General features: G+C 43.0%; 3 protein-coding genes across 4 annotated transcripts; 2 read left to right on the top strand and 1 right to left on the bottom strand.

Moving 5' to 3' along the window:
• Positions 1-10406: 10406 nt before the first annotated feature.
• LOC124114688 (lipoxygenase homology domain-containing protein 1-like) lies at positions 10407-17025 on the top strand. Its single transcript, XM_048390914.1, has 5 exons — positions 10407-10432; positions 11194-11279; positions 11917-12064; positions 13576-13678; positions 16376-17025. Exons 2-5 carry the CDS (start codon positions 11198-11200, stop codon positions 16505-16507), a joined length of 465 nt encoding a protein of 154 aa, XP_048246871.1. The 5' UTR covers positions 10407-10432; positions 11194-11197; the 3' UTR covers positions 16508-17025.
• A 19572-nt stretch (positions 17026-36597) lies between these two features.
• Positions 36598-39354, top strand: LOC124114707. The gene has a single exon (XM_046475405.2). The coding sequence runs from the start codon at positions 36771-36773 to the stop codon at positions 39321-39323; it is 2553 nt and encodes an 850-aa protein (XP_046331361.2). The 5' UTR covers positions 36598-36770; the 3' UTR covers positions 39324-39354.
• Positions 39355-47805: 8451 nt separating this feature from the next.
• On the bottom strand, positions 47806-110142 carry LOC124114687. Of its 2 annotated transcripts, XM_048390897.1 has the most exons (5): positions 109687-110142; positions 93923-94545; positions 53332-53418; positions 51642-51937; positions 47806-49958 (listed from the first exon to the last, which is right to left on the bottom strand). In XM_048390897.1, exons 2-4 carry the CDS (start codon positions 94049-94051, stop codon positions 51683-51685), a joined length of 471 nt encoding a protein of 156 aa, XP_048246854.1. In that variant the 5' UTR covers positions 94052-94545; positions 109687-110142; the 3' UTR covers positions 47806-49958; positions 51642-51682. The 2 variants fall into 2 exon arrangements, with proteins under 2 accessions (XP_048246854.1, XP_046331328.2); XM_046475372.2 differs by lacking the exons at positions 93923-94545; positions 109687-110142 and adding an exon at positions 69731-69921.
• Positions 110143-110731: the final 589 nt, after the last annotated feature.

Genomic DNA, 110731 nt, shown 5'->3' with positions numbered 1-110731 from the left:
ATTGCAGGAATGGTGCTGAAAGCAGCGTGAGACCACGCTGTCATCTCATTGGAAAATTAAGCCTGGTAGACCCGTGAAGATCTTTCCATATAACTAGAATACTGTTCAAACCGGCCCTATCCGTGAAGCTCTGGGGTAGAATAGGTCTTCAGCAGCCCATGCTTGCCGTAAAAGGCGACTATGCTTGTCGTAAGAGGCGACTAACGGGATCGGGTGGTCAGGCTCGCTGAGCCCAATCAATGTTAACTTAAAAGTAGTGTGCTCCTTATATCTTTGTTGAAAAATATGATTTGTTGCCAACCATATCAACTGGAAACATCAGGTATAAATAATTCATATCATCTTCCTTGTTGGCAGTAGATTCGAGATGAGAGGGTGTTGTACATTCTGAAGCAGATTGATGTGATGGCATACTTATGAAACCTATACCTACGCGAGACCCATGAAGATCCGGGGTAGAATAGGTCTTCAGCAACCTATGCTTGCTGTAAAAGGCGACTATGCTTGTCGTAAGAGGCGACAAACGGGATTGGGTGGTCAGACTCGCTGACTTGGTTGATGCATGTCATCGTATGCCAAATGCGTGGATCGATGCTCATGATGTCAATCTATGGATTGTCAGGTCCAGACTCGATTATTTACAGACCGCCACTCACCTTTTCAAGAAGAGGAACAAAGTCGGAGTTTCGCACATATTAAGGAAAGCAGCTCGAAGTCAACACTTCGGTTATGTAATGATCATGCGGAACTAAAGGGCTAAAACAAGGACTGGTCAGCTCTGAGACAGTATGCTGTACAAGCGGCCACACAATAATAATCTTGAACGCAACGTCAAACCGTATTTCACCCCACCTAATAATCTTATGAATAAAATGTTGCCATTTTCTGAGCACAACGCAAGTGGGTGACAGCGGTGCTTCCATATTGATACTACAACCTTTGAAACTGTCTTTTTAATGTTTACAATTTGCAGAGACGCTATGTTTGTAGTGAGTCTATTGTAAAAGAAATATTGAAGAGTAACGTCGGCAAATACAAGTCAGAGATGCAATTTATATTGACACTGGACGTTTTAGTGGACCCGTTTCTCCACTTGATACTCGTTTGTGCCTATTTTGTGAAAACACTGACTGTTTAGAGGGCGAATTACATTTCTTTATAGACTGCCACATAAATCAGGATATAAGACATGAACTCTTTTTTAAAGTATATTTTGCCTTTAAATTTTGCAAATCTCTCTTCCGCAGAAAAACGTATTGTATTGATGCAGTGTATCCTATGATTCTGTTTATATTCCCTCCAAAGAGAAACGCACGGGTGATAAAATATTTACATTCTTCGTCTTTTCTGAATATTTCTGAACCGAAGAAAATATATATCTATAAATGTCAAACTGCACGTGATGAAAGTCACAGTGTCTGTTGTCAAATCTGACTAACATAAATGTCACACAAACGTTTAAATGCTCTCAATCATCAATCACTCTAACCACCAACACCAATATGCTTGTCGTACGAGACCACTGAATGGGTCGGTTGTTAATGAGTTCGTGGTTTTTTGTCATGGTTGAATGGTGAACAGAAGGATGACAAATCATTCAGAAACATTCGCGCGAACGCACCACTTGTTAAAGCGTGGTGTTCTGGACAGCACGTGGCGCACGGGCTGCATGCGCAAATGTGTGTGGCGGGGAACTCTGTCCCTAGCCTTGTCACTTGTACAGTCATGCTTGGTAGAGAGCAGCCATGTTGCCGGTGGCTGCCTCTGACAGTGTCAAATCAGGGCACAATGGTCGTATTTGTAAAGTCAAATGAGGTCTTTAATAAAACCAAATAAGGGTTTTTTCATAGTCAAATAAGGACTGAAACATAGTCAAATAAGGACTGAAACATTGTCAAATAAGGACAAATCGTGGTAAATAGTTATTTCAGAAATTGTTTCTGAAATCGTGGGTTAATTCAAATATGGTGTAAATTTGAGTTTTAATTATTAAACAGTCATTAACTTTAAGTTTTGTTGAGTTATTTTTTAAGACTTCCACTGCGTATCAAATGGAGATAAACATACATAAATTCAACCTAATGTAGAGCTAGGTTACCTGAAGATTTAAGCGCGCTAAGTTAATCACTGAAACATCACTGCGCGTTCGGTTCCAAATTTAATTTAGCGGAGTTAAATCTACAGGTAACCTAGTTCTACATTGAAAACACAGCATGTTTATCTCCTGATTCAGACATTATAAAGCAGAAAGAGAGTCAGCAGGTGAAGTCGTAAAGGTTTTTTAGATAAAAGAACGAAGGCCTGGTTCTATTGGCCACCTGTCTATTCTCATCCATTCTATTTACCGGGTCAAGTGATATTCACTAAAGTGCAGACAGTATTTAATGGACAACACGTGGTAAGTGACAACTCACACCTCTCAGGCTGATCATATGTCCTCATATTGTTGTAGTAGTATGTAATTATGTATATATCATCAAGTGTATTTTAAGGTCACCTCTTATTTTAATACCTAAGTTTTAGTCTACACTCCAATCTAACCTGCTTCACTAATACAATAGCACAGTCACCCTTGCGCTTGCCTTCTCTATTGTTTCTCTGGTTTCTATTGTTTAGCCCCAGCCCCTTACTTTCAGTGACAGGGTGCATTATGGGACTGGTCAGTTTAAATTCACACTTGTAGTTGATTATGTATGGAGTAGTCGGTTCATCGCTGATATAATTGAGACAATTGTCACAGGTGTGTCCCTGTAAAGCAAATATCTGATGTTGTGACATCATAGGGCACAGTGCCATACACCTGGGCCGTTTTATTTTGTATTAAAACAACTGGCATCAACAAATCAACCTGCGTTTGGTGATTCATTCACATAAACCACTCCGGTTACATTGGCGTCGTCGGCAGGATGTAACAGTTGTTGCAGTAAGGCACCCAGTGACAAGTGACAACGATGGACACTAGCTGTCCATGGATGAACGCGACAGAGATCTGTGTGCTCCAGGACCCGTGATGTGAAATTAATGTAACTACATAATGTATCAGTTACTTTGTGCCATCATCTTTTCTTGAGCTTGCCTCTCAGTGTATAGACAGCGATAAACTTGTATTGTGCAAGAGCTTGATTGACACTTTCGTTCCATTGTATTGTGCTTTCTGTGATTGACAGTTATTCATGTGAAGAGAAGAGGATACCACTGCTGTGATCATGTATAACAGACATTTGTCTTTCCTGTATGTTTATATATAACTGTCTAATGGGTTGTCTGTTGTATATTTGACATTTACATAAAATATTTACTGCATAGATTTGTACAGTGCACTTGGTAGTCTTAATCATACCGGCCGGTCATTAGTTAGTTACCACATTAGTTAGTTAGATCATTAGTTTGTTATAACATTACTTAGTTAGATCATTAGTTAATTATTCCTTTAGTTGCTATACAGAGTTGTGTCCCTTGGGCACACAAGAAACCTATGATTATGGGTTCGAATCTCGGTTTGCCCCACTTGTGTTTCTAGATTTGGCAGCACCATACCAGTGCTGAGGGTTTAACCAGCGTAGGTGTCTAAGATCTGCCTCACTTCGGGATTTTCTCCCACTTTGAGCTGACATGCCGTGATATGACTGGAATATTGTTCAATGCGGCGTTAAACCCTCACTTACTCACTCATTTAGTTAGTTAATTAGTCTACAGATTTTTTAATTTTATGGTTAATTTGTTAGTTTCTTAGTTCAGTAGTTATTTAATTAGTGTTATTAGTTTAACTTGTATCATATTAGTACCCTTTATAAAGTTATGTAATATATCTGTGTTTGTGTGAAAGAAGTATGACTGTTTAGCACTTACATATTACTCAAACACTATTATAAGCAATAAAATCATAACATAATTTAATAATAAAACATTTAAATCAGTTTAGATATAATAGATAGGTCATAATTGTGTTTGGTTACATTCAGTTGGTCATAGAGTTTATTGATGTTGTCTTGGTAAAGTTGTACGTGTTGGGACTCTGTCTCCATACATCTTATTTTTTTCTTCTTCTTTTTTTTCTTTGTGTTTGCAGCGGTCGCACAGCTTACACTTGCACACCATTACTAACGTTTGCACTTGTCAATATACAAGTATTTTATATCTTGTGTTCTATTCAAAACAACATTGTTTAGTTAGAAGTTAGAATATACATATGCAGTTGCTATGTTGGAGATCCAGCCCAATCACTTTACTTCTCTGCTACTAGTGTCATAGATATATTTTTATTTATTTTTTGGCGCTAGTTGTTAATACTATACACAGGCATGTCTGATCAAATGTCAGAAGAGGAAATTTCGCAACTTGTTGCAACATTTCAGCAGCTAAAGGTCAATCCTAAGGCTGACTCACCAGAAACCTTGTTAAAGTGGATGTCTGAGTTTTCAACTGGCTCTGTGAAAACAGAAGATGTTTCCCATGCCTTTGGAACTCAGCATCCTAGTCACCCATCTGCAGCTCAGGTGTTTACCGTATCTCACCCTCCAAGTTTACCTTGCTTCTCGGGAGATGAAGGTAAAAGTAATGTGTCATATGACTTGTGGAGATACGAAGTGGATTGCATATTGAAGGACAAAGCACATTCAGGGGCGACAATTGAACATTCCATCAGGAAATCTTTGAGAGGGGAGGCCGCCAGAGTTGCTATGCGATTAGGTTCCACAGCTTCTCTTTCATCGCTTTTAGATAAGCTAAGGTGTGTTTATGACACAAGTTATTCTCCCGTCAACTTATTGGCAGCCTTCTACACAGCACGGCAGCGGGACGATGAGGACGTCAACACTTGGTGTTGTCGTCTAGAAGACCTACTTAGTAAGGCTGTAGACGCTGGTGAAGTTATCCATCAAGACACCAACAAGCTCCTTCACTCCATGCTTTGGACAGGACTCAAGCCATCAATCAAGGATGTCAGCGGACACAAATTTGATTTATTCTCCGATTTTGATGTTTTGCGAAGAGAACTACGGCAGATTGAGCGGGAACACAATCAACGCAGAGGTGACGGAAAGGTCAAAGGTAAACAGTCTGCAACAAGTATGGCGGCTGTAACTGAGACAACCACCCAAACAGAGTTGAAGGAACTTCGAGGAATGATCAAGAGCCTTACTTCTGAAGTTGCATCTCTCAAGAAACAACAGCAACAACCACCACAGGATCACTATCAACATCCTACAGGAGAACAAGCTCGATTTCAGTCGAAGTCCTATGATCAAACAGACAGGAGCAACACTGGATGGTATCCTCAATCTTCTTTCCAGACGCAACGGTATGACCAGTCACAATATAGAGACAGATCTAGAGGACGACCATTTGAGAGAGATGTACAGTGCTTTCGCTGTGGACAGTTTGGACACATAGCTTCAGGATGCAGGGTCAGGATGGACCGTAGTCGTCAGCATTTAAACGGGAGATGGCCTATGCGAAGGGGTGGCCCATAGGTCTCAACAAACAACAGACTGATACTCAGAGATATGATACAACAGCACTTGTAGGAAATGCCAATGAAGTCGATGTCTGTATTCAAGGAATCAAGACAAGAGCTTTATTAGACACAGGAGCTACAGTCTCCACGATGAGTCAGGCATTTTATGATCAATATCTCTCCAGTATTCCTATCACCCCCATTACAAGTGTTTTGGATGTTGAATGTGCTGATGGACAGCCTCTTCCATATACAGGTTATATTCAGGTTGACCTTGAGGTCAATGGTATTGATGCTGAATCTCAGTCATGTCTTCTACTTGTAGTTCCTACTAGTAACTATAATTACAAGGTACCAGTTCTACTTGGCACCAATATATTATCTGTTTACTTGGGAACTTGTAGACATAAGCATGGTGAAAAGTTTCTTCAAGACGCGAACCTTCACACGCCTTGGTATTTAGCTTTTAGGTGTATGGTGCTACAGGAACGCGATCTTGTAAGAAGAAATTTTCAGCTGGGATTAGTCAAGTGCGCAGGAGTTAAGAAGGTTATCATCCCACCCAACTCAGACGTCACTATCTCGGGCTATATTGACAAGGCGCTTCCCTATCGCAGTACATGTGCTATATTGCAAAGTACTGGCCGTTCAGCTATCCCCGATGATCTTGACATCTCACCCAGTTTGATCACTTACAGAGAGAAAGGATTCGTGGATGTCAACATTTCCAACATTACCACAAGGACAGTAGTCATTCAACCTCATGCACTTCTTTATGAGATCCAGCCTGTCTTTGTTGAAGAACAGCCTACCTTGGAAGACAATTCTCAGGACAGCACTTCTCTCATTAATAAGATGGACATAGAATCTTCAAGAATTTCAACCACTCAGCATGAAGAGGGATTGAAAGTCATCTCAGACTATTTAGATATTTTCTCTCATGGTGACCTTGACCTTGGACACACTAGTACAGTGAAACATAGGATCGACCTCATTGATGAACGACCTTTCAAACAACGACATAGGAGAATTCCACCATCCATGCATAACGAAGTAAGAGATCATCTACATCAACTATTAGCTAGTGGAGTCATTCGTCGATCACGATCACCTTGGTCTTCTAATGTGGTGTTAGTACGCAAGAGGAATGGATCTTTGAGGATGTGCATTGATTTTAGACAGTTGAATCAAAGGACAGTTAAAGATTCATACGCTCTGCCACGGATTGAAGAGATGTTTGACACCCTCAGAGGATCCAGATTCTACTCCACAATGGATATGAAGAGTGGATATCACCATGTCGAATTAGAAGAACATCACAAGGAGAGAACAGCTTTTTCTGTGGGACCCCTTGGATTCTATGAATTCAACCGGATGCCCTTTGGTTTATGCAACAGTCCTGCCACTTATCAACGCCTCATGAATGACTGTTTTGAAGATATGCATCTCCAGATATGCCTTATCTACATGGATGATATCATCATCTTTGCTGATACATTTGAAGAACATCTTGACAGGTTGAAGAAGGTATTTCAGAGACTCAAAGACTGTGGATTCAAGCTTGCTCCAGATAAATGTAGTTTCTTCAAGGACAAGATCAAGTTTTTAGGTCATATCATTTCGGAACAAGGCATCGAACCAGATCCAGCTAAAGTTGAAAAGATAAAGTCTTGGCCCCCACCAAAGAATCCAACCGAAGTGAGACAGTTTCTTGGATTTGCAGGGTATTATCGGAGATTTGTGCAGAACTTTGCTGCAATCACCAAGCCCCTGTCAAGTCTTATGCCTCCACCAACGCAGACAAAGAGAACAAGAAAGAAATTGAGTCAACAACCATGGACATGGGGACCTGAGCAAGACAAGGCATTCCATTACTTAAAAGAACTTCTGGTTTCACCTCCTATTCTGGCCTATGCAGATTACAGTCTACCATTTGAGCTCCATACAGATGCCAGCACACATGGACTTGGCGCTGTTCTCTATCAAGAGCAGGGAGGACAGAGACGAGTGATTGCGTATGCTAGTAGAGGACTGAACAAAGCTGAGAAGAACTATTCTGCACATCGTCTAGAGTTTCTAGCTTTGAAGTGGGCAATAACTGAAAAGTTCAACGATTACCTCTATGGTACCAAGTTCAGAGTTTATACAGATAACAACCCGTTGACCTACATTCTCACTTCAGCAAAGCTTGATGCAACAGGACATCGGTGGTTAGCAGCCTTGGCAGCCTATGACTTTGACATCAAGTACCGCCCAGGGATTAACAATGCAGATGCAGATGCAGATGGTATGTCACGTTTACCAGGAATAACGACACGTGGAGACCAGGAGCATATGTCGGGCGAATCGGTAAAGGCTGTATGTAACATCATTCATGCCGAACCTTATGTGGAGAGTTTATGTATGCAGGCGGACGTTACCCACGAAGAGAACCTCGACACTATTGGTGTTCCTCTAGCAAGGATGTCACATAGGGACTGGAGGAAAGCGCAGTACCAAGATCCTATCTTACGACAATGGACAAGGTGTTTACAGTCTGGCAACAAACCAAGGAGACATGATTTCTGTGATTCCAATGCTCATTCAGCTTTGCTCAAGATCTCAAGTAATCTCCATCTTCAGCGGGGAATTATCTACAGAGAAGTAATAATCAACGGAGAAACTAGACAACAGTTGGTATTACCGGCAGACTACATTCAAGATGCATTAGAAGGTCTTCATAACAGCGTGGGTCATCCAGGAAGAGACAGAACCTTGGCACTCTTGAGAGACAGATTCTTCTGGCCAGGTATGTCTAAGGATGTTGATGACTGGATTAAGAATTGCAGAAGATGCATCTGTCGGAAGACTCCAACCAACCAGAGAGCTCCACTCATTGGAATTGAGACTACTCAGCCACTAGAGCTGGTGTCCATGGATTTCTTGGACCTTGAACCATGCAAGGGAGGGAAGCACAATGTGTTAGTTGTTACGGACCACTTCACTAGATATGCACAGGCATATGTTACCAACAACATGACAGCCAAAGTCACCGCTAAAGCCTTCTTTGACAACTTCATTGTTCATTATGGGATTCCACAGCGGATACACTCTGATCAAGGTGCTAACTTTGATGGGAATCTCATAAAGGAATTGTGCTTACTTACTGGCATGAAGAAGTCCAGAACCACACCATATCATCCCATGGGCAATGGCATGTGTGAGAGGTTCAATCGCACTTTATGTGACATGTTGGGAACCTTATCACCTGACCAGAAGAGTGATTGGAAATCACATATTGGGCCTCTTGTACATGCCTATAACTGCACAAGGCACGAGTCAACTGGACAGTCACCATTCTTTTTAATGTTTGGTAGAGAGCCACGTCTTCCTTTAGATCTTGCTTTTGGGCTAGAACTTGGGTTGACACAGTCACTTGCAGAGTATACCAGATTACTCAGGGAAAGATTGAAGAAATCTTATGAACTGGCTGTGGCGTCAGCTAAAACATCTCGAGAGAGGCAGAAGAAAGGCTACGACATTAGAGTGAGAGGAGCCACACCACAGACTGGAGACCGCGTTCTAGTGAAAATATTGGCATTTGATGGTAAACACAAGCTCTCAGATAAGTGGGAAGAAGATCCTTACATCATTCTGCAACAGCCCAATCAAGATGTGCCCGTCTTTGTAGTGCAGAAAGAGAATGGTGAAGGTCGACAGAGGACTTTACATAGGAATCTTCTCTTGCCCATTGGTGCTCTTCATGACCCTGGAGAGATTGAAATATCACATGAACCAGAGCCTATATCATCTAGACCTGTACCAAGGCCAAGACGGTCTAAGCCACAACCAAAACCAGAGACACTCCCAGATGAAGACATTAGTCAGGAAGACATCATTGTAGAGATCCACACTCCAAATAGAGATGCTGCAGCTGCTGGTATACCCACAGATACCAATCAGGAGGTTCCTGCAGATGTGGATACTGCTACTCAGGCAAGTGGTGACGATCATGAGGCTGAGGCAGCAGTGGAGAACATTTCTGGTGACGACGGTCACATCCCAGGAGAGGGAGAAACAGAGGTGTATCCTACTGATGATGAAGTGGATGAAGATGCTGGTGCTACTACTCCAGATCTACACGAAGATGATGTCATTCCTTCAGCTGAAGACGAAACTAAAGATGATGATACAGTTCTGGATCAAGTTCCTTCAGCTGAAGCAGAACATGTTGACGAAATGGATGTCACAGGTGATGCTGTTCCAGATACAGACGGAGCTGATGTTGTTCCACGAAGGTCAACACGTGAACGACACCCTCCAAGTTGGATGCATTCAGGGCAGTATGCGCTTAGTCAGGCAGCAGTAGAGCCAGATTGGATGGTTAGGGTTCGTTATCTGGAGCATTTAACGAGCGCTGGAACATTGGAACAGACTACACCGGACATCACGAAAGCATTTATATCTATTTTAACACGCCAAAACTCAGAATGACGAAGACGTCATTTCCGTGGGGAGGGAAGAATGTAGTAGTATGTAATTATGTATATATCATCAAGTGTATTTTAAGGTCACCTCTTATTTTAATACCTAAGTTTTAGTCTACACTCCAATCTAACCTGCTTCACTAATACAATAGCACAGTCACCCTTGCGCTTGCCTTCTCTATTGTTTCTCTGGTTTCTATTGTTTAGCCCCAGCCCCTTACTTTCAGTGACAGGGTGCATTATGGGACTGGTCAGTTTAAATTCACACTTGTAGTTGATTATGTATGGAGTAGTCGGTTCATCGCTGATATAATTGAGACAATTGTCACAGGTGTGTCCCTGTAAAGCAAATATCTGATGTTGTGACATCATAGGGCACAGTGCCATACACCTGGGCCGTTTTATTTTGTATTAAAACAACTGGCATCAACAAATCAACCTGCGTTTGGTGATTCATTCACATAAACCACTCCGGTTACATTGTCACGGAATATTACTTTCCTTCTGGAAAGTAAGCTCTCTGAATATAAATATTGTTGGCTACAAGACTGGAGTTAGGGTTTCTAAAACGGATGTCACTACTTGTCACGAAAAAACACATGATTGTAAACCTTAACAAAATGTAGATTTACATTTAACTCACAGTTTGTATTTTGAATGTCTTGATTTTTAATAAATTTTATATTTGGGATAACACTTTCTCAGTAAAGTACAGATTCTTTTGGTTGAGTCCCATCCGGGATTCGAACCCACACTGCCAGACTGAGGTACCTACTCGACAGCACACAAAGTCACCAATCTAACCCACTCCGCCACCGAGGCTTCCACAAAAGTAAAATCGACAGTGGTAGTCTAGAGCACGTACTGTGTGAAGTCCTCTGACAAGCGTAGATTTCTATTTAATTATAGATGTTTTCCCTTTTAAACAATACGTCTGCAACAAACAAAATACAATACTAAAAATTAAATATTGATAAAAAGTTTAATTAAAAAGATACTTTTTTTTCCAGATGTGTTCATGCAAACTTGGGAAGATGAGAAAATTTATGCTTCGGGTTTTCTTAAATTACATGTGTGTCTAAAATTCATGTAGGAAACAGGAACTGCTACCGTCTTTAAGATACCATGCCGTCCTGCGTTCCGTCGTCTAAGTTGTCACAAAATGGTTTTGTGGCATCATATACGTCACCATGAAGTTTTTTGTTCACACGTTTATGTTACCAATAACATTCTTTGGCATCACCTAGGTTACCCTGACATCTTCTGTTCCAGCGTCATGGTTACGATGAGAGTCTTCGTTGTTCTGCTGAGCCTTTGGGTATTAACGGTAGCAGAGAGAAGGCTCATTATTGGAGATAGTAAGGATTTGCTTTGGAGTGTTGCTTTAGTACGATCCTGATAGTAAGGAGATGCATGTTCTTCAAATTCCCATTTATAAGAGAGGCACGAGGGAATCGCTCCTCAAAGGCACCACAATTCGCTGTGCAGAGTTGCGTCCCTTTGCATGCCAGGAACCGTTTACAGATTCGCTCTGAATATGTTTCTATGTTTGTCAGCACCACACACGTGCTTCTGAGTTTCACCAACGTGGTAAACGTCTAAGACCTGCATCACGCCGTGATATAACTGGAATACTGTTCAAAGCGGCCCTATCCGAGAAGATCCGGGGTGGAATAGGTCTTCAGCAATCCATGCTTCCCGTAAAAGGCGACTATGCTTGTCGTAAGAGGCGACCAACGGGATCGGGCGGTCAGGCTCGCTGACTTGGTTGATACATTTTATCGTATCCCAATTGCATGGATCGATGCTCATGATGTCAATCACTGTATTGTCTGGTCCAGTCTCGATTATTTACAGACCGCCGCCATATAGCTGGAATATTTCTGAGTGCGGCGTTAAACAACAAACAAACAAACAAAACAAACAAACACAATCGTAACATGTGATTCCCAGCGTACGGGAAGGTAGGAGTTATAACGAACGTCTTCATTTCAGTGACCAAGTTCCAGGTAACCATAGCGACGGGCAGCATATCTCATGCCGGCACCCACTCCCACGTGTTCTTGGCAATGACAGGGGATGGAGGCGTGACGAATGACGTGAATCTCAATGCAGAAAACAAGCACATGTTCAGACAAGGACAGTTAGTACATTTCAAAATAGCTAGAGCCTACACTGGTCGAAGGGGGCGACAAAGTGGATTATGTGGTCAGGCTCAGCAACGTGGTTGATGGTGCGTGTCAGCGTACCAACTACGTGGGTCCATGTTGATAGCAATCACTGTTTATTACAAACTGAAGTATTGCAGGTCTGGGCCTCATAGCTGGAATATTGCTGAGTGCGTCGTTAAACAATCAGCAATCAGCAAAGTCACCGAGCCAGACGACACGATCTCTTTAGTCGCCTCTAACTACCATACTGGATTTTGACCTACCCTAAGCCGGAATCACCCGACCCGTGAAGATCCGGGGTAGAATAGATCTTTAGCAAACCATGCTTGTTGTAAAACGCAACTGTGGTTGTCGTAAGAGGCGACTAACGGGATCGGGTGGTCAGGCTCGCTGACTTGGTTGAAGCATGTCATCGATCCCAATTGCGTGGATCGATCATCATGATGTCAATCACTGTATTGTCTGGTCCAGACTCGATTATTTACAGACCTCCGTCATAAAGCTGGAATATTGCTTGGTGCGGCGTAAAACAACCAACCAACCAACCGGAATGACCTCGAATCCCAACGGGATCCCGGAATATTCGCAGAGTATATATAGCTCATTATAACATGGGGTTGTGTTGCAGCCGTGAGATAAAAGCGTTGGTTCACAATTTTTTTTTAAATCAGACCTGTTACTCTGATGCTTGGCGAGTATGGGGGATTTCAGTCATGTGAAGGCGCGTCAATATTTCGTTCCACAGGGACATAATATTTTCAGATGAATACAAGTTTAGACTCATAAATAGTATGAAATACAAGTTAGTGACTGGGAGTGTTGATAGAAGTTGGCAATCTTACAGACACCTGAATTCAGGGTGGTGGAGCAGCTTTGTCGATAAAGCGTTCGCTCGTCGCGCCGGAGACCTGGGTTTGATTCCCTACATCGGTACAATGCATGAAGCCCATTCCTGGTGTCCCACGTCGTGATATTTCTGGGATGTTACTGAAACGACGTAAAACAATACTCACTCAACCACTCACAAGCGGCCCGCAACACAACTCAAATCAGTGGTCGATGGTTTTAGCAAACATCACGGGATCGGAGCACGAGGAATCCGACTCGGTGTATGAGGCAATCTTTGACATCCACAGTGACCACCCGGTACCCCTTTAGTCGGCTCTTAGTACATACACAGGGTACCGACATCCAATCCTGACCCGGAATGCACAAGTACATTTCGCGTAAAAGGAAAATGTCGCCTACTTGTATCAATCTTGGTTTTGTCTTATATCAATCGTGTGTTCTGTCTTATATCAATCATGTGTTCCGTCATACATCAATCGTGTGTTCTGTCTTATATCAATCATGTGTTCCGTCATGCATCAATCGTGTGTTCTATCTTGTACAAATCGTGTGTTCTATCTTGTACTGACCGTTTGTTCCGTCCTGTACTGACTGTGTTCTATCCTGCACTGACCGTTTGTTCCATCCGTTGCAGAGTGGACAAAGTGGAAGTGTTCGCGCCCTCTGTCGGCCACTTACGAAGTATCCGTATCCGCCATGACACTCATGGAGACGACCCCAGCTGGTACATCGAGACGGTAGGGCCTGTATACAATAATCTATCGTCGTCTGATTGACGGTATCACCGAAAGCCTCACAGTCCCATTTGTACGTTGCACGGTCTATTTTATACTTTTATGTCGAAACTCTTGGTATGTCGACATAGGTCGTCTGGCTTTGCGTACCTAGCACGTGGTTTGGGATAACGAGGGCCCACTGTGTGAGATGTGAGGTAATTATTGTTCCCTTTATGAGATGTGAGCGAATGATTGTCCACCATATGTGAAATGAGATAATCTTTGTCAACGATGTGAGATATGCAATAAAAAATGTCCACTATGTGAGATAATGGTTGTTTGAGATATGAGATAATGGTTGTCTACAATGCGAGATATGAGATAACAAGAGTTCACTGTGCGAAATATGAGATAGCGAGTGACTACTGTGTGAGATATCCGATACCGAGTGTCCACTGTGTGAGATCTAAGATAACCTGTGACTACTGTGTGAGATATCCGATACCGATTGTGCACTGCGTGAGATCTAAGATAACCTGTGACTACTGTGTGAGATATCCGATACCGATTCTCCACTGTGTGAGATCTAAGATAACATGTGACTACTGTGTGGGATCTATGATAACATGTGACTACTGTGTGAGATCTATGATAACCTGTGACTACTGTGTGGGATCTATGAAGACATGTGACTACTGTGTGAGATCTATGATAACCTGTGACTACTTTGTGAGATTTATGATAACCTGTGACTACTGTGTGGGATCTATGATAACATGTGACTACTGTGTGAGATCTATGATAACATGTGACTACTGTGTGAGATCTATGATAACCTGTGACTACTGTGTGGGATCTATGAAGACATGTGACTACTGTGTGAGATCTATGATAACCTGTGACTACTTTGTGAGATTTATGATAACCTGTGACTACTGTGTGGGATCTATGATAACATGTGACTACTGTGTGAGATCTATGATAACATGTGACTACTGTGTGAGATCTATGATAACATGTGACTACTGTGTGAGATCTATGATAACCTGTGACTACTGTGTGAGATCTATGATAACATGTGACTACTGTGTGAGATCTATGATAACATGTGATTACTGTGTGAGATCTATGATAACCTGTGACTACTGTGTGAGATCTATGATAACATGTGACTACTGTGTGAGATCTATGATAACATGTGACTACTGTGTGGGATCTAAGATAACCTGTGACTACTGTGTTAGATCTATGATAACCTGTGACTACTGTGTGGGATGTAAGATAACCTGTGACTACTGTGTGAGATCTATGATAACATGTGACTACTGTGTGAGATCTATGATAACATGTGACTACTGTGTGGGATCTAAGATAACCTGTGACTACTGTGTGAGATCTATGATAACCTGTGACTACTGTGTGGGATGTGAGATAACCTGTGACTACTGTGTGAGATCTATGATAACATGTGACTACTGTGTGAGATCTATGATAATATGTGACTACTGTGTGGGATCTAAGATAACCTGTGACTACTGTGTGAGATCTATGATAACCTGTGACTACTGTGTGGGATGTAAGATAACCTATGACTACTGTGTGAGATCTATGATAACATGTGACTACTGTGTGAGATCTATGATAACATGTGACTACTGTGTGGGATCTAAGATAACCTGTGACTACTGTGTGAGATCTATGATAACCTGTGACTACTGTGTGGGATGTAAGATAACCTGTGACTACTGTGTGAGATCTATGATAATCTGTGACTACTGTGTGAGATCTATGATAACTTGTGACTACTGTGTGAGATGACAGATAGTCTTAAGAAAGAGCTTATTGGTTGAAATGCACACAATGTATCCGTTTATACCCGTCTTACTGAAGTCTGTACATGTGTATTCGTGGATTTGCAAAGAAACTGAATATCCTTTACTTACTGTGAGCTGCATATGTCATCAATACGTCACATATGTCGACGTCGTTACGTATGAGGTCACACATGTAGAACACGTTATAATTGTAATGAAAAAACATATACAGTAAACTACGTTTATAACGAACTGACCAATATAACTAACTTATCTTTTAGTCCAGGTCATTTGTTGTATATATACTGTATATATGCTTACAACGAACTACGGTTATTACGAACTAAAAGTAGTGATTCCTTTGAGTTCGTTATAACCGTAGTTTACTGTATACATACAAAATACCACTCGCGACAAATTCACAATAGTAATAGGAACACATTGGGTGGTCCTTCTTCTTTTGAGTAGTGTATATGTATCTTCATTATGAGCTTACTCCTCGAGATGAGGACAACATAGGTATACCAGAAATAACCTCTACCCAAATCCAGGGGCGGTCGGGTAACCTAGTGGTTAAAGCGTTCGCTCGTCACGCCGAAGACCCGGGTTCGATTCCCGACATGGGTACAATGTGTGAAGCCCATTTCTGGTGTCCCCCGCCGCGATATTGCTGGAATATTGCTAAAAGCGGCGTAAAACCATACTCAGTCACTCACTCACTCTACTCACTCTACTCACTCACTCACTCTACTCACTCACTCACTCTACTCACTCACTCACTCACTCCAAATCCAGACAGGAGCTAGAGTCAATTTAATGTGAACAACCATACATTATTCTCACAAAACATTTCACATAATACATAAGACAGCTACTTGAGAAGATGTATGATCTCTGTTGCCAGATTACCATAGAGGATGGGGTTGGCGTGTACGAGTTCCCCTGTCACTGCTGGCTGTCCACGAAGCACGGAAGTGGATCACTGTCGACGACGGTGAAGCTGTATAAATACACACCACTTCCTCACAATGGCTGACCGACCAGAGGGACTAATCATGACTTCGTTGAAATCGACACTGTCTATTTTTTTCCTAATTGGGGGTTTATTATGAAGGACACATTCATGTTGATGTAAATATTCACCTACCGCTTACTAAATAATATAATACAGTCAATTATCAAAAGTTGGATCCTGTATTGGATTTTGAGGTTTTTGTTTACAGTGACATGTTCATATAGAAATGTAAACTGCCAGGCAAAAGAAAGTATTTATACACCCATGTTTGATGGTGGCTAAAAATAAAACAGACACGTTATGGTTTTTCGATGGTGATGTATTTCATACGGGTATCATGGTTGTGTTTTGGGCCGAAAGTTTTTAGTGACGTTTTGATAACGTTTGTAATTGTTTGGTCAAAGCCAATTTACAAGTGTATTTTTTCTTTTGCACGTCAGTTTGGAATACACACTTATTTCCATGTGTGAACATGTCCTGATTGTGTTAAACGTTGATATCATATAACAGTTGGTGGTTAATAAAGAAATATGTTTGAAGTCGGTGCAAAGTTTATAAAAAAAATATGTTTTGTAATATTTCAAGATAAGATACTACTGAAAGTGGACAGGCTTTATTTGCCAAACATTCATTTGTGTTACTTAAATTTGTCTCTGAATATGGCTTAAGTTTTATTACCGTAACTTGTTCCCCGTCTCTATATATCACAAAGCTTCCACAGCGCAAATACAACCAGGGACCAGTCTATTTAGGGGAGGTAGAGGCTCATTGCGGCGCCTGTCGCTTTCATTTCTCAATGATGCGGGGTTGGCAGACAAATGTATCGACTCAACTCCGTGACGCTAATAATGCCAGGTTAATCACACTTCAAACACTTGCTTGATAACGGTGTTAGAACCTACACGGAAACACTTGCTTGATAACGGTGTTAGAATCTACACCGAAACACTTGCTTGATAACGGTGTTAGAATCTACGCGGAAACACTTGCTTGATAACGGTGTTAGAATCAACACGGAAACACTTGCTTGATAACGGTGTTGGAATCTACACTGAAACACTTGCTTGATAACGGTGTTGGAACCTACACCGAAACACTTGCTTGATAACGGTGTCGGAACCTACACCGAAACACTTGCTTGATAACGGTGTTGGAACCTACACCGAAACACTTGCTTGATAACGGTGTTGGAACCTACACCGAAACACTTACTTGATAACGGTGTTGGAACCTACACCGAAACACTTGCTTGATAACGGTGTTGGAACCTACACCGAAACACTTGCTTGATAAGGGTGTTGGAACCTACACCGAAACACTTGCTTGATAACGGTGTTGGAACCTACACCGAAACACTTGCTTGATAACGGTGTTGGAACCTACACCGAAACACTTGCTTGATAACGGTGTTAGAACCTACACCGAAACACTTGCTTGATAACGGTGTTAGAATTTACACCGAAACACTTGCTTGATAACGGTGTTAGAATCTACATGGAAACACTTGCTTGATAACGGTGTCGGAACCTACACCGAAACACTTGCTTGATAAGGGTGTTGGAACCTACACCGAAACACTTGCTTGATAACGGTGTTGGAACCTACACCAAAACACTTGCTTGATAACGGTGTTGGAACCTACACCGAAACACTTGCTTGATAACGGTGTTGGAACCTACACCGAAACACTTGCTTGATAACGGTGTTAGAACCTACACCGAAACACTTGCTTGATAACGGTGTCGGAACCTACACCGAAACACTTGCTTGATAACGGTGTTAGAACCTACACCGAAACACTTGCTTGATAACGGTGTTAGAACCTACACCGAAACACTTGCTTGATAACGGTGTTGGAACCTACACCGAAACACTTACTTGATAACGGTGTTGGAACCTACACCGAAACACTTGCTTGATAACGGTGTTAGAACCTACACCGAAACACTTGCTTGATAACGGTGTTGGAACCTACACCAAAACACTTGCTTGATAACGGTGTTGGAACCTACACCGAAACACTTGCTTGATAACGGTGTTGGAACCTACACCGAAACACTTGCTTGATAACGGTGTTAGAACCTACACCGAAACACTTGCTTGATAACGGTGTCGGAACCTACACCGAAACACTTGCTTGATAAGGGTGTTGGAACCTACACCGAAACACTTGCTTGATAACGGTGTTAGAACCTACACCGAAACACTTGCTTGATAACGGTGTTGGAACCTACACCGAAACACTTGCTTGATAACGGTGTTGGAACCTACACCGAAACACTTGCTTGATAACGGTGTTAGAACCTACACCGAAACACTTGCTTGATAACGGTGTTAGAACCTACACCGAAACACTTGCTTGATAACGGTGTTGGAACCTACACCGAAACACTTGCTTGATAACGGTGTTGGAACCTACACCGAAACACTTGCTTGATAACGGTGTTGGAACCTACACCGAAACACTTGCTTGATAAGGGTGTTGAAACCTACACCGAAACACTTGCTTGATAACGGTGTTAGAACCTACACCGAAACACTTGCTTGATAACGGTGTCGGAACCTACACCGAAACACTTGCTTGATAAGGGTGTTGGAACCTACACCGAAACACTTGCTTGATAACGGTGTTAGAACCTACACCGAAACACTTGCTTGATAACGGTGTTGGAACCTACACCGAAACACTTGCTTGATAACAGTGTCGGAACCTACACCGAAACACTTGCTTGATAAGGGTGTTGGAACCTACACCGAAACACTTGCTTGATAACGGTGTTGGAACCTACACCGAAACACTTGCTTGATAACGGTGTTGGAACCTACACCGAAACACTTGCTTGATAACGGTGTTGGAACCTACACCGAAACACTTGCTTGATAAGGGTGTTGGAACCTACACCGAAACACTTGCTTGATAACGGTGTTAGAACCTACACCGAAACACTTGCTTGATAACGGTGTCGGAACCTACACCGAAACACTTGCTTGATAACGGTGTTAGAACCTACACCGAAACACTTGCTTGATAACGGTGTTAGAACCTACACCGAAACACTTGCTTGATAACGGTGTTGGAACCTACACCGAAACACTTGCTTGATAACGGTGTTGGAACCTACACCGAAACACTTGCTTGATAACGGTGTTAGAACCTACACCGAAACACTTGCTTGATAACGGTGTTGGAACCTACACCGAAACACTTGCTTGATAACAGTGTCGGAACCTACACCGAAACACTTGCTTGATAAGGGTGTTGGAACCTACACCGAAACACTTGCTTGATAACGGTGTTGGAACCTACACCGAAACACTTGCTTGATAACAGTGTCGGAACCTACACCGAAACACTTGCTTGATAACGGTGTTGGAACCTACACCGAAACACTTGCTTGATAATGGTGTTGGAACCTACACCGAAACACTTGCTTGATAACGGTGTTGGAACCTACACCGAAACACTTACTTGATAACGGTGTTGGAACCTACACCGAAACACTTGCTTGATAACGGTGTTGGAACCTACACCGAAACACTTACTTGATAACGGTGTTGGAACCTACACCGAAACACTTGCTTGATAACGGTGTTGGAACCTACACCGAAACACTTGCTTGATAACAGTGTTAGAACCTACACCGAAACACTTGCTTGATAACGGTGTTGGAACCTACACCGAAACACTTACTTGATAACGGTGTTGGAACCTACACCGAAACACTTACTTGATAACGGTGTTGGAACCTACACCGAAACACTTGCTTGATAACGGTGTTGGAACCTACACCGAAACACTTACTTGATAACGGTGTTGGAACCTACACCGAAACACTTGCTTGATAACGGTGTTGGAACCTACACCGAAACACTTGCTTGATAACAGTGTTAGAACCTACACCGAAACACTTGCTTGATAACGGTGTTGGAACCTACACCGAAACACTTGCTTGATAACAGTGTCGGAACCTACACCGAAACACTTGCTTGATAACGGTGTCGGAACCTACACCGAAACACTTGCTTGATAACGGTGTCGGAACCTACAACGAAACACTTGCTTGATAACGGTGTCGGAACCTACACCGAAACACTTGCTTGATAACAGTGTTAGAACCTACACCGAAACACTTGCTTGATAACAGTGTTGGAACCTACACCGAAACACTTGCTTGATAACAGTGTCGGAACCTACACCGAAACACTTGCTTGATAACGGTGTTAGAACCTACACGGAAACACTTGCTTGATAACAGTGTTGGAACCTACACCGAAACACTTGCTTGATAACAGTGTTAGAACCTACACCGAAACACTTGCTTGATAACAGTGTTGGAACCTACACCGAAACACTTGCTTGATAACGGTGTTGGAACCTACACCGAAACACTTGCTTGATAACGGTGTTAGAATCTACACCGAAACACTTGCTTGATAACGGTGTCGGAACCTACACCGAAACACTTGCTTGATAACGGTGTTAGAACCTACACCGAAACACTTGCTTGATAACGGTGTCGGAACCTACACCGAAACACTTGCTTGATAACGGTGTCGGAACCTACACCGAAACACTTGCTTGATAACGGTGTTAGAATCTACACCGAAACACTTGCTTGATAACGGTGTTGGAACCTACACCGAAACACTTGCTTGATAACGGTGTTAGAACCTACACCGAAACACTTGCTTGATAACAGTGTCGGAACCTACACCGAAACACTTGCTTGATAACGGTGTTGGAACCTACACCGAAACACTTGCTTGATAACGGTGTTGGAACCTACACCGAAACACTTGCTTGATAACGGTGTTAGAACCTACACGGAAACACTTGCTTGATAACAGTGTCGGAACCTACACCGAAACACTTGCTTGATAACAGTGTCGGAACCTACACCGAAACACTTGCTTGATAACAGTGTCGGAACCTACACCGAAACACTTGCTTGATAACAGTGTCGGAACCTACACCGAAACGTCGCTCTTAATTTTAATAAAGAAGATGTTCATCCATAAATTCTTATCCTTACTTAGTACTCCAACTTCTAAATACCTATCAAAGAAGCCAGTTTAGGATATTGGTTTAAAGTTTAAATTGAACATACACACGACATATTTCTCATATAAGAAAACGCAAAGGCATATGGGTCAAAGAAAAACAATGTCGCTACAATTGTGTTCGTTTGACTTTAATACACAGTGTTGAAATACGAAATACAGTCGGAATATCCGGAAAGTACCAAACGATTGAAGATTTATTCCCAGAAAGGGCATAGTCCTCTAATAACAAATCCAAAACTGATTCTGGCATTAGCTGCTTATCTTTTTTCATCCAGGGTACGTGGGTGGCACAGTCGTCTAAGGCGCCGCATAAGCTGTGCAGATTGGCGTCCTTTAGGCATGCCATAATCCGATAATCGTTGGTTCGAAACCAAGATTGGCCCTGGTTATGATAATTGGTTTGTCAGCATCACACTCGAAGGCTTCACCATAGGTGAGGTGACATGGGGTTGAACTCTGTGTTCAAAATTATTGAACTCACACAGCGACGATCATGCACGTGGGTGTATGGCTGATTGTACTAGACCTTTGTTAATGGTAGCCCACTGAGATACCATGCGGCAGTTTTAACTGACCGAGAGCCGACCAGTCCCTCCCCCACCCACCCCCATCCCCCACAATCCACCACCCCACCCCACCCCCAACACACACCTTTAGAAGCAAGCCACTGAATAAATATCCATAAATAACTTGACATCGTCGCTTGCCGTAATCTGAGCAGGGGCAGTTGATGCGACTGAGTAACGTAGTTCATGTTTTGTTCGCCGACATTCCGACCGCAAGTCGGAAAGATAGGGGATTCCCCCTGACTACCGCGGCAACGCGAACGCTGACACTGACAGAACGACTGCAGAGGAAAGCACACGAAAGCCTTGGGGAATATAAGGTAACGATTTGCTTCCTCCGTCTAGAATTTATCAAAGATTAAAATTGTATGATGTTTGTATTATTATGGTGGAACATTCATTGACGAAGTCGACACTCGTTCAATTGAACAAAAATGATCCAATTCGCCAAATATCCGACATGGGCGTTTCCAAACTAATTTTACAAACTTTGAAATAGTCTGTCGCACAGTCCCGCCCAGCCCTTTATGTAATTCTATCAGCCGAAATTAGGCAAGTCTAGATTTCCCACATCCCCCATCTCGCCGTGGCTCGTTTTCATGTTGTTGTTTGTTTCTGTTAAAATTATATCTGTTCAGAGACGAAGTGTTAGTTTACCTTTGATGCTGTCTTTTTAGTGTTTACAATTTTCCAAGACGCTATCTGTGTAGCGAGTACATTTTAAAAAACAATGAAGAGCAACGTCGGCAAATATAAGTCAGAGATGCATATGTATAATATTATATTGACACTAGACTTGACCTACTCCACTTGAAGCTCGTTCGTGCCCATTTTGTTTAAAAACTGACGGTGCGGGGATGAACTATATTTCCTGATGGACTGCCACGTATATCAGCATATAAGACATGAACGGGTTTTTAAAAATAAATAGATAAATAAATATAAAAAAATGGGGGCGGTCGGGTAGCCTAGTGGTTAAAGCGTTCACTCGTCACGCCGAAGACTCGGGTTCGATTCCCGACATTGGTACAATGTGTGAAGCCCATTTCTGGTGTCCCCCGTCGTGATATTGCTGGAATATTGCTAAAAGCGGCGTAAAACCATATTCACTCACTCACTCACTCATTTAAAAAAAAATTTACCTGAAGATTTTGCAAATCTCGCTCCTGAAGAAAAAAATCTTAATGTATTGATGTCGTGTTATCTATTTCAGCAGCGGTTGACTGGTTGTTTCTTTAAAATGCTCACAAGAAGACATAGATCAATACAATCTGGGACATGCATCTCTCCCTTTGATAGTGATGGTACTTATAAAGTGAACACAAGCCATTCCGCTGATAAGAATGTTAATTACAGTTATGACAAAACTTGCAAATTGCGCTTTTCAAGAAATCCATTTTCCTAGCGATAAACATCGCTGAGTTTTGATCCCGTGATCCCGGGTAGTTACCTGGGTAAGTTACACCATGGTTGTAGTTATCCGGATAAGTTACACCATGGTTGTAGTTATCCGGGTAAGTTACACCGTGGTTGTAGTTATCCGGGTAAGTTACACCATGGTTGTAGTTATCTGGGTAAGTTACACCGTGGTTGTAGTTACCTGGGTAAGTTACACCGTGGTTGTAGTTATCCGGGTAAGTTACACCGTGGTTGTAGTTATCCGGGTAAGTTACACCGTGGTTGTAGTTATCCGGGTAAGTTACACCATGGTTGTAGTTATCTGGGTAAGTTACACCGTGGTTGTAGTTATCCGGGTAAGTTACACCGTGGTTGTAGTTATCCGGGTAAGTTACACCATGGTTGTAGTTATCCAGGTAAGTTACACCATGGTTGTAGTTATCCGGGTAAGTTACACCATGGTTGTAGTTATCCAGGTAAGTTACACCGTGGTTGTAGTTATCTGGGTAAGTTACACCATGGTTGTAGTTATCTGGGTAAGTTACACCATGGTTGTAGTTATCTGGGTAAGTTACACCATGGTTGTAGTTATCCGATAAGTTACACCATGGTTGTAGTTATCCTGGTAAGTTACACCGTGGTTGTAGTTATCCAGGTAAGTTACACCATGGTTGTAGTTATCCGATAAGTTACACCATGGTTGTAGTTATCCTGGTAAGTTACACCGTGGTTGTAGTTATCCAGGTAAGTTACACCATGGTTGTAGTTATCTGGGTAAGTTACACCATGGTTGTAGTTATCCAGGTAAGTTACACCATGGTTGTAGTTGTCCAGGTAAGTTACACCGTGGTTGTAGTTATCTGGGTAAGTTACACCGTGGTTGTAGTTATCCGGGTAAGTTACACCGTGGTTGTAGTTATCCGGGTAAGTTACACCGTGGTTGTAGTTATCTGGGTAAGTTACACCGTGGTTGTAGTTATCCGGGTAAGTTACACCGTGGTTGTAGTTATCCGGATAAGTTACACCATGGTTGTAGTTATCCAGGTAAGTTACACCATGGTTGTAGTTATCCGGATAAGTTACACCATGGTTGTAGTTATCCGGATAAGTTACACCATGGTTGTAGTTATCCGGGTAAGGTACACCATGGTTGTAGTTATCCGGGTAAGTTACACCATGGTTGTAGTTATCTGGGTAAGTTACACCATGGTTGTAGTTATCCGGATAAGTTACACCATGGTTGTAGTTATCCGGATAAGTTACACAGTGGTTGTAGTTATCCGGGTAAGTTACACCATTGTTGTAGTTATCCGGGTAAGTTACACCATGGTTGTAGTTATCCGGGTAAGTTACACCATGGTTGTAGTTATCCGGGTAACTTACACCATGGTTGTAGTTATCCAGGTAAGTTACACCATGGTTGTAGTTATCCGGGTAAGTTACACCATGGTTGTAGTTATCCGGGTAAGTTACACCATGGTTGTAGTTATCCGGGTAAGTTACACCATGGGTGTAGTTATCCGGGTAAGTTACACCATGGTTGTAGTTATCCAGGTAAGTTACACCATGGTTGTAGTTATCCGGGTAAGTTACACCGTGGTTGTAGTTATCTGGGTAAGTTACACCATGGTTGTAGTTATCCAGGTAAGTTACACCATGGTTGTAGTTATCTGGGTAAGTTACACTATGGTTGTAGTTATCCAGGTAAGTTACACCATGGTTGTAGTTATCCGGGTAAGTTACATCATGGTTGTAGTTATCTGGGTAAGTTACACCGTGGTTGTAGTTATCCGTTGCCGTTGCCGTTGGCTGCAATTGGGAGGAGTTGATCGTCGAAGGAGACGGTCGTACGTAATATCGCTCCGAGAAAAGTGCTACTTATCTCATGATCTGTACAGCTGTACTCATTGAGGAAGTACCCACTTACAGCTGAGCATTACAGGAAAACAATGCCGTGAAAACGAAGTTTCTCGGAAACTGAGTTTAATGTTGTTTTTGGTTAAAATCTGTAAAACTATTTGCAATAACAAAACTATCTCGCCACGCATGTGTTAACAACCCAAGCCTGCCCAACAATGGAGTCTCCACCAGAGACGCACAGTGAGCGCTCGGGTACTGATTGGCCAACAATAGAAGAATCCGACGAGGTCTACAGTACACAGCCCAGCGATGAACAGGACAAAGCCATGTATCTGGAGATTAAGAAAAAACTTGGACACAAAGAAAAGCGATCATTCATGGAAAGCTTACTTGGTATCTACGACAAAAGCATGAAGGAAATCAATCACGTCAGAGAGAGCTTATACGATTATGCGAAGGATAATTGTGACAACTTTCCTCCAGGATCGCTTGTCAAACGACGAAATACAAACGGCGGTGTTCACAATGCCCTCGATAAATGTGCACAAGATGTATACTATCTTTTCCACTTCATAGAAGGAGGTGTACCAGATCATGTACTCCAGTCTAAAGTACTCAGTAGGGCGAGTGTCAGGAATATGTCCCTGTCAGTTATACCTTCGTACGACAACGATGAAAATGACGCTTACATTGAATCAGATCGAAAACTAACAGGTGATACTGATGCCATTGGGCTCATACTGGGTCATATCGTGCAACTTAAACAGTGTGTCTCACAGGCTACAAAATCCACTGACAAGAAGCTCTCGGATATCGAGTTGAAACTTAATGAAGACCTGTCACAAAAAGATCTTGAAATCAGCCACAAGAGCAAGACAATTGACGACCTTGCTAAAAGGCTGGAAGATTCAGAACTAAGACGATCGGAATTAAGAGCACAACTCAAACTCGACTCACAAGAAATTAAAACACTCAAGGAAAGAGTTCAGGAGCTTGAGCATGAACTACTTCGTCTTAATTATCAAATAGACACCAAACTAAAGACTATTGATAATAAGATAGGCAACGTCACTTCCAAGATGAAGCTCTCGTATGCCAGCGCAGTAAAATCGCCCCCAAAATCAACTGATGTACCCACTGAACAGACTCAAACTGCATCAACAACGATCACCCCTGACACTTCCCAGTGCCAACCCACACCCACACAACCTTCAACGAACGCAAACAGTCATGACAACGAAAAGACTGAGAAACAGAGCACATCATACAAGGAGAGAATCTCACAAAATACAACATCAGAAACAACGACTTCAAAACCAAAGGAGAAACCACGTATGGTAGATTTGACGAACACTGATCTTCTGTGGAACATCTACAATGATAACGTCCATGGTCTAGTGTTTTCCGGCATGGAAGATGGTGACAACTCTCACCCTGTCCATCCTCACACAGGAAGTCACTCTGATAATCCTTCAAGCACCTACAAGATCAAGTCACTGGCTAAATCCTACAACACACTTGAAGGGGTTTCAAGAGTCCGGACCAAAAGAGTTGTCCTCTCTAATATCAGGGCAGACAAATCTTTTGATGATGTCAAACAGTTAATCTTTGACTACGCACATGAACGCTACGTACGTGTTACTCATGCACGCCTGCTGAAGAAACGTGTCCACTACGACAATACAGAGACATACACAGTTCAAGTCAATATGTCGTGTGACGATTATGATTATGTCATTAATGACAAAAAGTTCTGGCCTGAAGATATACAATGTCGTGACTACGTTCCGCGCTTCAGGAACTATGAAAAGCACGGTCAGTACAGTGATAACAACCAAAGACGTCAGTAGAAAACATGCATTAGTGCTGAAACCAGTGTCCCACTCAATCATGTCTCTTGTGTCTTCAATTATGACCCTTAGTCTTCTTACATGGAATGTGCGTGGTCTGTTATATGGTACACGTGGTATAAATAGTGTAATTCCAAACTCAGTGGACATACTGGCTATTCAGGAACACTGGCTTTCGCCGGATTGTGAGTATAGATTTAATGACTTGTCTGGTTTTTCAGTTATTACCTATTCATGCAATCCACAATTACTTTCTGCTAGAGGCTCTGGTGGCACGGCTATTCTATGTAATGATACATCCATGTGGAGTGCCAAGTCGCTACATACTAACTCTCATTTCTTTGTAGCTGCTACTATTTATGCTAAGGGTTATAATGATGTCTCCGTCATATGTTGCCGTCTTCCCTCAACTAACGTCTTACATTCAGTGTATGTCAACGCATTAGATGAAGTCATTGACATGTATGATACTTTAAGTGCCAAAGGTGACACTGTCATATTAGGTGATTTAAATTCTGATATCCACAGAATAAACATGTCTCCTCGCGATAAGCTACTACAAAAGGTAATAGATCATAGGCACCTAGTTAGTGTAACGCATAACCTATGCAACACAGGTCCCCGGTATACGTACAGAAGTAAAGACAATGCTAATACATCACTTATTGACTATGCCCTCATACCATCCAACATGCGTAACTGCATCATCCAGTGCAGCATACTTGATCAATGTCAGTACGATACTTCGGACCACTTGCCTTGCCTTGTCTGCATACAATGTACACATCAAACCCCACCCAATATGGAAACAACACATGTTCCAAAGTGGCCCAAGGCAGACGAAATACACATAATTATGTATACAAAAGAAGTTGACACACTTCTCTCCTCTGTATGTATAGCATCTGACCACGTTCAACCTGATGTCATAGAGCATTTTAACGAAGAGCTAAGTAAATGTCTTATGAAGGCCAGCTCTAACAATATCCCCCAAAGTGTATATAGATCACATTTGAAGCCCTATTGGAAAACTGATGGGTTAAATCAGTCCCACTATGAAATGAGGTCGGCCAGACGAGAATGGATAGCAGATAATAGACCACGGGGAGGAAACTCTAGATTATACAAATCCTATAAAAATGCAAAAAGGGAATTTAGACGTTTGCACCGAAAATCAAAACGTAAACAGCGCAAAGAAATAAGTACAGAACTAGAAAAGACATGTGAAGCCGATATAAACACATTCTATAAACATGTTCGTAAGTTGAGACGCAAGAGTCCGGTTATTGATAAATTAGTTTACAATGGACGTAGTGCTGTTTCTTCAGCTGATATATGTAAACTGTGGGGTGACTATTATTCAGACTTGGCAAAACCTCACCAGTCTGATGATTTTGACGAAAACTTTAAACTCACCATTGTATCAAAACTTCATTATATCATGGAACAAAATCGTCATAATCATGATCCACTAGATGATATCCTGTATACAGAAATCCAAGTCCCAGAAATAAGATCACATATACACAACCTTAAAAGAAACAAATCTCCAGGACCTGATGGTATCACAAATGAACACCTGATATTTGGAGGAGAGATGCTTGTAGTAACCCTCAAACACCTATTCAATCAAATACTTGCATCCCAGTATTATCCATGTGCCTTCAGAAAAGGCATGATAATACCTATTTATAAAGGCAAAAACGACAAACATGATCCACGTAACTACAGGGGCATAACTCTTACATCGTGCCTATCTAAACTCCTAGAGAAAATCATTCTAAGTAGAATAGAAAAATATACACCCAGTAATCTCCAATCATTCCCCGATACTTTACAATTTGGTTTCAGAAAGGAACATGGAGCAATCATGTCTGTATTCACCGTTTTAGAATGTGTTAATTTTTACCTAGAAAGAGAATCACAAGTGTTTGCTGCATTTTTAGATAATGAAAAAGCTTTCGATCGTATTTGGCACGACGGTCTTTTTGTTAAATTACATGACCTTGGTGTGAAAGGTAAATTATGGAACTTACTTTTCCATAGCTATACAGACAGCTGTGCTTTTATATCCTACAACGGAGAAAGATCTGACGTGTTTCCCATTAAACAAGGTGTTGGGCAAGGTCGAGTTATGTCAGCATGGTTCTTTCTCGTTTTCATAAATGACCTTATATGTGAACTAAGGAAAGCAAACGATGGCCTCTCTGTTTATGGCATCTATATACCCTGTGTGTTATTGGCCGATGACACAACGCTCTTGTCTACAACCCCACGGGGCTTACAGTCTTCCCTTGATTCAGTTCGTTTATATGCCAACAAATGGAGACTCACCTATAATGCCTCCAAGAGTAAATCACTTGTATTCTGCAAAACACGCCAGCGTCATAATAAAGTAACCTACAAATTTGGCGATGCAATAATTGACACTTCCGACTCCGTCAAATATGGCGGAATAATCATAAACAATAATTTATCCTGTAAAGAAAGAATCATGACATGTTGCTCAAAAGCAAGAAAAAGTGTTAATTCACTACGATCACTCGGCCTCAACGACTCAGACCTCCACCCAGTTGCATGTGTCAATATATGGAAAAGAATGATTTTATCTACAAGTTTTTATGGATGTGAATTGTTACCAGCCTTTTACGGTAAAGAACTTGAAATGATTGAATGTACACAACGTTACTTTGCTCGTCATATACAAGGATTTGGTAAAAGACATCCAACCGATTCGTCTATTTCTAACTTGGGAATGTGGTCAATGAATGGCTACATTGATAAATGTAGACTACAATTATTAGGAAGGCTCTGCAATAACGATTGTAACTCAATAACAAAAGACCTATTTTGTGCTCACATTGCTACCAACGCTTTTGTCAATATTAGCCGTCCAGTAAGCATATGTAACATCCTTCTATATACTGCTAAAAAATACCATTTGGATAACTATATAAAGGGATACACTGATAGCGGTTCGTTCCCAACAAAATCGGCTTGGCGAGCTCTTGTAATCAGACGTCTATCAGAGAATGAACAGTACATCTGGAGAGAGAGACTAGCACAGAGACCGGATCTTTCACGATACCATAAAATTCATAAACGGTTACAAATGCATGTTCTTTATAATGTAATGTATCTCTATCCACATCTAAGACAACCCCTGCAACTTTGTATTAAAATCGGATCAAGAGCAAAAGTGTCGAAAGAATGTAACCATTGCAATAGACATTGCTATGACTATGATTGCCATATTATTTTGCACTGTGAAATGTTTATGCCTGACAGAAATAATTTCTTCTCATGCCTAATTGATAAACTTGATGTAGATGTATACGTGAAAATAGATATGCTTGACGATGATGATATGCTTTCATTCTTTCTCGGTGCAGATGTCCATGACTTGACAAACGAACTTGATTACGATACTTGGCAAAGCATCATACTGTCTTTCTGCCACTTCATATGGAATTTAAAGAATTACCTTATGTATATCTACTAGATACCTTTCTGCTATCAAAATGTACATTGTAAATTGTTTATTCATAGCAGTGTATAACATCATTTCTTTGTATATAGTCAAGTAATTTCATTGATGTATTGTAAATAATGTACTTGCCCATGTAAAATCTTCGGATTCAACTCTGGAGGAAATAAAGAAATTCATTCATTCATTCATTCATTCATTCATTCATTCCGGGTAAGTTACACCATGGTTGTAGTTATCCGGGTAAGTTACACCATGGGTGTAGTTATCCGGGTAAGTTACACCATGGTTGTAGTTATCCAGGTAAGTTACACCATGGTTGTAGTTATCCGGGTAAGTTACACCGTGGTTGTAGTTATCTGGGTAAGTTACACCATGGTTGTAGTTATCCAGGTAAGTTACACCATGGTTGTAGTTATCTGGGTAAGTTACACTATGGTTGTAGTTATCCAGGTAAGTTACACCATGGTTGTAGTTATCCGGGTAAGTTACATCATGGTTGTAGTTATCTGGGTAAGTTACACCGTGGTTGTAGTTATCCGGGTAAGTTACACCATGGTTGTAGTTATCTGGGTAAGTTACACCATGGTTGTAGTTATCCAGGTAAGTTACACCATGGTTGTAGTTATCTGGGTAAGTTACACCGTGGTTGTAGTTATCCTGGTAAGTTACACCGTGGTTGTAGTTATCTGGGTAAGTTACACCATGGTTGTAGTTATCCGGGTAAGTTACACCGTGGTTGTAGTTATCCGGGTTAGTTACACCATGGTTGTAGTTATCCGGGTAAGTTACACCATGGTTGTAGTTATCCGGATAAGTTACACCATGGTTGTAGTTATCTGGGTAAGTTACACCATGGTTGTAGTTATCTGGGTAAGTTACACCATGGTTGTAGTTATCCAGGTAAGTTACACCATGGTTGTAGTTATCCGGGTAAGTTACACCGTGGTTGTAGTTATCCGGGTAAGTTACACCATGGTTGTAGTTATCTGGGTAAGTTACACCGTGGTTGTAGTTATCCGGGTAAGTTACACAGTGGTTGTAGTTATCCAGGTAAGTTACACCATGGTTGTAGTTATCCAGGTAAGTTACACCGTGGTTGTAGTTATCCGGGTAAGTTACACCATGGTTGTAGTTATCTGGGTAAGTTACACCGTGGTTGTAGTTATCCAGGTAAGTTACACCATGGTTGTAGTTATCCAGGTAAGTTACACCATGGTTGTAGTTATCCAGGTAAGTTACACCATGGTTGTAGTTATCTGGGTAAGTTACACCGTGGTTGTAGTTATCCAGGTAAGTTACACCATGGTTGTAGTTATCCGGGTAAGTTACACCATGGTTGTAGTTATCTGGGTAAGTTACACCATGGTTGTAGTTATCTGGGTAAGTTACACCATGGTTGTAGTTATCCAGGTAAGTTACACCATGGTTGTAGTTATCCAGGTAAGTTACACCATGGTTGTAGTTATCCGGGTAAGTTACACCATGGTTGTAGTTATCTGGGTAAGTTACACCGTGGTTGTAGTTATCCGGGTAAGTTACACCGTGGTTGTAGTTATCTGGGTAAGTTACACCGTGGTTGTAGTTATCCGGGTAAGTTACACCGTGGTTGTAGTTATCCGGGTAAGTTACACCGTGGTTGTAGTTATCCGGGTAAGTTACACCATGGTTGTAGTTATCTGGGTAAGTTACACCATGGTTGTAGTTATCCGGGCAAGTTACACCATGGTTGTAGTTATCCAGGTAAGTTACACCATGGTTGTAGTTATCCGGGTAAGTTACACTATGGTTGTAGTTATCTGGGTAAGTTACACCATGGTTGTAGTTATCCGGGTAAGTTACACCGTGGTTGTAGTTATCTGGGTAAGTTACACCGTGGTTGTAGTTATCCGGGTAAGTTACACCGTGGTTGTAGTTATCCGGGTAAGTTACACCGTGGTTGTAGTTATCCGGGTAAGTTACACCATGGTTGTAGTTATCTGGGTAAGTTACACCATGGTTGTAGTTATCCGGGCAAGTTACACCATGGTTGTAGTTATCCAGGTAAGTTACACCATGGTTGTAGTTATCCGGGTAAGTTACACCATGGTTGTAGTTATCTGGGTAAGTTACACCATGGTTGTAGTTATCTGGGTAAGTTACACCATGGTTGTAGTTATCCGGGTAACTTACACCATGGTTGTAGTTATCCAGGTAAGTTACACAGTGGTTGTAGTTATCTGGGTAAGTTACACCATGGTTGTAGTTATCCAGGTAAGTTACACCATGGTTGTAGTTATCCGGGTAAGTTACACCACAGTTGTAGTTATCTGGGTAAGTTACACCATGGTTGTAGTTATCCTGGTAAGTTACACCGTGGTTGTAGTTATCTGGGTAAAATACACCATGGTTGTAGTTATCCGGGTAAGTTACACCATGGTTGTAGTTATCTGGGTAAGTTACACCATGGTTGTAGTTATCTGGGTAAGTTACACTATGGTTGTAGTTATCCAGGTAAGTTACACCATGGTTGTAGTTATCCAGGTAAGTTACACCATGGTTGTAGTTATCCAGGTAAGTTACACCATGGTTGTAGTTATCTGGGTAAGTTACACCATGGTTGTAGTTATCTGGGTAAGTTACACCGTGGTTGTAGTTATCCAGGTAAGTTACACCATGGTTGTAGTTATCTGGGTAAGTTACACTATGGTTGTAGTTATCCAGGTAAGTTACACCATGGTTGTAGTTATCCAGGTAAGTTACACCATGGTTGTAGTTATCCAGGTAAGTTACACCATGGTTGTAGTTATCCGGGTAAGTTACACCATGGTTGTAGTTATCTGGGTAAGTTACACCATGGTTGTAGTTATCCAGGTAAGTTACACCGTGGTTGTAGTTATCCAGGTAAGTTACACCATGGTTGTAGTTATCCGGGTAAGTTACACCATGGTTGTAGTTATCTGGGTAAGTTACACTATGGTTGTAGTTATCCAGGTAAGTTACACTATGGTTGTAGTTATCCGGGTAAGTTACACGATGGTTGTAGTTATCTGGGTAAGTTACACCATGGTTGTAGTTATCCGGGTAAGTTACACCATGGTTGTAGTTATCCTGGTAAGTTACACCATGGTTGTAGTTATCTGGGTAAGTTACACCATGGTTGTAGTTATCCTGGTAACTTACACCGTGGTTGTAGTTATCTGGGTAAGTTACACCATGGTTGTAGTTATCCGGGTAAGTTACACCATGGTTGTAGTTATCTGGGTAAGTTACACCATGGTTGTAGTTATCCGGATAAGTTACACAGTGGTTGTAGTTATCTGGGTAAGTTACACCATGGTTGTAGTTATCCGGATAAGTTACACAGTGGTTGTAGTTATCCGGGTAAGTTACACCATGGTTGTAGTTATCCGGGTAAGTTACACCGTGGTTGTAGTTATCCGGGTAAGTTACACCGTGGTTGTAGTTATCCGGGTAAGTTACACCGTGGTTGTAGTTATCCGGGTAAGTTACACCATGGTTGTAGTTATCCGGGTAAGTTACACCATGGGTGTAGTAATCCGGGTAAGTTACACAGTGGTTGTAGTTATCCGGGTAAGTTACACCGTGGTTGTAGTTATCCAGGTAAGTTACACCGTGGTTGTAGTTATCCGGGTAAGTTACACCACGGTTGTAGTTATCTGGGTAAGTTACACCGTGGTTGTAGTTATCTGGGTAAGTTACACCGTGGTTGTAGTTATCTGGGTAAGTTACACCATGGTTGTAGTTATCTGGGTAAGTTACACCATGGTTGTAGTTATCCGGGTAAGTTACACAGTGGTTGTAGTTATCCGGGTAAGTTACACCGTGGTTGTAGTTATCTGGGTAGGTTACACCGTGGTTGTAGTTATCCGGGTAAGTTACACCATGGTTGTAGTTATCTGGGTAAGTTACACCGTGGTTGTAGTTATCTGGGTAAGTTACACTGTGGTTGTAGTTATCTGGGTAAGTTACACCATGGTTGTAGTTATCCGGGTAAGTTACACCATGGTTGTAGTTATCTGGGTAAGTTACACCACGGTTGTAGTTATCTGGGTAAGTTACACCATGGTTGTAGTTATCTGGGTAAGTTACACCGTGGTTGTAGTTATCCGGGTAAGTTACACCATGGTTGTAGTTATCCGGGTAAGTTACACCATGGTTATAGTTATCCAGGTAAGTTACACCATGGTTGTAGTTATCTGGGTAAGTTACACCGTGGTTGTAGTTATCCGGGTAAGTTACACCATGGTTGTAGTTATCTGGGTAAGTTACACTATGGTTGTAGTTATCCGGGTAAGTTACACCATGGTTGTAGTTATCCAGGTAAGTTACACTATGGTTGTAGTTATCCGGGTAAGTTACACCACGGTTGTAGTTATCCAGGTAAGTTACACCATGGTTGTAGTTATCCGGGTAAGTTACACCATGGTTGTAGTTATCTGGGTAAGTTACACCATGGTTGTAGTTATCCGGGTAAGTTACACCGTGGTTGTAGTTATCCGGGTAAGTTACACCATGGTTGTAGTTATCCGGGTAAGTTACACCGTGGTTGTAGTTATCTGGGTAAGTTACACCATGGTTGTAGTTATCCGGGTAAGTTACACCATGGTTGTAGTTATCCAGGTAAGTTACACCATGGTTGTAGTTATCCGGGTAAGTTACACCATGGTTGTAGTTATCCGGGTAAGTTACACCATGGTTGTAGTTATCTGGGTAAGTTACACCATGGTTGTAGTTATCCGGGTAAGTTACACCGTGGTTGTAGTTATCCAGGTAAGTTACACCATGGTTGTAGTTATCCGGGTAAGTTACACCATGGTTGTAGTTATCCGGGTAAGTTACACCATGGTTGTAGTTATCCGGGTAAGTTACACCATGGTTGTAGTTATCCAGGTAAGTTACACCATGGTTGTAGTTATCCAGGTAAGTTACACCATGGTTGTAGTTATCCAGGTAAGTTACACTATGGTTGTAGTTATCCGGGTAAGTTACACCATGGTTGTAGTTATCCAGGTAAGTTACACCACGGTTGTAGTTATCCGGGTAAGTTACACCATGGTTGTAGTTATCTGGGTAAGTTACACCATGGTTGTAGTTATCCAGGTAAGTTACACCATGGTTGTAGTTATCCAGGTAAGTTACACCATGGTTGTAGTTATCCAGGTAAGTTACACTATGGTTGTAGTTATCCGGGTAAGTTACACCATGGTTGTAGTTATCCAGGTAAGTTACACCACGGTTGTAGTTATCCGGGTAAGTTACACCATGGTTGTAGTTATCTGGGTAAGTTACACCATGGTTGTAGTTATCCAGGTAAGTTACACCGTGGTTGTAGTTATCCAGGTAAGTTACACCGTGGTTGTAGTTATCCAGGTAAGTTACACCGTGGTTGTAGTTATCTGGGTAAGTTACACCATGGTTGTAGTTATCTGGGTAAGTTACACCATGGTTGTAGTTATCCGGGTAAGTTACACCATGGTTGTAGTTATCTGGGTAAGTTACACCATGGTTGTAGTTATCTGGGTAAGTTACACCGTGGTTGTAGTTATCTGGGTAAGTTACACCATGGTTGTAGTTATCTGGGTAAGTTACACCATGGTTGTAGTTATCTGGGTAAGTTACACCGTGGTTGTAGTTATCCGGGTAAGTTACACCATGGTTGTAGTTATCCGGGTTCAGTAGGGTGCAAGTATCCACTTACCCGATGTCTCTGAAGATGCATGACGTTTCATGGTATTGTTTGTTTGTTTGTTGTTAAATGCCGCTCTCAGCAATATTCAACCTCTATGATGGCGGTCTGTAAATAATCGAGTCGGGACAAGACAATCCAGTGATTTACACCATGAGAATCGATCTACGCAATTGGGATACGATGACATGCATCAACCAAGTCAGCGAGCCTGACCACCCGATCTCGTTAGTCGCTGAAGACCAATTCTAACTCGGATCTTCACGGTTGCATTGTACTGAATATAGGTCGAGAGTCAAGTGAGTGTGTTGACATCTACCCAATCCTATTTACGTATTCGCGTCTGTAAAAGTGTTGTGTTTTGAAACAAATGAAGCTTATTTTAGTGACACGTTTTTCCATCCATATTTATTTCAGACAAGAAATGCCAACCTTATACCAGGACCTGACTGTTTGGGTTTGCGTGTCGTTGGCGTGGAGTGTAGCGTCAACGTCTGTCACAGCGACCAGCGGCACGCCTTCACTACTAACCAACAACTCTGAAGCTGACACGGCAGATACTCCAGCAAAAACCACGGCAGCGTCGCCTACAACGTCACTATGCGTCTTCACCGTCGACGATGACAGTGCCGATGACTTCGCTTACCTTGGAAGGTCACACAACCCGAGAGTCGTGTACATGACGATGTCGTTGGTGAATACGTCGTTTGCGTCGAAGACAAAGCTTGCTTTCCGACCCTTAGAGTGGATATGGACATTTGCTACACCATCGGGAGCCGCGGCTTTTCTATCCTGGCCCAGGGATTACAGAGTTCTCTCCCTTGGTATCCTTGACAGCTTCACGGATAGCCTCGCTGTGAAGTTGCATGTGTATCCCCGGAACTGTCGCGTGCATCTTGGTAGTAAGGCGACAACACAGGCCATTAGTGATGCAATTGGTGACATGATAAAAACTACACTCAGTGTCGTGAACGCCGATTACAACCACAGCATTTGGTGCTATCAGGAAATCAAACATAAACTTCCTCTCTCTGACGTCATCGCCAACTCTTTGGGCATCAAGACGAGAATTCTGGTCAACAAGTGCTGCCGATTAAAATTTGACACTGCCACCCGCTTGCGTCCTGCTATTTGCACCGAACCACCCCGAGAACCAACGTTCACAACGACCTCGCTACCCTCCGTGCTTGGCGTTATCGGACTTTTTTACTTCCCTATCTGGTTGTGTGCCTTGTCTTACAACATGTCCCCAAAGTCCATCCCATCGAGCCAAGCTGACATGGAACGGACCAGCACTCTGGAAATGGACATCTCCCATGACGTCATCTGGCTTTATCAGGGCACGCGCAGTCCTGTGACGTTCTCGTCAATATTTACCCGGATGTTTCCCCACCTCAAACGTCACCCCCACATGACGTCGCGCATACAACGTCTGTTATTCATATATCTATCCCCTGCCATCACGTACGTCCGTCTGTATGCTTACTACACAAGTGAATTTCAGTATTTACAGGACTGCATCAAGGCCAACGTTCCTATAGGTTACTCTGCTGTGTTCTTTGGCATGGAGTTGAGTCGACGGAACGTGTTCACAGCCCTAGGGGGACCGTACGTCCTCCATTGCGTGTATTTCGTCGTAGGAACTCTCCTCTTCTGTTTACCGAGAAACCTGTCCCAGTCCATGTGCAACGTCCTCCACCAGTGTCCCACCAAGACCTGGACTCCCCTGTGGTTAGGCCTGGTGAGAACATCGCGTCTGGGAGGACTCAATTGCTCCAGTGAGGACAACAGCTACAAACTGGTGTTAAGGGTTCTTAAGGCAAATCTATTCCTACTGATCAACATTGATTTCTGGAGCTATATGTCGAAAGTCCATTATACACGTCTTCAAAATATCTCAGCCAAATTGGACTCTCTACCAGCAGTTGTTAAATATGTATTGATGGTATTTATTTGTACTGTGTATATTGTCGTCTGCTTGGCCGAGACTCTGCTCTGCGTGGTGTATTATGGGATCCCCATGGTGTACTTCTTCACGCTTATCTTGCGAGTGTATATCAAGTTGGTCCTGGACACATTCAACAGTGTTGGCTGGTTGAACAATTCTAAGAGTCCTGTCGCTAGGGGTCTACGTCTTCTGAGGTTCCCGGCTTCAGTGGCGACAGGTCTGGTTCTCGTGTACACATTGTATACATTCTGTGCCATCTTCATTTCCAGCTTCACCTTCATGTTTGGAGTCATCACCTTCACCTACATCGGGATCATTGCCTACCCCAACATCGCGTTTGGTTATTTGACCTTCGCCGTCACGAGTCTGTATTATGTATGGAAGGCAGTCAGGGACATAGATATTGGTTATATGAACCTCTTTACAAAAACCATAAAAGTTAGTACAAATATACAAAAAGAACATCCCGAAAGTTCTAAAACACCAACTAGGTCGACGAAGACCAGGAAGATGGTGGCGGTCGTGGAAAATGAAGCCATCCCGGAGGAGCACGTGACTAACATGGGTGACAGTTCTGTGCAGGTGCCGTACGTGAGGACTTGTGACAGCCGGCCGGGAGTACCAAAGGATCTGTTTGAGACAGTTATAGAAAAACATCGGCCATTCCGAGTGTGCGTATTCCTATCCTTGCTGAAGCTAACAGTCATCTGTCTCCTCATCACTACCACTGTGCGTCTGATTCACGACTTCAATACACATCACCATATATCGGTCATCGTCAGTGTCTTGTCATCTCTGATCGTCTGCTCCATTCCTCGCGTGCTTAGCCTCGTTTTGAGACATGAGGACAGCGCAGCTACGGAAGAGGATTTTTGCAGACGGCTCTCCAAGACAGTGCGAGAATATTGGCGTCAGAAGGACAGGAGGGAGCTGGTGAGCATGTGTTCCTCTGTCAAGCAGAAAGTGAGTGAGTGAGTATGGTTTTAACAATATTCCAGCAATATCAATGCGGGGGACACCAGAAATGGGCTTCGCACATTGTACCCATGTCGGGAAGCGAACCCGGGTCTTCGGCGGGACGAGCGAACGCTTTAACCACTGGGCTACCCGACCGCCCCCTATCAAGCAGAAAGTGTAACGTTGTGTCATAGAATATAATAATAATAATCGACACAAATATATTGCTCGTCATCGCCCTCGAACATTGAGACAGGCGACGGGCCTCCATACTGAGAAAAGAAAGAACACCAATATTTCAGGAGAATGTTTAATGTTATACTTTATATCAACGGTATCAGGTATATCAGGTACGGTGGGGTAGCCTAGTGGTTAAAGCGTTCGCGTATCACGCTGAGGCCCAGGTTCGATTCCCCACATGGGTACGATGTATGAAGCTCATTTCTGGTGTTCCCCCGCCGTGATATTGCTGGAATAATGCTAAAAGCGGCGTAAAACCATACTCACTCACTCATATCAACATATGTGTACACTGATTGAATGATAGTATCTGACGTGTTCACTACAGTGTCATTCAAATTCCAGTCCATACAAAATCACTTACAAACACATGCTTTTCTTTGCTAACCAGAAGAGCCCCAACATCTGAAATCAGCAAAATCAATAGTAATTGTTATGAGAATCCATAATATGTGAACTTACTTTTCATAGTAAGTAATTTCATCCTATTAATAGATGTTACTTGTGTGGGGAGAGGCATTGAGTATCACTACCTCTATTCACTAATTATATACCCTTGTCAATGTTTAAGCTCTGATAAGCTCACAGCAAAGAAAAGGGTAATATTATGTATTGAAGCTTGCGTCTTTTCAAGCTAGAACATCACAAAGTGATAATTCCCAGATTGGGACTGGGATGCTATGTCGGCATTGTGTGAGTTACAAACGTGTATCGATTTGATTTTGATGGATTTATGTATAATGTGAAATCCGGTAGATCTTATTGCAACATTTGACAATATTTTAACAAGATTTTTAAGTTGAATTTACTGATACATGCTTATGATTATTGTGACTGATGTTATATTTGTTAGAATAAATTGTTGTTAAAATGTTGTGTGATGTCTCTTTGTGTGGATGTGTGGAGACTATGTATTGGGGGTGGTTAAACTGATCATTTCAGAGATATTACCAATAAGATAAAAACATCTTGGTTTACCTTTGGAGTTTTGATCGTAGACCCTTTGCCCACACGGAACCGACCTTGACGTATTCCCAGGAGTAATTGTTTACCGTCGTATTCCCGGGAGTAATTGTTTACCGTCGTATTCCCAGGAGTAATTGTTTACCATCGTATTCCCGGGAGTAATTGTTTACCGTTACATTGCAAAAATGGTAAATGGGAAATTAGGGAAGATGTAGCTGAAGCTCACCTGTGCAAGACTAACTTGGTTGAGCTGGCAGTAGTGGATACCTGGTAACTGACACCTTGCACAAAGGAAGAGAAGAGGTGTTTTTGATCTGACGAGGAGTCGGCGTTGTACGAAGACAGATACTGTTGACTTTCGTGAACAGTCAACCTTACGATTTCACGCTCCTCTACGCATGCGTGCAACAGAAGGTCACTGTGGTTGCTCTTACACAGTGATTGGTTGAAATTGGGCTCACATGCGACCTGTGGATACGATTTTCATCATCTGTGAAAATAGCTTCAGAGTGAACCAAATCGATTCGGATTCAATGGCATGTTTGCGAGGCTGCTTAACAATGGTTTGGGGATGTAATTTCGAATAATTATGATAATTTCCGAAAGAGCCGAAAGGATGCAACAGGACATGAGGGTGAGCCTTCGCCTGACCTTTATCCTGTAATCTTCCTGGAGTTGTGAAGCCTCTGAATCCACCCCGACATCGTCTGTATCAACCGCATCACGTATTGCCACCTAGCGCTATGAAAGAGCTCCAGCTGAACTCGTTAATAAAATTGTCATGGTAGAATGGCGATAAACTTAGTGTTTTGAAATTAACGTTAGTATAACGGATTTATAGCTCTAAATTTAATTTCGGTTCGGTTTTAAATTAAATTTAGAGCTATAAATCCGTTATAGCACCTCTAATTTCAAACACAGTAGGTTTATCTCCGAGATGTACATAACATCTGCGCCGTCCCCCTCTATTGATGACGACATAATCAATGAAACTGTCCCCAGTAGAGCTCCATTCTATCTGATGATACGAATGAGTGAGTGAGTGAGTGAGTATTGTTTTACGCCGCTTTTAACCATATGCCAACAATATTACGGCTGGGGACACCAGAAATGGGCTTCACACATTGGGGAAGCGAACCCGGGTCTTCGGCGTGACGAGCGAACGTTTAACCACTAGGCTACCCGACCGCCCCCCTTACACTTGACAACAGCTCACTAACATACAGTAATGATATTCCTCTCGGCGTCGACACACTCGACTCGTTCCCACGCCAGTAGGGGATATTTATACATGCAACCCAGTTGATTTACCTTTGAGGAAACCTCGTCCTGATCACCCGAGGTTATTCAATTCAAGCATGCTTTAAACCACAAGGCTACTCCACCGTCCGTGATACAAATTAATAACATACGGTTTGGAGCACACTGAGCGTTGTTTTGTTTAAAATTACATTACCATTCAATCACCCATAAGTCCCGTCGCCCCAACGTTCCACCAAAGGGTCTGACCGCACAGCTGAAATTGAATAAACCCGGATCCATTTCTATTTACTAGATACACGGTAAAATCAATTGAAAATTGTATCTTGAAATTAACAGTACCCATTTCAATTAACATACAAGGAAGTTACCGCTCTAGTGCCAGCAACGCCCATCATAAATACAGTTTCAATGTTCTTGAAAATAAATATTTTACCTTGTCTCGCTTGAAGGAAGTGAGTCATCACTATGCTGATCTATGATGTTCAACATTAACGAAGGGGCGGTCGGGTAGCCTAGTGGTTAAAGCGTTCGCTCGTCACGCCGAAGACCCGGGTTCGATTCCCGACATGGGTACAATGTGGGAAGCCCATTTCTGGTGTCCCCCGTCGTGATATTGCTGGAATATTGCTAAAAGCGGCGTAAAACCATACTCACTCACTCACTCACTCACTCACTCACTCACTCACTCACTCACTCAACATTAACGAGTAGATGGATATGAGTGGGAATGAGACTGATGGTACAACGCGACTGTCAATGGGACCACTCTGACGTATGGCTGAATGCTGACTGCCGTTTCTCCTATGAATATAGAAACAACACGAATATGATTTGTCTATCAGAGGTTTAAAATCGCCATACGCCGTATGAAACGCATGTTAATGTTGGAAGTGTACATATGATCTCAAACTGGAAGCGGGGTTAAGTGGGTATTTTACGGTTTTTATTACTGAAAGGTTTCGTCAGAAGATTGAATAAAAAATGAAAAAAAAACATGCTTTTATCATTTTTAAAAGTTGTTTTTTTAGTTTCACAAGGTCAGTAGGTAGAAACTAAAACATCGAGTCACTCCTTGTCCTGTCAAAAGTAACATGACTTGGGTATTGGCATTTCATTACAGGCCTAACACAACAGGCCTCACACTGCAGGCCTAACATAACAGGCCTAACACTGCAGGCCTAACACAACAGGCCTAACACTGCAGGCCTAACACTGCAGGCCTAACACAGCAGGCCTAACACTGCAGGCCTAACACAACAGGCCTAACATTGCAGGCCTAACACAACAGGCCTAACACAACAGGCCTAACACTGCAGGCCTAACACAACAGGCCTAACACTGCAGGCCTAACACAACAGGCCTAACACTGCAGGCCTAACATAACAGGCCTAACACTGCAGGCCTAACACTGCAGGCCTAACACTGCAGGCCTAACACAGCAGGCCTAACACTGCAGGCCTAACACAACAGGCCTAACATTGCAGGCCTAACACAACAGGCCTAACACTGCAGGCCTAACACAACAGGCCTAACACTGCAGGCCTAACACTGCAGGCCTAACACTGCAGGCCTAACACAACAGGCCTAACACTGCAGGCAAACCACAACAGGCCTCACACGGCAGGCCTAACACAACAGGCCTAACACTGCAGGCAAACCACAACAGGCCTAACATTGCAGGCCTAACACAACAGGCCTAACACTGCAGGCCTAACACTGCAGGCCTAACACAACAGGCCTAACACTGCAGGCCTAACATAACAGCCTAACACTGCAGGCCTAACACAACATGCCTAACACTGCAGGCCTAACATAACAGGCCTAACACCGCAGGCCTAACACAGCAGGCCTAACACTGCAGGCCTAACACAACAGGCCTAACATTGCAGGCCTAACACAACAGGCCTAACACAACAGGCCTAACACTGCAGGCCTAACACAACAGGCCTAACACTGCAGGCCTAACACAACAGGCCTAACATAACAGCCTAACACTGCAGGCCTAACACAACAGGCCTAACACTGGAGGCCTAACACTGCAGGCCTAACACAGCAGGCCTAACACTGCAGGCCTAACACAACAGGCCTAACATTGCAGGCCTAACACAACAGGCCTAACACTGCAGGCCTAACATAACAGCCTAACATTGCAGGCCTAACACAACAGGCCTAACACTGCAGGCCTAACACAACAGGCCTAACACTGCAGGCCTAACACTGCAGGCCTAACACTGCAGGCCTAACACAACACGCCTAACACTGCAGGCAAACCACAACAGGCCTCACACGGCAGGCCTAACACAACAGGCCTAACACGGCAGGCCTAACACTGCAGGCCTAACACAACAGGCCTAACATAACAGGCCTAACACAACAGGCCTAACATTGCAGGCCTAACACAACAGGCCTAACATAACAGGCCTAACACTGCAGGCCTAACACAACAGGCCTAACACTGCAGGCCTAACACAACAGGCCTAACACTGCAGGCAAACCACAACAGGCCTCACACGGCAGGCCTAACACTGGAGGCCTAACACGGCAGGCCTAACACTGCAGGCCTCACACAGCAGGCCTAACACGGCAGGCCTAACACAACAGGCCTAACACTGCAGGCCTAACACAGCAGGCCTAACACTGCAGGCCTAACACAACAGGCCTAACACTGCAGGCCTAACACTGCAGGCCTAACACAGCAGGCCTAACACAGCAGGCCTAACAATGCAGGCCTAACACAACAGGCCTAACACTGCAGGCCTAACATAACAGGCCTAACACTGCAGGCCTAACACAGCAGGCCTAACAATGCAGGCCTAACACAACAGGCCTAACACAGCAGGCCTAACACTGCAGGCCTAACACTGCGACCTAACACAACAGGCCTAACATTGCAGGCCTAACACAACAGGCCTAACATAACAGGCCTAACACTGCAGGCCTAACACAACAGGCCTAACACAACAGGCCTAACATTGCAGGCCTAACACAACAGGCCTAACACTGCAGGCCTAACACAACAGGCCTAACATTGCAGGCCTAACACAACAGGCCTAACACAACAGGCCTAACACTGCAGGCCTAACACTGCAGGCCTAACACAACAGGCCTAACATAACAGGCCTAACACTGCAGGCCTAACACTGCAGGCCTAACACAACAGGCCTAACACTGCAGGCCTAACACTGCAGGCCTAACATAACAGGCCTAACACTGCAGGCCTAACACAACAGGCCTAACACTGCAGGCCTAACACAACAGGCCTAACACTGCAGGCCTAACACTGCAGGCCTAACACAACAGGCCTAACACTGCAGGCCTAACACTGCAGGCCTAACACTGCAGGCCTAACATAACAGGCCTAACACTGCAGGCCTAACACTGCAGGCCTAACACTGCAGGCCTAACACAGCAGGCCTAACTATGCAGGCCTAACACTGCAGGCCTAACACAGCAGGCCTAACACTGCAGGCCTAACACTGCAGGCCTAACACAACAGGCCTAACACTGCAGGCCTAACACTGCAGGCCTAACATAACAGGCCTAACACTGCAGGCCTAACACAGCAGGCCTAACACAGCAGGCCTAACTATGCAGGCCTAACACTGCAGGCCTAACACAGCAGGCCTAACACCGCAGGCCTAACACAACAGGCCTAACATTGCAGGCCTAACACAACAGGCCTAACACAACAGGCCTAACACAACAGGCCTAACACTGCAGGCCTAACACCGCAGGCCTAACTATGCAGGCCTATCACAACAGGCCTAACACTGCAGGCCTAACACGGCAGGCCTAACCCAACAGGCCTAACACTGCAGGCCTAACATAACAGGCCTAACACTGCAGGCCTAACACTGCAGGCCTAACAGAGCAGGCCTAACACTACAGGCCCAATACTAAAGGCCCGACAATACAGGCCCAACACTGCAGATCTAAAACTGCATACCTAAAACACTATAGGCCTAACATTACAGACTCGATCCCCGTCCGCGGCATACCAAAGACATAAAAAGATACTTGCAGTTTTCCTGCCTGACGCTCGACATTAAGAGGATAAAACTAGGACTGGTCGGCTCGGGGTCAGTATACTGTGTTTGAGTGGGGTATTCATGTTAAACTGTGGCATGGTATCTCAGTGGGCTAGCACTATAAAATGACATTAGTCAGTAAAAGTAGAAGCAGCAACGCGCACCCATTTTTTACATAGTAATTATGGCAGACACGGTGGAGGCAGAAAACCATTTTGTACTTGTTTGCCCACTTTAGTTAAATTTACATTGCAGCTACGAGGGCTGGCTGAAAAGTTCTAAGCCTAACTGTGAAAGAGCCGTACCAAGTCGATGGTTTTCATTTATTTCTCCACATAGTCCCCTTCCAGGTTTACATACTTTTGCCAGCGATGCTGCAAGGCCTGGATGCCGGTCAAGAAGAAATTTTCTTCAGCCACCCTGAAAAAGTCATTCACAGCGGATAATGACGTCATCATTACTAGGGAAATGGCGACCGGCTAGTTCCTTTTTCATTTTGGGAAACAGGTGGAAGTCTGACGGGGCCAATTCGGGTGAATAAGGGGGATGGTCAATGAGTTCGAAGCCACAATTATGGATCGCTGACATGGCAACCACCGATTTGTGAACAGGAGCATTGTCTTGGTGGAACAGGACTCCTTTAGTGAGCATTCACCGTCGCTTAGCTTTGATAGTTTCACGCAAACTGTCTCAGTAGGTCAGCATAATATCTTCCATTGATAGTCTGGCCTTTTTCAAGATAGTCAATCTGCAGAATACCCTTGGAATCCCAAAAGATTGAAGACATCACCTTTCCAGCAGAAGGAACCGACTTGGCTTTTTGGGGGCTGGTGATTCCGGATGCTTCCATTAGACTGAATTTTGGTTTCTGGTTGAAAGTGATGAATCCAGGACCCACTTGCACAAAACGATCTTAGCGCTAAGACTATCGTAAGCCTATGTTAAAGTATAGGAGTTACGATCATCTTAGCGCTAAGATCGCTTTGTGCAAGTGGGTCCAGGTCTCGTTTATGGTTATAAATCGGGCCAAAAAATCATCGGGATCTGCTTCAAAACGGCATAAATTGTCACGGGACGTCAGGAATCTGACACGTTTCTGATCCGCTGTCAAGAGCTTTTGCACCCATCTTGCAGAAACTTTTGTCATTCCCAACTCGTTGGTGATAATGTGCTCAACCCTCTCATGAGAGATGCCCACAGCACTGGCAATATGTCGAGTGGTCAATCGTTGATCAGCAATCACCATGTCATGCACCCGGGTAATGTTTTCCGGAATGGTTGCCGTTGAAGGCCTTCCTGGACGCAGGGGCATCGTCAAGGCTCTCTCTGCCACGCTTGAATTCCGAAGCCCACTTCTTTACAGTGGAAAAGGAAGGGGCATCATCCCTTAAAGTGGAGACCATGTCAGCATGTATCCGTGTTGGAGTTAGCCCTTTCAGTTGCAGGTACTTGATGACTGCCCTATAGCCAGTTTTGTCCATTTCTGGTGATTTTAATGGGTAGGTGACAAGATGGTCTGATATAAAGACAATAATAACACTACAGTTGCAGTTCTTATGTCTATGATTCATTAAATGATTGTACTTGTTGGTGGCAAAAGTTTGTTTCAGTCCGATTGAGATATCCCAAATAGGCTTAGAACATTTCAGCCAGCCCTCGTACATATGCCACTTCGTCAATGTACACTTGTGTGCATCTAAATATATATTCGATAACACACAAAAACCTAGCACAATATGTTTATGATTTGTTCCAATAAGAACGATCGTTTAATGCGTATTATTGGTTGTGTATCCTTGACAAAATGTGTTTGTTTATTTGTTGTTTAACGCCGCGCCCAATGCACGCAATGGGCAGCTCCACAGATCTCTGCCTGCCTCCAACTCACAACAGACCAGGGCCCACTTGCACAAAGCGATCTTAGAGTTACGATCGTCTTAGCGCTAAGATCGCTTTGTGCAAGTGGGCCCTGGCCAACGCTGCAATAACAACAGGAAGTCAAATGCCTCATTTTAATTTATTCAAGACATATAAACATGCAAAAGTCAAATCATATATATAGTAAAAAAACATGGGAGGTCGATCGACTGCATTGTTTGCACACAAACGTCTGTGCATATACGGACGGATGGTTTGCACACAAACGTCTGTACATATTCGGACGGACTTACATCCACTTCTGGACGGAATGTTACAATCCCCGATCTCGCTGAACCACGTCCATCATTAATGTAATGAAAAATGCCATTTTTACTTCACCTCAGAACAAAAGCTTCAAGTGGCATCGTTACAATTCAGAATATATTCTACTTTTGATAGAAATACAACAAGGCAGTCGTTCACGTGGCAGCCATTGCTTATCGGCAGATTGGGAAACAACACGAGATTAAATTTTAAAAATCATCATACGCGTGATCTATCTGTTACCTGATCTGGTCACTGCTCTTTCTAAGAAATGTTGAATAATACATTTAATATCTTATCAGTTATCTTTCGGTATCTTTTGCAAACGTACTTTTGTGACGTGCGAGTTTGCTTTTCGTTCATAAGTAATAGTACTAATCTGGAAGCTGAAAATATTTTTATGTTCTTGTCGACCACCAACATTGAATTTTAGGTCAATATGTTTGTAAACGAAGGTCTTACATCATACAAATACAACACGTACACTGTCCTACCAAACATACATGTTGCACGTGCATAACACTCATAGATAATGTACGCAGATACCTTGAACTGCTTGTGAAGAAAAACTATTAAAAATATGTAATAAAGTGCCAGCCGTCTCCCATGAAGATTAGGATGAAAACGTAAAAATTAATTAAGTGTGGCCTCGTAAATGTCATAAGAGAAAAAAATGCATCTGATATCTGACACGTCATCTACGGAGCGACCATTCTGGGAAGAGGGGCTGGGATTTTGTATGGAGACGACACACTGTGGTAGCTACAGACACAAAACAAGATATTTGTTTAGCTAGAAGTATGAGCCCAAATATTTAAAAAATTAATAACACCTTGCAAAAATGTCATTTTTGTGACAGACAATTTTCTTTTCAACAATCTGAAGCATAATTTGGTTTTTCAAGTATTGTGTGGAACGATTTATTTTTCGATAAAATCCCAGGCATCCCAAGTACAGTCAAACACCGTTGTGTCCACGTGGACGGGACCTTCGTAAATAATTCGAGTTATCCGAGGTGCGACACAACCGAAAAAATGATGAATAAAGAAGAAATACGCAGGGACCAATTTTTTACTTCGAGACAACCGTAAGTTCGACATATCAAAGTTTGACACAACGGTGAATATCAAATGATCGGTCCCTTGTTCTATCGAAACGAAATCTATTGAATGTAACATATTCGAGACACCCACACACACACACATCTTCACACAATCCACACATAGTAGTTATGAAGAAAGTGACATAATACTGATATAGATTCAGACAAATCTGATAGTGGGCGTTTTCCTGGGTAAGGGCCTGTCATACCCCATTTGTTGCCCTGAACGTGGATACGCTGTGTGTATTTTTTCTTTATGGCTCTCCTTCGTGAATTGATACCAAATCAGTTGTGTGGACAATCGTACCTGCCTCTGGCAAGTTGTCGAAGAGTATTAGAAACCATCCACACTTACGTACACAGAAAGACTCCGAAACTTTTTAACAAATATTCAGTGTATGTTTTGGTTGGAATAATTGTCTTAATGGAAAGCACTTTACATCGTTTTCATCTGGAAAGATAATCTGGAGTAACAATTCATCAACTGATGATATCTGCAGCCATTGGAAAACACTCGCCCCATTCGTCTTCTTTGTTCCAATTTATATCCGAATGACAGCTTGCGTTTGAGGACACACTGACACATAGCTGTATCTGTATAATAATGACAAGACAATAAACTTCGAAAGTTGACGAAAGGGGGATAACACATCGGGAATGTTTGTCCGGCTTGATCCAGGACTTTTGTGTTCAGTCTTCAAAAACCACCACCAAGTGATCGCGAGAGTTGTCTCCCTTTGTCCACTTTCACCAGGGAGAACTACAAAGTTCCGGTCGAAGTAATCAGGCATACGTCAAGGGTATGTTGTTGCCGAAGCGATCACTGGTTAATCGCGGTAGAATATCGCATTGCCTTTTACCCTCTTTGTCCTGAAGTTTAAAGAGATGTCAGATTGTCAAGACAGGATATCTAAATGCATCTCAAAGAAGGGTAGTAGTTTGGCCAATCTCATTAAAATCATATCTTAGTTCTCGCTATCGCTAAACACAGATCTGAGGACATCCCATTTAAGGTCACGTCAGAACGACCTTTCATCCGACCAATCAAAGTGTCGCTTACCAGATCATGAAAGTGACAGTCGGAACGTGTTTTCTAATCATGCAACCTCGAAAACGTTAACACGGGTTATTCCGAACGACAGTTACGGCCCGTACGACTGATTCTGTCAAAATTATCGTCTATCTCTCGTTTGGGTGGGATAAACATTTGAACGGAGGAGGCGTTGCACACATTACGTGGGAAGCATTGCCATACAATCGCAACGATATAACGATCGTTTGTTCAGATTTCAAAATTTTAATCGAGAACTGTGTCAACATATTTTTCAAGCGTAGTCTGAAATGGAAGTCGCCAGGTTGAAACAAGTGCCGTTAAGCTCGAGAAAGCTGCTTTCTAATTGGCTGATGTTGACTTCTTGTTAGCGGTTTCAGTGGGAGGTCGTGTGAGGTTCGCGAAAGGTCGTTCTGACGTGACCCGTAATAGGTCCTCAGATCTTTGTTTAGCGGCAGCGTGAACTTAGATCTGATTTTAGTGAGATTGTATTTTGACTGGGTGGTTAAAATACGGTACGAGTGAATAGGGTGAATTTGTATTTAATTTCAAACAGTACGAACAGAAAACAACGGAATCTCTTTGGGATAAAATGAAAATTGCAAAATATGACGCGGACCTATAGTCCACGGGATTTGAACAATTTAAGAAGTAAGTTTAAGAAAAATAATTGAAACTATACGTTCAAATGATTAAATACTAAACTTGGTTCATTCCAACCCAAGCTTGCTTCTGAGTATAGCAAAATGTATACATAGGGCTAAAATGTTTAGAAAAACAACAACATATTTTTAATATTTAAACATGAGCAAGTCTTTGACCGAAGCTAATTGTCCGTGAGAACACAGATAGTTCAAACATACTCTCCTAAAAGGAAACGCATCGGTGGTGTGGGAAGAGGCAATTTTAATTTTTTTTTAGAAATGGTGTTAGATTGTAACATTTGTTCCATCAAAATGCTCTTTTATGTTCACGGACAGGATTCAGCATGTAAAAGGCATGCAATTGTAGTGCATGACTGCGTGAGGTAGTGTTTATTTGTTGTTGAACGCCGCACTCAGCAATATTCCAGCTATATGACGGTAGTCTGTGAATAAGCGAGTCTGAAAAAGGATATTCAAGGAGAGACATCATGAGCATCGATCCACCCAATTGGGATACGATGACATGGCAAGTCAGTGCCAATTTACACTACCTCACGCGACCCGTGAAGATCCGGGGCAGAAGAGGTCTTCAGCAACCCATGCTTGTCTAGAAGGCGACTATGCTTGTGGTAAGAGGCGACTAACAGGATCGGGTGGCCAGGCTCGCTGACTTGTTTGATGCACGTCATTGTACCTCAATTGCCCGGATCGATGCGCATGGTGTCAACCACGGGATTACCTGGTCCAGACTCAATTCTTTACAGACCGGTGTCAAATAGCTGGGATATTGCTGGGTGCGGCGTTAAACAACAATCAAACAAACAAACAGAACTCATATCGGTATGTGAGTCTACCAACCTGTAAAGTAGCACCATGCAGTTGTTGCTGCCTGTTTACCGTCACTCTAGGCCGACTATGACATCCTCCGCCATGTCGTGCACTACTTGCAGGCTGCTATCCTCACGACTACTGTTGGAACAAGCAGTATCAGTAGATGTCCTGCTTGCTGCGCTGCTGGCTGACCTTCTCGCCCACTTTCTCTCGTCATCATCCGGAACTATATGAATGGCCTTGACCTCCGTCTCTCCATTGCGTCGTTTAGTGCGCAGCTTCTTCTTCATATACCGGAACACCTTCCGCGTGTCTTGGTTCAGCTGTAAAGTCAAATAAACAATGCAGAGTGAGTTGGTTTCAACGTTACTTTGTATTGAACAGATAACGTAATATTGGAGGAATTAACGTCCAAAGTTGGCCAGTTCGACGGTGACAAAACCGGAGCACACGTTGTCATTCTGTGCTGACAGGATATCTGCCCTGGCCCTGAATAAAACACCAGGCCTAAGCTTCCCACGTCACTCCTTCGTAAACCACCCGCAAGGATCCGGGTTAAATCTTTGGCCTTGTCACAAAGTTTAAGAAATTAAGCTTTTTGTCCAACATCGAACTGTTTACCGCTGCCCAAAGAACGTGCGCAGAAATCTTAGTTGTTAACATATTGTACTGATCCATAAATAACTAAGTGATCTAGAAAGTATGTTTTCATGACACTTTGGGCAGTATGAATGAAGGGTCTTCATACACTAGTAAGTGATTATTTGAACCTGTGGCGACCCAACGCCTAAACTGTTCTTGAGTACCCTCGCCGAGTACTCGCTTACACCAGGATTACAAAACCATCACCCAGGATACAGAGGCCTGTGAGGTTTTTACCGATTGTACAAATCAAACTATACCATATCGCTCACATTCCCAACAAATCTATTTAAAATAGTCATATATTCCACTAGGGCTGGGACGGGTAACTCGGGTACCCGGGTCGGGTGGGTACTGTGTTGGACCCGGGGACCCACAGGACTACCTGGACCTGTTCTTAGTCATGTGATATATAGTTTAATGACAAAAATTATGTGGAACTCTATGGTTACACTACAAGTCACTAATGCACCCATTCCTTCTGACTTTTCATATGGTTGAATAAGGACAACTTAAGTCGACTTCAGTGTATGCATGACCAGATCGTTTAATACATGTATCTAAATACGTTTTGCAAGCGCCGTGGTAAAGAAAATCCCAATCGGCCATTTTGTAACCCTTGAGACCTACAGTGTGTACCCGAGTAGGGTCGGGTAATAGTGGGGTGGGTACTCGGGTAGTGAATTTGGACTCGTCCCAGCCCTATATTCCACCATAATTCATGATTCAATTTAGAAGTCGGAAACAATGTGTGTACCTTATTTGACTGAAGTACACTTTAAGGCAGTATCCATACATTTCGAGTTTTGGAGGAAACTCGCAAACAGGTGTTTTTGGTGATTTTCAAACGAGGAGTTTTGATGTTACAATGGTTGTGTATCGGGCGGTAAGCACTCTCTCAGATGAATTCGATTTTCAAAAAAGGGAGGTAACAATTTTTAGTTAACATCGTACGAATGTTTTGGGGTGGCAAACTGTCATGTGATTTCGCAAAGGGGGCTACACATTATAACTTCACAAGGCAGTCGCTGACAGAACAGAAACAGATTTCATCTCCCGACATCCGGGTACTCACACTGCCTGCTACTTCGACGAGCGACTCCCAAGGCGACTTTGTCTCCATTTCCTCGCGGGCTCCTTTTCGACTACGCACTGTCTCGCTCTGAAATGAAACACCATCCATCTGAACTACGGAGTAGAATCGAGCCATGACTAGCGACCATTACCCACAGAACCAGATCTCTCCCAGCGTTAAGCCGTTAGTTACAGATTATCCGCTTACCGCGGACGAGCTCCGAGTGGCTGTAAGTGAATGTCGCAATGTTCCCAGGTCGATCACCGGAGAATGCCCCAATCAACTATATTGTGACGAGGTAAGATGGGATTAACATATTGAGGAATAATAATATTGAGATTACCGTAATAACGTCGTTACGTATGACCCTTAAGAGAATTATAGGTTCCAGTCAACTAGTTGTCATTTTGTTGATACCCTCCCCACCAACCCCACCCCCATCCCAATCCCCGACACACACATACACACAAGACCACGCACCTCACATACACGTACACGCGCGCGAACGCACCCACCACGTGCGCGCACGCACACGCACACACACACACACACACACACAAAAGCACATACACACTCGTAGATAATAGACGAAAGGATAGCCTCGTGGAACCTAGGTGGTTGTACATACATTTTACACATCTTTGCCACCTAACTCAAGGTGTTTGTATTCAATGGAACCGTGTTAATTTGGACGGTCTCGTTTTCAAACCAAATAGTGAAGTGTCCGGACTATAGGACTAAGTAGCTTCAGTGAAGAGTTACCTCCCTTTCAGTGGTCTCAATAATGTAAACTGAATAAGATGACAGCAGTCAACGATGATACGAAACAAATAGATATCTAAACTTACTACGGCAGTAAATACTAAAAGTGGCTTCAGCAGCTATGACAGCTAGGTCGACCGCTTGGTAAAAGCGAATTATGGCAAGTAAGTCATACATGACCATGCCATGGCGGCTTCCTCTTATCTCGTAAGCTGATCATGACGTCAACGGCAGGATGGGGCGGTCAATGTAGGGCGGTTAAGGCTGGATTTCAGTCACAATTGTACACTTTGGGTTAAAAGCACCAAACTTGGCACACTTATACATTGAAACATTCCGAACATTTCTGGATATAGATCCACCTCAGCAGCGCCACCTGGTGGTAGAAAATCCAAGATGGCCGCCAATATGGTGATGAAAGCCCGAAGTAATGTAGGTCTCAGACGTTTACCACTTTGGTCAAACTCACGAACACGGGTATGGTGCTGAAAAACCTAGAAACCTAGAAACATAATCGGGGCGAACCGGGATTCGAACCCACAATCATAGGTTTCTGGCGTGCCCAAGGGACGCAACTCTGCACAGCGAATCGCCGCGCCTTAGACGACTGGGTCACCCGTGCCCCCTCAAGATACTAAGTTGAAATTTGTTGCAATTTCAAGATGCCAAGTTGCTGCCCAGGGCCTAATTTCAACAATGCGATTGTAGAGCGACGGCCGTCGTCAGTCTATGTTTAAGTATAGGTTACGGTGGTCGTATAGCTGAAATCACATTGTGAAACGAGGCCCAGCTGACAACTCGGAAAGTCCGGATAACTTAAATAAACGAACTTGGGCGCCTAGAGTGCCTAACTTCTTGTTATCAGCGATTCCTAAACACGATGCATTGTGATTATATGTTTATGAGTATCATGATGTATATATCATAAGTTCACTCTTGTTACCATGGTAACGGGAATAACACAACACCCGAAGCCACGTTTATTATTGATGATAGACAGTTAACTGTAGTCTCGCCTGCCTTGGCGGAGTTGTTGGGCGATTAGTACCTGGTCTTCATCGCTTGTTGTCAATGCTCACACAAGTTCAGCAGATACTACTTACCTCTAGACATACGACATAAACACAGATCAGACTGATTGTATGATCGTGTGTTGGGCGCAATAGAAATAGCTGCTTTGATGTGATGACTCCATTAATGCGTGCATGATGAGAATGCGTGCGTATCTGAGATCTCAGATGATGACTGAAACTACATGCAAGATTCACACAACAGATAAGCTTTGGTTGGTTGGTTGGTTGTTTAACGCTGCACTCAGCAATATTCCAGCTATATGGCGGCGGTCTGTAAATAATCGAGTCTCGACCAGACAATCCAGTGATTGACATCATGAACATCGATCCACGCAATTGGGATCGATGACATGCATCAACCAAGTCAGCGAGCCTGACCACCCGATCCCGTTAGTCGCCTTTTACGACAAGCAGAGTCACCTTTTACGGCAAGCATGGGTTGCTGAAGACCTATTCTACTCAGGAATCTTCACGGGTCCAACAGATAAGCATATACTAAGAGACTTATATTTTGATAATCATAATAATAATATATAATAACACACAGTGAAACGATACACAGTCACGATTTAAATGTTTGGTTGTTTGTTTTTGTAACGCCGCACTCGGCAATATTCCATTTTATGACGGCGGTCTGTAATTAATCGAATCTGGGACAGACAATCCAGTGATTGATATCAGTTGAACATGTGAACCCCGAATTGCTTCCCTGTCATGGAGCTAATCCCTCGTGGCCGTCACGCCGAAAGAGTGCATGATGTTTAATGGTATTGTTTGTTTGTTTGTTGTTTAATGCCGCTCTCAGCAATATTCAACCTCTATGATGGCGGTCTGTAAATACTCGAGTCTGGACCAGACAATCCAGTGATTTACACCATGAGCATCGATCCACGCAATTGGGATACGATGACATGCATCAACCAAGTCAGCGAGCCTGACCACCCGATCCCGTTAGTCGCCTCTTAACGACAAGAAACCCGGTCACGATTTAAAGCGTGACACATTGTGACAAGGTTAAACAATATCGTTACAAGTGGGGCTACAACTTCTTGGATAATGGGGAAGGGGTAGAGATGGTGTGTGCACTAAAAAACAAAAATGCTGGCACATAATTCCGGAGACATTTTGCGCTCGGTTCAAAATTATAATACAGAGGTATCTACTCTACAGTCGGACTACATCAAATTTCAAAACACAGTAGGTTTATCTCCTTAATAACTAGACGTGTCACGTGTCACTGAAAGATAATTAATAATTAAGTGAGCTGGTTGATATTCAGTGCAATGTTAAACCTGGCGTTTGATTTATAATATGTTCAAGAAATAGGAGTATGACCCACACATCAAACACATCTACTTTACCATTTGGTCAGTGAGATTAACTAAACATTCTGATGATTATCAACCTCCAGTCGATTGTTGGAACTACATTACATATTTTTAGGATATTTCCGCGAAGAGAAACCCTACTTGGTTGCTGTCGATGTTTGTTAGGGTCTACTAGACACAGTTACAATAGCATCGTTATATGCCCTTCAAACTAGCAGACTAATTATTCATCAGCGTCTTGGGGACACGACACTTGAATGGTTCCAGACAGCAGGAATGTCTGTGACCGTATCACCTTGTTGGCGTACATGTGCATTCCAGACAGGCCACCGGTTATACCCGGTCACGTGGGTACCCATGTAGGTACTTGAAGGTCGTACATAGTTGCTCACAATATTGATCACTGGATTATATGGTCCAGACTCGATTATGTACAGGGCGTCGTTATGGGATATTGCTGAGTGTGGCGTTAAAAAACAAACATATAAATTAAACACAACTATATCCGCTATGGTATAGTTAGTGTTACTAATTTAACTCACCTGAACAGCAAACAAACAAAATAAATACAAATATATTCTTAATGGTATATTCTGTATCACTGAATTAACTCACCTATGTTAAACGTCCCCACCAACCTTTCACCATAAAGCCAAGTAACTGTACTGACTATATGCACGCTCTATTAAAAGCCAGTGCGTGATATTTTGGCACTGTAACCCTCTTCATGTTCCTATTCATCAAAGACCCCTCCAAGATTAGCCTGCCTCTTAGTTACCACCTCCCCTAGGTCAGTTATGGGTGTACTACCCCCCGGGACGGCGGGCACCTGTCCTCCACCACACTGTAACAATAACATAGCATATATCACGCGACAAAATAACGATTTCACCCCCTGGTAGTGAACAATTATACATTACAGTGACTGATATATTGCTGTATCATGCCAGCGAGTGACATATTGCGATACACCTAACACGACCCGGTATGTGGTGGCAAAGTGCCCGCGAATTACCTCCCCTGAAGTCGGTGTTCACAAACTCGTATACTCAAGTGTGACCTTTGACACTGAGATCAACTCATAAAGATCAAGTGTTTATTTCACAATCCCAGTACCCCCGAACCACCAATCACATGGGTCATATCTGATCATGATCTGATTGTGTACAATGTTCTGATAGAACGTACATGATAATCCTTTTTCTTGGAGAGACGCTTGGTTTCATACTCCAAACTATCACAGTAGAGAATTTAACCTGCGTCAAGAAAGTATACACTTGAAAATTGGATTTGACCAAGAAATTACAAACATTACCAAAACGTTACTAAGGCCGATAACAGTCGCCGAAACACAACGATACCCGTATCAAATACATCACCATGAAATAACCATTTTTTCTTCTCATTCTTTTAAAGATTATTTATTTCCCATTTCTGTATACATCGTGTAATTATCTATATAAGCAGTACATGTTACAATACAATACATAGGTATGTTGATACTTAATGTGATTTTTCTATCCAATATAACATATGTCTGCGGACCAGGGCCCGCTTGGACAAAGCGATCTTAGCACTAAGACTATCGAAGCCAATGTTAAAGTATTGGAGTTACGATCATCCCAGCGCTAAGATCGTTTTGTGCAAGTCGGCCCAGGTCAATTTGACATGATACTTTGGGGTGATTCTTAAAACTCAGACATGCTAAACATTAATTAGTATCTTTATCGAGTGATGAACAGAACGGCAACGGTAACGAACCATGCCACGTTACAAGTCGAATAAGCAATGGTTCTAGTTGCTTCGCTGTATTTAAGTATTTCTCTTTGAATCTGCTTAAAATTAAAATTATGACACTTACTGGATTGTTATGTTTTCCTTTAAATTCAAACATAATATTTCCCTTTGTAAACTACACCTTTCCTTCCGCTGTACTTCAGAATACCAATTTCTTTGTTTCATGTTTAGCCCCATCAAACATGGGTGTATACTTTCTTTACCCGGCAGTGTATTATGAATTGCCAGTGCACGAGTCGACCTGTTTGTCTTCTCTGTTTTTAACGCCGCGATCACCATTCTCGATTATCATTTCTGTTACGCTAAATATTTTTGACCTATTCACCACCTAGCTTCGTTCAGAGCCCGAATCGAACGGTACGAATAACAGAATGGAGACGTGTCGCCCTGGACAATCGAGGATGCCCGTTCAGCGTATTCCAGCTTTTTTGCTGCGATCTGGAAATAATTGAGTCTGAACCAGACAAACCAGTGATTGATACTGTAAGCATGACCACCCGACCCCGTTAGTCGCCCCCTACGGCAAGCATGGGTTGCTGAAGACCTATTCTACCCGGGTCTTCACGGGCCGGTCGGGTGGTGAGGCTCATTGCATGTCAGTATATTATTAACAGCACGCTGACGTCATTGACTCACACACGGTCTTTGAGACCCGTATTGTATGTACACCTACTTGTGGATATTAAGTGGTGAATATTACCCGTAAAGCACGGTTCAAGTATGAACACTTGTTATTGTTTAATCTGCCATGTCATTGTTGGAGGGGAACACACGTCTCCACATGAGGATATACAGATGTAAACAATATAGGCAGGTCACTAGTCTAACGCTTCGTCTGTGAGCAGATTACTTTAAAATAACTGATTTTTTTCAACAGATCCTTTCCTCCTCTGCTGTTTTCGATTCCCTAATGTGGAATCAAGGAAACTAGACTTTGTTTAGTTTGATCTAGATTTGCCCAGGCGTTTAGTAAAAAGATTAAAATATAAATTCAACAGTCATAGTGCAGAACAAGCGGGTTACAGACTCAAGACGATACCTACCTGGAAAAAAGAACAAGCTGTTTATGCTTATAAGGACAAGCACCTCGTATGAGATTGTACACACAACTTAAAATAATGCCACAACAAAGAGAGAACTCAACTATGCACTAAATAAGGTCAAACTATCATAAATAATACGAAACAAACAGAATCGCATAACTAACTAAACAAATACCAAATTTAAACAAAAATGACGTAGCTTCTGATTCCGCGTCACTACTCAACTGGTGTCTGATGCAATTTCATAAAAATTAGATCTTAGTTCTTGCTATCGTTAAACAAAGATCTGAGGACATCCAATTAAGGGTCACGTCAGAACGACCATTTATCCGACCATTCAAAGCGTCGCCTACCATATCATGAAAGTGACAGTCGGAATGTCTTTTCTAATCATGCAACCTCGAAAATGTTAACACGGGGTATTCCGAACGACAGTTACGGCCCGTACGACTGATTCCGTCCAAAGTATCGTCTATCTCTCGCTTCCGTGGGATAAACATTTGAACAGAGGAGGCGTTGCACAGTACGTGGGAAGCACTGTCATACAATCTCAACCATATATTAGACATTCCGGAAATTTCGTTTGTTCAGTTTTCAAAATTTTAATCGAGAACTGTGGAAATATATCTTTCAAGCGTGAGTCGCCAGGTTGATACGAGTGCCGTAAAGCTCGAGAAAGCTGCTTTCTAATTGGCTGATGTCGACTTCTTGTTACTCGTTTCAGTGGTCGGTCAAAGTTCGCGAAAGTCGTTCTGACGTAACCCGTAATGGGATGTCCTCAGATCTTTGTTTAGCGAGAACTTAGATCTGGTTTTAATGAGATTGTGTCTGAGGAGATGTCGACAATACAAGGAAACTGCCATTGTGAGAGAAAGTAGGAGAATGGTCGAATTGCAAAGGTCAGATAAAGGTCAATATATATGTATAAGTAAAATCGAGAAAAATAGTGCCCCATACTAACTGCACAATTACCAAAATTTGTGATATTTGAAGAAATCTGGGAGAGAAATGGACATAAGAAGTTTCAGCTTTGGTATGGTTGAGGTATAAGTTCAAATCAATGTCAAAACTTATAATATTGAAACAAAACCTGGAACATATACGTTAATCCCCACAAAACTAACTACACATACCAGATTAGTTCATCACATTTCAACCAAAATTGCCGAGTAATGTCTATACATTTTCCAAATGGATGCAATAGCGGCAGTTATTGAAAATCGGAATCTCGCCTCTTGAACAAATTGGGTTATCGTGAGCGGTGGGAACAAGCACGTCAAGTTTCAGCGTCATTGGTCCAGTGGTTCCTGGGAGTGTGTGTGCAGTTGGAGCAAAGGCAGTTTGAGAGTGAGTGAGTGAGTATGGTTTTATGGGCTTCACACATTGTACCCATGTCGGGAATCGAACCCGGGTCTTCGGTGTGACGAGCCAACGCTTTAACCACTAGGCTACCCGATAGGCCCGGCAGTTTGAGAGAATGTAGAAGCGTGGTCGAAATGCAAATGTCAGGTAAAGATCAAAATATAAAATATTGCGAAAATTGGGACGTATGTGTAGAGCCCCAGTACTATCTACACATATTATATTATTATGAACACAACTGGCTGAAGCCTGCCATTAGTTCCGCTTTTCAATATGATCGAACCGCAAAGATCAAAGAAAGGTAAAAAATTAAATATCGGGAAAATATATTGATATTGAGTCCCACTACTCACAACACATATTGAAAAAACGGATTCTAACCTCTTGAAGAAATTGTTGTGTCAACATTCGTGGGAACAAGCATGTGACGTTTCGGCTTCATTGGTTCTTTGGTTTCTGAGGATAACATGTTTACGACGCACAATGGACGACGGAGAACTTCAAAAAGAGGATTATGACAGATTCGCCAAACATCATCTGTCTCTTCCTAACTTTCGCAGACCGTTCACCAGATAGATATCCATGAATATATATATATCGTGTATTTTGATACCATATCATAATTTGAGAATATATGAAAATATAAATTTATAAACCAAAACATGAATATTTCACATGCGCAAAAAATAACACTTTCTGCCAGGACGACTTCCAGTCTGCCTCAATGGCACTGTAGTTTTCAGAGGAAGATCAACAAAGTCAGCAAGAAGCTACATAGTTAATAGGAGATTTGTATTTTCTTGTCAGATAACTTGTTAACCTCATCTTGTGATTTGAAAAGTTGATATTTTCACTCGTAAATGCGCCACTCATGAAAATATCAACTTGTCGGGTGTTATTTGTCAAAAATAGACATATATTATCTATATACCCGAATTTGATCCTATAAGACATCGAATAACGCCTTTATAGGTAACAGACTTGTGAACGAATACCCCTGTCTGGTAAATATCAAAACATAAGTTATTTTATGTAAATAGGTAAAATAATATAAATATTCATGTTGTAACCCATTTAACCTATTTGATACAAAAGAACCTCATATAAGGAATGTTCAGGTAAAACAACTCACCACACAATCAGTGCAGCAGGTGTTGCCCGGTGAGTGTATTCCCCGACACTGTCCGAGTGACTAGTGAGAGTTGACTATACTGTAGAGATCCGAGTGCCTGGCTACATCCCCCGGGGGATGGGACAATTGTGTGCTGATTGATCCAGCGAGGACCACGAGCGGCGGGGGTGTATCACGTTGTGTATACATAAATGTATACATATAGCAGATAATGGCATTGACATAATCGACTTGTTCTGGCACGTCACGCACAACACCACATCACAGATCGATACAATTGTACGCAATACAACCAACACGAATACCCATTGTTCATAGTTTTCAGAAAACCGGGCTATAACTGTTGCTAATGCTGAATAAATACCACTGTGTCCTCTCCTTAATGGGTAATCAATATATGTGTTTTGATTTGACTGTGTCTAGCAACACCTATCGACATGACGTCATTCCAGTGCATGGACATGGATGACGTCACAAAATATTCAGAGTGACGTCTTTTATTTCTTATGAGATATCACCATTTTGTACAGCCTTTTTAAGGATTTCAATAATTTGTACAGCCTTTAAAAACAATTACCCGTATTTAAATACTGATGACTCCCCGAATACAATCCGACCACGGCAATGTCGGACAGGTTTGGTATACTCACAAATTTTCACGTCAATTATCTGCACCTTTTCTCCCAATACCCGTTCGCTCGTCACGCCGAAGACCCGGGTTCGATTCCCGACATGGGTACAATGTGTGAAGACCATTTCTGGTGTCCCCCGCCGTGATATTTCTGGAATAATTGCTAAAAGCGGCGTAAAACCATATTCACTCACTCACTCTCCAAATACCGATTGTCATATCTCTCCCACTTTTGGGTGCGGTCGTTCGGCCAATTCGTCCATCTGCCGTCCAGCTACATCTAAGAGGAACAACTCAATAGACACCTCCCTTTCAAAAATAGCGTTGTCCTGTGTACGACGTCATCACGTTGCGAGCGCACGTTAGAATCTCCAGACATGACGTCATGATAGAACAATGTTTTATCGTGAAATAAACCACGCTTCGTTTTCATTGTTCTTTGCTATTTATCGCGTAGCTGTGTTATATTGTCATATAAATGATATAATGTATGTTGTTATCACATGCGATAAACCAATTCGATAAACTCAGTATCACGATCCGATAAAATAATAATATGCAAACATGGTCACCCCACTTTATCACGTGATTACATATTTTCTAACTTTCTTTGTCTGACAACCTAAGTGCCATTGAGGTTGACTGAAAGTTGCTCCGATATTAGAAGTTGTAGTAGTGCCACGAGGGGTACATGTGGTTTAATGCGTCCCTGGTCGCCTCCGGCTCGTGGCATAAAACCTTACCTTAGATATAAAGTCACTATTTCCTTTGAGTGGAACAGCACTTTTTTTCATACCTCCGTGTCAGAAGGATGACATTGGGCTTGCTCTGTCTCACAGCCTAAACACCACCTAATCCCAACACCTTCATAATCTTAACATGTTAACATTTTGAATATATATACGACAAAATGCATTGGGTATTATCCTCATGATCTGAACATGATTGAATAAAGTGCATATCATTGTCAAAAAGTCAAAAATGGATAAGATATATGATATATATTGAAATTAGATGTGCAAATCAGATTGACAGGCACTTGCATAACACATATTATAAGGTCACATTATACGGGTCTTTCGCACATTCAGACCCTGAACAAACATGTTTAGCTGTTAAACACAACCTGTGCAAGTTCACACCTAAACATGTCAAAATTATGGGACAAGGAACGTGTTTAGGTAGGCTTGTGTTTCTAAAAACACCTTTTACAGTGTATTTGTAGGGATTTCTTCCTAACTTTGTAACTGCCAATTACACGATTGATATTATAATCAACCTAACTATCTGTGTTATTTTTTTAACATCATGCTAAGTGAAATTCATTCCCAGCAAAATGTAATTGTGAAAACAAACAATCCAGTTCTACCCGGGACTCGAGTCGTACATTTTTTCACGTTCTGGTTTAGTGTTTTATAGATTATTTTACACGTAAATAAACACATTAAACTCCGAACGTCCTGCCATGAACCTAGTTATGCAAGAGGCAATCAACCGCTTTCGGTTCAACTTCACTTAACGATATTACCCGAGTACTGTTGATGGCATCAACTTTTCATAGAGGGATACTCTGACTGATGATTCTGTTTCGACTTTCAAATAATTTAAATTTTCCATGAAGAATCGATTTAGTTAATTAGTTAGCACTTAATAAAGGCCACGCACTTGTGGTTAAAACTGAAACAAACAGAGGATGGTTATCAGATGATGACGAGCGGTGGGGTAGTCTAGTGGGTAAAGCGTTCGCTCGTCACGCTAAAGGCCTTGGTTCGATTCCCCACATGGGTACAATGTGTGAAGCCCCTTCCCCCCGCCGTGATATTGCTGGAATATTACTGAAAGTGGCGTAAAATCCAACTCACTCACTCACTATTCAATGATGATGTATCTGATACGGGTTGTGTTTTGGACTTTAGTGAGTGAGTGAGTATGGTTTTACGCCGCTTTTAGCAATATTCTAACAATATCACGGCGGGGGACACCAGTCTTGGGCTTCACATATTGTACCCATGTCGGAAATCGAACCCGGGTCTTTGGCGTGACGAGCGAACGCTTTAACCACTAGGCTACCCGACCGCCCGTTTTGGACCTTAGGTTTGCAGTGTTTAGGCGACAGTTTACAGATAGTAACGTTTTGATAACGTTGCCATTTTTTCTGTCAAATCAAAATGTCATGTGTATGCATTCTTTTTCTCAGCAGTTTATTTGGAGATGAGTGATTAAGGAAGAGATTGGTATATTGATTATTAATATTTTATTAGTAAACTCTGGCACACATTTCTAACGAGTCGATCTGGCGCCCCCAGTGGTGACATACTGAACCACTGATAATAAAGTAAAGAACTATACAAACAAAGCTCGGAGGACATCCCACGTCACGTCAGAACGACATTTCATCCGACCAATCAGAGCGTCGCTTACTAGACCATGAAAGTGACAGTCAGTTTTATCTAATCATGCAATATCGAAATATTTAGCACGGGTATTCTGAACGACAGTTATGAGATTTAAGGATGAATCCATACAATCTAGGCCATCTATTAGCCATTCTTCAATCGAGAATTTGTCAAAATATGTTTCGAAGCGTAGTCGCCAATTTGAAACTAGTGCCGTAAAGCACGAGAAAGCTACCTTCTGATTGGCTAATGTAGACTTCTTGTCAGTCATTCCATTTGTCGGTCAAAGTTCGGGAAAGGTCGTTCTGACGTGACCCTTCATGAGATGTCCTCAGATCTTTGTTTAGCGGGAGCGAGAACTAAGATCTGATTTTAATGAAATTAATAATAACGTCGAACGGATGAAGGAATACAGTAACCAGGGAGGACTATCCTGATCACAAGCACAAGCACAAGCACCAGCACAAGCACAAGCACAAGCACAAGCACGAGCACAAGCACGAGCACAAGCACGAGCACAAGCACAAGCACAAGCACGAGCACGAGCACAAGCACAAGCACAAGCACAAGCACAAGCACAAGCACGAGCACAAGCACAAGCACGAGCACAAGCACAAGCACGAGCACAAGCACAAGCACAAGCATAAGCACGAGCACGAGCACAAGCACAAGCACAAGCACGAGCACAAGCACAAGCACGAGCACGAGCACAAGCACAAGCACAAGCACAAGCACACGTCCACAAACAATGCTCTTCCTCTGTTGCGGTTTGAATGGGACACATGCCGTCATTAAATCCTTCTGTTACACTGAATGATTGCACCATCGTTACCCGGAGTCTCCTGGAGTGGATACGGTTCGAAAATCATCGATAACAATCGCGTGTTTAATGGAGCGTTAGCCTACTCTCTTTAGGGATAGGCCATTTAGTACAGGGGGTGGTCAGGTGTTTTGGATGCACTAATGTACTGAAAATAATTATCCTCCCCTATTGCTTGTCATATGTTTTAATACCATGTCCTTTCACATTTGTTTCATGACCTTGTCCAAAAGCACTTCAAATTTAAGTGAGCCTGACCACCCGATCCCGTTAGTCGCCTCTTACGACAAACTTTTCGCTTTTTATGGCAAGCATGGGTTGCTGCAGACCTATTCTACCCCAGATCTTTACGGGTCACTTTTTTATTATGAAGAATACAACGTTTCGGAATATATGCTTACTCCTTTATCAGGTGAATGTACCTCATAATAAAAAAGTTGACATCCATAAATTTTCTTTCTAATATTAATCGCTTCTAAATGCCTTTCAAAGACTTCACTTTATATTTTATCATAACAAGTATAGTTTTTCATGACTCTCCCCAAATATGTGCATTAATTTTATGACCAGCCTTTAGAGACAGGTGCCCCGCCCCTGATTCCCTCTGACCCACCCCACACTGTAATAAATACCCACCCCCCCTTATGCCAGCAATCTGTGTTTAATTGTGTAAACAGCAATCTGAAGTACAGTGCACGGATATCGAACGGATCAAGATGGATTGATGGATTAGTCACAACGCTTGTCGACATAATGGTAATTGAACAAGTGGAGCTTATCCACGACGAGAACATAAAACAACTCAATCTCATTAAAATCAGATCTGTTACTGTGATATGATCCCCCGCTGTGTGAAGATCTGAGGACATTTCCATAGGAGGTCGCGTCAGGTGTACTTTCTGATCAGCCATTACGGGTAGAGCTCTATGTTCTCGAAGTATTCAGATCAGCATATCTGAATTCTGTAACTCGAAAATGAGCTAAAACGATCTTTTCCGAATGTACATATTGAAGGTCGGGCTATTATAATGTTCTAGATATTGTATACACCCGGTCCTTTCTGTGTTCGTTAGAATCTACACCCAATAGGGTGTACTGTCGAAGGCATATTTTCCCCTGTGTGGGTTTTCTTTTGTTAAAAGCTTACATCTGGTCGGCTCACGCATCCTTCATTCAGATTGAGCGGTAGTAGTCAAATAACCTGATTTAAGGGTGTCCCCTGATCTTAACTTCAGACTATAAAAGTCCAGTTTCCACCCTTGCCGGACTAACGAGTTTATGCATAGTCCAAGTAAATCAGGTATCGAAATCAACTTCAGGTTCGTAAACAGCCGTGCATATTTCGGTCGATCGCAGGATTTGCAAAGCATGCGTACCTTTAACTTAGCGTCAACAGATATTTATCAAATCTTTTCATGTTTTTAATCAATGTGCAATCATTTGCAATACTTACGAAGTAAGACCCGTTTTATTACAATATAGATATTTATTATCGATCAGATCGTCTTCACTGGGTGCCGCCATTTTATTTGGAGCAAAGGCAAGAGATATGAGAGGTGAAATCTGATTGGTCAATAGGAGGAACATAAAAGGAAAAACGGCCACTAGTGGCGCTACCATCGAGCCCAGAAATTCCAGCCAAGTTCGGCAAGGGTTGGAAACTGGGCTTTTACAGTCAGTTATCTCTCTTGCCTCGGGAAGATGATTTTAACGCTTAGGTATCGTATCAAAAAAAAATTACCTGATTTGAATGAGATTGATTTGTTATATTTTCCCTCATAAATGTTCGCACTGACAGTTACCTCCCATGAACATTCCACGACCCTGAAATTCTCGATTCTCTTTCATTTTTCCCGGCAATACCCTGACCTTGAACTTTCCTTGCAGCATGATGACCTTGAACCTTTCGAAAATTTACTGATCTTTGAAGTCCTTGATTGTTTAACGACCTTGAATTTCATTAAAACTCCTCGTCCTTCAATTTCCCAACAGTTCCTTGACCTTGTATTTTAAAACAATTCCCTGATCTTGAATATCCCTGGTAACTCCGTTACCACTGAGAACCATGTTTAGAAGACCAACAGATAAACCACACAAAGCTGGTTGTGGTCTTTTATTTTGAAAACACCTACGGTTTGAAGTAATAGAAATATACGCTCCGAAGAGTAACCATTTGGTGCATAGCAACCCTTATAGCAACCAACGTATCATGAGAGTGATAAACATTTCCACCATCAAATTAAGTGACTGTTCCCTAAGGACACATCAAACGCATGTGACCTCGCCAAAGTCAGCCCACTGGTGTTCCCCAAAGAGCGGTCAGCTACGAAATTAATGGCCCATAACGCATGTGACATGCCAGCCTCGTAATGTCATGTCCTTGCCCTTGGTAGAATAGGGGAGGTAATCAATGTAAAACACTGGAGACAATGGTTCAGCTGCGTCTGGCTCCTGCGGGACATATTGTGTGATAATGGTGTTATAATATGGACAATTGTCAGACCATTTGTACCTAGTCAGATCCCAGCTTTGACTGGGATCCTGTCTACCTAAATGAATAAATACTTGGGTTTTCAAAACCGTGGATGACCCAGGTGAACCTAACTTAACCTTGGCTGACCAACTGTTTTATGTCATACTTCGGTTGACCCAAGTTGACCCCAGCCATGAACCCCTTGGGTGACGTATTTAGCAGCCTCCAAGTGACGTCATCAGCAAATCTATATATCTAGTTCCGTTTATAGATTCAATCAAGGATATAAGCATGTTAATGAATATACTTAACTAGGTATTGATAGTATATATGTATTCTGATATGCGTCAGGGATATTAAACTTTTGATTGTTGATATAAATAAATTGATCAATATTTCAACTTTAATGATTATTTTTCATTTCGTTTGATGTTCTACGCGTTATTTTGAATTTTCTTGTCGTTACAAATGCATTAATTAGAAAAGGAACAATGGCAGAATTTTCAAGCAATGAAATATGTTAACCTCTCATAGTTGCGGCTGTTGTATTTGTCTTCTTAGCAGCCATTATTATAACCAAGGTTGTACTTTATGCGTTTTATGTTTGGTACTGCCCTAAATTCCCTTAATTAACGCTGTAAACCAAGGTTGAATCTAGTCAACCCTGGTTGCCAGAAAAGAAGTAACCCTGGTTGACTGAGGTCACTCAGGGTGTACTAATCGAACGCACGCAGTGTGAATATGACCACACATCGATATCGGTTGTACCCCCACTGAGACACGGCTGGAATCAATACGTTACGTAAAATTTACAAATCGTGGCGATTCGTGGGATTCGAGCTCTTTGTGGAATAGTAGCATTACAGATTCCGAGAACGGATCATACTGCCCGTTGGAACTGTTTGACTTCATGTCAAGACGATGTAGGTTCAGCACCGTGAAAACAGAAAGATTTGACGTACAGTGGAGTGTATCGGGAATTATCAAATATTGAATGTATGTGTATGGTACCACAGACGGAAGGCTCCCTGCTAATTTGTTATTTTTTGTTACATAACGCCGCTTCCAGCAATATTGCAGCTGAAGTCTTTGGTAGGTATTTAGAAGTTGGAGGAATAGAATACCTGACACTTTTGTAAGGATGACGACATCGTTTACTTTTTGTAACGATGTTACATATGAAGGGACGAGAAGTAGCCATGAAACGCCGTCACAACGAATAAGGAAATTGTAATCCTTAAAATAAGTGCCATGTGATATTCCAGCTATATGACAAATGCCTGTAAAAAAATCGAGCCTGGCCCAGACAAACAAATGATTGATATTATGAGCATTGATCCATGTAGCCTGGGTACGATATCACACAATCAACCAAGTCACCTATCCCGACCACTCGATCCACTGAGCCACCTTCTACAACATGCATGGGTTGCTGAGAAACAAATCTAACCTGGAATCCCTGCTGGGCCCTCTTAAGTATCAAACCAACATTGTCCTAAGATTGTTTTGTCATCATTTCTTTAGCTATGCCGTCAAAATCATACAGTATTCTTTTTTCAGATTATACTTTGTCGACACTTACCGGTACCGTCAGAAGAAACGTACACGCAGGCGTAACGTTCAATGTGGCCGGAAATGACGTCATATGAACATGGCGGACAGTCTCAAGATGAAATGTCGAATGACGTCCACATTGAATGCACTCTGCATCATATACGGTTGCCGTAAAGATCAGAAATAACCCTTACTTGATTACACGACTATACCACAGTGGTGACTCAGAATGACGTTGCGCATGTTTCGTTATCACGACCCAGCGTTTATAAACATAAAGTAATAAATCTTAATCAATACCGATAAGGAAGCTAGGCCACAACTTGCAGATTGGAGCAAGACTATCTACAGCACTTGACTGGGCCTCACTTCCGCCGATTGTTACTGTTTGAAAAATCTGGGTCAAGTCTGTTTATTGGTAACGCGTACTTGGTAGAAACACTTGATTGCAACATCGTGATGATAATAATAATGGGATGTTCCTTATACCTGTCTGGATGTATGACCATGATATCATTGAGGGTGTCACCGACCCCTGAATCCTACGTACCAAAAGCGGTTGGTAGCGTCATCACTCGACTAACGGGATCGGGTGGTCAGGCTCGCTGACTTGGTTGAAGCATGTCATCGTATTCAAAATGCGTGGATCGATGCTCATGATGTCAATCACTGGATTATGTGGTCCAGGCTTATTTACAGACCGACTTCATATAGCTGGAATATTGCTGAGTGCGGCGTTAAACAACAACAACCAAACAAACAAACATCAAAGATAATTCGTTAAAAAGTTGTAAAATAGAACGATCTGATATAATAGGCAGTTGTAAGGAAATACAAGGATGGTATGGTGCAAGGGACCGACCATTTGCTATTCCGGAAGGGGAGTGGGAGGGGGGTGGGGGTTTGGGTGGGGGGAGGTGTGTGTGTGTTGGGGGGGGGGGGGGGGGGGGATTTTATCGAAACATATAACCTAGGGGTTTTTTTGGTCCGATGGAAATGTCATATGTCATATCTTAATATTGTGGAATTTCACATTGATTTCTATTTTTTTTCATAATTTGTCTTTTTATCAAACGATTATCAATCTGCTTTCATTTCATTTGAACCTGAGAAGGCCCCGTCTGGGTCATGACATGGGCGTGTAGACACTGGGTACAGATCAGCTGTAGATCAGCTGATAATAACCAGGGCACTGAAACTACTCGCAACAATTCACGTGCAGTCATGTGTACTTGTAATGCATAATCGCAGCGGGGATTCCAGGTTAGAATTGATCCCCCAGCAACCCATGCTTGTCAAACGAGGCGACCTAATCGATCAGGCTCGGTGACTTAGTTGATGGTGTCTCATCGTATCCAAAATTCCTGGGTCATAATCCTCCTCATAATATCAACCACTTGTTTGTGGGATTATTTACACTTGGTCCAGATTTAAACGTCATGTAGCTGACTTATTCCTGAGTGTGGTTTTTAGACAACAAACAAACGTATGCATCAGGTTTTAACATTGTTCATTGAATTTACCATGAAACAGGGGCAGTGGGGTAGCCTAGTGGTTAAAGCGTTCGCTCATAACGTCGAAGGTCAGGGTTCGATTATTTCTGTTTCCACTCGCTGTGGCATAGCTTGAATGCTGTTAAAAGCGGCGTAAAATAATACTCACTTACTTTAATCATTCGGAACCCGGGTCGTAGATACAAAAAAACAAGGCGGAAGAACCGATTAATAACTATCTGGTAGTTACAATAACTCACCAGGCCCTGTGTCATGCTAACTATTGACGTTATAATTATCACTGGTGTATTTTCAACGGTTCATGGACAACTGCTGTGCGTCGATAGTTCCCTGATCGTTACACCCGTATTATATCCAGTGCGTTAATCTGCTTGACGTAATAACCCTCTTCCTGGGAACACGGGGATTGAGAAGGCACTGTTGTTTGTTGTTTTTGGTTGCTGGAGATTATTCTGGTGGTTAACAAAACGCAGCAGTAAATCACGTATTTGATCTTCAGCGACGTGGCGTACATTGCTGTCGTATTTACCCACATTATTACGCCCTGAAACGCGTTGTACTACAGTAAAACTACTTCCACACACAGGTTACGATACCACACCATATAACATATACTGTATACTATTGAACACTCAATTATTCCATATTACTATAGTTAAGCTGTCATGGCGTGACAGATTAACTATACAGTAAACAACGGTTATAACGAACTCAAAGGGACCACTAATTTCAGTTCGTTATAACCGTAGTTCGTTATAGGCATATATACAGCATAACTACAGCAAATTTTAGGGACAAAAAAATAAGTTCGTTATATCCGTCAGTTCGTTATAAGCATGTTCGTTATAACCATAGTTTACTGTAGTAATAAGAAAAAAAGGCAGACAAATAAAATATACTACTCAAAAGATGTTAAGAACGCCCGATTCTTTCATGGCATGACAGGTGAACTATATTAATATGAAAAAGGGGGAACACATATTAGATACTACTCAAAAGAAGTTAAAGAACACAATTCTTTCATGTTATTATCGTTAATATTATTCTCATATCATGACAGATTAACTATAGTAATATGAAAGAATCGGGTGTTCTGTAACTTCTTTTAAGTAGGATATATCAGGATTGTATCGTAGCCATTCGACCATCATCAGTAGTTATAATACATGAAATACGGTACCCATTCAGTGCCCCGTATATACTCCGGGGTACGCGCCTAAAAATACGATTGCATTTCAGTTTAGATCTATTTAAAGTTTTACACGATGCTTTCCTCCCATAAATCAGTGCGTGAACTTCCGGAGTAGTTGAAGACACGTGACGTGTGATCCGCTGTGTTACCTTAACTTCCATGGCACCTAATCTACCTTCTCAGGTACAGATAACAATACCCCGACAACAATGTTTTGCCGGGAAGGAGATATAGACACGTTTGCTAACCGACAACACGATCTTTGTCGTTTATTGAGCGGGTACACTCGGCTCACCTCAACCCCCCAGTCTCGGACAGAATTGGGAGGAATCAATATTGGTACTGGATGCACAAGTTTCACACGTTCACGTGACTATCACATTCAGCAGCTCAATCGGGCGTCAGCGAGATCCTTATTTTAATGCATATCACTTATAAATCGTTAAGTTGATTGCTAGTAACCATACAAAATTAACAATAATCAGAATCTGCATCCCAGCATTGTGAATATTGGAACTGGTTTCGCAAGTTTCATAAGTTCACGTGACTATCACATTACGAAACCCAATATAATTACCCTTGTATTAATGCATATCCATATATAATGGTTTACGTGACTGCTCTTTGCCATACAAAAACAATTTCGAGCATCTCGGTATTTCCAGGATCTATGTTAGATATTATGAAACGCGGCCCGTGAAGATACGGATAAGAATAGGTCTTCAGCAACCCATGCTTGCCGTAAGAGGCAACTATGCTTGTCGTAAGAGGCGACTAATGGGATCGGGTGGCCAGGCTAGCTGACTTGGTTGAAGCATGTTATCGTTTCCCAATTGCGTAGATTGATGCTCATGATGTCAATCATTGGATTATGGAACGCAATCTGGTGTCATGCGTGGCCCTTATATGAATGAATTTCAATATTAAATAGTACTTAATACTTAACACTTGATTTACCATAAAACACCTTTCTCAGAATCGGTGTCATGTTGAACTTTATGAGATAGCCCACCCACGCACCGGGACGAGTGACTAATGTGATTGATCTGTTTTAGCAAGTCAGCTGCCATATCACAGTGGGAGACATCAATAATAGGCGTCTGTGTTGGCAACATCGCCCCCTATCAGGGTACAATTTTTTAACTATAGTTGTGGTGAAAGTGAAGTCAATAATACCTTGTAGATAAACCTCTGTGCTAATATTGGGCTATACTGAGTGAACATTGCGGCATATATCACTGGTCGGAGTTGCGTCCCTTAGCAGGACAGGATCCGTTGATTGTAGGTTCGAAAGTTTCTCCCTCATTGTGATCCTGGGTTTATCAGTATCATACTAACTACAATGAATTTCTCGAATACCACGATGAGTTTTAACAAGTCTCGCCATGGAATTGTTTCGAAAACGAAAAAAGTTCCACGACTATTTGTTTTCTGTTCGGTCCTAAATCCAGCGACCCGTGAAGATTCCGGGGTAGAATAGGTCTTCAGCAACCCATGCTTGCCGTAAAAGGTGACTATGCTTGTCGTAAAAGGCGACGAACGGCATCGGATGGTCAGGCTAGCTGCCTTGGTTGATGCATGTCATCGATCCCAATTGCGTGGATCGATGCTCATGATGTCAATCACTGGATTGTCTGGCCCAGACTCGATTATTTACAGACCGCCGTCATATAGCTGGAATATTGCTGAGCGCGGCGTTAAGCAACAAACAAACCAACCAAACCTAAATCCAGCATCTAGTATCAGCTGTGTTGACAAAACTAATCGTCTTTATAAAAGTCCAAACACCAATAAGTCCTATTGACCTGACTGAGTGAAAATGTCACATCGACGCAGTCCTCTGAATCGATTTGACTCCAAGCGATATTTGCTTACTACATGTTCAACAATCGCTAACACCAACACGACTGACACGCTGAAAGTGATTCTGTACCAACAGACAGGGTTACAAAGCTTACTTTGAAATAATCCACCTGATCTCGCCCTGACCTTGGTGACAATCTACAGTTCAACCCAGTTCAAAGATTCATCGTTCTATCACAGCAGAAAATCTGCTAATATAATAAGTACATAGGACTTCGAGGGGACCCAAATTTAATTCCTGTTTATACAAAGGTCCGGATTAGTGAGATTGTAGGAGATAAAAACATAGGGTGAAAACAGGTTGTCGTTGCTCTTGTTGTTGTTATAATTATTGTTAGTAGAAGTAGTAGTAGAAGTAGTAGTAGTAGTAGTAGTTGTAATAGTAGTGATTGGTATTATTATTATTACCAAACCTAAGGCACCGAGAACGATGGGGAGTCGGACAACTTGGTACTTGGGATGCAAGCGTGACATTTCGAAAGCGAGGTCCGCATATTTGCCATGTTTTTCCCCTATCTTGTCAATCACATTACTGTCAAAAGGGACAGAAAATTCAATGATATTAATGATTTCATTGGATTTATCAAAAACGACAAGATCAGGTTTGTTGGCCTGGATACGTCTGAGGCTGTATACGGGCCTATTCCAAAGAATTTTGTATTTATCATTTTCCATGACGCCCTCTACATATTCCGGGTCGTACCGTGGGTTTACCTCTGTGTCAAGACGGTAATAAAACGATCGAGCCACGCCCTCATGTCGCTTAAGATACTGTGTCTGTGCCAAAGCTCGACATCCAATGACAATGTGTTGGGCAGTCTCATTAATTCATTACATAATCTACATTTCATATTCACATTTTGAAGCAAAATCACACTGACGGTCTCGAGTGGGAAGTGACTTGTCCTGAGCAGCAAACAGAAAGCCTTCTGGTACACATTTCATGCCAGCCGACTTCATCCAAGCGAAGGACTCCACAAGGTTGCTGATCTTCTCAACACACTGCCCATAGACTCGATGCAGTGGTCGTTCAGATAGCCTCTCCTTGAAAAACTGAGTCTGGGCCAATTTGGTATGGCACTTCGCTTGGTTGACACTCATTTCTGTACCGTCCAGCAGTACAGAACAATCAACAAAATCAACCCCGACATTGAGATTATGTCCCACATCCTTGGCTCGTTTACGGAAACTGTGGAATGACTTGTTTTCACCATGAGTCTTGGCATGCTTCACAAGAGGATCATCAGACAAATAAATGTGTGCAAAAGTGCACAAAACAATTCTATCATGAAGAGCCCCAACGTTAAACAAACCACCACATGATTGTGGGTTCGAATCCCGGTTCGCCCCAATTATGTTTCTAGGTTTGTCAGCACCATACCCGTGCTCGTGGGTTTCACCGAAGTGGTAAACGTCTGAGGCCTGCATCACTTCGGGCTTTCCTCCCACATTAAGCTGACACGCCGTGATATAACTGGAATAATGTTAAAAGCGGCGTTAAACCCAACTCACTCACTCACTTTAACTTTATTGCGAGCGTTCAGCTCTGAACTCCAGATTTCCTTGTCTACATATGTATGTTGTTGTTGTTGTTGTTGTTTTTGTTGTTGTTGTTAAAGTACATACGGGGCCGGATTCGATATATTCCTTTGCACATGATTAGACTGGGTTCCCTCTCCGTGGCTGCGCGCCAGTCTGACCATCTGGCGCTCTGCGTGTCCCTAACCCATGTCGCGTCAATATAACTAGATTATTCCGTGTAGACTTAAACCGCTGTGCATATAACATTCCCACAAATCTGCGGTCTTATTAACGTGTAGATATAACCGTTCTGTTTACCTAGTGTCGTAGCCCGACAATATAACAAGCCTGTGAACATATTTGCTGTACACAAAACTAAGCGAGGTGTCTTTACCCTCCCTATCTACGCCAACATTGACGACACGCTACGCCATCGACCCCAGTGACGGAACAACCAGGGTTATCGTGAAATCTCCATCCTCAATCATCCAGTGTTTCGTACCTTTATTTTTTCCCACAGCGTTACATAAGCTGACGGACAAAAGAACATATCCGCCCATGTTTGATGCTGGCTAAATATGAAACAAATAAATGGTTATCCGATGTGGTGTATTTGATAAGGGTATCATACATGTAGTTGCGTTATGGACCTAATGTTGGGAGTGTTTCGGCGACTGTGTCCGGGCTAGTTACGTTTGTACTCGAGTGTATTCTTCTTTTGCACGTATGTTTACAGAGTCATAGATACATATTCCAAAACTATAATACATATCTATAATGCAATCTCATTTGAGATTTAATATCCAAATAATTGTTGTTTTACCATTGAATCCAACGTTTTGTTTTGGCTTCAAAACGTTCATTTCCTTCTGGAATATTTTCCAACCATCTTGCAAATCATTTCATTTTCAGTACGTATTTACATTCACAAAGAATATGAACAATTGTTTCAGGGTAGATTTAAAACGAACTCCAAACCATTTGTAGTCAAAATATATTAACTTTATAGTGGAACCATCTAACGTTAACACTTTGTGTACATCTAATAAATCAAATTTACGAGTTTCCCCATCCTCATCCAGTGTATCATGTCTTATATTATTATATCTCCATTCTAATTTGATATATACCCTGAGGCCATTCGCAAGCATTTCTCCTTGAGTCTGATTCGAATGATCCAAGTGATTGTGTTTGTGACGTCACTTCCGATATGGCGGCGAATGGATCCATGTAATTATCATAACATATTCTACCATGGCATTGAAGAATGCTTGTTTCTGCTTGGTAAAAATCAGGTATCTAATTCCATTCGATACCTCAAAACTAACATGCCTTTTCACACACAAACTTTGCCTGTGAAAATATCGAGCTATCGAGAGCCCATGCATCGATGCATATAACAATGGCCGCTGATTAAATGATGGAAAAGATGGACTTAATCTTTAGTTAGCCTGTCACAATTTCACAAAATACAGTAGGTTTATCTCTTAAATGGAGATATGAATTGCCGAATAATTGAATAATTCTAAAAAATAAGACACATATGAAGGTCATGAAATAAAATGTACACTTGGGGAAAGTCTTTTAAGAATATGACGTGCAATTGGGGAGGATAAACATTTTCAGTACACAGGTGCATCAAAAACCTCCATGTAATTAATGACCAGTCGACCCGTGAAGATCCGGGGTAGAATAGGTCTTCAGTAACCCAGGCTTGCTGTAAAAGGCGACTATGTATGTCGTAAGAGGCGACTAACGGGATCTGGTGGTCAGGCTCGTTGTCTTGGTTCATGCATGTCATCGTATACCAATTGCGCCAATCGATGCTCATAATGTCAATCATTGGATTATGGAACGCAATCTGGTGTCATGCGTGGCCCTTATATGAATGAATTTCAATATTAAATAGTACTTAATACTTAACACTTGATTAACCATAAAACACTTTTCTCACTGGATTGTCTGGTCCAGACTCATTTTTTACAGACCGTCGTCATATAGCTGGAAAGTTGCTGAGTGCGGCGTTAAATAACAAACAAACAAACAAACAAACAGTTTATCAGGCGCGCCGTCTTGATGTTGGGGATAGCATAGGTTGCTGGTGACCTGTCGGGAATCCCTACCGGTTAGGCGTGGCAGTCGCTATTACCGTGCGGCGTTAAACAACAAACAAACATGGCCTCAAGAACACATACCTCGAGGTAATTAAAGCGCCATTTTAACAGCAATTCTACAATGTCTACATGAACACAGTGGTAACAATGGCCATTATTCGCCGTGTGTTAGGAGACCAGCAACAATAACCCCTCTCTGTGAGGGTGTCACACACAGTGTTGTACAAGGACATAACGGTGTTTAATTGAACCCTGATATAATCTGGCAACACTGCCGACCACGCTGAGGTATTACATTACAAGCAGGGCTGATTGTTGGAATTCCATTATGGTGGTTGTACGTGTAGAAATGATGTATTTTGGACTCTGTTATGCTGTGTGTGTCCATACTGTGAACAAGCGTGTTATTTATCTTGTTGCATTAAGTTACATACATTACCTATATTTTAACTGTATATGTGTAGGGCTCTATCATTTGATATTTGGGGAGGAGGGGAGGAGATTTCTACAGAAAATGCTGGAGATATTAATTGCCTCCACATTTACTGATACACAATGATTGGCTTACTGGATGTTCCATATGAGTGATTGAGTATTGTTTTACGCCGCTTTTAGCAGTATTCCAGCAATATCGCGGCGGGTGACGCCAGAAATGGGCTTCACATATTGTACTGTGGACCCGTGAAGATCCGGGGTAGAATAGGTCTTCAGCAACCCATGCATGCCATAACAAGCGATAGTGCTTGTCATAAGAGGCGACTAACGGGATCGGGTGGTCAGGCTCGCTGACTTGGTTGATGCATGTCATCGTATCCCAATTGCTCATGATGTCAGTTACAGGATTGTCTGATCCAGACTCGATTATTTACAGACCGCCGTCATATAGGTGGAATATATTGCTGCGTGCGGCGTTACATATCAAACAAACAAACATTGTACTAATGGTAATCGAACCTGGGCCTTCGGCGTGACAAGCAAACACTTTATCACTTGGCCCACCCACAGCCCCTGTTCCATATAAACAGATGTGTTGCTATGATACCAAATAAAATGATCGTCTTCTTTCAGAAGCCACAAATGTGTGTTGTAATGCAGCGACTAGTGAGTGAAATACAAGTATGTCTCAATCTCATTAAAATCAGATCTTAGTTCTCGCTACCGCTAAACAAAGATCTGAGGACATCCCATTACGGGTCACGTCAGAACGACCTTGCGCGAACTTTGACCGACCAATGGAGTGACCAGTCAGAAGGCAGCTTTCTCGTGCTTTACGGCACTAATTTCAAATTGGCGACTACGCTTCGAAACATGTTTTGACAAATTCTCGATTACAAATTTGAAACCTGAACAAAAGAACATTCTGGAATGACTAATAGATGGTCTAGATTGTATGGATTCAGTCGTTAAACCTGCAACTATCGTTCTGAATACCGCGTGTTAAAGTTTTCGAGGTTGCATAATTAGAAATCACATTCCGACTGTCACTTTCATAATCTGGTAAGCGACGCTCTGATTGGTCGGATGAAAGGTCGTTCTGACGCGACCCCTAATGGGATGTCTTCAGATCTTTGTTTAGCGGTTGCGAGAACTAAGGTCTGATTTTAATGAGATTGAAGTGTATCTCAAACAGACATCCAAACTTCCAACTCACGTCCCTTCATCCCTACCCCTCCGATTATTAAATGGTTCGAAAGGGGTAAAGGAGGTTGGCCCGGGGGTAGGGACTCGTAGAATGAGGTGCGTGGAGAGCATTTAATTTACAAAGTAAAAAATGCCTGATTTCTACACGTAACCTTATAACTAAAAGCACAAACTACACACAGACGATATTCCTAGTACGCAGTGTAATGCCATTTGGTTCTTCAGATATCATGCATATGGACATTTACATTCAAACCCCGTTGTGTCGAACTTTGATGTGTCGAGCTTACGGTTGTCTGGAAGTAAAATCATGGTCCTTGCGTATTCCCTCTGTATTTATCAATGTCGGTTATATCGAACTCGTATAACTCGAGGTGTGTAAGTAGATCCCTTCAACTTCGACACAACGGTGTTTGACTGTTCGATTTATAGACACGTGGATATGGACGCACAGGAACGGATGTGGATATATGGACACATAGTTATGGACATACACGTATGGACACGTGCATATGGATACGTGGGTATGTATATATAGGAATGGGCTGTGTGGACACGTGGGTATGTATATATAGGAATGGGCTGTGTGGACACGTGGGTATGTATATATAGGAATGGGTTGTATGGACACGTGGGTATGTATATATAGGAATAGGCTGTGTGGACACGTGGGTATGTATATATAGGAATAGGCTGTGTGGACACGTGGGTATGTATATATAGGAATAGGCTGTATGGACACGTGGGTATGTATATATAGGAATAGGCTGTATAGACACGTGGGTATGTATATATAGGAATGGGGTAAATGGACACGTGGGTATGTATATTTAGGAATGGGCTAAATGGACACGTGGGTATATTTAGGAATGGGCTAAATGGACACGTGGGTATATATAGGAATAGGCTAAATGGACACGTGGGTATGTATATATAGGAATAGGCTGTACGGACACGTGGGTATGTATATATAGGAATAGGCTGTATGGACACGTGGGTATGTATATATAGGAATGGGGTAAATGGACACGTGGGTATGTATATATAGGAATGGGCTGTATGGACACGTGGGTATGTATATATAGGAATAGGCTGTATAGACACGTGGGTATGTATATATAGGAATGGGCTGTGTGGACACGTAAGAGGCTGTATAGACACGTGGGTATGTATATATAGGAATAGGCTGTATGGACACGTGGGTATGTATATATAGGAATGGGCTGTGTGGACACGTAAGAGGCTGTATAGACACGTGGGTATGTATATATAGGAATAGGCTGTATAGACACGTGGGTATGTATATATAGGAATAGGTTGTATAGACACGTGGATATGTATATATAGGAATAGGCTGTATGGACACGTGGGTATGTATATATAGGAATAGGCTGTATGGACACGTGGGTGTGTATATATAGGAATAGGCTGTATAGACACGTGGGTATGTATATATAGGAATAGGTTGTATAGACACGTGGATATGTATATATAGGAATAGGCTGTATGGACACGTGGGTATGTATATATAGGAATGGGCTGTGTGGACACGTAAGAGGCTGTATAGACACGTGGGTATGTATATATAGGAATAGGCTGTATAGACACGTGGGTATGTATATATAGGAATAGGTTGTATAGACACGTGGATATGTATATATAGGAATAGGCTGTATGGACACGTGGGTATGTATATATAGGAATAGGCTGTATGGACACGTGGGTGTGTATATATAGGAATAGGCTGTATAGACACGTGGGTATGTATATATAGGAATAGGTTGTATAGACACGTGGATATGTATATATAGGAATAGGCTGTATGGACACGTGGGTATGTATATATAGGAATAGGCTGTATGGACACGTGGATATGTATATGTAGGAATGGGTTGTATGGACACGTGGGTATGTATATATAGGAATAGGCTGTATGGACACGTGGGTATGTATATATAGGAATGGGCTGTGTGGACACGTGGGTATGTATATATAGGAATGGGCTGTGTGGACACGTGGGTATGTATATATAGGAATAGGCTGTATGGACACGTGGGTATGTATATATAGGAATGGGCTGTGTGGACACGTGGGTATGTATATATAGGAATAGGCTGTATGGACACGTGGGTATGTATATATAGGAATAGGCTGTATGGACACGTGGGTATGTATATATAGGAATAGGCTGTGTGGACACGTGGGTATGTATATATAGGAATGGGCTGTATGGACACGTGGGTATGTATATATAGGAATAGGTTGTATGGACACGTGGGTATGTATATATAGGAATAGGCTGTATAGACACGTGGGTATGTATATATAGGAATGGGCTGTATGGACACGTGGGTATGTATATATAGGAATAGGTTGTATGGACACGTGGGTATGTATATATAGGAATAGGCTGTATAGACACGTGGGTATGTATATATAGGAATGGGCTGTGTGGACACGTGGGTATGTATATATAGGAATGGGCTGTGTGGACACGTGGGTATGTATATATAGGAATGGGCTGTATGGACACGTGGGTATGTATATATAGGAATGGGCTGTGTGGACACGTGGGTATGTATATATAGGAATAGGCTGTATGGACACGTGGGTATGTATATATAGGAATGGGCTTAATGGACACGTGGGTATGTATATATAGGAATGGGCTGTATGGAGACGTGGGTATGTATATATAGGAATGGGCTGTGTGGACACGTGGGTATGTATATGTAGGATTGGGCTGTATGGACACGTGGGTATGTATATATAGGAATGGGCTGTATAGACACGTGGGTATATATAGGAATAGGCTGTATGGACACGTGGGTATGTATATATAGGAATGGGCTGTGTGGACACGTGGGTATGTATATATAGGAATAGGCTGTATGGACACGTGGGTATGTATATATAGGAATAGGCTGTATGGACACGTGGGTATGTATATATAGGAATAGGCTGTGTGGACACGTGGGTATATATATATAGGAATAGGCTGTATGGACACGTGGGTATGTATATATAGGAATGGGCTGTGTGGACACGTGGGTATGTATATGTAGGATTGGGCTGTATGGACACGTGGGTATGTATATATAGGAATGGGCTGTATAGACACGTGGGTATATATAGGAATAGGCTGTATGGACACGTGGGTATGTATATATAGGAATGGGCTGTGTGGACACGTGGGTATGTATATATAGGAATAGGCTGTATGGACACGTGGGTATGTATATATAGGAATGGGCTGTATGGACACGTGGGTATGTATATATAGGAATAGGCTGTATGGACACGTGGGTATCTATATATAGGAATAGGCTGTATGGACACGTGGGTATATATAGGAATAGGCTGTATGGACACGTGGGTATGTATATATAGGAATGGGCTGTATAGACACGTGGGTATATATAGGAATAGGCTGTATGGACACGTGGGTATGTATATATAGGAATGGGCTGTATAGACACGTGGGTATATATAGGAATAGGCTGTATGGACACGTGGGTATGTATATATAGGAATAGGCTGTGTGGACACGTGGGTATGTATATATAGGAATAGGCTGTATGGACACGTGGGTATGTATATATAGGAATAGGCTGTATGGACACGTGGGTATGTATATATAGGAATGGGGTAAATGGACACGTGGGTATGTATATATAGGAATAGGCTGTATAGACACGTGGGTATGTATATATAGGAATAGGCTGTATAGACACGTGGGTATGTATATATAGGAATGGGTTGTATGGACACGTGGGTATGTATATATAGGAATAGGCTGTATAGACACGTGGGTATGTATATATAGGAATAGGCTGTATAGACACGTGGGTATGTATATGTAGGAATGGGTTGTATGGACACGTGGGTATGTATATATAGGAATAGGCTGTATAGACACGTGGGTATGTATATATAGGAATGGGTTGTATGGACACGTGGGTATGTATATATAGGAATGGACTGTATGGACACGTGGATATGTATATATAGGAATGGGCTGTATAGACACGTGGGTATGTATATATAGGAATGGGCTGTGTGGACACGTGGGTATGTATATATAGGAATAGGCTGTATGGACACGTGGGTATGTATATATAGGAATAGGCTGTATGGACACGTGGGTATGTATATATAGGAATGGGCTTAATGGACACGTGGGTATGTATATATAGGAATAGGCTGTATGGACACGTGGGTATGTATATATAGGAATAGGCTGTATGGACACGTGGGTATGTATATATAGGAATAGGCTGTATGGACACGTGGGTATGTATATATAGGAATGGGCTGTGTGGACACGTGGGTATGTATATATAGGAATGGGCTTAATGGACACGTGGGTATGTATATATAGGAATGGGCTGTATAGACACGTGGGTATGTATATATAGGAATAGGCTGTATGGACACGTGGGTATGTATATATAGGAATGGGCTGTGTGGACACGTGGGTATGTATATATAGGAATGGGCTGTATGGACACGTGGGTATGTATATATAGGAATAGGCTGTATGGACACGTGGGTATGTATATATAGGAATGGGCTGTGTGGACACGTGGGTATGTATATATAGGAATGGGCTGTATGGACACGTGGATATGTATATATAGGAATGGGCTGTGTGGACACGTGGGTATGTATATATAGGAATAGGCTGTATGGACACGTGGGTATGTATATATAGGAATAGGCTGTATGGACACGTGGGTATGTATATATAGGAATAGGCTGTATGGACACGTGGGTATGTATATATAGGAATAGGCTGTATGGACACGTGGGTATGTATATATAGGAATAGGCTGTATGGACACGTGGGTATGTATATATAGGAATGGGTTGTATAGACACGTGGGTATATATAGGAATAGGCTGTATAGACACGTGGGTATGTATATATAGGAATAGGCTGTATAGACACGTGGGTATGTATATATAGGAATGGGCTGTATAGACACGTGGGTATGTATATATAGGAATGGGCTGTATGGACACGTGGGTATGTATATTTAGGAATGGGCTAAATGGACACGTGGGTATATATAGGAATAGGCTAAATGGACACGTGGGTATGTATATATAGGAATAGGCTGTACGGACACGTGGGTATGTATATATAGGAATAGGCTGTGTGGACACGTGGGTATGTATATATAGGAATGGGCTGTGTGGACACGTGGGTATGTATATATAGGAATAGGCTGTATGGACACGTGGGTATGTATATATAGGAATGGGCTGTGTGGACACGTGGGTATGTATATATAGGAATGGGCTGTGTGGACACGTGGGTATGTATATATAGGAATGGGCTGTGTGGACACGTGGGTATGTATATATAGGAATGGGTTGTGTGGACACGTGGGTATGTATATATAGGAATGGGTTGTATGGACACGTGGGTATGTATATATAGGAATAGGCTAAATGGACACGTGGGTATGTATATATAGGAATAGGCTGTATGGACACGTGGGTATGTATATATAGGAATGGGTTGTGTGGACACGTGGGTATGTATATGTAGGAATGGGCTAAATGGACACGTGGGTATGTATATATAGGAATGGGCTAAATGGACACGTGGGTATGTATATATAGGAATGGGCTAAATGGACACGTGGGTATGTATATATAGGAATAGGCTGTATGGACACGTGGGTATGTATATATAGGAATAGGCTGTATAGACACGTGGGTATATATAGGAATAGGCTGTATGGACACGTGGGTATGTATATATAGGAATAGGCTGTGTGGACACGTGGGTATGTATATATAGGAATGGGCTGTATGGACACGTGGGTATGTATATATAGGAATGGGCTAAATGGACACGTGGGTATGTATATATAGGAATGGGCTGTGTGGATACGTGGGTATGTATATATAGGAATGGGCTAAATGGACACGTGGGTATGTATATATAGGAATAGGCTGTATGGACACGTGGGTATGTATATATAGGAATGGGTTGTATGGACACGTGGGTATGTATATATAGGAATGGGTTGTATGGACACGTGGGTATGTTTATATAGGAATGGGTTGTATGGACACGTGGGTATGTATATATAGGAATGGGCTGTGTGGACACGTGGGTATGTATATATAGGAATGGGGTAAATGGACACGTGGGTATGTATATATAGGAATGGGTTGTATGGACACGTGGGTATGTATATATAGGAATGGGTTGTATGGACACGTGGGTATGTTTATATAGGAATGGGTTGTATGGACACGTGGGTATGTATATATAGGAATAGGCTGTATGGACACGTGGGTATGTATATATAGGAATGGGCTGTACGGACACGTGGGTATGTATATATAGGAATAGGCTGTGTGGACACGTGGGTATGTATATATAGGAATAGGCTGTACGGACACGTGGGTATGTATATATAGGAATAGGCTGTATGGACACGTGGGTATGTATATATAGGAATAGGCTGTGTGGACACGTGGGTATGTATATATAGGAATGGGCTAAATGGACACGTGGGTGTGTATATGTAGGAATGGGTTGTATGGACACGTGGGTATGTATATATAGGAATGGGCTTAATGGACACGTGGGTATGTATATATAGGAATGGGTTGTATGGACACGTGGGTATGTATATATAGGAATGGGCTGTATGGACACGTGGGTATGTATATATAGGAATGGGCTGTATGGACACGTGGGTATGTATATATAGGAATGGGCTGTGTGGACACGTGGGTATGTATATATAGGAATGGGTTGTATGGACACGTGGGTATTTATATATAGGAATAGGCTGTGTGGACACGTGGGTATGTATATATAGGAATAGGCTGCATGGACACGTGGGTATGTATATATAGGAATAGGCTGCATGGACACGTGGGTATGTATATATAGGAATAGGCTGTATGGACACGTGGGTATGTATATATAGGAATGGGCTTAATGGACACGTGGGTATGTATATATAGGAATGGGTTGTATGGACACGTGGGTATGTATATATAGGAATGGGTTGTATGGACACGTGGGTATGTATATATAGGAATGGGCTAAATGGACACGTGGGTATGTATATATAGGAATGGGCTGTGTGGATACGTGGGTATGTATATATAGGAATGGGCTGTGTGGACACGTGGGTATGTATATATAGGAATGGGCTGTGTGGACACGTGGGTATGTTTATATAGGAATGGGTTGTATGGACACGTGGGTATGTATATATAGGAATAGGCTGTATAGACACGTGGGTATGTATATATAGGAATAGGCTGTATGGACACGTGGGTATGTATATATAGGAATGGGCTGTATAGACACGTGGGTATGTATATATAGGAATAGGTTGTATGGACACGTGGGTATGTATATATAGGAATGGGCTGTATAGACACGTGGGTATATATAGGAATAGGTTGTATGGACACGTGGGTATGTATATATAGGAATAGGCTGTATGGACACGTGGATATGTATATATAGGAATAGGCTGCATGGACACGTGGGTATGTATATATAGGAATAGGTTGTATGGACACGTGGGTATGTATATATAGGAATGGGCTTAATGGACACGTGGGTATGTATATATAGGAATGGGCTGTATAGACACGTGGGTATATATAGGAATAGGTTGTATGGACACGTGGGTATGTATATATAGGAATAGGCTGTATGGACACGTGGATATGTATATATAGGAATGGGCTGTATGGACACGTGGGTATGTATATATAGGAATGGGCTGTATGGACACGTGGGTATGTATATATAGGAATAGGCTGTATGGACACGTGGGTATGTATATATAGGAATAGGTTGTGTGGACACGTGGGTATGTATATATAGGAATGGGCTGTATGGACACGTGGATATGTATATATAGGAATGGGCTGTATGGACACGTGGGTATGTATATATAGGAATTGGCTATATAGACACGTGGGTATGTATATATAGGAATGGGCTGTATGGACACGTGGGTATGTATATATAGGAATAGGCTGTATGGACACGTGGGTATGTATATATAGGAATAGGCTGCATGGACACGTGGGTATGTATATATAGGAATAGGTTGTATGGACACGTGGGTATGTATATATAGGAATGGGCTGTATGGACACGTGGGTATGTATATATAGGAATAGGCTGTATGGACACGTGGGTATGTATATATAGGAATGGGCTGTGTGGACACGTGGGTATGTATATATAGGAATAGGCTGCATGGACACGTGGGTATGTATATATAGGAATAGGCTGCATGGACACGTGGGTATGTATATATAGGAATAGGTTGTATGGACACGTGGGTATGTATATATAGGAATGGGCTGTGTGGACACGTGGGTATGTATATATAGGAATAGGCTGTATGGACACGTGGGTATGTATATATAGGAATGGGCTTAATGGACACGTGGGTATGTATATATAGGAATGGGCTGTATGGACACGTGGGTATGTTTATATAGGAATAGGCTGTATGGACACGTGGGTATATATAGGAATAGGCTGTATGGACACGTGGGTATGTATATATAGGAATGGGTTGTATGGACACGTGGGTATGTATATATAGGAATGGGCTGTATGGACACGTGGGTATGTATATATAGGAATAGGTTGTATGGACACGTGGGTATGTATATATAGGAATAGGCTGTATAGACACGTGGGTATGTATATATAGGAATAGGCTGTATGGACACGTGGATATGTATATATAGGAATAGGCTGCATGGACACGTGGATATGTATATATAGGAATAGGTTGTATGGACACGTGGATATGTATATATAGGAATAGGCTGTATGGACACGTGGATATGTATATATAGGAATAGGCTGCATGGACACGTGGGTATGTATATATAGGAATAGGTTGTATGGACACGTGGGTATGTATATATAGGAATGGGCTGTATGGACACGTGGGTATGTATATATAGGAATAGGCTGTATGGACACGTGGGTATGTATATATAGGAATGGGCTGTGTGGACACGTGGGTATGTATATATAGGAATAGGCTGTATGGACACGTGGGTATGTATATATAGGAATAGGCTGTGTGGACACGTGGGTATGTATATATAGGAATGGGCTGTATGGACACGTGGGTATGTTTATATAGGAATGGGTTGTATGGACACGTGGGTATGTATATATAGGAATAGGCTGTATAGACACGTGGGTATGTATATATAGGAATAGGCTGTATGGACACGTGGGTATGTATATATAGGAATAGGTTGTATGGACACGTGGGTATGTATATATAGGAATGGGCTGTATAGACACGTGGGTATGTATATATAGGAATAGGTTGTATGGACACGTGGATATGTATATATAGGAATAGGCTGTATAGACACGTGGGTATATATAGGAATAGGCTGTATGGACACGTGGGTATGTATATATAGGAATAGGTTGTATGGACACGTGGGTATGTATATATAGGAATGGGCTGTATGGACACGTGGGTATGTTTATATAGGAATGGGTTGTATGGACACGTGGGTATGTATATATAGGAATAGGCTGTATAGACACGTGGGTATGTATATATAGGAATAGGCTGTATGGACACGTGGGTATGTATATATAGGAATAGGTTGTATGGACACGTGGGTATGTATATATAGGAATGGGCTGTATAGACACGTGGGTATGTATATATAGGAATAGGTTGTATGGACACGTGGATATGTATATATAGGAATAGGCTGTATAGACACGTGGGTATATATAGGAATAGGCTGTATGGACACGTGGGTATGTATATATAGGAATAGGTTGTATGGACACGTGGGTATGTATATATAGGAATGGGCTGTATGGACACGTGGGTATGTATATATAGGAATGGGTTATATGGACACGTGGGTATGTATATATAGAAATAGGCTGTATGGACACGTGGGTATGTTTATATAGGAATGGGCTGTACGGACACGTGGGTATGTATATATAGGAATGGGCTGTGTGGACACGTGGGTATGTATATATAGGAATAGGCTGTACGGACACGTGGGTATGTATATGTAGGAATGGGGTAAATGGACACGTGGGTATGTATATGTAGGATTGGGCTGTATAGACACGTGGGTATGTATATATAGGAATGGGCTGTATGGACACGTGGGTATGTATATATAGGAATAGGCTGTATGGACACGTGGGTATGTATATATAGGAATGGGCTGTGTGGACACGTGGGTATGTATATATAGGAATAGGCTGTATGGACACGTGGGTATGTATATATAGGAATGGGCTTAATGGACACGTGGGTATGTATATATAGGAATGGGCTGTGTGGACACGTGGGTATGTATATATAGGAATAGGCTGTATAGACACGTGGGTATGTATATATAGGAATGGGCTTAATGGACACGTGGGTATGTATATATAGGAATAGGCTGTATGGACACGTGGGTATGTATATATAGGAATGGGTTGTATGGACACGTGGGTATGTATATATAGGAATAGGCTGTATAGACACGTGGGTATGTATATATAGGAATGGGCTGTGTGGACACGTGGGTATGTATATATAGGAATAGGCTGTATGGACACGTGGGTATGTATATATAGGAATAGGCTGTATAGACACGTGGGTATGTATATATAGGAATAGGCTGTGTGGACACGTGGGTATGTATATATAGGAATGGGTTGTGTGGACACGTGGGTATGTATATATAGGAATGGGCTGTATGGACACGTGGGTATGTATATATAGGAATAGGCTGTATGGACACGTGGGTGTGTATATATAGGAATAGGCTGTGTGGACACGTGGGTATGTATATATAGGAATAGGCTGTATAGACACGTGGGTATGTATATATAGGAATAGGCTGTATGGACACGTGGGTATGTATATATAGGAATGGGCTGTATGGACACGTGGGTATGTATATATAGGAATGGGCTGTGTGGACACGTAAGAGGCTGTATGACGTAAGAGGCAACTAACGGGATCGGGTGGCCAGGCTAGCTGACTTGGTTGATGCATGTCAACGTATCCTAATTGCAAGGATCGGTGCTCATGATATCAATCACTGGATTGTCTAGTCCAGACTCGATTTTCTACAGACCGCTGACATACAGCTGGTATATATTGCTTAATGCGGCGTTAAACAACAAAGAAAGAAAACAAAACAACCCAAAACAACTTATTTGTAGCTTTTCAAAGAAAATCGCTCTTGCAAATTTGATATCTGACTACCCGATCAATTACGTCACCTGTTCCAGGGGAACTGTTCAAGTCAGGAATCCCCCTGGAGAGCCTCTCTGCGATGCAGGTTACACGGTGTGAGTTTACATGCTCTTTTCTTAATATAATTAGCGTCTGATTTATTGTTAATGAAGGGCGCAGCTGCGTCTAGGTGAGAACGATATCGCACCCTGGACCAGTCAATACATCGCACTGGTAACAACCTAGGGCCAAACAGGCGACATATTGAATGAGAGTAGTAATATTGACGTAATGCACACAGGGAGTCGTGATAGTAAATTTTGGGGTTTATGACATTTCCCGATAACTAATCGTAATACTATACAACATGCTAAGTGCAAATAAAATTACAAAGTAGGTCTCGCGTGGTGTAATGACGTTCGTGTAAACAGCCCGACAACAAGCAGCGTCCTACTCCCGTTACGAGAGTCTATAGAAACGTACCACAATGCTGTACACTTTGATGTAGGAACTTGACACTGGATCCGTGTCTATATTGGCCTACAAACAGTGTCTTTGTTGGTTTGATGTTGTTTAACACCGCACTCAGCAATATTCTAAACCAGACAATCCAGTGATTGACATCATTAACATCGATCCACGCAGTTGGGATACGATGACATGCATCAACCAAATCTGCGAGCCTGACCACCCGATCCCGTTTGTCGCCTCTTACGACAAGCAGAGTCGCCTTTTACAGCAGGCCTGGGTTATTGAAGACCTATTCTACCCGGATATTTACGGGTCACGACAAAGAGTGTTCCAGCCAACCCATCCCATGCCATTTCCCCCATCACAAGACGCCGACAGTAGGGCAGGAAGGATAGAACTGGCATTGTACGTGTCCAGAGCAGGACAACTTGACCAGGTCTATCAAAATGTGGATTACATAACGAAAGGACTTACAATCGTTATCATACTTGTTGGGTTACTTAAGGGAATAATGTTTATTGACATGGTCGCCACTATCTGGATGAGATATTACAGATGCGATGTTTGATGTTACGTCACTCGCTCGTAGATGTGGCAAACTTTAGAATTGTCTTAGTTTACCTTTCTGATAGTAAAGATTACCCGCTTTATTCGACATGATATCATGGAGTGAGTATGGTCTTACGCCGCTTTCAGCAATATTCCAGCAATATTACGGCGGGGGACACCAGAAATGGGCTTCACACATTGTACCCATTACGGGAATTGAACCCGGGTCTTCGGCGTGACGAGGAAACGCTTTAACCACTGGGCTACCCGACCGCCCCCGTCATGATATGAGGTCTGATACGTCCGGCCTTGCCTGCGTCCCTGTATTTAGTTATATATGTATTTTACACTTAGTTTATGCAGATTGTCAGGGACGTTCTTAAGGGGTAAAGCTCTGATTATTGTCTGGTCAGCTATTACACACACATCCAGATGCACGTACACACATACACATACACGCACGCACGTACACCCATACACACACATACACGCACGTACACATACACACACACGTACACACATACACACATACACACACACGCACGCACGTACACACATACACACACATACACGCACGTACACACATACACACACACACACGCACGCACGTATACACATACACACACACGCATGCACGCACACACATACACACACGCACGTACACACATACACACACACACACGCACGCACGTACACACATACACACGCACGCACGTACACACATACACACACACGCAGGCACGTACACACATTCACACAGACGCATGCACGTACACAAATACACACGCACGCACGCACGCACGCACGCACGTACACAAATACACACGCACGCACGCACGCACGCACGTACACACATACACACGCACGCACGCACGCACGCACGCACGTACACACATACACACACACGCACGTACACACATACACACACACGCATGCACGTATACACATACACACATACACACGCACGCACGCACGTACACACATAAACACACATACACATTACAATATCTCCACCAAAAATAAATACATAAGTAAATACAGTAGCCAACCCATGTTCAAAACTGCCTGTTAACCATTAACTGTACAAATATTAGGAAGTGGTCAAATCTGTTAAATCATCATGACAAAGCATGTTTTGAGATTGATCGCTTGTGTCTCAACTGTCTCATTTATTTTGGATCGTCAGATAATTGAACAAGGATGGTCAAAACTTGAGTCTGTGACATATCACAACACACCCTTGGCCAGAAATCTATAATTGTGGGTTCGAATCTCGGTTCGACTCAATAATATTTCTCTGTTTGTCAGCACTATACCCGTGCTCGTGGGTTTCACCGAAGTGGTAAACGTCTGAGACCTGCATCACTTCGGGCTTTCCTCCCACATTAATCTGACACGCCGTGATATGACTGGGATACTGTTAAAAGCGCTCACTAACTCACTATCGCGATTCATTGGACCCTCAAAACTGAGGGTATTACGTCAAGTACACAGTGACATGTGTTTCCTGAGTCGCGACGGGGCGGGGTTCACACACTGTACACATTAAAAGTAGCTTGGAAAGGCAAGCGTTCAGGTATAATATGTCAGCTGGAAAGTGATCTTGTCACACGGACACCTACCCGTGAACCTACCCGAAATGGTATGCCTACCTTAGTTGAATTATGTACACCCAACGTGACACGTCTACCCGTGAACCTACCCGGCAACATGTACACACCATTTGACATTTCTACCCGTAACCTACCCGGCACCATGTACACACCATTTGACATTTCTACCCGTAACCTACCCGGCACCATGTTCACACCATTTGACATTTCCACCCGTAACCTACCCGGCACCATGTACACACCATTTGACATTTCCACCCGTAACCTACCCGGCACCATGTACACACCATTTGACATTTCTACCCGTAACCTACCCGGCACCATGTACACACAACGTGACATATCTACCCGTAACCTACCCGGCACCATGTACACACCATTTGACATTTCCACACGTAACCTACCCGGCACCATGTACACACAACGTGACATTTCTATCCGTGAACCTACCCGGCATCATGTGCACACAACGTGACATTTCTACCCGTGAACCTACCTTGAGTACAGGAATATCGGGTATGTCATCCTCGCCATCATCCGCAGTAAACCCAGCGGCCAGCCTCCCCGTCGTCATGTCGCACGAAGTGACGGCGTCCTCCACCTTCACACAGGTCGCTTCAGACATACGTCACGTGACTGCACCTATCCGTCACGTGTCAATGTTTAGTTCCTTCGAACAGGTGTAATGCTCAATCAAGCGTTGACGTTTGAACTCTTGAATCCAAAGCTCTTGTATACGCTGACAGTCACATGGGGACCCAAGGATCACCAGAAGTTATATGATAGCTAATGTCTTTTTTCTCTTCCTGACGGCGCCACAATTGTCACGCTGGAATTGAAAATGTTCTTCTGTAGAGGACAAGTGGTACAGATGTACCCTGGCACCCGCTGCGCACCCGTATGTTATCTGATACAAAGGGTAACTGACTGATGGGGAAGAATAAACGAGCGTTACAAGAGCTTAATCACAGCGTTGTATTGTATGCCTGTCACGGCAGCGTTGGTTATCTTGTACAGTGTCACGTTGTCCTGTGTCACACTGTCCGGAGATCTGTCACAACTCTTTGGGGACCACGTTTCAAGGTCACTTGGAGTCCCGTTAAAAGCCACAGGCGATTCCTGGGAAAAAGAGAATGTTATGAAAACCAGATCATGTTTCTGCAGTATTGATGTGAATGTAACACTGTACACACTGAACCCCTTAAATCCAGACACTTTTCCTCAGAGAAATTGTCAGGAGTATTAAGCGCTCGGATTAACAAATCTTAAGAACGGTACCTTTGTATGAAAACATAGACGTCCCAAGTGGCATTTGTCCGCAAGGGATGCGAGGTGAGGTGAGGTGAGGTGAGGTGAGGTGAGGTGAGGTGAGGTGTAACGGGATTTGACGTCACGTTCAAGATTATTGCAGGTATAGAGCGACGTGCATGCACGTGTGTGTGGCTGCTGGTCCCAGTCCAGACTAGTTGTATAGAGCTAGCCCGCTGAGATACCATACCATGGATACCCTACTCAGATACAGTATCCTGACTCGGAGTCGACCAGTCCTTGTTTCATCTCCTCAATGCCGAGCGTCAGGCAGGGAAACGATTAGTACCACTTTCAACGTATTTTGGTATGACGCGACCGACCACTAGACCACGGTGGCGGTCCTGTGACGCGACCGACCACTAGAGCACAGAGGTTGTCCTATGACTCGACCGACCACTAGACCAAGGAGGCGGTCCTATGACGCGATTAGACCACTAGACCACGGTGGCAGTCCTATGATGCGACGGACCACTAGACCACGGAGGCAGTCCTATGACGCGACTTGACCACGGTGGCGGTCCTATGACGCGACCGACCACTAGACCACAGAGGCGGTCCTATGACGCGACCGACCACTAGACCACAGAGGCGGTCCTATGACGCGACCGACCACTAGCCCACAGAGGCGGTCCTATGACGCGACTTGACCACTAGACCACGTAGCCGGTCCTATGACGCGACCGACCACTAGACCACAGAGGCGGTCCTATGACGCGACCGATCACTAGACCACAGAGGCGGTCCTATGACGCGACCGACCACTAGACCACAGAGACGGTCCTATGACGCGACGGACCACTAGACCACGGAGGCAGTCCTATGACGCGACTTGACCACGGTGGCGGTCCTATGACGCGACCGACCACTAGACCACAGAGGCGGTCCTATGACGCGACCGACCACTAGACCACAGAGGCGGTCCTATGACGCGACCGACCACTAGCCCACAGAGGCGGTCCTATGACGCGACTTGACCACTAGACCACGTAGCCGGTCCTATGACGCGACCGACCACTAGACCACGGTGGCGGTCCTATGACGCGACCGACCACTAGACTAGGGAGGCGGTCCTATGACGCGACCGACCACTCGACCACGGTGGCGGTCTTATGACGCGACCGACCACTAGACCACGGAGGCGGTCCTATGACGCGATCGACCAATAGACAACGGAGGCGGTCCCGGAGGAAAGTGTTTCCCAACTTCACTCTATTCAAAACCCCACACACAAGCAGATTCGTCAAGTAACATTGTTCTTGTTACCATTACAATGAGTTAACGAATGTTATTCGTGCCAAAGTTGATGATTGGATTTGGTAATTTATGTACATAGGTGTGCCCTTGTCAATGAGGACGACTATTTGAGAAATGGCATGATTAACTTATCTTGGATGTGGAGAACTGTCCCGTTGGGTATGCAAAAGGCGTTCCAAATAGAATGTGTCGGTGTGGCGAGTTTTCCGGAATAACGGGATTTCACTGTATGCTAAAATCAGAGTGAGTGAGTGAGTATGGTTTTACGCCGCTTTTAGCAATATTCCAGCAATATCACGGCGGGGGACACCAGAGATGGGCTTCACACATTGTACCCATGTCGGGAATCGAACCCGGGTCTTAGGCGTGACGAGCGAACGCTTTCACCACTCGGCTACCCGACCGCCCCGCTAAAATCAGAGCTCTTCCACCCTGCTGTACCTGTTTACATCCGGGCTACAAAAGGTACCCAGCACGCCACTACTTGTAATAGGCGACTAAACTGACTCGGGTGGTTTGGCCCGGTGACTCCAGTGCCTTATTGACTGGTTTGCCCGTCCCAGTGTCCATGCCTTATTGTCTGGTTTGCCCGTCCCAGTGCCCATGCCTTATTGTCTGGTTTGCCCGTCCCAGTGACCATGCCTTATTGTCTGGTTTGCCCGTCCCAGTGCCCATGCCCTATTGTCTGGTTTGCCCGTCCCAGTGTCCATGCCTTATTGTCTGGTTTGGCCGTCCCAGTGCCCATGCCTTATTGTCTGGTTTGCCCGTCCCAGTGTCCATGCCTTATTGTCTGGTTTGCCCGTCCCAGTGTCCATGCCTTATTGTCTGGTTTGCCCGTCCAAGTGCCCATGCCTTATTGTCTGGTTTGCCCGTCCCAGTGCCCATGCCTTATTGTCTGGTTTGCCCGTCCCAGTGCCCATGCCTTATTGTCTGGTTTGCCCGTCCCAGTGTCCATGCCTTATTGTCTGGTTTGGCCGTCCCAGTGCCCATGCCTTATTGTCTGGTTTGCCCGTCCCAGTGCCCATGCCTTATTGTCTGGTTTGCCCGTCCCAGTGCCCATGCCTTATTGTCTGGTTTGCCCGTCCCAGTGCCCATGCCTTATTGTCTGGTTTGCCCGTCCCAGTGCCCATGCCTTATTGTCTGGTTTGCCCGTCCCAGTGCCCATGCCTTATTGTCTGGTTTGCCCGTCCCAGTGCCCATGCCTTATTGTCTGGTTTGCCCGTCCCAGTGCCCATGCCTTATTGTCTGGTTTGCCCGTCCCAGTGCCCATGCCTTATTGTCTGGTTTGCCCGTCCCAGTGCCCATGCCTTATTGTCTGGTTTGCCCGTCCCAGTGCCCATGCCTTATTGTCTGGTTTGCCCGTCCCAGTGCCCATGCCTTATTGTCTGGTTTGCCCGTCCCAGTGCCCATGCCTTATTGTCTGGTTTGCCCGTCCCAGTGTCCATGCCTTATTGTATGGTTTGCCCGTCCCAGTGTCCATGCCTTATTGTCTGGTTTGCCCGTCCCAGTGCCCATGCCTTATTGTCTGGTTTGCCCGTCCCAGTGCCCATGCCTTATTGTCTGGTTTGCCCGTCCCAGTGCCCATGCCTTATTGTCTGGTTTGCCCGTCCCAGTGCCCATGCCTTATTGTCTGGTTTGCCCGTCCCAGTGCCCATGCCTTATTGTCTGGTTTGCCCGTCCCAGTGCCCATGCCTTATTGTCTGGTTTGCCCGTCCCAGTGCCCATGCCTTATTGTCTGGTTTGCCCGTCCCAGTGCCCATGCCTTATTGTATGGTTTGCCCGTCCCAGTGTCCATGCCTTATTGTCTGGTTTGCCCGTCCCAGTGCCCATGCCTTATTGTCTGGTTTGCCCGTCCCAGTGCCCATGCCTTATTGTCTGGTTTGCCCGTCCCAGTGCCCATGCCTTATTGTCTGGTTTGCCCGTCCCAGTGCCCATGCCTTATTGTCTGGTTTGCCCGTCCCAGTGTCCATGCCTTATTGTCTGGTTTCCCCGTCCCAGTGCCCATGCCTTATTGTCTGGTTTGCCCGTCCCAGTGTCCATGCCTTATTGTCTGGTTTGCCCGTCCCAGTGTCCATGCCTTATTGTCTGGTTTGCCCGTCCCAGTGACCATGCCTTATTGTCTGGTTTGCCCGTCCCAGTGTCCATGCCTTATTGTCTGGTTTCCCCGTCCCAGTGCCCATGCCTTATTGTCTGGTTTGCCCGTCCCAGTGTCCATGCCTTATTGTCTGGTTTGCCCGTCCCAGTGTCCATGCCTTATTGTCTGGTTTGCCCGTCCCAGTGACCATGCCTTATTGTCTGGTTTGCCCGTCCCAGTGCCCATGCCTTATTGTCTGGTTTGCCCGTCCCAGTGCCCATGCCTTATTGTCTGGTTTGCCCGATCCAGATTCGATTATCAACAAACAGTCATGATATTAATAGAATATTGCTGACTGTGGCATTAACGACATCCCCTGACTCCCCCACTGTACCCCTGCCTACGGTGTTCAGATGTGTCGACTGATACTTCCTGGAAGAGATCAGTGCTGACATCAGTTCCTCATCGATGAACTCTCATTCTCACTTACAACACAGGTGTAGAACTGAGGCGTCAACACGGAGTCCTGACACTGTGTCGGGGAAAACCAGCTAGCGTCTCTCCGGGTATACTTCCTTGTAGGGCAATCAATAGGCAATCAATGATGTTTTTCATTTTGATTAATGAACTTCATCAATAATCGATTGGAATTGATGAGTAATTTGTTTGCTGACGATAATTATCTTTGTGGCCCAGTTTATTTGTATCGGTCAGTTTCCTTGTATCGGTCAGTGTCGTTGTAAAGGTCCGTTTCCTTTAATGTGTATAGGTCAGTTTCCTTTAATATGTATAGGTCAGTTTCCTTGTCAAAAGGATCGCGATGGAAACGCCAAAGGATCCGGTACCGGCGTCAAAAGGATCGCGATGGAGTCGCGAAAGGATCTTGATCCGGCGTCAAAAGGATCGCGACAGAGGGAACGTAGTAATGTAAAATAAAATATTAAAAAGGGAACGAAAGAAAGTAGTATTTTACGTCTTTTTAGGAATAGTTGTACAGTTAAACGACAGGGGACATTTATTCTATCCATGCCCGAACCAAACCTGGGCATGCAGCGTGAAGAGCGAACGATAACGGTATCGGTCGCCTCTGCGGAGTTTCACGGTCTAAGTAGGTTATCTCCATGTACGCTCCAACAATAACGTGCAGGCTTGATTAACTGAGGTAGAACCATTCGACTAATGAATAAACAAATGTTAACTATGTTGATATAATCCTTGTATCTGTATTCAACCAATAAATGTATCTTGATCGGGTCCCGTGTATAATGAATGAGAGGCTAGGGGGTATCGTCGTTCTAAAGCGTGGTATCGTATTGTAAATATCTACGGAATCTTTGATACCGTCTTATTTAGCGTGATCTATAAATTAAACATAACTGTATCCTAGTGAACATCCGACTACAAACAGGCTGATTCTGGCTCTTCAGAATTACAATTTCAATGGGTGAGTGGGTGAGTTGGGTCAACGCCGCTTTAAATAATGTTCCAGTTATTACACTGAGCGAAAAAAGTGGTGGAGGTCGAAAACGTTTATGACCCTGGAGCACGGAAAAGAACTGACTGATCCATGACCAGCAGATCCTGGTGGGTCAAGGGGACACAACTTCGTGCCTTGCACCATTTGGCCGCCCGTGTTCACCGCATGTGAAGCTTGCCGTAAATGGCGACAATAATTGTCGTAAAAGGCGACTGTGCTTGCCGTAAGCGGCGAAAAAAGGGATCGGGTGGTCAGGCTCGCTGACTTGGTTGATGCATGTCATCGAATCCCAATTGAGTGGATCGGTGCTCATGATGTGAATCACTGGATTGTCTGGTCCAGACTCCATTATTTACAGACCGCCGTCATATGGCTGGAATATTGCTGGGTTGGCGTTAAACAAACAATCAATGTTATGAGTAATAACTATCAGGGTTCCCGCATACAGACTTAAGTGCACTTTGTTGTTGTTCGTGACAACTAATAAGGCATTGATCTTTACTTACGGAGACACCGAGCGCAGACTGTCAATTGCATAATAAAATCTGCCATGTCTCGAAAACATGAGTAATTCTGACTCAAAGAGATTGAGAAAGAGAGGTCGGGGTGCCACAGGAGAGTGTGGAGCGACGGGTGTGTGTGTGTGTGTGTGTGGTGGGGGGGGGGGGGGGGGGGGGGGGGGGGGGGGTGATGTGTGCATTCACACACGTGTACCAATAATATCATCCTACAAGAGTAGTTCGTGGATTGGTCAGCATCCAGCAAACAATTTACTTTGTGTTCAACCTAGGGCACAATTTCTGTATTCTATGGAAGATATGTCCCAATAACACCAGTACTCTTTGACTAGTCACGCCAAGGCGAGCATGTCGACCTTTTCATGACAATGATACATTGAACGCATGTTTCCCAACACAACTTTATTGCCGACATCAATACTGAGACAAAGCTGCTCCAGTAGTGTTGCTTTGCTTGACTGAAGTGTGAGTACAACTGTACCGTGGAGGTATCCAGTGACTGTCTTCCTGCCATACTTATACAGAGGATGAAGTCCATGTACTCCCTGACTGTCCTCGGGATAAAGTGAGTGAGTGAGTGAGTGAGTGAGTGACCGTGTGACTGAGCTACATTACGAGTGAGTGAGTGTGTGAGTGAGTGAGTGAGTGAGTGAGTGAGTGACCGCGTGACTGAGCTACATTACGAGTGAGTGAGTGAGTGACCGTGTGACTGAGCTACATTACGAGTGAGTAAGTGTGTGAGTGAGTGAGTGAGTGAGTGAGTGACCGTGTGACTGAGCTACATTACGAGTGAGTAAGTGTGTGAGTGAGTGAGTGAGTGAGTGAGTGACCGTGTGACTGAGCTACATTACGAGTGAGTAAGTGTGTGAGTGAGTGAGTGAGTGAGTGAGTGACCGTGTGACTGAGCTACATTACGAGTGAGTAAGTGTGTGAGTGAGTGAGTGAGTGAGTGAGTGACCGTGTGACTGAGCTACATTACGAGTGAGTAAGTGTGTGAGTGAGTGAGTGAGTGAGTGAGTGACCGTGTGACTGAGCTACATTACGAGTGAGTAAGTGTGTGAGTGAGTGAGTGAGTGAGTGAGTGACCGTGTGACTGAGCTACATTACGAGTGAGTAAGTGTGTGAGTGAGTGAGTGAGTGAGTGAGTGAGTGAGTGACTGAGCTACATTACGAGTGAGTAAGTGTGTGAGTGAGTGAGTGAGTGAGTGACCGTGTGACTGAGCTACATTACGAGTGAGTAAGTGTGTGAGTGAGTGAGTGAGTGAGTGACCGTGTGACTGAGCTACATTACGAGTGAGTAAGTGTGTGAGTGAGTGAGTGAGTGAGTGAGTGACCGTGTGACTGAGCTACATTACGAGTGAGTAAGTGTGTGAGTGAGTGAGTGAGTGAGTGAGTGACCGTGTGACTGAGCTACATTACGAGTGAGTAAGTGTGTGAGTGAGTGAGTGAGTGAGTGAGTGACCGTGTGACTGAGCTACATTACGAGTGAGTAAGTGTGTGAGTGAGTGAGTGAGTGAGTGAGTGACCGTGTGACTGAGCTACATTACGAGTGAGTAAGTGTGTGAGTGAGTGAGTGAGTGAGTGACCGTGTGACTGAGCTACATTACGAGTGAGTAAGTGTGTGAGTGAGTGAGTGAGTGAGTGAGTGACCGTGTGACTGAGCTACATTACGAGTGAGTAAGTGTGTGAGTGAGTGAGTGAGTGAGTGAGTGAGTGACTGAGCTACATTACGAGTGAGTAAGTGTGTGAGTGAGTGAGTGAGTGAGTGAGTGACCGTGTGACTGAGCTACATTACGAGTGAGTAAGTGTGTGAGTGAGTGAGTGAGTGAGTGAGTGACCGTGTGACTGAGCTACATTACGAGTGAGTAAGTGTGTGAGTGAGTGAGTGAGTGAGTGAGTGAGTGACCGTGTGACTGAGCTACATTACGAGTGAGTAAGTGTGTGAGTGAGTGAGTGAGTGAGTGAGTGACCGTGTGACTGAGCTACATTACGAGTGAGTAAGTGTGTGAGTGAGTGAGTGAGTGAGTGAGTGACCGTGTGACTGAGCTACATTACGAGTGAGTAAGTGTGTGAGTGAGTGAGTGAGTGAGTGAGTGACCGTGTGACTGAGCTACATTACGAGTGAGTAAGTGTGTGAGTGAGTGAGTGAGTGAGTGACCGTGTGACTGAGCTACATTACGAGTGAGTAAGTGTGTGAGTGAGTGAGTGAGTGAGTGAGTGACCGCGTGACTGAGCTACATTACGAGTGAGTGAGTGAGTGACCGTGTGACTGAGCTACATTACGAGTGAGTAAGTGTGTGAGTGAGTGAGTGAGTGAGTGAGTGACCGTGTGACTGAGCTACATTACGAGTGAGTAAGTGTGTGAGTGAGTGAGTGAGTGAGTGAGTGAGTGACTGAGCTACATTACGAGTGAGTAAGTGTGTGAGTGAGTGAGTGAGTGAGTGAGTGACCGTGTGACTGAGCTACATTACGAGTGAGTAAGTGTGTGAGTGAGTGAGTGAGTGAGTGAGTGACCGTGTGACTGAGCTACATTACGAGTGAGTAAGTGTGTGAGTGAGTGAGTGAGTGAGTGAGTGACCGTGTGACTGAGCTACATTACGAGTGAGTAAGTGTGTGAGTGAGTGAGTGAGTGAGTGAGTGACCGTGTGACTGAGCTACATTACGAGTGAGTAAGTGTGTGAGTGAGTGAGTGAGTGAGTGAGTGACCGTGTGACTGAGCTACATTACGAGTGAGTAAGTGTGTGAGTGAGTGAGTGAGTGAGTGAGTGACCGTGTGACTGAGCTACATTACGAGTGAGTAAGTGTGTGAGTGAGTGAGTGAGTGAGTGAGTGAGTGAGTGACTGAGCTACATTACGAGTGAGTAAGTGTGTGAGTGAGTGAGTGAGTGAGTGAGTGACCGTGTGACTGAGCTACATTACGAGTGAGTAAGTGTGTGAGTGAGTGAGTGAGTGAGTGAGTGACCGTGTGACTGAGCTACATTACGAGTGAGTAAGTGTGTGAGTGAGTGAGTGAGTGAGTGAGTGACCGTGTGACTGAGCTACATTACGAGTGAGTAAGTGTGTGAGTGAGTGAGTGAGTGAGTGAGTGACCGTGTGACTGAGCTACATTACGAGTGAGTAAGTGTGTGAGTGAGTGAGTGAGTGAGTGAGTGACCGTGTGACTGAGCTACATTACGAGTGAGTAAGTGTGTGAGTGAGTGAGTGAGTGAGTGAGTGACCGTGTGACTGAGCTACATTACGAGTGAGTAAGTGTGTGAGTGAGTGAGTGAGTGAGTGAGTGACCGTGTGACTGAGCTACATTACGAGTGAGTAAGTGTGTGAGTGAGTGAGTGAGTGAGTGAGTGACCGTGTGACTGAGCTACATTACGAGTGAGTAAGTGTGTGAGTGAGTGAGTGAGTGAGTGAGTGAGTGACTGAGCTACATTACGAGTGAGTAAGTGTGTGAGTGAGTGAGTGAGTGAGTGAGTGAGTGACCGTGTGACTGAGCTACATTACGAGTGAGTAAGTGTGTGAGTGAGTGAGTGAGTGAGTGAGTGACCGTGTGACTGAGCTACATTACGAGTGAGTAAGTGTGTGAGTGAGTGAGTGAGTGAGTGAGTGACCGTGTGACTGAGCTACATTACGAGTGAGTAAGTGTGTGAGTGAGTGAGTGAGTGAGTGAGTGACCGTGTGACTGAGCTACATTACGAGTGAGTAAGTGTGTGAGTGAGTGAGTGAGTGAGTGACCGTGTGACTGAGCTACATTACGAGTGAGTAAGTGTGTGAGTGAGTGAGTGAGTGAGTGAGTGACCGTGTGACTGAGCTACATTACGAGTGAGTGAGTGAGTGACCGTGTGACTGAGCTACATTACGAGTGAGTAAGTGTGTGAGTGAGTGAGTGAGTGAGTGAGTGACCGTGTGACTGAGCTACATTACGAGTGAGTAAGTGTGTGAGTGAGTGAGTGAGTGAGTGAGTGAGTGACTGAGCTACATTACGAGTGAGTAAGTGTGTGAGTGAGTGAGTGAGTGAGTGAGTGAGTGACCGTGTGACTGAGCTACATTACGAGTGAGTAAGTGTGTGAGTGAGTGAGTGAGTGAGTGAGTGACCGTGTGACTGAGCTACATTACGAGTGAGTAAGTGTGTGAGTGAGTGAGTGAGTGAGTGAGTGACCGTGTGACTGAGCTACATTACGAGTGAGTAAGTGTGTGAGTGAGTGAGTGAGTGAGTGAGTGACCGTGTGACTGAGCTACATTACGAGTGAGTAAGTGTGTGAGTGAGTGAGTGAGTGAGTGAGTGACCGTGTGACTGAGCTACATTACGAGTGAGTAAGTGTGTGAGTGAGTGAGTGAGTGAGTGAGTGACCGTGTGACTGAGCTACATTACGAGTGAGTAAGTGTGTGAGTGAGTGAGTGAGTGAGTGAGTGACCGTGTGACTGAGCTACATTACGAGTGAGTAAGTGTGTGAGTGAGTGAGTGAGTGAGTGAGTGACCGTGTGACTGAGCTACATTACGAGTGAGTAAGTGTGTGAGTGAGTGAGTGAGTGAGTGAGTGAGTGACCGTGTGACTGAGCTACATTACGAGTGAGTAAGTGTGTGAGTGAGTGAGTGAGTGAGTGAGTGACCGTGTGACTGAGCTACATTACGAGTGAGTAAGTGTGTGAGTGAGTGAGTGAGTGAGTGAGTGACCGTGTGACTGAGCTACATTACGAGTGAGTAAGTGTGTGAGTGAGTGAGTGAGTGAGTGAGTGACCGTGTGACTGAGCTACATTACGAGTGAGTAAGTGTGTGAGTGAGTGAGTGAGTGAGTGAGTGACCGTGTGACTGAGCTACATTACGAGTGAGTAAGTGTGTGAGTGAGTGAGTGAGTGAGTGAGTGACCGTGTGACTGAGCTACATTACGAGTGAGTAAGTGTGTGAGTGAGTGAGTGAGTGAGTGAGTGAGTGACCGTGCGACTGAGCTACATTACGAGTGAGTAAGTGTGTGAGTGAGTGAGTGAGTGAGTGAGTGACCGTGTGACTGAGCTACATTACGAGTGAGTAAGTGTGTGAGTGAGTGAGTGAGTGAGTGAGTGACCGTGTGACTGAGCTACATTACGAGTGAGTAAGTGTGTGAGTGAGTGAGTGAGTGAGTGACCGTGTGACTGAGCTACATTACGAGTGAGTAAGTGTGTGAGTGAGTGAGTGAGTATGGTTTCACTCAGCGGCGGGGGACATCAGAAATGGGCTTCATGTCGGGAAACGAACCCGGGTCTTCGGCGTGACGAGCGAACGCTTTAAATATAACCACTTGGCTACCCGACCGCGCCTCCACATTACAAAGAGGAGACACTGGAAAAACATTCTGTAGGAGGTATAAACCATATTTTCATTAAACATGTCCTAATAACGTGGGACGGTTAACTCAAAACAGAAATGAAACACAGAAAGTTGTACTTCGTGTATCAAGACCAGTAACAAATGTAACAGATGTGGAGTGTCGGAGTGAGTGAGTGAGTGAGTATGGTTTTACGCCGCTTTTAGCAATATTCCAGCAATATCACGGCGGGGGGGACACCAGAAATGGGCTTCACACATTGTACCCATGTCGGGATGTGGAGTGTCGGAAACAATACAACATTATTTGTTTTACTGCCCAACTGTCCATCCATTTTGGGTCAGTTGGATTTTTTAAATGGATGAAAGTGAATAAAAATGATAGGATATATGAAAATTACAGAGATACGGTATTATTTGGCGTGACAAAGAGTGTGTCCACCGACGAAACGATACTCAATTATGTTCTACGTACGGCCAAATATTATGTGGATAAATGTAAAATTCTTGAAAAAAAATGTACATTTAATAACAATATTAAAGAGTTAGAGTTTCATGTATAAATTATTAGAAAAAAAAATCAGAAAATGGACCATGTAATGTTAGAGCGAATGTCAGAAGCTCTGCTCAAATAATGACTTCTAAGCCTGCACATACTACGATCCGTTAGACCAGCTACGTGGTCCTGTAGGGTCTATTGAAACATCGTGGCACCTAATGTGAAATATATTTTTACAAAAACAAAAAACATCGTGATGTTGAGACCATACAGAGGATCGGTCATAATAGTTGTGGACTGTGTGACCGGTGTCTATGCTACGCGTGTAGGAGGTGAAATGGGGTTTAACGTCGCGTCCAAGATTATTGCACTTGCATGTACGTGTGTGTGTTTGTGTGGCTGCTTGTACTAGTCCGGACTGATGCCGATTTATAGTGCTAGCTCACTGAGATACTATGCCACAGTTTAACATGCCACGCGTGTAACTGCGAAATCATTCCTAATGAATATAGAGTTCATTTATCCTTCATGATGCTTGTTTACTCTTTAAATTCAATTTATATTTGGTTAATGTAGAAACCACGTTTTACATAAAAATAATATTGTTGTTAATGGTAGAAATTTCACCCCAACAAACATAATGGCAATAACACTTATCAAAAGAAGTTAAAGAACATCTGATTCTTTCACACTGTGGACCCGTGAAGATCCGGGGTAGAATAGGTCTTCAGCAACCCACGCTTGCCGTAAGGCGGCTGTGCTTGTCGTAACAGGCGACTAAAGGGATCGGGTGGTCAGGCTCGCTGACTTGGTAGATGCATGTCATCGATCCCAATTGCGTTGATCGATGCTCATGATGTCAATCACTGGATTGTCTGGTCCAGACTCGATTATTTACAGACCGCCGTCATGTAGCTGGAATATTGCTGAGTGTGGCGTTAAACAACAAACAATCATATTACTGTAGATTCGGACGTCCTTTACTTCGTTTGGGTGGTATATATACTTGTACTCAAATGCAAATGAACGGTGATCATATTAATTTACTGATAACTGAAAGTAAATTATAACTTGAAATGAACTAACTCCGTTATAACGAACTCAAAGAGACCACTAATTTTAGTACGTTATAACAGTTGTTCGTTATAAGCATCTATTCATCATATACAGCAAATGACCGGTACAAAAAATAATTTATTATATCCGTCAGTTCTTTCTAAACGTGTTCGTTATAAACGTAGTTTACTTATATTGTTTAATGACATTGATAGGTTTACTACTGTGTACACAAGTAGCGCAATAAACCACCGCCGTCATATTTCTGGAATGTTGCTGAGTGCGGCGTTACACAGCAAACACAGTTAACCACTACAGACCCGACAGACAAGGGTACAAGTGCCGTTCAAATATGTACTGGCGTGAAAAATATGTTCACAAGTCAAATTGTATTTTGGGACTACATGACAATGCCATCAGTAAGGTTAGACAAACGCTTAGTCTCTGAAAATATGTAATTTTGATAGAAATAAAGAACTCCATTTATTTTTAAAAGGAGACCCAGTGAGGTGGAAGTTCTTGCTTGACAACGGTATAAGGATCTATACTGAAACGTCACCTTTACAGTAATTAAAGAAGTTGTCATCCATGAATTGTGTCTGCTTTGTCATCCGTCAACTTCTAAGTAATGTCTATCAAACAATTCGAGATGGGAGATCACGAACCTTAACCTGAGGAAAATCTAGACTTGCTTCGTTTAGGGCTTTGGCGTTTCAGAAATGGCTGGGCGGAAGGAAAAATATGGGATTGTGAGACCAACTACAACAAGATGTTTGGTTATTTATATTGTCATTGGGAAGATATCATGTAAAACTACAGGACAAAAGAAAGTTTACACCCCTGTTTGTTGGTGGTTACAAATGGAACCAACAAGAAATGGTTATTCGATGTATTTGAAACAGCATGGGAGGCTGAAGGCCAGTTCTACCCCGGGTCTTCACGGGTCAGTGAGTGAGTGAGTGAGTATGGTTTTACGCCGCTTAAAGCAATGTTTTACGTCGCTTTTAGCAATGTTTTACGTCGCTTTTAGCAATATTCCAGCAATATCAAGGCGGTGGACACCAGAAATGGGCTTCGCACATTGTACCCATGTCGGGAATCGAACCTAGGTCTTAGGCGTGACGAGCGAACGCTTTAACCACTAGACTACCCGACCACCCCTTCACGGGTCAGACCACAGAACTTTTGAGGAAGGTGTTAAGGGTATTGCCACGGCGGTGAGAGAATCTACATAAATAATACAGTATAGAAATAGGAAGTATGTCACAGTTATTCAGAGCTGCGGTTAGTGTGCTGTGTGTGGTTCTGGTGTCAACTTTATTTACACTTTTATATGAAGATAGAAATATATTTCACGGATATCTTGTACATTTCCATTAAGGAATCGAGTGAGTGTTGATTTACGCCGCACTCTTCGCAGTAATATTGCAGATATATCACGCCAGCATCTAAACGATCGAATCTTGACCAGACAAGCCATGATCACAAATCACTCTTACGGCAAGCCAACCTTTTTTATACAGGTTACTTCGTACAAATTCCACCATGGAGTGGGTGAGTGAGTGAGTATAGTTTGAGTGAGCCGCTTTTAGCAATATTCCAGCAATATTGAATCTTCCCGAGGCAGGGATGTAATCTGACTATAAAGGTCAGATTAAACCCTTGCCGAACTAGGCTGGAATTCCGGAGTAACATTTTGTCTGGACGCGTGGAGCAGTGTTTCAGTTTATCAGGCGACCCGTGAAGATCCGGGGTAGAATAGGTCTTCAGCAACCCATGCCTGCCGTAAAAGGCGATTAACGGGATCGACTGGTCAGGCTGACTTAGTTGATGCATGTCATCGTATCCCAATTACGTGGATCGATGCTAATGATGTCAATCACTGGATTGTCTGGTCCAGACTCGATTATTACAGACCACCGTCATATAGCTTAAATATTGCTGAGTGCGGCGTTAAGCAACAAACAGTTTATCAGGCGTGCCGGCTTGATGTGGGGGGTAGCATAGGTTGCTGGGGACCTATCGGCAATCCCTACCCGCTAGGGGTGGCAGTCGTTATTATCGGAGGTGGAAGGGGGTCTATGACAAGAAAAAAGTATACCTATCCCATGAACATGAACGTGGTACCCGCGTGACATTTTTTCTGAGTGATTACAATGTTATCCTATTCCCCATGACATTGAAACATGTGCACCTGTGTCGTGGAAATAAATACTGAAATGCATACCCTTCATCACCATTTTACACTCTCATTGTGACTGATCACGAATGTCTGATTGCTAATGAAAAATTACTTATCACCAAATATAAAGTCGGAGTCGAACACTATCACCCACCCCTGATACAGTAAACCCCGAAATTCCAATTAGATGTAGTTCGAAAACCCGTCTTCATCACAATTCATTAAAAGTTCAAAAATGTGAAATCTGACAATTCGCATTCTCTAATAAATAACCTATTTAACTGGGGGAGGTATACTGGTAACTAGGGTTACTCTGCTTAGAGTTTACTCTGATCCAGGGAGGACTGTAGAGCCCCCCTACCCCAACCCCCGACCCCCACCCCCTTTTTAAAAAAATTATGCTCACCATATTGACATATTCAAAACACATAACTAACTCATTTCGTGTAACTACTTTTTGATTCCCGAATTATATCCATTAATGTTTTGTTTTTTATGAGCAAAATCAGCACATCCCCACATATCCACCCCACCCCCACACATACCCTCCCCACCACACCCCTGTATAACCTATAGATCACTATAGATGAACTTACCTTATTGCCATACGCGCGTTATTTTCCTCCCCGGGAACACAAATCTAATCAGTCGGTATGGATGTAGTCTTCACTGACTCCAAGAGATCACGTTATCTTCACGTTGTCCATGCCGTGATTTACAACTGCACAATGTCCTCTGACCTGAACGGTATGTTTCCACAGTCAATGACAAGTCTCCCTTGCCTAACTCAGTCGCTCTGCAATACACACCTGTCAGTCAAACGAACAAGCACCTGTCAATCACGACCAAATCTCGAACGCTGTTGGTTCTTACTGCGCTGGTGTGGAGAGTTGCCTACCGCTGTCGGCGTATATGAAGCGTAACACACCTTGATCACTAATATCCCCTGATATCCCAGTGGTCAAGCCTGGTCATTTAACGTGGTTTGCAAAACAACAGCTAGAACGCGTGCGGAATTAATTCAGCGTGGGTTATACCACAGTTCAATATCTGTCAATGTGACTTTCATGACAAAGCTTTATTGTGTCAAGATCATGTAATCTGGGACATTTACACAGAATACCCCCAACGGAGTTTCAACCTTGAACCTGAATAAACAACGTTATTTAACAGGTTAATATATATGTATCAAAGGGAGATAACTGGTGTATGATATAACATATACCCGATCCTCTTTAATTTACTATTTCTGGTTGGTTATTGCAAAAAAGAAAAAAATAGAAAATCTAGATAAAAAAAAAAAAAGAAAAGAAAAGGGAAATCTAAGGGAGGTAACAATTGAGAGGATGAATGCCCATGTTCAGTATAGTATTGGTTTCAGATTACTGCTACATCTGACCAAAACTTTATTGGAACATACATGTTTAGGGCTGTAACTCTAAGCATATGTACTGACCCCCATAGCCCCTAATCGGTTTTACGTTTATGCTCATGGCTCAGGGTGAGGGTGTCTCTCGGTTAGTTTGAAGTCTGTCGTCATGACAACCAAACAACAAACAGTTGCACCTCTACTGTCAAAAATGTCGGATCACCGACTAGTGTTGGGCTTATATCAGTGAGACGTATGACGTGAGAGAAATG

The sequence above is a fragment of the Haliotis rufescens genome, unplaced genomic scaffold (genome assembly GCF_023055435.1).
Source record: "Haliotis rufescens isolate VD_foot unplaced genomic scaffold, xgHalRufe1.0.p SCAF_10, whole genome shotgun sequence".
NCBI classification, from domain to species: domain Eukaryota; kingdom Metazoa; phylum Mollusca; class Gastropoda; order Lepetellida; family Haliotidae; genus Haliotis; species Haliotis rufescens.
The sequence above is the reverse complement of the archived record's forward strand: the minus strand, read 5'-3'. Positions and strand labels throughout refer to the sequence as shown.

Excerpts from the sequence above, each read along its gene's own strand:
- LOC124114688 (XM_048390914.1), top strand. The coding sequence starts at position 11,198 with ATGGTTACGATGAGAGTCTTCGTTGTTCTGCTGAGCCTTTGGGTATTA. Across the intron at positions 11,280-11,916 it reads AAGGCTCATTATTGGAGATA|TGACCAAGTTCCAGGTAACC; the intron begins GTAAGGATTTGC and ends TCTTCATTTCAG. Across the intron at positions 12,065-13,575 it reads CACATGTTCAGACAAGGACA|AGTGGACAAAGTGGAAGTGT; the intron begins GTTAGTACATTT and ends CATCCGTTGCAG.
- LOC124114707 (XM_046475405.2), top strand. The coding sequence starts at position 36,771 with ATGAAGCTTATTTTAGTGACACGTTTTTCCATCCATATTTATTTCAGA.
- LOC124114687 (XM_048390897.1), bottom strand. The coding sequence starts at position 94,051 with ATGTCTGAAGCGACCTGTGTGAAGGTGGAGGACGCCGTCACTTCGTGC. Across the intron at positions 53,419-93,922 it reads CCGATATTCCTGTACTCAAG|AGCGAGACAGTGCGTAGTCG; the intron begins GTAGGTTCACGG and ends GTTTCATTTCAG. Across the intron at positions 51,938-53,331 it reads TCGTCGAAGTAGCAGGCAGT|CTGAACCAAGACACGCGGAA; the intron begins GTGAGTACCCGG and ends TTGACTTTACAG.